Raw genomic sequence first — 142,743 nt, 5'->3', positions numbered from 1 at the left:
TAGTCTGCAAATTGCTCTGTGTCCTGTTGGTTTTATTTAAATGTCTGCCTTGTGGGTGATGGTGGTATTGGAAACAGGGGATTATGATTTCTTAGTGCAATTACACTGGAGCTGAAGCAGAGCCACAAAGGAGAATGAACTTTTATTCAAACATCTGTCAGCTGTGACACAGACCAGGAGAGATAAAATTAAGATTGAATTATTTTGCTCCAATGTTTTGTTACCAGTGCATTCTTGAATTACATTGAAAAAATAATCTGGACAACAGGATGATGAAGGCACATCTCTTTTCCCTTCTGTCACCCCATGAATGAGTTTAGGAAATTTAGGAAAGAACTTTTCAAGATTTTCTTCAATGAGGGGATCACATTTTAGCTGTTCCTTTTTTTTTGTTCTTTCAGAGTACTTTGTTCTTGAGTCTTCTGCTGTTTCCTTTCTGATAATACCAAACAAACATTTATCCACAGATGTGGTGTCCTCATAATTCCAAAATATTTCTGGGCATTGGGATCTAGTGATCTCTAAGATCACTAGTGGTGAGCAATGGGAGGATTCAACATCAAGGTAAACTAATACCAGACACATTCAGGAGTTGTTAGTGAAATGACCTTGTATAACAAAGCCTTCATTCAGACAACTAGCTGGAAGCTTCATTATTGGCAGGACAAGCCTGTATAAAGGATGGAGGAAGCAGAATAAATAAAAAGCAGGATAAAAAAAAGCCTATTGTGTTCCCTCCCAAAGAAAAAAGCATTTCACCCCTTTTTCTAGAAAGCAGCCAGCTCCAGCATCTCAGAGTGTTGACCTGGTATATCAGTTCCATACTGCTTATTTACATTCAACTTAAATGCAAGTTAAAAACAGAAGTTAAGAGATGATTTTTCTGCTGACGTGTGGCTGATAGTGCTTTATTCCCATCAGTGGTGGTTGCAAGTGGCTCCTTGGAGTTTGCCTCCTTGCTTTTTTTATGCTGACTTCTTATTCCCCAGATATAGAGGTGTTTCACTCTTTAAGGATCATGTATTCCATTGCTTAAAACTTTGGTGTGGAAAAAGAATCTTCAGCTCAATAGGCTATCTCCTCCTGTGCCGAATGCCTCTCTCAGGCCAAATTTTCCTTTTTGCCGTTGATTTACCTTTCTGAAGATGATCTGATGGCTTGCAAGCAAAGGGTGGTGCCTCCATCCTTTGGGACCCAAGGTCTGTGTGGTCCCTCACTCATCTTTAACAAAGGGCTGGCATGAATTGCTGTGACTGACTCAATGTGAAGTGGTCCTTCATTTGCAACTCGTGCTGCTGGAATATAAAGTTAGTCCAGGAAGAGAGTGTCCTTACTGCTTTGGGAAAATGGGGCTTGTCTCTGCCCCTGCAGGGCATTGATCAAGTCATTTAAACCAGACAGGTGACATGAAGCCCCTTTCCAAGGTTGAAGTGGAAGACTGGGCTGTGCTGTTTAAGACCCAGGTCAGTCTCTTTTTGACAGTCATTTGTAAAGTAAATAATTGTGTGAAGACTGTACATAACTCATTGATATCAAATAAAAGTTGCCCAGGTATCATAATGATGGTGTTTATTGACAATGAGGTTTGGGGGTATTTTTGCACCTGGATGTTGCTTTTTAAACAAAGTTGGTTTTGAGAAGCGAGTGTGTACAAATTAGGCAAAGCTTCCTGTGCTGTCGGATAAGCAAGAACTGTTTCATACTTTCTATTGTTAGACCCTGCTTTCAGTTATTTGTATGTTCTCCTAACTTTAGGCATTTGCCTTGAAATCTTCTGTGCCTTACCTACTACTGACAAGAACAAGAAATAAGAATTTGGCTGTTCAGTCATAAACAGTTGTCCCACTGCTTCCATGAGCTCCAAGGCTTCAGGCACATTCTTGATCCTGTTGAAGAGCATGTGCAAGGAAGATTCCCTACACTGATGGGAAAGCACCTTTCCTTGTGTGGCTCTGCCTGCAGGAAGTGAAGTTACAACCTTGTCTTCAGTAATTGCTTTTCTGAGCATAACATCAATATCCTTTACAGGGTATCCTTGCAGAGGTTGAAGAGCAAAGGACATCCTGGCACTTCAGGGTGCCTAGAGAAGGAATGAAACTTGAGTGGGGAACTGCAGAAAGATGTAATCTTGTGGCTAAAGTTTTTAAATACTGACTTGTAGAACCAGGTTTTACCCCTCTCTCTTCCCTGCACTGCTTGAAGGTTGTAGAATAAATGACTTAAACCACTTCTGACAGTCTGTGTCACCTAACAGATCATGACTTTTGTTAGTCTAACCCAAAAGCTTGTGGTCTGATTGACAAAAGTATTTAGTACTCACAATTTTAATCAATAAGCATTGTGCTTTGAATATAGCAAAATGCTACAAATCCTAAATATTCTGAAAATCAAGCTTTGAATGTCTTAAATAAGACACTTAAAATTGGTGGTCTCTGATGATTTTTAATCATCGTGTACACTCCTTCATCAGGATGCCAACTTATGCTAAATAGGTCTTTCATTCCTATAATGATGTATTATAAATAGGGACTAGAAGCCTATTGAATTATGCAGAGCACTATAAAAGGTATAAAAAAGGTGCTGTAGCTGCCATCTGCATGTAAGCCATATTTAAACCTATTTTCCTTAGTTCAGATTAAAAAGGTACACTGATACTAACAATCCTGTTTGTTGCATTGCTAAAACATCCAAGTACCTAGAGAGGTTTTCTATGCTATGTGCTTCTAATGTTAATTCCTGACGACATCGTAGGACAATTAACTAAACTTGAAGCAGATACTACTTCGCTTAACAAAATGTGCACTAATGAACGTGTTCCTCTTTCAGGAAGTTGCAAAGAAGTGAAACAATACCTTAACCAAGAAAAAAACGTGTTTCATATAAAAAAATCACTCAGCCTTCCCTCATAAATAACTGATCTTCTCTTTTTTTATTGAAGAAGAAGACTATGATGAGCCTCCACAGTGTAAGGCGGGCCAAGACATTGTGCTGCAGTCACCTGTGGACTGGGTGCTTTTGGATGGCCGAGAAAGTTCCGATGACCATGGAATTGTGCACTATGAGTGGACACTGCTGCAGGGCGACTCATCGGTTGAAATGCAGGTACGTGTGCAGTCCCCCTCATGGCCAGTCACTTCCAGACTGTTGTGTTCAAGTTTTAAATGTACAGCTAAAAATATTAAATATATTCAAATCTGTCTACCAGGCACCAGAATTAGGATGCCTGTACAACTTGAACATTTATTTCACAGAAATGTAGAGCAGCCCAGGTTGGAAGGGACCTCAAAAGATCATCTGGTCCAACTGTTTGTGGGACAAGGAGCCTCAGTGAGATTATCTTATCTGTCCAGTCACATCTTGAAGACCTCAAGTGAAGGAGGTCCCTGGGGAGTTTGTACCAGTGATTATTTCTAGTGGCTTACACAGTTAATCTCTATCCTGGATGGCATGGGACAGCCAGCAGCAAACAAGTAGATGATAATACTCTACTGTATTTGTGCTCTGCTTTGTTTGTACTCACTGCACCTGTTTTTCAGCTTCTGTCACCCCAGTTAGAGACCCCTCAGTAATTCACTTACTAAAAATAATAAGGGATTTTCACCAACAGTCTCCTGTCAGTGCTTATGGAGAAAGTACAAAGAAATGTGTGATGTAGACCTTATGAGATATTTTATCCATACATTTTCTGCTGCGCTTTGGTTTCAATTTAAAATTAACAATCAAGAGAGGGATTCTTCATCTTAGCCTTCTTAGTGAATGCCCTAAGATCAGCAGAAAAAGAAAGGAAAAATGTCTCAAATCCACAGGCTCTATTCATAGTTTGTTCACAGCCCACAATATCCAGGGCACACTGGGAACTCCACCTAGAGCAGGAAGAATATCTAAAGGTGAGAGAGTGTGAACCAAAATGAAACTTTAAGAATAGTTGCTAGATATCATCTGGATAAAATGAACACTTTATTATCAAAGACTTGTTAATCTAACCCCTTGCAACATTATTTTCTTTAAAGAGCAATTAAATACTTTCAAATTAATCTGTGATTTAGTAACATAGAGTAAGACAAAAATAAAAATTTTAATAAAAATTTAAAGTTTATATTTTTGATATTACTCAAAATCACTCCATAAAATAGAGACAAGTCTTTTGTCCATTTAAACTTGCAAAATTCTCATTAACCTTGGTGGCTTCTGTGTATTTGTTAACAGAAAATGAATTTGACACACATTTATGCTTAAATAAATACTTTTCCATTGAGTTCAAATGAGCTGGGATTTCTCCTACAGATAGGTACCTTGGTGATTAGCTGTCATAATTTAAATTTTAGAGTTGAATTAATAACTGTGATTTTTTTTCATGCATTCTTCAGTTGATGTCTTTAGTGCTTTGGTTACTGCCCTGAAGTTACTGGATTTCGTGTCATTTATTCTTTGAGAATAATGCATGAATCCATAGCTACAAGGAGAATGGGAGTGTGTTTAAGTAGGATAAAAGGCAGCTGTTGCATTGCTCTTATGTACCAAAGAATAAATAGAAGGCAGAGGAGGGGGAAGGACTACTATAAAGAGATCTTATCATATTGTAGAAGGAAGAGGGTTTTTTCTATTGTCACTGATTATTGCTTTTTAGATAGTTTGCTTCTCTGATTGCTACCCCCACGCTGTAGCTGCACAGCTCCTGGACGCTTAGGGACAGTAATGGGTTGGGTTTTTTTAAAAATGCTGATTATCTGTTTTGAGCCAAAGTTTCTGTGAAAGCACATACAGGCCAGCATTCTTCAGGGCAGCATGAAGACAAAAAGGAAAGCGCAGAGATCACTGGGAGGAGTGGTGGTGAATTGAGAAGTCAGTGGCATTTCCCTGGCTCTGCCCTGGGAAGGGACTTGGACTCCATGGCTCATGAGTTTTAAATACCACATTTCCTCTCCCAGCAATCATAGTGAACAACAGCAGGTGTTTTCTAGAGCATAATAATTTCTTTAATACACTAAAGAATAAAATTCTAAGGGGTCATACGCTCCATCAGGAAGATCAACAGTCTGATCAGATAACTGAGTGCATTTATGTAAATAGAAAAGGAAAGAAATTTCAGTTAGGAAATTTTTTCACAGAGAGAAAAAATGTATTTTATTAGTACACTCTTCTATAATGGTAGGTCTAGGATTCTATGACCATATTAATAAAAAATTCATGTTCTCTTTCAGGCATGAAAAGTCATTTCTGTGGATCCATATATATTGTCTACAGACTAACTTGATAAAGAGCAAAAGGCCATTATTTTACTGCCTATCCTCTAAAATTACATTTCTAATTACTCAAAAATTGAGTTAAATGTATGTGTCTATTGGTTCTCCAGTGCTGAGATCCACAGCTCCAGCTAACTGAATGTATCATGAAAAACACTACCTAAATGTTGTGTGGGTTTTTTTTACAAATGGATGTAAAAAAAGAGATCAAATGTTACATGCTGAAATACATGCTTGAGTAGGCTGGCTAGACCACAGAGAAGTATTTAATCTGCATGGATGGATGGATGGATCCATTGTGCCAGTATGTTTTTTTTACTGTATGTCTTTACTCAGGTCCCACAACCAGGAACACTGAAACTGTCCCACATTCAGGAAGGTGGGTATATTTTCCAGCTAATGGTGACAGACACTGCAGGTCAGCGGAGCTCTGACAACGTCTCTGTGACCGTTCTGCCCATGGTTCATTCTGCAGCAGGTGAGAAAATGATGGGAGCTGTTGCCTCTGTGACAACCAGGATATGGTATTCAGAGCAGAGCAAGGGTCTTGATAGAGGCAAAAATGTTAGTCTCCATTTCCAGTGTTTTATTTTGCCGTTGTTCATTACATAATGACATCTCTTTCAGCTTTGAATTGCTCTTTCAAAGTGAGGAAACAAGCGAGCATCACTTGCCTGTTGGAGCAATAATACTTCCAGGCACTGAGTATTTGTCCTAATATTGCTAATAAACATGCAGGGTTGGAAAGGTGAGATACTGCCACAGGTATCAGGTGCATTGTAACAGTCAGATGGTGTGGGCAACATGACAGGGCTTGTGCTATAGGGAAGACCCAGTTAAAATTATTTAATAGTATGTTTGAGGCAGACTAATAATAATACTGACCTGCATCTGTAGTCTAAAAGTTGGCATGGTTTTATGTTTTAATGCATTTAAGTTTTTCTGTCTGATGGTTGCCATTGAAGCCATATGCTACTGGGGAAACAAACTGGAACTGAGCCATCATTTTTAAGCTCTGAGCTTCAGAAACATGTAAAAAGCATAAAAGCTAGAAAGTAGGTTAGATTTCAGTGGCTGTCAGTCCTGCTCTTAATGTTATAACTTCTAATTACATTGTAATTAAGAAGTTGCAAGTGCAGATCTGCTGCTCTGGCTCAAAGTAAAAGTTAAATGGCGTTAACACCATGTTCAGCAGAACCAGTGAAAATCTTGCTCTGCACCAGCACAATATCTCTATGTGAGAGGGTAGTCACTGTGGCAGTAAGCTGGTATTACAAAAAAATCTGTTTAATAATGCCTGTGTTCCAGTAATGGATGATAGAGTTGTGTTCATTAATGTTTAATTCAGTTGAAGCAGCCAGAGAAGTTTGCTGGTTTGTTTATTTGCTGCTGTAGGTGTCTGGGGTATCTTTTGTATGGAGCACGTAGGGGATTTGCTGTTTTTTAAATTTTTCTAATTCCCCAGCTACGTTAGCAATTCAAGTGCTACTGCTATAGTTAAACCAGTCCCTGATGCCTTAATACATGCAAGATCCGTGCTGTTACTAGTGCTGAAGTTAAGGAGAGGCATTTTCAGATTTTAGGAGTTTTAAAAAGTTGTCTGCATTCCTGGCATCCTTCCCTTAGTGTGGTGCAGCGTTTGGTACACAGCAGGATAACAGCCAAAGGCTGTGACTCCCTTATGCAAATCAGTTTGCTCATACGACGCTAATCAAGCACTGAACTTGATAGTGCTTTACAAAGTGATGAACTGCATTGGAAAGACAAAAGCACAGATGTAAACACTTGATAATTACAGGATCAGAATGGGTTTCAGGAAAGCTTTGAGTATGCAAAATGGAACATCCAGGGATACTCTCCATTTCCAGGGGAATCTAAATGTTAAAGCATGTAGCACAGTCAGTTCTTTCTGGTGAAAGTCATTTGTGAGAACATGACCTAGTCCTGTTCTGGTCTGTACAGTATCGAAGTCACTGGATTGCTGATGTCAATAAATGATGAGCATTCTTTTAAGTATTTTAATTAGGTTGCAGAAAACATGCCATAAAAGATCCCATATAGTCCATATGTGTTCATGTTAAACAACATATTGTCAGAAATACAGGATGGATATGTAGTAGGAATTACGTGTTGGAGGTATGCAGTTACAGCCACAGAGATTTCATTCATTTATTTATTTTCAGGACTGTCCTGCATCTTTTAAGCCTAGGAAGATCTCCTTTCAGCTTAGGCCAGCAGAATTCAAAGCACTGTAAGGGTGCTGCACAAGGTGTAAGGTGCAACAGCCTCCAGGCTGAGTATTCCTGTAGTTAAGAGATTGCCAGGCAAGTGAGGAAGGTGCCAGGAACAGCTATTGCCTGTATTTGCTTCCGTGTCGGTATGACATCACACAGCTGAGTCTGGATTTTCTCCCTTGTTCATGTTGCTTCTTGACATAGCGTGGTTTTGCTTTTTCCTCAGTGCTGCAGATTTTAGTCACTGACTCAGTATTTACTACTTGGATTTCTCTTTTGGTAATTTGGGAATTTTTTCTCAACAGCCTGTGTTGGGGTTTGCTCTCGCTACCAGTTTATCTGCGATGATGGCTGCTGCATTGACATCACATTTGCATGTGATGGTGTGAGACAGTGTCCTGATGGATCAGATGAGACTTTCTGCCAGAATCGTAAGTGTGCCAGGGCACAGTGGCACAGTGGATTGTGAAAGTAACCACAGCCTCAATAACCAAAGGGGGATGATACCGCTTCAGTGGCCTCTCTCCCTGTGAGCAAGCAGAATTTGCACATCGGAAGGTTTAATATCCACATACAGCAGGTGCTCAGAAATTTTCTTCAAAGCATATTAAAACTGTCAAGGGTCCCTAAGTGACAGGTTTTGTGTTCAGCAGTTAAAAGATTGGTTTTTCACTTGTATGATGATTCTGGAAACAAGGACTAGAACCATGGTGTCTATCTGAAAGAGTGTCTCAGAGGTACCGTCGCAGTGATGTTAGACACCTTGCATGAATCTGAAACACTGTGGGCATGCAGGGGAACCAGTTGGATCACCATCACGCTGTTTGCTTTCATTAGCCATCCCTCAGCATGTGCCCATGCTCAGCTAAGTGAGCAAAAACCATCAGAAGGTGAATGGGCACAATGGCTAACCACTCTTTCATTATATTTTAGTTGCTGGAGTTCACTGTAGGGATCATGACTGTACTCTTGCGAGCAGTTGTTAGGAATCTGTGACTCACATTTCATCATATGTGTGAACCTGAGGAAGTTGTTTACTCCACTTCAAGGCCCATATTGGAGAGTTTTCCTTAATAACTCTTCCATTCCCTTCAACGTTGTACAAAAATTTTTGTTTCTGTTCGCAGTCAGCTCGGGTCGGAAGACGGTGACACATGCAGCTCTTGGCACTACCCAGCAAAGGACTGCAGGACGGGCTGAAAACACAGAGGAAAACTCTGCAGAGAACACCCTGAAAGCCACTGCCAGAAATCAACCACTTCTCTCAGTGGATGCAGACGTGTCTAACCAATCGCTTTCTCAGGGACCAAAGAAACAAATCAGTGGATTTGTGCCAGGTAAGAATTGAATCAGTTTCAATAAATCATTCTCCTTAAAGAAAGGAAGTGTCTTGCACCTTAAATTTAATTTAATTGTCTTTTGGTGCCTGGCTAAGAGGAAAAAAATTGAAATGTAAAAAAATACAAAAGAAACCTGTAATAATGAAGTTCTGAGTTGTTTTTCATTTAATATTGTCAGTCTGTTTTTTACTAGGTGCAAAAAGAAATTTAAAATGTAGGAATGCTAGGGAAGTAATACAGTCTAAGGAACAAAATGTGCAGTGAGCTAAATACAAATTCTGCCACAGGTTCAGCTGTGTAGGCTGATGTATTAAGGCTCTTTAAATCTGTAGGGGAGTACTTCAGAAGAACGTAATAAAGTACTGTTCAACCTGGGTGAGAGTAATTGCTTTTCTCCTGGTGCTAAGTATTACTTCTTTTTTTATTTTTTTCCTGAACGAATATCTTTACTATTATGGGCCTTTTTTTTTTTTTTATGAACTCAGTCTCCAGGGCAGGAGAAGTCTTTGATCACTACAGAAAAGTCTCAGGCTCTGGTAACAAGCTACCTCAGGTGTCCATGTACCGGTCCCCAGTATTGCTCTGCACAGTAGCTGCAAGCCTGTAGTGAGCCATCGTGTGATGTTACAGGCAGAGCCCCAGCCCTGCCCTTGGTAAAGCTCCAGAAGCTGCAATGAAATTGATGTGCCTTCCGAGGTTCATGCTGATGAATTACAATAATCTGAAATGTCAATTATATGAAAGCAAAACTGTGTGCACAGAGCCTAAAATCAGTACAAACCCCCCCACTTTTATTTCTTCATGGTTTTGACTGATTCATGTGCCCCAAGACACAGCTATTTATAACCAGCTTTATTTTCCAGTTACAACAGAGCAGTGCTCAGTGCCCTCTGCTGCTGACTCTGGAAAAGGGCACTGCCCTGGTTGGCACCTGAACGTTCCTTCAAGTGGTTTTACTTCATCTGTGGAGTGCTGGGGGAGTGAAAACTCTGCAAAGGGAACACTGTGAACACTCTGCAAAGGGAGTGAAAACAATGTCCTTAAGAATTTGATGGCCCCGAATGAATGTGTAGCAACTGACAGCAAAATCCTGTCTCAAATTGTTTTCCCTCTTTCTGGAAGTATAGATGACCTCAGTGCTCCTCACTGGAGTGACTAAAATTCTGAAGTCTGCTTCAAACCCTTCTCACTCAGATAGTCCTGAGTGACACCTGATATGGGGCCACCCAAAGTAAACATCAAACTTTCAAAGGGCTTTGCAGGCTCCAGTGGAAAGTCAGCTGCTAAGTCGGTCTCAAAAATCATTTGGCTTGTGAATCCAGGTGTAAAACCAGAACTGAGGTCACCACCTTTAGCAACTGATAATCAGGGGTTATAACTGGAATTGCAATGTAAAAGCACTTTTGCATAATCATTTTCTCTGTTTACCCGTTGTACAGTAACTTACTTGCCCCAGTTTTGCTCTAAAGGTAGTGTTTTGCACAGCAGTAGACAAGCACAGAAAAAGATTCTTATAAAACTAAAAAAGTGTGATGGGGCTCCAGTGATTAGTGTACTACCAGTACCTGTTGTAATCTTCTAATTTTCAACAGGCAAGATTTAAAGCTGCTTTAATTCTTTTGGGTTTAATATCGCTCTTTTGACAAGGCTCAGTCAAAATTTAACTTTAGATGCTTAATAATTTCCCTGTGGAATAGAAGGATCCAGTCTTTACTGACCCAGGAGCCCAATACTTTTAACCAAAAAAAGCAGCAAAGAGCTCAGCGAGGTTTAAAATTGCCTACGGATCAATTCCAGGTAGGGTGCATGGGCTGGGACATGAAGGGGTACGAGGTACTTGCTAATAAGTACATGGGTCCAAAGGGCAGCTGCCAAACCTGCTCTGCCAAAACACGCTCTGAGCTGCCGTCTTCTCCTGCAGATACTTCAACTTCCTGGGAGTCCCATACTGTGTGGTAGTGATTCACGGAGGTCCAGACAGGCTCACTGGCAAGCACCACAGTCTTTATGGAGTCAAGGAGACAGGCATCTAACCTATTCCTAAAAATCCACTCAGATCCATTGATTAGACTTCCCTCCACCACTGCCATCTCAAGGAGGTTGAGAACAAATCTAATAATTATGTGATACAAAAATGAGAGGCACAGAAATGCTGGAGCAGCTCCATGAAGCTCATCTGGAAATGTGTCCAGGAAGGCAATAATTGCTAGATGCATTTTTGAGGAGAGGTAAGCAGTGCTGAGCAGAAATCATACCAGCAGCCTCAAAACTTCAGCAATTCCACTGGCAGAAATCCTGTTCTGGAAGGGACTGTCTGCTGCTGCTGATGCCAAGGTAGAACCTCTGCTTCTGAGTCACTGTAAAAGTCATTGTTGGACCAAGGCAATCATGTTCTTGTTGGCCTGAAGCTGACATTGCAAACATCCAGGCTTCTTACATACTACTTTACATAAATTTTGAAAATAAGCTTTAGTGGTTTTAATGTCACTGGTGAAAAGCTGTCTACTTTAGGTACATATTAGGGGATATGGCCTTAGAGTGGCAGCACAGGTTCTAGCTTTTTACTTGCGAGTGCTCCATTCAGGGCTACATTTTTCTTAATTCTCAGCTGACAGTTTCAGATCATCATGGAAATACAATCCAGGGAGGAAAATGTGATGCTCTGAAATCCAGTGACTTCAAGGCAGAGTAAGTGAAGGTTTTACCTTACTGGAGACAGCATGTGGCACATTCCAGCTGGCTGCTAGACTTGATGCTTGATACAGGAACTTTCAGTTGATTTTTAAAGAAAAAAAGTTTTTCCCAAGACGTTGCAGGACTGGGGAGTTGCTTTGTTTTCTTTTTTTACATTTGTTTTTTTATAAGTGGTGGCTAAAGTACCAGTAAAAGCATGTCCCTTCTGCTGCTTACCTCTCCATAAACAGCTTTCATCTTTGAGAATTCAATAAAGGGTCTAATAAGGAGACCTCCTTGTCAAGTACTACCATATTTATCTTTTCTCCTTGTCTCCTAAGGAGCTGGGCTAAGTTGTAATGTTTTGGACTGTGAGATAGTTCCTGGTAGCAGATATATGAGCTTTCTGTCTGTGAGGGTGATACTAGGTGAACTTTTTTCCAGAATCCATTTTCTCTTAATAGTTTCTCTGTTCCAAATTTTCTTTAACCTTCATTACAGTGGTCCTTCATGCTTAGCTCTGACTTGATACAGACTTTCTAAGGATTTACACTAAAGTATGAAAATGCTCAAGTCCAAGTTAAGGACGGTTTAAAACTTCTGCCTGGCCTAACAGGGAATCTGTTCACAGTAAAGAGGAAAAAACCACAACCAACCAAAAAAAAAAAAATCCCAGAAATCACTGATTGTTGACAACGGATAAATCTTGTTCTGCACTCCTACCTTTTCAATGGGCTTCCTCTACAGCGGGGCAAGTCCAGAGGAACACCAAGTGCAACTTAGAGATAAACCACTCAGACACTCAGGGCACTTGTGTCTTCTGCAACAGACTCATTGTTTACCTTGGCCCAAGCTGAAAGGCCAAACATTTTCTTTCAAAGTTGGGAGTGGATGGAGGAAGAGGCATGTAATGTCAATAAAGGAGTCCTTTCTCTCTCTGCAGACATGTTTCCATGGTAAAGTAATCCAGACTGCATGTCCTGCAAAGGCCAGCACAGCATTTCTGCATGGCTGCCTCCAAATAGCCCCAGAGTCCTTCTCCAGGGAAGTTCTTAAGCCCAGCTGCATATTCTGGCACTGCTGCACTTGCAGATGACTATAGAAAACACACAGTAGCAGCACCGCACTCTGCAGTGAGCACTGGGCTGGTTTCTAAGGAGCAGTGGCCAGTAGCAAACACGGTCATGCAGACAGGTTGAATTGACGAGCAGCCTGAAGATTTGCACTCCCCAGCACAGCCAACCCAAGTGTATAAATCACCATAACAGCTTTGCATTCCCCTGGCACAGGGTCTCTGCCTCTCCCAGGATGCCTGTGCCAGCTGTTGTGCAGTGCTGTTCAGGGCTGGGATTACAACATTTGACTGAGTACCCAAGCCTTAGTCATGTTTTTACTGCGGAGGCACCCACAGCAGTAGCCATAACCTAGATCTGTAATTTAGGGTAATTGGAAAGGGCTGCAAATTGCAATTTCCTCAAAACAGACTAGAAAATCAAGAGAAAGTGAAAATCAAATTAAACCCATGTAATATGCTTTATGCCAGGCTCCTAAACTTTGGGGAAATTGCTCTTTGTGTTCTACAGATAACAGGTAAGATATTGAGCAGCATTGACTCTGATAGTCTCTCCAATCATGTAAGAACAGCCACAAGTCCTAACAAAACCCTACAAGCTTTATTGAAGGGATTCTATTCTTCTACCCTTGCAAAAATTTCCAGCTAAACTTCTCTCAATATTTGCCAAATGTCTTCACAAGCAGTTGATTTTAATATTTCCTTAAATGGCAGGGGAACAAATTTCTAAACAGGCATTTAGATGCAGGCTGGAGCAGCTCTTAAAAAGAGTTGATGTCTTTTGGGTATTTCCACAACAAAGACAAATATTTATTTAATTTAATTCAGGAAGAACAGAAGCAGAAAACAGCTGCTCGTTTTGGTGTCAGTTACATTGAGGTGGTCTTGCACAGCTCTGGTACCATACAGATATTTTAAAGCCAGTACATTCACTCTTAGGATTTTTTTCAAGCTCACTTTACATGCCAGGACAACATCAGGAGCCCAACGAGAAGAAGGCCACAGCTTGTTTCTACAGCATTCCCTGCAGATGAAGTTCGTGTTTATGCACCCCCAGACAAAATGGCAGGGCAGTAAAGCCAGAGCCTGGGAGGCTGAGTTCTGCCTTAGAGTGGGGACATTAGCCTGGACCTCATGACAGTACCAATGAAACAATCCAAGCTTTAATTAGCAGTTGTGTGCATTTGCTGCTGCCACTGCCAGGGACACCTTCTGCGGCTCTTCAGAGCTGGTGGTGGTGTGTGGGCCTTACACATAGTGCACGTTCCAAGCTAATTGACTTAAACACTTCCTTGACACCCACCACTATATGTAATTCCAATTACAACATTTCACATTCATATTCTAAAGATCTTGTAGCATAGTGTGTTTCTGTTAGCTCTGTCACAGTTCTAAAGGCTGCCAGTGAATACATCACAGCACAGTCAAAATGCCCTTGCTTTTGGTTTAGATGCATTGTGGTTTGGAATGCAAAACTGAATTTACATTTTAGCTTTAATTTCACATTATTTCAAAAATGCAAGTTACACAGTTGAAGTCAGAAGTTCTTAAGCTGTTCTTTTGTTTGTTTTTCCCCGTAATTTAAGCGCTTCACATTATTTAATTCTGGTGTCCTGTGGATAAGACTTCCTGAGTCACTGAACTACAGTATTCATTTATTTTGCTTGATTATGTGCAGATAACAGTTCCTCAGGGAAAAGAACAGATGATAAAAATGGGGATGGCATAATGGTGCCAAAGAGAGAACAGCTTGGAGGTGGTCGTCCAGTCCCAGAAACAGGTAAGACCAACCATGTGAATTCATTTTGGATTACATCAGCTTTTCAGTCAGGTGCTATAGATACAGATAAAATGGTCAAGAACTGAATAATGTACTTATATATTCTGAACTGTCCCTAAGATGATCATACAGTTTAGTTTCATAGCATGACTTGTTCCAATTACTAACATCTAAGTGACACACTAGCTGTATTTTTTAAGAACAATTTCAGGTTTTCTCTGCCAGCATCTCACTGTGTTAAATAAAATGTACTTTCTCTTAACCTCATTGTAGGTGCTGTGTTACCCTTAGCCTTAGGCTTGGCAATCACTGCTTTGCTGCTACTTATGGTTGCTTGCAGACTGCGCTTAGTGAAACAGAAGCTTAAGAAAGCTCGACCCATTACATCTGAAGAGTCCGATTACCTCATCAATGGGATGTATCTCTAAATATTGGATTTGGGTCAGTTGTCTTCTCCCCTTTCTCCTGTGTCCATGAATCTCTGCCTCTATAAAAGGACCAAAATCCTTAGTTAATTTTCAAGTGTAGAAGAAGCCTGCGAGATGAAGAACGTACTCTTTCCCTTTGGTGATAATACAAAACATGGGTATATGTCCTTGCTCAGAAAATAAGAAGTGTTCAGGCTCTAGCGAGTAGCTCCAGTTCAATGTTGTGCAGAAGACACTGCAGGGTGGAGAGGCCCCAAACTGGATGTGGGGTGCCCTTGCCCTCCCCACAGCAGCTGTGATCTCAGCCATGGCCAAGCATGCCCCAGGGCCAGGGCACTGGAGCAGCCAAGGCCCCGCAGCCCAGCTGTGCTGGCTGAGGCATGGGGGGAAGCCTGGGCCACCTTGCTGTTCTCAGTGCTGCCACCACTGTGGGGACCGGGATGCTCCAGCCAACGCATTCTTTGTGTTGTGTTCTTTCCACCTGATGCACTGGGAGCATTTTCATTAAAAAAATGTGTCTTGCTTTGTTAATTAAACGTAATTGCTATCTAAGTGCCAGCTTTTGCAAAGAAAATTGGGATTTAAGGAAAAAGCATCTTCTTTTCACTCAGTTTAAACCTCTGTGCTGATAGCAGAGAGCCATGCTTGCTAAATGCTGAAATGAAAAAATGCAACTCCTCAGTGGATGAGCTTGGACTTCCCAGTGCTCAACAGCAGTCGTGTACTGCTGCCCAAAGAAGCTGTGGATGCCCGGTCACTGGCAGTGTTCAAGGCCAGGCTGGATGGAGCCCTGAGCAACCTGGTCTAGTGGAAGGTGTCCCTGCCCATGGCTGCAGGGCTGGAGCTAAATGATCCGTAAGGTCCTTTCCAACCTGAACCCCTCTATGATTCCATGTACAATCCCAGGGCTGTGTCTCTCTCCAGAGCTCAGGGCTTGTTCAGCCTTTTCCACGCCCAGCCCGCCACCCTCCCACACTGAGGTGGGTGCTGCGTGAGAACGCAGCACACAGCAGTTTCTACCCGAGATTCCGGAGTGTAGGATTCCTGCTGGTTAACCCATAGCTCCCTGCAAAGCTTGAAAGCTTCGGTGATCTGCCCTCACCCCAGAAAAATTCTCACAGAATTAGAGCAAGTAATTGATATGTGTGAGTGAACTGCAGATGTGTTACCAGTAAAATGTGTACAGTACATGTTATATATACAGATATATATACACACACTGTGGTGTCTGTCTTGTTTGGCTGTCCAAGGATGTCACATTTGTCATGGGTCCCAATAAAACCAGAGTCAAATGAGGCATGCATCATTTTGTATGTCGTCTTTTGTACTTCAGTAACTTTGAGTCAGCAAGAATATTGCCATGGTATACAAATAGTTCTTCAAGTTGTTTGTTCTTGATTACTTTATGTAAAATAGCTCTAATAAACCTATTTTATTCTTACATTTATTGCATTGTCTTTAGTTTCCATTAAATTTTGTGCTACAAGACTGCATCATGAGAACAAACAGAAGTACAATTTTCCCTTCTGTGAAACAGCCTTATAAGAAGCTGGAACATGTATGGTGGGGGGAGTTGTTGAGATACTTGTTTCAGGGAGCCAGGGAAGGATGGGGCATCTACCTGTATGACCTGTTTCTTGAGCAGTGCTTGGGCTGAGCAGGACAGCAGTCACAGAGCTGGCTGTGCCAACCACTCAGGGAATCTGGTTGCCAGTGCTCCTTGCTCAGAGCCCTCGTGCCACGTGAGGCAAAGTCTGTTTGTTGTAATTCAGTGTTACAGTGGGTCCAGGAGACATCTGCTGATGCTGCCCATTTCCGGTTTGGGAGTACGGCCTCTCTTCCGTCCCAGCTCACAGTACACATGGCAAATAGCGCAAGGCCCAAAAGACTGCATTTTAAATACCTTCTAGGGAAGACTCACTGCCCATTAGGTTGGGGTCTTATTTTCCATTATTGAAATTTGTGTTGGGTTTTAATTAAATACCGAAATGTCCTTCACCACCTCACCAAAGCAGCAAGAAAAGTAGTTGTTTCTCACTGTGCCCACTGTGCTCCTATTACTGAAACCCATTACCCTGGCACACAGCCAGCAGCAGAACAAAAGGTTTGGGTTTGTTTTGCCGGGCAGGACAACAGCAAGATCCCGGACAAAGCACAAGCCAGCCAGTACAGCCGGGGTGCAAAAGGCGGCTCAGCTTTCCAGTCACTTTACCCAGCTGCAGGCTTTGTTTCTGTGCTACTGCTAGTGAAATAAACTTTCACAGATTTCACATATGACAGCTGAGAATGAATGCTTCCAAGCAGAGAGCCACAGACAGCAAGCACAGTACAGGAGTCTGGCTAGTGCTGTGTTAGAGTTGCCACAGTCTTCCCAGGGACTCTTCTTCCTGGGAGGGGAGATCGTGACAGTTGCTGCCCTGCAGGCCACCAGCCTGAGGCCTGTTACTTCCCAGGTAACAGCAAACTCCACAGCTGGACTGAAATAAAATAGTTTTCACCTTACCAGAGGGCCTGGGGGCATTGTCAGCTGGATGGAGAGCAAGACAAAGTTACCAAAGTAACAGATTGGCTTGGCAGCTCCTGCAATTAACACACACACTGGTCTCAATACCATGTGTTTGCATTTAATAGCTTTCATGCTATTTGATTTTAAATAAGTCATACTGAAGCACTGAGCTAGAGCACACCTGGGAATAGCAGAAAATATTGTCAACATACTCAGGATGCTTTCCCCTTCTCCCCAGGCAGCTCCCAGCCATTGCCTCCTGCTGACACCACTTCTGTAGCCCCTTCCCAGCCACTCCCAAGGATGGGGCTCTCCCTCCAATGCCAAAGGAGTGCTCAGAGCAGGCAGTGGTTCTAGCCCATCTTCATGGCTGCATTGCTAAAATTGCGTTCACGGCCTCTCACACAGACCCCAGAGCTGGGGGTTTTACACAGTCACAGACCACAGAATATTCTGAGTCGAAAGGGACCCACGAGTGCTTATCCTGTAGCAGAAGTGAGACACTCTGTGTGAAAATTGTCACTATTTGAAGTCAGTCAGATCTGTTTTTCCTGTCCTAAATACTGATGTGTGTCTATCCACATATCTCTGAATATGCTCAGTCCACCTATTCTTACCAGGATCTTAGACAGGTAAGCAGAGAATATTGACTACTCTGACTGCATAGCTCTGTGGATGCTGCTCCTCTGTGTATCAGGAGAGGTCATTAAAATTTATTTTGTCAGTGTATTTTAATGTTGATCAAGATTCTTATTTCACTTAGGTTTTTTTTAAACTGTTTTATAGCTTAAGGGTACAAATTACTTCAGAAGAGCAAACAATACAATACTTGCCTAGGTTTGATACATATTTAGAAGTACAGGGGTTTTTTTCCCATAATACGGGCTGCTTGCTACCCACTTTTGCAGGGGATCCTAGCCTGAACATCTCGCTGTAATCATTCCATAGCACTGTAGGATAATAGCAGGGGCAGTTCCAAGAGCACATTTGCAAAACAAAAAGGCTGAAATAGGTCAGTGTGATGCTCCATTTGCTTTTCAAATCCTAGATAAAGCATAAGAGTTTCAATCCCAAACTGCACAGAGCCAGTCAGAGGCAGGAGCCAATAGCAACGCAAACACGCCACCCCAAAACAAAGGGAGAGCCTTTCTAGTAAGCCCCAACAGAATCCACAGTCATGCATCACTGAGGTCTGTGCTGGCTGTTTTCATGTGCATCAGGAATCGGGGTTTTTCAGTTTCTAACGGCAAAAGCTAAAAGAGCAAGAGCAAAGGGAAAGGCTAGAGAAGATTGAGAGAGCGCTGATGGGCATAAAGACCAGAGAGAGGCAATAAACACAGAGTAATTAATATGAAAAAAAGCCCACAACACAATTGGTCTGAGCTGAGTAAGAGGGAAACATGCTGTAAACCAGGAATATTTAAAGTGAGAAAAAATTGTGTAAAAGTAACTCCACTATATATTTTTCAAGTAATAGTTAACTTAAAACAAGTGGCAAAGTGAGCTGCACTCTGCACTGCAGCCCTGAAACACAGACAGAAATCTAGAATGAGTGGATCAGCACACTTCAGAAACAAGTTTTTAAATATACTTGCAAAAATTTTAATTTTTGCAGTTGTAAGGCTCCTGGCTGACAGTCATGAACCACTCATAAATCAATGAAAAACTAGACAAGGTGGAAAGGTTCAGTGAAGGACTGAGAATCATAGCTTGCTTGGCCAACAGAAATGTATAATCCTGTTCTAAAGAGGGCAGAGCAAGATATTTTACCATAGTTCTTACAACTACCAGATCCTAATGCATTATAGAGATGCATTTAAGATTTCTACACTTGAACCAAATGACTGGACAACACAGATATAGAGGGAGCATGGAACTTGAATGAGTGAAGGACTGGAAAGGACTTGAAAGCAGGCAGACCAATGGAAGCTTGGGCCTATAGGGAAAGTGTCCCTGAAGGCTAATTCCAAGCCCAAGAGATGACTATCCTGAGGCTGCCTCTATATTCAGAGGAAAAGAACTTCTCTAGAGCTCTGATCAGAGCAGTAGCCTCGGCAGATGCTCTGAATTACCCACTTTCCTAACCAGAAGCCTTTGATAGTGTCCTTCTAATCCATAACGCACTTGCACTAAAAGTTACTGATTTATCTCAGATGCCCCTTCTCCATTATAGCTGAAAAAGGATTTGGCAGAAGGTAATAAGCAAGAAACATGACCTGTTCATAGTACAAACACATAAAATGCAAACATAAGCCAAACATGGCTGAAAAAAGGACTTCAGCTTCTCAGAAGCATTAGGGAATATTTTCAAGAGTATCTACCAGGTCAGTTACTCAGAAGCATATGATGAAAATGGCTGGACTACAAAGAAACCTTAGAGAATTGAAGTGAGATCTCAGAGTGACTCCATCAACAGTCTTTATGAAAATCGTCTGTTGTTGCTAAAACAGTTTTGCCAAAAGGCATGGGATTGTCTCAAGTTCTAAGTTTGGTGTGATGAGACATAGAGTTATTTTCATTTCTCCTTTCTGAAGCTTTCAGACAATTCTCAACGGGCAGCTGGATCTCTTCCACACATATTTCACCAATACCCATGTCCACTCAATTCATAACTTAAAGAAATACAATTTTAGTTCCTGAGCACATCCTGCTGAGCATCTCATTAACACCCTGCCAAGAGCATGAGAGAACAGTAATAGCCTTTCATAGGAAAGTTCAGAGTGCATCAGCTGCATGATGAATTTGTGCTGTGTAAAAAACTTCTACCTGGAACAGAAAGCAGCCCTGTATGTCAAGGAGGAAGTGTGGGAGGTAAATAGGCCAGGTAGAGGAAACTTTACATCATCTCTGCCTGCATAAGTCCAAGTTTTAGTCCATGCTTATTTCCTCAGACCTGACTGAGGCACGGAACCCCAAACCTTGCCAGCTGGGGGCTCTGAACACACAAGTTGTGTTGTTTACAGTAAAGGCAAAGTGGGGTTATGATACCTTAAGAGTGTCTGTGCACTTCCCACAACTGATCTGCAGTTCACAACCTTTCACAATTAAAAGCAGACGGACAAAAACACAAATAGAGCCAACAAAGGCAAAATGTACGAACCCACAAAACCAACTTAAACCCTGTGCTTGAATCCATCTTAAATCTGTCCATTGTATACCAGAGTACTTAAACTCTAATTTACTCTTCCTGATCTATGAAGTCTCAACATCCTGAAATGCAAAAGACCGATTTCAGAGCTCATCATCTCCTGCACCCCCCTGTGCACATGCCATCTTTAGGGCAACACTTCCCCTCTGAATTTGTTTGGTTCTGCACAATGTGCTTGTGTTACCTCACCATCTGCCTTTTTCTGAACCAGGACCACCCCTCATTCACTTGGGACAGGGTTCAAGGTTCCATAAAAGTAACTAGAATTATTCATCTTTTGAACTGCATCCTAATATGTTCAAAATCGGCTAAATAGAACCAAACTTAAAATCATGAGCGTGGTTTGCATTACTCATCCTTTGTCTCATGTCCTCCTTCTGTGAACTGCATTTAAATCAAAAGCAGCACAACCTAGGGCACATTAACGAGTAAAAGGAAGAAAACACTGCCACAGTAAGAATGGGTTAACACCCTTCTTCCTGGCAGGAAGGAGAGTACTAGCTCAGAATTTTTCTCTGAGTATTTTATTTTACCTCTTTGTGCTGACGGTTAATTCCACAGTCCCTTCACACTCAAAAAATCACTCTGTCACAAAAAAACTGCACATGTGGAGAGAACTGCTGCCAGCTGGAAGCTCCAGAGCCTACCACGTAGAGCCCCCCTGGCCCCAGGCATTATTGCCCATTTCAAACTCAATGACTACAAAACATTTCGGGAATCATCCAGGTGGCTTCATCAGCAGTGCTGGTGCACACGCGCTGTGTGCTGGTTTCCCTCCAGAACAATTCGTGTTATGGGCTCTGTGGCCTCAAGCCAGCTGACCAGTCTGAATGGAAAAAGTAAATAAGTAGGTCATTCCTGTTGCATGAACAGAAAGTATCCATACAGCATATCAAACTCCTCCGTGGAGAACCCACAACTGTTGGTGGGTTGTCAAGATACAGATATTGGCTGTCCAAGTCTTCTGCTGCCTGGATCCCAGAAACAACTGGATAAGCAACTCAGCAGTTAAGCCAATCTGTTCTCCCAAGCTGTTCCAGCTTAGAGGTGATAGTAACAGCCCAGTGAAACATGACTGCACCTCTTACAAAAAGACAAAACTTTAATCCTTGCAAGTGGCAAACCACACTCTCCAAGGTAGCTGGATTCAGCTATGGACAGCAGACAGAACTGTGCACAGAGCCTGTTCACCAAAACACACAGATGTGAACTAAGAGAAATTCCAACCAGCCACCAAAAACTCCACTTACATTCCAGGTAGTATTAACAGGCTTTGTAATTGCTGCAATAAATTAATTGACTGAAAATGGACACATAGTTCTGGTCAGTTAGCAAACCAGTATTTTTATACCTGTTTACTTTTTGGAAACGCAAAATCCTGTTGAAGGTTAAACAATAAAACCAACCACAAAATCAGACAGACACCTAGATACAGCTTCCTCTCAATTTGTTTTATTTGGCAAAGTAGCAATTCAGACAGTTCACACAGCATTTATTCAAGCTCTTCAAGTCTTCTGCATTTCAATTTGTCCTTGTCTCCAAGATTTTACTTCAGAACCATTGCTCCATCATGGAGGAGTTTCCATTTTCGACTCCTAAATGCTACTCCTGGATACTCCTTTCTGTCCGAGTACCTTGGCTACCATCAACCCCTTCAGTGGAATGGGTGCAGTACTCCCACCAGCCTTGGTCCCTGAAGCCTTTACACCCCCTGAAGTGGTTCTCCTCCAGGAAGTTGTCATCGGGTCTCAGCTTTAACACCACTTCCAAGTCAGGCTAGCTTATTACACTGTGTCCAGAGACAGGAATTTGGATACAGTTGAGCTCATATCTTTCATTTAACTGATTAAATTTGTGAGAAGATGTAAATAAAGCTGAACTCAAACTGAAAGATACAGCGACCAAAAGGTTGAATGTTAGCATGCATCAGTTAAGATATTTCACTTCACCACCAAGAACTAGAGTCACAGTTGATCGTGGGTTAGTACAAATTTGTCAGACGCAAGTGGATTTTTCTGGATTGTATTTTCTAGAATACACACTATATTAATTTCTTTATAAGATTAATCTTGTGCATGTGCTCCCAGGCTGCAGTCAGATCAGGAGGTGGTACATTAACTTCCAAACATCTAAATAAAGTTATATAATATCTTTTACAGAGGAATAAAATGGGGCTGGCCTTCAAAAGGCAGGTTATTTAAAACGTTCTTTTTCCATGTTCAGAGGCCTTTGAATTTTTTATGCTTCCAGGGATTAATCCTATCACAAAATTACTGCTCTTCCACCATAAAAAGTTGTTTTGTTTTTTTTTTTTTGCAGTGATCAATATGGATTGTTTTATTCCATAATCCTCCTTATCATTAAAAAAAAAAAAAAAAAAGAGGAAATAATGATAATACACTGCTTACTTTAATTACTGGTTGCACAAATATGAGCAAGATGACTGAAGACACACTTCCCCCCTTTCCCAAAGCAGCCCACCTTACTGTACTGCTTTGCAATTTGCTGTTGACATTTTACAGTACCAAAACAGAAAACTTAGGGCAGAAAAAAAGGTTTTCCCACTATTCTTCTATATGAAAACTGAACAAGTGCATCTATCTGTTCTTAGGAGTCCAGGATTCTTTTGCATGCATCCTGTGTTCCTTTTACAGCAATTTAGAATTCCCTTTCTAAAGCAACCTTCTTTTAGAACCAAAGGGGATTCTGGTTTTTTATAAAGAACCTAGCAATCCATATCTCAGACTACATACCCATCCTAATCTTCTACACAAGCACACGACCCCCCTTCTGCTTTTAACTTTATCTGGCAAAGCAGCCAATAAATTATTTGGTGACTGGAACACACATTTACAGAGTTAGATCCATGTGTATCACACCAGCACGGAGCTATAAACCAAAACAGAATTCCCAGATTCCATTAATCAATTTTAGAAGGAAAGGGAAAACCATGTCTTTTATGTCCAACTTGAACAGCAATGTTTGATAAGAGTGGCCACCAACCTCTGATGTCTTGAAATTTAATATATACAAATGCCTGGTTTTAAGGTAAAAAAGCAGCTGATTGTATCTACTACATGCTAGTCTATGACACCATGTCAAAAGCTTAGAAAGGAAGTTCATCTCCTTTTAGTAGCATCTAGCAGACATTGGAACACAGAAAACCTGGTATTACCTATGTAGTGTTGTAAGGTGCACAGAAGCAGTTTTACCAAGGGACACAGGAGCCGAGAGAAGTGAGTGTTCAAGTTCCCCCATCAAAATCAGAGTTCACAAGCTACAGGTCTTTATCTGCAGTTTTGCAGAAATTCACTTTGAACAGATGAAAGTGAAATAAAGGCATGTTAAATAAAACAGTGCCCACATAAAACTTTCCACCATTTCTTTATCAGGTTTGCCTTGAGCATCTAAAAAAATAAAACAAACACCACGCTTTTCCATGCTGATAACAACAGTATAACGAAGTCCAAAACAAGCTGCAATGCTGTTGGTTTTCAAAAAGCTTTTAGAACTGGAGATGAGCAGTCCACTGTAACACTATGTTTGGGTCAAGATGATGTAGCTTTTACAATTCATCCCTGTAGAAAGAAAACACATGCAGTTATGTTTCTTCTCCCCTTGGAAATCATATTTGAAAAGTTTTTATACTGAATCAGGCTGCATTTAAGTGCTCATGCACATCAGCAAAACTTCAGAAATCTCTTCAAGCATTTGAGAAAAGAAACAAACACCAAAGGAAAGGCAACAGCAATCCCATATTGTCTATACCATCTCATATGATTATGTGACTTATCGTGAAATATGGGTCCCTCTATTTTACATTTAATGGATCACTTGCTTTAAGGAAACCCCACACACTGCACAGCTACTAACACAGCTACCTGCCATCCAAATTCTGCTGGCTCCACACTGACAAGCAACTGAGCCAACTTACTAGACAGAGTACTGGCAAAATCCATCCTCTGTAGCTGCCAAAAAGGCAAGTTCAGCTTCAGCTGCAGTCTCTGAAGAAAGCTGGGAACACAATCTCACATCCCTGTCATGCAGTTTGTACCACTTAGTTTATTTATTTCTCTGAGGAACTCGATTAGCTCCTGAAGGAGCTATGATAAATCAGGAGTAGGTTATGGAAAGGTTGGGGACAGGGCAGTGTGAGAGAGAGAGAGTGTGTGTGTGTGTATTAAAAGGAGATCCAATTAGGAGAAAGGATGCATCAAGAAGTCTCTCTAAATCACTACAAGGAATCTAGAAAATGCAGGTTTTTGTTCCTGTAGGACATTTAAAACGCATTGAAACAAGAAACCCATAGAACCTATATTCCAATCATAAAGTTATCATATAGTAGTGATTTAAGTATTTCTAAAGCATTAATTTTAATACAAAATGCCCATCAAATCTGAAAGCTGTGCACTGTGCCACCATGAACATTGGAAAATTCAAAGAGAAGTGTTTTGCCTTTTTTCTTTCTTTTTTTTTGCACAAGGGACAATCTATAAAATCACAATCAGTTTGCTGAAATTTTTCTTTTAGTAGGTGCATCGGCCTCTTTAGCCAAAGCAAACAGTGTCTGAATTAGAAAAAACCTCACTAATGTGATTGCTGGCTCAATACACAATAGTATTTCCAGCTATCATGCAAACTAACCCACAAAAATATAGTTCTACATGCACACACAAAACCTTTATCCTCCAGGAATCATACAGCATGGAATGACAGCATGCAAAACATTTCAAAAGCAACTGAAAAGGCTGTAGAAACTAGTGCCTAAATGACTAGTTTTCTCTCTAATGCAGTTGGGATGCAAACCTTGTGATTTGTAAGTGATAAATATTTGCATTCTTTGCACTTTGCACTGCCTCCTCATAGTAAGGTACTAATCATACAGCTTTAGAGTACTGCAGTAATTACAGACAGCAGAAAAACGCAGGAGGCAGAAGAACACATCTTGGCAGGAATAAAGAAAAATCTGTTTATAGCTAAAGGTTTGGAAGCGCTCCATATTTGCCTATCTCACAAAATGGGTATTTGCTTACTTTAAACAGATAAAAATAAATGAACATCTGATACCCAGTTTAAAATGTGGTGCCAGTGAATTCAGGACAAGTGTTTCATTCATACCTAACACTTCCAGGAGCTGCATCATCAGTTAATTTTTACAACTTCAAAAAGTGTTTTTAAGTAACAACTACTGATATTGCTGGCTTAGCCTCATATGCCTAATTGTGGGTGTGATTTTTATCCCGATTCCTACCATGTATTCTCACAGCTTTATATGGTCTTTTATTGTGACAAGCAATTCTTAATCCTTCAAACCTGAGGTAGACCCTCAAGTAACTGTAAGCCTAAGAAACATTCTGTATTTACTTCAAAACTATTAAACACAATAATTTTACCCAGCCACAGATGTTAGCAAGGTTTTTCCATAATGCTGGTAATGCACTTAAAGTACTTAAAGTACTTAAAGTACAGGTTTGTTTTTTCTTTTTCAAAATGGTATTTCTACTTAAAATATATAATTATTATATAAATGTGTCATTTAAAATAAATTATATTAACATGGCAATGTTTTAATTGGTGGTATTTTTCATTGCTTTAACATATTCATGACACTACACCCTATATGTGACTTTCTATCATAGGTTAGCAAGCATAGTCCCGGAAGGGACGTCCTTGCTAAGGGGTGCTTACAGTTTCCTCTGGGAACTGATAGAACCTATCAGCTGGCCAGTTTGAATATGGACAATTCTCTAAGCCACGTAAAGTTGTGATCACCTCTGTGATCCACATTTAAGAATAGGCAAACTCCCCCTCCAAGCTCTCTCTCGTTTCCGGCGCTGGGACAGGTGGCTGCGGGCCCCGTGTGGGGGCCAGCGGGCCCGGCCAGGCCCTGCTTGGGCCAGGCCGGGCCGTGCCACGGCCATCCTGAAGCCATGGACCTGTTCCAGCCATGGAACCCCCCCCCACTGCCTTGCCGTGGGCAGCCGGAGCGGCTCGGCTCTCCCCCCTCTCCACTGCGATAAGAGAAATTCAACATTCCAGCTGCAAAGCTGCAAGGCCGAGGTGAGATTAACCCTTTTACTGCTGTGAAGAGCTGAAAACCTGAGGGAAGAGAGAGAGGAGATGCTTAAAGCTGAAATTCTCTTGTGAAGCTATGATATATCAGAGTATCCTGTTGTAATTCCATGAAGATATGGGGGGTGGAGTGTTCAACTCGTAAGCAAAAGCACCTGCGTTGAGATAGGCAGATGCTGACGCAGCTGTAATTTCATGAGAAGTTTGGACAGGGAGAGATGAACCAGATGAGGACTTTTGCTCCAAACGGGAAAGGAGAAAACCTCAGTCCCTAGAGATGCTCCCAGAGATACTCCTAACGATGAAGATGATGAAGACCCTTTGCTCCCAGGGAAGGAGAAGGGCCTCTGTTTTTGTTTCTGAACGTCTCAACCTTAAAATTATACCCCAAAAAACTTCAAGAGTGGACCCTTGAAAGCAGTTGCGGGAAAAGCTGCAAGTCGGGGGAAAGGACTCACATGCAGGCAGAGAGACTCCTCTTCCTAAATGGACTGAACGATATTTGGAAGTGGGCGGCTGTCTCGTTGTGATAATGTTTTCATAGCATGAGCAAGAAGAGACTTCTCTTTCTAAATGGACTGAACAAGGTTATTATGGAAGTGGTAAACAGACTGAACATCTTAAGGGTTGTCTTTTCACATTGTCAGTGGGAGAAGGGAGGAAGGTGGGGGGAGGAGGAGGAGAGTTCTGAAGGTGGTATAATTTTTTTTTTCCTTCTTCTTTTAGGTCTGTTAATAAACTTCTTTATATTCTTTCAAGTTTGGTGCCTGTTTTGCATTTCTCCTAATTCTTATCTCACAGCAGATAAACAGTAATGAGTATTTTGAACCAAACCACTACACTAAATTGGTGTTTCCGCCCGGTTACAAACCGAACCCGCGACACTTTCAAAATAAGGATTTTCATATTTTGTTTTTTAGAAATTTACTGTGCTGAGGGGATCAGCTTTCCTCAAGAGATTTTTCACTTGCTCTTCACTACTCATCAATCTAACAACAGCATGCCAGCCCAAACCAATCCATGATATATGTGTTAAAATTATACCGCATTTATTTTCTACAGATAGAAGTTGAATTTACATGTGCATTATTGGACTGTATGTACTGGAAAGTTGCAAAAAAGTCTCAGATCACCTGATAGGTAACAGTTGTCAGCTTTCTCCCTAATGTAGAACAGCTTGCAGACATAAATACATATTGCAAACCAGCATCAGCTGATCTGAGCTGATCCTGACTGCATCAGAAGCTGCCGAGCTATGAAATCCTCCAGGTTTCAGCTACTGCTAAGAATCAGGATACAGGTCTATCCTTCCAATGGTAAAACAAGATCTATCCTGCTACAAAGCTTAAAAGAAGACTCTTAAAAGGAGACCCTCAAAAGGAGCAGAAAGGCTGCTCTTTCCTTGTTAAACCTATCTTCTTGTCCTCTAGAGCCACAGGAAAGATCTACTAATTTGTATTCTTTCTGGCCACAGCTATTTGCTATGATTCTTACACAACTCACATAATTTCTCTCCACCTTCATGCTCTCCCTCCAATCTGCTTACCAGCTCCTGCTTAGCAGGCAATATATATATTTAGGATTTAAGTCACCACAGTAGTCCTTAGGCCCTTGGAATTCTCATAAAAGAACCACTCATCTGTCAACTGAGGCATCAAAGCAACTTTGTAAGCTCAAGTTAAAGCAAATTTCAGAAGTCATTAGCTCAAAATTATTATTCTAGAAAAAAATGTAAGAAAGTTTGAAAAATGTTGGCTTACTAGTAGGGAAAACGTATGCATGAATATTCTACATTTCCCATTATGAATATCCAACAAGAAACTAAGAAGCATTCTCATAAAAAGTCCAATAGGTAGCATTTCAGGTAAATGACAGTTTGTCATGAAATTAAAAAAAGAATCACTAATCTTATTGTTGATAAGTTCAGGATACAAGTAAGTCATCCATCTTTGCAATCCCTCACCACCTCTTTAGTGGAAGGCATTCAAATTAAATATTTGAACAAACGTTTATAAATCTATTTGAAGTCGGTATCTCACTCTTTTAGATCCCCTTCAATTTTGTCATTAGGCAGCATTTGACTTTCTCTTTTCAATACATCATTCATCTATGAAAAACATGCTGTCATTACTGAAAGTGAATTTCAGAATATAGCCTTTTATGAATTACAAATATAGCATCTACTCAGTGTTTCAGCAGCCAAGTATTTCTCCCCTTATAACTTTAAAGATGCAATATTTAGATTTGTAGCATTTTAATCTGGAAAGGTGCTATTATAAAATATTTATTATTTGCTACAATCAATCATAAAATTGAGAGTAAAATGAAATTATAAAGAAAATAAATTTTTTCTGTAATCTACCATATCAGATATATCACATGCATTTTTGCATAATTCTATTGGGTTTGTCTGGCAAGGTTTTGGTAGTGGGGGAGCTGCAGAGGTGGCTTCTGTAAGAAGCTGCCAGAAGCTTCCTCCATGTACTACAGAGCCAACACCAGCTGGCTCCTAGACAGACCCTCCACTGGCCAAGGCTGGGCCAATCAGGAATGGAAGAAACACCTCTGTGGTAACAGATTTAAGAAGGAAAAAAGTTATGGTGCAGAGAAGAGTGGAGTGGGAACATGTGAGAGGAACAGCCCTGCAGACACCCAGATCAGGGAAGGAGGAGAGGAGGTGCTCCAGGTACTGGAGCTGAGATTCCCCTGCAGCCCATGGTGCAGCCCATGGTGAGGCAGCTGTGCCCCTGCAGCCCACAGAGGACCACAGGGATGCAGAGATCCACCTGCAGCCCGTGGAGGAGCCCATGCTGGAGCAGGTGGATGCCTGAGAGGAGGCTGTGAACCCATGGGAGGCCTGTGCTGGAGCAGGGTCCTGGCAGGGGCCTGCAGACCCACGGAGAGAAGAAGCCATGCAGGAGCAGGTTTCCTGGTAGGATTTGTTACCCTGTGGGAAACCTGCGCTGGAGCAGGCTGTGCCTGGAGGACTGCATCCCAAGAACAAAGACCTGCCTTGGAGCAATTCATGAAGAACTATTGCCCATAAGAAGAACTCACATTGAGAAGTTCATGGAGAACTGTGTCCCATAGGAGGGACCCCACACTGGAGCAGAGGAAGGACTCCTCTCCCGGAGCAGCAGCAGGAAGAACGTGTGATTGACTAACTATACACCATTCCTTGCCTCCTTGCACTGCTGGGGGGCAGGAGGCAGAGCTAAGAAGGAGGGAGAAGGGATGGAGGAAAGGTGTTTTTAAGATTTGTTTTACCTCTCAGTATCCTGCTTTGATTTTGCTTGGCAATAATTCCAATTAATATCCCCAAGTCAAGTCTGTTTTACCCATGGTGGTAACTGGTGAGTGATCTCTCCCTGTCTGTAACTCAAGAGCCTTCTAGTGTATTCTCTCTCCTCTGTCCACTTGTGGAGGGAGCAGCTTTGATGAGTACCTGCCATTCAGTCAGGGTCAAACCATCACAATAATACACAGTTCTTAAATTTAACCTAAAATATTCTGTGCACAGATTCTTTTTGCCAAAGTAAAATAAAAACTTGAACCATAATCATTGTTCTGCACAGCCTGAGGAATTCCATGCAAACAGTAACTGCTAATTTCAAATGAAATTGGTCAACTAGGTCATATGGGGCACTTGAAACACTGAGTAAGTTTCTAATCAGAAACATATTAAAATATATCCTAATAAATACATTTTCCAGAGGGGTATTAATCCTGTTTTGTAACAGTAACAGCCCCAGTTTAGTCACTGAAGTTTTTTCTCAGAAAGGTCATACTGTCATTATAATTTTGTATTTTATCAGCAAATACAAATTTAGCATGACATTTATAAATAAATTCTACTAATACGATATATGTAAGACAAAAGTAGTTGTTAACATTTTTAAGCAGCTGCCAGTCTGGAAATCAAATCCAAAATGCAGCAGAGACTCATTGCTAAGTGTTATTTACATTGTTATTCTCTTATGCCTCTGTATCAGCAATAGTGTGGCTGGCAGGACAAGGTATTCCCTGGAGGTATTTAAAAGATGTGTAGAAGTGGCCCTTAGGATCACGGTTTAGTGGTGGACTTGGCAGTGCTGGGTTGACAGTCGGACTCAATGACCTGAGAGGTGTTTTCTATCCTAAGTAATACTATGATTTTGTGACTTTTAAAATTGTCTTTCCATATAAGTAGTAAGTGAACTCTCACAGAGAAATAAAACCGGAGAGTTCCTAATTTATGCAAGATTTGCCAATAAGGGAGCCATCAAACCATATTCTCAACTGTGAAACACAAGAGGCCTTCTCTCCATCCTATTTTTTAGTAAAAAAACCCAAGGCAATTGAAAAGTTTTATGTGAAAGGATATCCTTACCAGTATAATCACATAACTGAGCATTGACTGCTGGATCTCTGGCACACTGCATTGTTTTCTTTTGTACCAGAGATAGGATTCCTGTGTGCGTCCTACTTCCAAATGGCCCAGTGAGTCACATTCGAGAGGATTCCCACTAATATTTGGAGCTCAAAAATACTACTGCAACTGAACTAAAACTAGAAAGCTATGGACTAAATTTAAATAAATTTAACAGTATTCACAAATATAATAAGATGCTTTATTTAGCAATGTACTGAAATCCAAGGAATATTTTCCTTCCAGCTAGTCCAGACTTCCTTTTGCTACACGTTCCAGTTTTACATAGCAAAGCATGATACAAAATACCTGAAGGCAGGTTTGACTTCAAACACCACTTAAGAGTGTTGTGCTGCTTCACAAGAGCACCTTGCAGCCCCATAAAAGAACTGTACTAACTTCTCCAAAACATGAACGGCTCAGCAAAAATTTAAACAGTGTCTTTCCTGCCAACTGGAAGGTCTGCTAGCCTAGGAAAATGCTGCTGGCCTTTCAACCGTATTCTGTGAAGGGACACCAATTCTTCATTCAAGGTGATGAAAGAGTTACCTGCATTAGAAATGAAATCACATAATGTAAACTAAAAGAATGACAAACTAAACACACAGAATTGAGCTACTCTTAGAATGATTATTGTTTAATGAATTTGAGATTTACAGCAACTAGTCTCCCATACACTACAGATTTTTATTACAGAAACACTTAGAGATGCTTTTTCAGAGGAGTCTCTAACTGAGCTCTGCTCACAGATCTTGAACAATTTAGAAAAGATAAACTGAAATCTAGGAAGTGCAGACAAAACACCTCTTTTACCCTTGATGCCAGCACAGATAACAAATGCTGACCCTATAATTAGAAATTTCCTTAACAGCAGCTGGGTGACCATATACTTCATAGTCACCAACAAGGAAAAACAAAAAAAAGAAAGACCTCCTGTAAGGTCAGCAGTGCAGACAGTTATCCTAGAAAATGGAATAGGAATTTTCTTCAGATGACAAAAAGGACAATTAAAGAAATACCAAATGTTACATGAAGTGGACTTCTGAGATTTTCTTTAACAGAGAGTTCCCAGACTGAACCAAATTTAAATGCACATTGCAAGACACAGCCTCTATGCCATTGTAGATCAACCCTTCAGGCTAAGCACTGACCTTTTCTGGTAACACCAATGTAAATTCTTAAATTAAAAATAAATAAATAAAATCAAGAAGTGTTTCAGAAAAGCACAGAAACTGGTAAGAATTTCTGGGGAAAATAACCCCACAGTATTCATGACTGAAGAAGGCCCAAAGACAAACTATTAGATCTTCCCGAGCTAGCAGACAAAATGAAATACCAAACTGCACAGAAGAGATGCAAAAAACTCAAGAATGCTAATCCTTAACACAGTACTAGTGTATCCTTAACACTAGTAGCAAAGGATAAACACTATCACTTGAGAAACCCTTCTTCCAGTGTTTTATGAACACACACTGCTGCTACCAAAAAGCCCCAATTGCTACTATAATCTGATCAGGTGGAAATGCAGAAAAATCTATAAAACCTCTCTGAGAGAAGGAAGGCTTAAGAAGACTACTTCTCCTTTTTAGAGCAAGCGAAGCATGGACTCCAAACTTAAATAAAACATTTGCCAGAGGAGGAAACTGACCACAAAGAAAAGCTTCCAAAGCCTTACAAAGGCAGGAAACCCCTGAGTACCACACTGAGGGAATACTGGCAATATTCGAGGCCAAAGTATTCACTTGCATAACAAATACAAAACATTTGAATAACAAGTATGCTTCACAAGCTTTGAACTAAGCACTATCTCACTCAAGTTGTTTCAGAAGTAATTTGTCCGTGGTGGCTATATAGTTATCCAAGAAACGCTGAAATGAGGTTTCGGTAAGCAGCGGCATGCAAACTGCATTATTTGTACTTTTTATGAATATTTTGATAGGTTAGACTAAGTATTCATGTATTCAGTTCACAAGCTGTACTCCAGAATATCAAGGGAAAAAAGCCAAAAATCTAAATTTAGGTTATAAAGCTCAAGAGTTGTTTTCAGAACCCATTGCACATCTCTGCACTTCATTAATGCCAATAATACATTCACAAGCACTTTCTGCCAGGAAGCAAAACAGCACTGCTGCTTTGTTCATTCACATACTAATGCCTAGCATGGCTTAAGCTGACAGCCGCATTAAGTCTACATTACTGGCTGTTCAATCCAGCAAACAGGAAGGTTTCCTACCCCTAGAAAGGCCTTTAGAGTTTGCTGTATTGGCAAACATAAATACTGCCCCACCAGAGACAGATGACAGACTTCTAATAACACATCTGAGAAAATTTTCTGAACACTACTCAACTACATTTATACTTTAGGGAAAAAGGAATTATGTTTTCCACTTTTTGCTACTTGAGTCTAAAGGAAACGTGCTTGCAAGAACATCTACATTTTCTACAATGGATTTTGCAAAAATTTTTCTTCATTTGTAGCATTTCAGAAAAATAAAAAATGAACACCCAATTACCACTAACTTACAGGACAAACCAGTATTTATTAAGTAAAATTTTACACTTCACCCTAATTATTGGGCAAAATAGTTATAAAAAGTTCATTAAAAGTTAAGGTTAACCTTAGAAAATGCTGTGTTTATAACAACAAATAAGAATCTTCAAAACACCAAAGACTAAAGGAAAACATGTCCAAAAGAGACAAAGTGCAACCCATGCAATATTTTTCTTCTGCTTTTAATTGAACTCAAACTTAGCATAACCTCCTTTGGGTGATGTAGTAATGCAGACTGAGTCACTTTTCATGGTATGGAGAAGCAGAAAGCAATCACAGCAGCAAAGGCAGGCCTTGCAGTCTATCTGCTAAAAATTCACACCCTTTCACCTTGCATGTGTGTGGAAGAAGTAAGTGGAACAGAAAATCACTTCCACCTGGACCACTGCTTCTCTTTATCTGTTAAAGGCACATATATCACTCCCATCAGAGGCTTCATTTTGACACTGCCATCTTCTAGTTTGTCATACTGTTCGAGCATCTGGTTTCCCCCAGCAGGGCCAACTGGTAATATCAATCTTCCGCCAGGTTTTAACTGGTCTATAAGCTAGAACACAACACAGAAATTAGAATGTAACCAGCCACTTCACAGAAGCTGGATCCAAAGTTTGTTACAGTAGATTAATAGCTTTGCCATTATGTATCTATCTACTTTTATGCAGTAGATAACTATTTCCATTAGGAAAAATAAAAAGTGCACTGAAAATGAGAGTATCACAGCAACATGGTACAACAACTGGTATTACAGTAAAATAATTAACTGGGTTGGTTGCAGTTTTATTTTCTATATATGTGGGGGAAACATAAATAACAATATTTTTACAGCAGATTGAATCTTTTTAAATTGTTTGGTTTAACTGTTCAATAGTTACTGTGCATCGGTACAGGCCCATCGTCAAAAATTCTGGGGGTAACTGATCTCCCCTTAAGTCCTCAGAGTAAGATTTGAGATTGGTGACTTTTTATTATTTCTCTTCCTGGAATAATTTTGTCTACAACACACTCACTATCCAACAGCTCCTCTTTCATTCTGTGAATGGAACAGCCTTTTATGAAACTAGTCTAAAATATATGAATATGAGTAAGATAAGTGACAAGTAAACAGAGTGTATGAGAAATGCTTGGATTTTTTTTTGTTTTCATAGTTAAAGGAGGCTAGTCACAGTAGTCTCAAGGAAAATTCCACACTTCCCAGATGTCATGAAAAAAAACTTAATCCCCATTGCTAACAAAAGCTATAATTAAGAACTGTTTCATTCACTAATAAGCTTTCAATTACTTTTTAAATTGTCATCTGTCAACACTTTGCTAGGAATACCCCCCTACACACCTACACACAAAAAAACCCCAAACCCAAACAACAAAACCCAAATAAAGCCCCCTTGAAAAAAACCTAAAAAAACCAACCAAGTTAAAAAAATGAAGCAAAAGAAAAAACCCCACCACTGGTCATTGTCTGGAAATGTCCAATCTGTCTATAGCACCTCAAAGTCCAGTCTTTCACTATCCTTCATTAAGATTTAAAAACCTTAACTGGCATCTAGCATATCAAAATCATGTTATGTATTACCATGTGCCTGATGAAAGGAAGAGAAAAAAAAAAATCTAATCTGCAAAAAATGGACTACATGTATGCACACTCCAAAGCCCCTAGTTACTCTTCAGCTTCTCTAGTAAGAATTGCCCTGTATCCATTTTGAAAGCTACAAACAAATGGCACTGTTTGTATTTCCAGCTGAGCATTTTACTTTCAACAGGCTCAGTGCTTTGGAACTCAGGAAACACACTTAAATTTTGTAACTCAGTGTTCGATAAAATTGAATTATCTTATGAAATAAAATGCTCCAGTGTGTTGTTGTAATAGAGGGTTGCACACATGTAATTTTAAAATATGTTTATTTAGAGCAGAGTTATTAGAACAAACAGCTTTACCGAACCAACAGGAAGCCAAATTATAACAGAGACAAAAACCCCACACCATACAGTAATACCACACTGCCCACTGATACTCCCAGCAGTGCAAGCTACCAAGTATTTTACATATAGATGTATGCAAAGCATTCTCTACAGCTAAGATATTACAGAAACACACACACAAAACATAAAGGCTTACTGCTTGGGGCACAACCGGGGCTGCAGCTCCAACATGAATTGCATCATAGGGAGCTTCTTCTGCATATCCCATTCGTCCATCTCCCACTGGAAGAAAACACTTTTTTAAAAAAAAATTTCAAAAGGACTGGAGAAAACAGCTGGTTTCCCATATCTATATGTAAAAAATAAACACATTTGTAAAATAAATGCAATGAAGCACCCTCATAGGTGCATATACATGCTTATAAAAGATACTACATACTATTGAAGCATCTGAAACTAGAAAGCATGGATTTATAATGAAAGTTCTTGGAAACACATGGTCCACCTAGAAAAGATACTGAAGTATTTATGTTTCCTACCATTCCCAATGCAGGTGAGTTTTATCCCCTCATTACATTGCTTTGCCTTGTCTTCCTGCACACCACTCCTGAATATAATGCAAATCATAAGTCCAAAGCACTTAACGTCAGAAGCACCTATCAGAAGACTCCAAAGGTGAGGAAAAGACAAAGGAAGTGTTCCCATGGACTATACGCCTACAACTACACTACCAGTTGGAATAAAAGCCCACACCTACATGCATTCATTAATGCAGTACTGCAGTAACCTCTGCACACCCCATGTTTGCCAGCAAATGGGCCTCGCTATTCTTTCGGCAGGCAATCACTGGACTAACACAGAGAGCCAGGTCAGACTCATGGCTAAAGCTCCAGGTGGCTGCTTGGAAGATGCTAGGAATAATTACAGTTTTCAGAGGTTACCAGTGCTGCTCCAGCTTTGGTGGAGAACTCATGGAGAAGCATCCTTTCACAGATATCTCATACCACCCCAGTTATGCAGAAAGAAAGAGTAACAGTTTGAGGGTTTTAAGCCAATGAAATGTGACAAACTAAACTGGACCCCGAGTTAAGTTTTGAAAGAAGATGATGTGAATATGACATCCCCAGTATTTACAGGAAACCAACAGGAAATTCAGAGCAAGTTAGGCAGACTCCCTCTGGAGTTATTTAGAACAAATGTAAAAAATGAGGCTGAACCATCCATAAATTCATACTCTGTAATTACAAAAGTCCCAATAATCAGTCAAGAACAAAAACATGGAGGTTAATGGGCACAGCCCTCTGCTCAGCACAAGTAATTTGGGGTTTCCCATCTTCAGGCTGAACTTTGACTTCTGTGCAATCACCAATAGCACAGGTTAATTAGAACTGAAAGAGTCAAAAGAAGTACTACAGCCCAGTCAGAGGCTGAAAATTTGTCAACTTTTTGCCTTCCAACAACTCACAAGGCAGGAAAAATACACGGTCACCACAGCAGGCTTCACTTTGACCTCCATGATAAGGAGGGCTATTGGGATAGTAAGAACACCCTTAGGTATCCAAGACTGTACAGGAAGACTTGGACAGCTCCTCAAAACAATTAAAACTGGGGTGTTTGTCATCTTCCTTATGAGGTCCTAAAAGATGACCCCGGCAAGGACCTTCTGCACCCATGCTCTTTAAGAGCACATTTCCTCAGTAGCTGAGAAGCCTCTTAGAAGTCAGTGGCAAAAATCCTCATATCATCAATTCTGACCAGCACAAGCTCCAACCAAGGGCCACAAGGAGAAGCTGCCAGGCAAGAAGTACCAGTGCTTCAAGAGAACTCATACCTATCGATCACCATTTCCACTAAGTCAGCTGGCAAGAGAGATCACCAGTAACGAAAATTCCATTATTTCCAGGGTGTAATCCTTCTGACTGCCAAATTGGGTTCTACTGGAACAACCACCTCAACGCAGTCAAGTATGTAATTTGTACTTCTATATCTTAGTAGCACTGTACACTTCTTCTAAAGAAGCAGCAATGAGGTGTTACTGTGTCTGCTGTTCCATCAGAGACAGCAAATGAGAAAAACTTCTTCAGCTTATTCATACAGATACTGCTACAAATTATGTTAGCTACACAAGGAGGCAGACCCTCATTCCCCAGGGTGCAGCAGCAGGCATTAGAAGCAGTGATCTCCAGCACTGCTGGAGAAAAAGCGTTTGCCAAGTTGAAGAAGCAGCTGTGAAAGAAACTGCTGTCACTTCTGAAGAACAACACATGTATTCTGAAACATAAATGTCCCTAGTGCACTGTCTAGAGAAGTCTGAATGTGACTTCTGCACATCTTATCACTTCACCGACAGCAGTAAAACAGATCCAAAAACAACTAACTCCTTTGCTCTTAGAATCAATAGCTAACATCTTCAAAAACAGCACACACCCAACCAAAAGGGAAAAAAAAATCATGCTCCTTCATATGCATCAGGCACAGCATGGCTCTTCCCTTTTCAAATCTACTAAAATTCTTATGGTTACAGAAGAAATATATCCACCCACAATTGCAACACACTTTTAGACATCCAGATAATTTTAAAAATAGTTAATTCAGCATTCATATATTCAATGTTATTCAAATTATTATATTATTCAATGTCCAAGGGGAAACAGCAGCCCAAATTTTCAGTTTGTGCTTACATCTTGAATAATGTCACCTATCCTATTCACATCTCCAGTTACATGCAGCCTGTTAGTGAAGTAATCATGGTGGTGGGTGGCATCTGGTGATGAGGAAAAAAGCACATCAGGACTTTTTGATATAAAAGGGTTCTGTAGATTGTTTGTGAACCTAGACCGGATCTGCTGATCACAGTACTCAAGCCTTCAGTGCCTCTACACAGACCTGTTTCACACAGAGTTGTAGCATGAGCACAGAAACAGAAAACTACTTCCCTCATTTGTTTAGAATACCTCATCCCCTGCATCAGCAAATAGTGCAGTACAATAGAAGCAGATCTGTACAGCAAAAGTTTTTGCTGAGAAGCTGGTGTCCATGCAACATAACATTTCAGAATAACCGCTTCAGTCTAGATCTAAGTCTTACTGTCTTAATATCCACATATCAAACATATTTGGTTGCTTCTTGGAACACAATCTTGTCTAGTTTCATTCAAAAGGAATCAAAGTTTGTGCTTTCCAGGAGTACTCTCATGTGAGCTAAAGTGTGGTAAGGAGAAGCACTTGAGAGATTCACCTCAAAGGCTTCCTCATGATACTAAGAGTAAACAAAATAAAAATCAAGCTATACCAAAAAAAGCACCAAAACACCCACAAACTAACGAAGTTAAGTTAATCCAAGTATACCTATTCCCAACTTCTCAATGCAGTTCTATTACTGAGACACCCCAAAATAATTTTGGTGCTCCTGAAATGCAGGTATGGTACATATGAGGTATGACAAAGCAATGTAGAATGTCTGAAGCATAATGTGAAAAGCCAGCAACTTCCCATCATCAATCAACTGGTTTTCGCAAGTTTTTTGTTTGTGTGTTTACGATAGGGGTGTTTGGGTGGGGTTTTCTGCTGCTTTTTGTCTTAAAGAAACACCTGTCTGGATTCTTGCTCCACATCAAACAGCTCCCAGGAATCCAGCACAGCTGAAACATTCTTCTCCACTTAATTCACAGAAGTATTACTTGTCCATCTGTACTTTTTAAAAATGTACTTCACAACAAAACTATTCACAAGTCTCTTAGTCATCCTGATACATAGTCAAAAATAAAATAGATAATGATGTTTACTTAGACTTCTAGACTCGCAAGAGCACCAGAGTTTGTTTCAGGACTGACCAGAAGCATAAGTCAAAACTGCTTTTGTACAGCAACAGTGGAAATTATTCCCTCATTTCCCCTCTACAGCCCTAGCAGTCTAACTTCTTTTCCAATAAGTTCTGAGACATAAGTGTTCTCAGCAAGATACATTGCACGTTATACATGTGTACGTGTTGATAAACTTATTAAAAAAGTATTTAGAAAAGTCCCTCATTTACCAAAAAAGACCAAGAATCAAAATGGTAATTAACCTAAGAGCCAAACATCACATAATAATTTTTCCAAGTGTTCTTGTAAGAAGCCTCAAAAACATCCACACCTTCAATTTCTTCTTTAAACTTAATGAATAGAATACTTTCCTCCTGCCAGCCTTGAATCGTCTAAGAAAAACAAACAAACAATAACCAGACAAAAAACCCAAAAAAAACAAAGAAAAAAAACCAAACAAAAAATCCCCCAAAATCTTTTTTAAGTAAAAAACCATATTTAAAACAATTCACTGTCCTTGTATCATTTTGGCATTATTTCCTCTCAGTAACTCTAACTGAATTAAAGTACTTTGGTGTCAATTAATCACTTCCCTAACATACAATTACTGTCAATTTTAAAAACAAGTGAAATAAACTTCAGTGTGCATACTGCCAATCTACTTGGCAATCTACTTTTTCCACTTGAATCTTTGCATGCAGCTTTCTCAACTACTCTATCAGAAGTGTAAAGACTTTGTTAAAACACCCAAATTTAGATGATGGTATTTATTCAAGAAAGGTTGTGAATTCAACCCCAATTTTAAACAGCAAATTTAACATGACAGACCTTCAGCATGTAAAGTATTTTCACCAAAAAAACATTTCCCCGTTAACATTTTCTAGTAGAATGATTACATATTCTTCGAGATTACCAGAAGTCATACTCTCAAAACTGGGGGAAGATACCATTTTTCAAAGGCCTAAAGACAACTTGGATTTCAAAGTTTTCATTTGGCTCTTCTTTCTTGGGTTTAACATCTTAAATTCGAACTTTTAACAACATCCAGTTCAGCCATTTTCAACCAGCTGCTAGAAAGAATATCAGTTTAATTAGTAAGTATATCAGTCTGATGCTCACCAATCAGTTTCACTCTTCCTGAAGACAGCAATGTGGGATCGTCTTTTTTGACATTATTTATTGAGTCATCTACTAGTTCTTTGATATGATCAATTCCTACAACTTGTCCTTTGGGACCAACCTGGAATAAAAATATACAGTTGAACAATTTCTGCTAGTTTTATTTACAGAATGAGTACTTATACTTCCTGAACCCATTTCTCTAAAATAAAAACAAAACCAGCAAAGTGGAAGTATTTTCCTAATGTTATTAAAACTACTGCTTGAAATGACAAATGATCCTGACTGCTAGAAGCACCTGATAATTAAAGTGTGTCTGCATAGTTTTATAAATACTTGTAATAATGATCTTTTTGAGATGTGATTCAGTTGTGTTATAGTGTTAGTGGAGATTTCTTCTTGGAATTTTTAGAAGTTAAATTTGATCACGTTTGTTTACCTGCAATAGAAAGTAACAACGTCAAGAACAAAGACTAAAACTAATCTCCTTTCACACTAAACAAAACTTACTAAGAATTAAGGTTTTTCTAGAGAAGACCTTACTTCAAAGATTAAATCATGCCTTTTATTCTAAATTATCTCAAGAGTCCTATTCTTTCAGAAGCAAATGCTGCAACTACCAGTCAGGGACAAATTACCTTCCACTTATCCTTACATTCATGAATCTACTTTCAGATTTACAGCTCTCCTCCACAGGAGGAGTGGAACTTCTGAGAGCTCATAACTCAAAAAAGGTCACAAAATCTCTGTATTCTGAGGGGGGCGGAAAGAGGTCTACTAACAAAAACCTCTCCATTACACGTAATTCTTCTAGAATTTTGCCTTTAGTATAGAAAAAAATATTCAAAACCAATCCAAATCCAAATCAAAAATCTGACCATTTTTAACAGGATCCAAAGAACACAATGGCAGAGTATGTCATAGCAGCAGCCCATGTTGCCTAACAACTATCTTTGGACACATCTGAATGCAGATGATGCATCTGAATTGTTTATGTTTCTGTATCTTACATTTTAATGTTGTTAAGACATGGCAAATTAAAAACTGGTTATCCTGGGGAGGTTTTTTTTTTGTTTTATTATGAACAAGTCCTATGTTAAAAACATTAAAAGAGCAGTGTTAGCTTTTCTTGTCTGAGTGGAAGACCACCACCCTTTGCAACAGAGCAAGACACAGAGCAAGTTTTCACTGTGACAGCCATGGGTTGCTGTTTGGAGGAATGCCTGGCAGTCAGTTGTACTATAAGCTGTCAAAAGATCCAGTGTACTCCAAACAGTAATGTAACAGAAATGAAAATTTAGCAAAATGGTCAGAGCATGAAATAGCCTGATAAAGTAAGAGAACCACCTGCTGCATGTGACAGTCCATTTTGCTGAGTCCTCATCAGTCACCTCTGTGTATTACCTTGGAACTGTGAAATGCATCCAATTGAGACAACAGAAAGATGGCACAGTTTTTGGGATCTCCATGTTAGGAATAAAAATATACCCCACTCTTTTCATAAATCCAGTACTGACAGGATGAAAACTGCAATTAATTTGATTTGCCAGCAACCTTCAAAAGTAAATAAACTTAATTTTGCAAGCTATGTAGATAAGTCTATCACAGAAGTTCACCATGAAAATCCAAACAATAATCTTAAAGATGCTTTACTAGTCTAAATAAACATAAAGCTTTCCCAGAGGTACCACAAATGAGATTATCATCATAAGAGTACAGTTGTCATCTATGGGCACTGAGGCACTTGTGCCACAAATGTGAGCTACTAATTCTAGATCTCAAGTAGACTGAGAAGCAACATCAACATAGTCACAAAAAGCACATCCCCAACTAAATTTTGGTGGCAAAACACTCTACCATTAATTTCCATAATATACTTCTTTCAAGTTTTTGTTACTGTTAGTAATGCTGTCAAGCAGAACGAAAGCATTTACTCAATTTTTCCAACACACGTCTGTAAGGCATTCCACTGCAAACTACCATGGAGGATTCATAAGAGGCACATGACATTCATATGGCAATAAGATAGAGGGATTAACTTCACCAAAATTGGAAAGAGATTTCCTTTTTGTGCTGGTTCTGACTTCTCCACAGCTGTTTTAGTAGAGAAAAGTGCACAACCACAATTTAGCATGTCCTACTGAAAATGGCTATTCCTTTATGCATTCATAACTTCAGTGAGAAATACATATAGCCTGGACAAAAGTTTTAATGCTTGAAGGATTGGCGTTCCCATGCTAGCACTTGATTACTGACTACACAGTCAGACCAAAAATAATAGGCAGAAAGTTGAGTTAAGTGCCATTTAAGATTTCCTCTAAACTGCAGTTTGGTTAACTACTTTTTTTTTGTTTTTTGTAATTTTGCAGCTAATACTTAGAAACCTAAATACTTTTGCAAGTGTATTGACCAGTCCTAAACATTCTTAGCTAATTCTTAACAGTGGGAAACAGAAGTTTTTGTAGACTCAGATTGGCGCTTGAAAACAGAAAAGTAAGTAGCAAAGAAACTTAAATGAGAAATTATCATATGTATCAACACATTTCGAATTGACTTTGCAGAAAGACAAAACAAAAGATCTAGTCGGCAGTTTAATGAAGGTCTCTACTAGCCATAAAGCAATTATAAAGCCCTGGAACAGAGAAGGAAGAACTGATTATATTTCCCTTCATGAATCAGTCTAACAATACTATAGCTACAGCCACTAAACCCCAAATTTTTAAACCTTTTTTTCCCCGATGTAAGATAGGAAAGAACACAGAAAATTCCTTAGGTACAGGTTGAATAACACAACTGAGATTAAGTTACTTGGCAAAGATGTAAAATACAAATTAATATCTAGCTTATAAAAGGTTAAATGGACACTTATAGTAATGTTTGTGCAATATAACAAGAAAAGAAAGCAATTAAATTCAAAGAAAATTTATATATACAAGATATTTTCTTGTATATATATAGGATTCTTTTAAGACTCAAAAGTCACAAAGCTCTCATCACATCAGGAATCCGTGACAATTTATCACAATGAGAACATCCATAGTCACACAAGATAACAAAAACTGAATTGTTCAAGACAAACATCTTTTTCCTTCAAGATATAAAGCAACAACTAAAATGCAATCATTAAAAAACTCAAAACAATCCAAAAACCCCAAACTTCTTCACTAGCCGGTTTCTTTACCATTACACAATTTATTGAACCATTTAACTTGAACATCTACTATCAGCTACCACACCAAATGGGTACCAATCACACCCAGGAGAGTAAATTATTTTCTATATATTTCAATCCACTATGAAGGATGCTTTTTTTTGCTCTGCAATTCAGTTACACTTGAGTTCAAGCAGTTCTGATGATCAAGTGATTAAATTATATAACTCACCATTCGTGAAAAGCATGCTGTAAGAATTCCACTTCCTGATCCTACATCAAGTGCTTTGGCTCCTTCATGTAACTGATCAGACAGAAGTTCAAGTGCATATGCATGCTAAGAGAAGACAGAGAGAGAAAATTTCAAATTATTTTAAATGTCTGTTTTACTCAAGATATGTTCATTTCTTCAGAGATTTTGGGAAATGCCCAGAGCATTTGTATAAGAAATTTCAGAATAATTTCTATTACAAAGAATGGGGAGGGGGAAGGAGTTAACTACATGATATAATCATTGTTACTTCATTGTCTTCAACAAATTTCATGAGTGTATTTTTTTTTATTAGCATCCATATACAAAGCCTCATCTGACCATTCAAGCTTCTAGCACAGACTCTATTTATATATTGGGAAAGACACGATAAATCAGTTTATTTCTCCTCAAGTCTGGTGACTCTTACTATTCTGGCAGTATACGGCCAATAAAGCTTATCATTATGCTATATGCACTGGAATAAGCTGGGACGAAAGCTAGCTAGGAAGAAGGTAGCTCCAGAGCATCAAGGAAAATGGCTATTGAAACTACCTCCTGTATTACCTGCACACTTGCTGTATCAAAGAATAGGAAAAAGAAGTTGTCTTTTCCAAAGGCAGATAGCCAGGCTCATGTATGGAATGCAGTAGTCTATAGATACACTTGACGACTTTTGCTTTTCTATGTGGTGGACCAGTACATAAACTAAGCTTAGGCTGCACAGTAAAAAACCAATTTGTTCTTTAATGTTTCAGAGATAGCCATTACCACACTCTTTCAGCTTAATCCATCCTACCCAGAAAACAGAAATAATTAGAACATTCCCTGTTAGAACATTCACTGTTAATATTTGCTTAGAGGATATATTGCCTTTTTGCTCTGACACTTCATATACTATTAGTGTTAAGCATTGGAAAAATAATGACTGGAGGGACTTAAAATTTTAAAGCATAATTAATATTTATTTTTCCCCCTAGCAACAGTACTTTTTTCTGTCTTTTCTTGAATAATATTGTTAATATTTCTATACAAAATTCCTGATTTTTTATATTGATAACTAAGTAAATTCTAAGCCAACTACACAGCTTTTAGTCAAGAGAAGCAGACTTTTACTATGTTTTGACACTTTCCAAATAATGAAAAGACAAAATACATGCACCTATTCACTTTTTATCTCAAATAAAGAAACACAGAAAAATTACATCTGCGTTAGATGCATGCACTGGAATCCCAACTGCAACACTCACCCTGATCTCAAACCACTTGGCAAAAAAACCTGCAACTCAGTACAATGTATCTTTTTCCTGGTCCAAAGATTTAAAGGCATTACAGCAATACCGTACTACAGAAATCCCTGTCATCCACTCCTGAATTCTTATATAAATTACAGAGTAATTTACATTGGAAGATCTCTGGAAATCTTCTGGTCCAGTCCTCTTTCAATACATGGGCATTTTAAATAAGGCTGCTTAGAGCCCTGTTCAGTCAGCTTCTTTGTATATCAAAGAACAGAATTTCCACAAGCTGCAAAGCTTGTTTCAGTACTTAACTATCCTCAAAGTTTTTTTTTTATTCTAGAAACTAATCAGATTTCCTATGTTGCATTTTTTGGCCCACTACCCCTCATCCTATTACTGTACATCTGCAAGAAAAATTTTGATCAATCTTTTCTACTCACTCCCTTTAGGCAGTTCACAACAGCATCACTGCAATCAACTACTCATTAAATTTACTAGGGTAAATATTTTATTTCAAAAGCATCTGGATGTTTATAAAAATGCTTATAAATTTTTATTTAAAAATTATAAAATAAAACCTATACTAATCACCTAGCTTTAAAGCTTACCATATGTGGAGCACTGATTGTTGCTTGGAAACCTGTAAAACAAGAGAATGGAAAATGTTCATTGTTGTTCAGACAGCAACCTTACAATCTTTATTACCTTGACTGTAAAATGCAACACCTTCATTGTCACCCTCATTCAGGGTACAACATCCACACCCCAGCAGTTACAAAGGTACTCTACATCAGAAGTGAGTTATGGTACATCAGCTCAAAGCTATGCTGTGTCAACTCTGGACAGGAAAAAAAAAAAGGTTTTATCCTTGACCACAATTACAATCTCCATTTTTCCACTATACATTGAATTAATATCACATATTGATCAAGTATGTTCAATTCAGAGGAGTAATGTCTCCCAGAATAATGTAATTCCTTTTTCACTTAGCCCCTATATAGAGACTTGAATTTGTTAGTTTGAGTTTCATGTGATGGAGACCATAGAACATTTGGAGAACAACCTTGTGCATTTTGCAAACAGCAAATGAGAACAAACACCTATAAGAATGGGAGCAATGCTCACTTATATTTATTTTTGCAAAGATACATAAGCCTTTGGGCATGTATCTTAAAATATTTTTTTATTTTCCTGTACAACTAACAAAATCCTAATAAAATTCACTCACCACATACTGTTAAAGACAGGGAGAAGATCAAGAAAAAATAAATTAGTACATTTACATAGTTCATTCCCTTGTCTTGGAAAGACAAACTGGGACCTGGATGGGAAATAACTGTCCTATCAGTACACCTAACTATACAAAGCCTATTTTTAAAGATTTCACATAATGGTTTAAGAAACTTTGCATTGGTCCCAATTGAATAATTTCTAAGATAGAGACTGTTTCTATCATAAACTGGAAGCAAATTGTTTTTAAGTATTTACATCAGCTGCACCATCACAAATTGCTGTGGTTTCAAAAATAAACACATATTAATATTGGCTGAAAAACACCTCTCTACCTGGTATATCCAAATATGCCAACTGCAACCCACAAGAAATTGAAACTTAGTTAAAAGGTATCCAATAAACTGATGAAGAACTAAACAATCTTCCAAATTAAAAAAAATATTTTCACATTCATAACACATAAATGACAAAAGCAATCACAATTACACAAATGAAAACAATCTCAATCACTTTTGCAAGATGCTCTTACCTATAGACTGTGGAGAGTCCATGTAAGGGTTGTACTTTGCATAGTGGCAACGGTCTGTAGCCAGCATTACTTCAAATACCTTGTCTGTTTTGATTATTCCATTTTCTATAAACAAACAAATATATATAGAATTGAAGGCATTGTTTCTCTTCTGCAGTGCAGGAGTCTGTGAAATGTGCTAACATTTTCATAGCTTTGTGAGAAATCAAGTGCCTTACACAGATCTCTAACACTCTTCCCCTCATCATACTGTCCATGGCAGGGGTTGGACTACATCATCTTTAAAGGCCCCTTCCAGCCCAAACCCTTCTGTGATACTAAAATCAAATTTGGGATCCAGAGATCAAGCGATGCTTAAGCCAGTGAATTTTGAACAAGACTTTCCCAGCAGTTACAGGTGCTTTTCTAAAACCATTTGCAAAGATCTACCCCCTAGGAAAACTCAACTTCATGCACACTTTTGATATTCCTGAAAATATAGTCAGCAAGAAATTTGTATTACTATACACACCAAACAAGATACACTTCATATTTCTAAGAAGCTATGCAAGTAATTATTGAAAAGTATACACAAGCCAAGTTAGAAACGTGACGTTGAAGCACTGTCGCTCAGTATTTTGGTTTCCAGACCTGTTTGTCTTGTGTTAGCAAAGAAAAAAATCCTTTTGTAAAGAAACTCCTACAGAATCAGAATTCTTATGCTGGGGCAGACTGAGACCAAAGAGTCTTTATATGGAAACATTCTGAATCTTTGTTCACTTTTCAAAATAAAATATAAATGCACATGCATGTAAAATGTCACAAGCAGCCATTTTTCCTTGCAATTTTACTGAAGGGTTTTTTAACATTGATAATTCTATTTTTTTTACGTTCTGAAGAGCCATTTATGAATAACAGAAAACTCTGGAAAACAAATGAAAGGAATTAACTAATTACTTGCACTAAAGACATAATATAAACTCCAAATAACTAACATTTCAAAGATGGATTTCTGCATTTACTACGTTCTTTAAATATGGATTTATTTGCAAAATTATACTTTAAAAGAAAAAAAAAAAAAGATCACTTGAGCACCATTAAAATCTAACCCAAAACAAGGAAATCAGATTATGGAACTTTTGTAAGATTGTCTGCAAGTTGCACCAGTGGGTTTTTTTGGAGTACCACCAACAAAACACACCTGTGCCCAGGACTGGGCTAACTTCTGCAGAGACTTTCCTGACTGTTTACTGGGTGCTCCCAACTACACCTATTAATCATAGGATTTTCCTGTCTTTTTTTCTTATCTACTATCTGTGTCCAGAATTAACTATCCTATATAAAATAGGCTTGAATTCAGAGAGCAAAATAACTCCCCAGACAGGACTCCTTTTTGGTCTGAAAACAAAGTATCACATAGAACTGCAAAAGGAATATACTATCACTAAGGAAATTATTAAGCAAAACCATTCCTTTTCTAAAAATATTATTTTTTAGAAATATTTCTGTATCTGGTAAGTCCCAGTAAAAGCATACACTCCCCTCACTGTCCCCACACATTACATATATCCTGTTCTTTGACTTCATTTTGAACTGAATAGTACAGCAGTATTCAGTTAGAGGAAACTCATTTCAACGCAAAGTTTTAAATCTGAGCCAGTAGACATTTGCAGCAGTTCATAAGTTTACTTACTGAGCAAAATTGTACCCAAAAGAAAACAAACAAACCAATCCATTAACACATTGGCACTAACAACATAGGACAGTAAGGAGAAAAAAAAGTTTTCCCTGACCACTTGAAATTAGTTGAATTAGTTGTACAGTAGTTCTGTGAACAAAGCATAGAAACAAAAAAAATCAAAATTTTACTCTTAGAGTTTCATTAGGAATCACTAAGAATTAGTATCTCCAAACCAAATGTACTTTTTTAAAAAGGAGAATAATCCAGGTGATTATAACAAAAGTGAGGAGATAAAGGCTCTAGGGGGCTGAAGGGATGTCAAAAAGCAGTCGCTGAGAAGCACTCGCAGAAGGTCTAAAATAGTAATTTATTTCTTGACATGCAGATAGATGCACATATTCTAGAACTGCCTCCTGGAATAAATATGCAGAGAACACACAGAACAAGGTTCCAGCTTGGAAGCGCAAGTGCAGAGCCTTATGGTAAGGCCAAGAGCCTTCTCTAATTTCACAAAATTTAGTTCCAGTCAAAGTACATACAACTACCAAATAAGATGCTTACACTGACAGGCAAATTACAAAATACCCCTAAAAACAGAAAATACTAATATTCTACATTATTATCTACATAATGCTCTATTTGAGCATTCAGGATGCTGTCATTCAGCAAACACTCATGAGATTTGCTGACTGTTGTACTGTTTTTGATTATTGTCATATTTTTCACCAGTAAGTAAGAATTGAAGAAAGTTACCCATACTCAGTCCCCAGAAGAACCTGTGGGAGAAGCTGAATCTGGTGTCAGCCATTGATTTCAATTATTGAATAACGCTCCATCCTCATGAAAAAACCAACACCCTCTCAGCTATTCCCCCATAGATTAAGACTGCTTTCAAATTTGCTTATTATACAATGGAAAAAACATCAAATTTTAGGTGGGAATTAAGAAAAGCAATCAAGCTCTAAACAGTAAAGTCAATATTGACTTAGCTGTAAGTTTTATTGTGTTGATAACAATACGATTTTTTTTTCTTAGTCTCACTGCTGAATGTAGAGAAACATAGCAACTGCAAGATACCGAACTCCAAAAACAGTCCTTTCTTTCCTGCAACAGTCAGTCGCAAGATGACCAGCTGCCAGGATCTTAATTCTGTCTGGAACATGTCTCCATCAAATTCTCAAGTCCAGAAAACAAGTATATCCCCTAAAGAAGCCAATAATAGAAGCGTATATTGCAAAGAAGACATTCTAATTTAATGCCATCTCTAACTACCAAAAAACCAAAACAATCAAAAAGAAATTAACTATTAATAAAATGCTAATTAAAAACATTTCCTAACTCTTAAAATGAAGCTCTCTATTGCAAAAAAATGATTCACAATTACATGCATATAGGTAGAATATCCTTTCCAATTATAATGTGTACAGAAAACTCTCCTTGAGGATACTGTTGGGTTTCAAGACTACTAATCAGTACTGCAAACAAATCAGGTATTAAAGTGTTTACAAGCAAAGGATAATACACAAACACACTGACAGCTTGAAATAAAAAGTAAACTCAAATAAAACAGAGTTATATCAGTGCAACTTCCAAGCTTCAAAGGGCTGAAGCCGAAAAGTAAGTACTTAAAAGTGGAGCACTGCATGCCAAGTTCAAGAGTTACTCTCAGCAGAGGCTGTGGCAATGACAACTTGACATAATTGGAGCATGTTTTGAAAACTCTCTCTGGTCTGCCTCTTTTCCACAAATAACACTATGAAAACAGGAAAAGAGCTCAGAGCAGTCCTTAGACTTGAAGGTGGGAATTTATCACTGTTGAGTGTAACCTGGGAAACTGGGCAGTTGGCTGTCAGAGAGCAAGTAAAGAAGAGTCTGAAAATGCACCATGGACTTCAAACAAGTAAACAAGCTATCTTTTTATTTTATCTTTTATTTAGCAACAAATGCATTACTGAAGTGCTTGTGTTTCAAAGAATTGCCTACATCACTGATGGTATCCTGACTGTTGATCAAACACATTTCTAACCAAACCATAAAATACTGGCAGTCAACATTTACACCAATACTGGCTTCCAGATCGGAAAAGAGGATGTGTCATTGCCACATGATCCAGCACACATGCTTACTATACAAACTATAACACCTACTCAAATACCTCCTGTGGCTGACTTTATGTATTGAAATCCCAAAACCATTTACTGTGCAACTACTTCAGCATCTACATAGTTCAGCTTCTTTTCAGATTACTTTCTCCATAACCACTGCAGAATACTTCACTCATAAAGATCAATTTTCAGAAAAACACTGATGTTTTTAAATCATACAGAGGTCCTTAAGACATAACACAAAGTACATACAGCTTTATGTTAGAAAAGATTAATTCATGTAGATTAAAATTACTGATGTGACAAATCATAGAATGGCTTGGGTCAGAAGAGACTTTAAAGGTTAACTAGCTCCAAATCCCTTGCCACGGTCAGTGACATCTTCCACTAAACCAGGTTGTTCAGAGCCCCATCCAGCCTGGCCTTGAACACTTCCAGGGAGAGGACACTCACAACTACTCTGGACACCCAGTTCCAGCGCCTCACCACCCTCACTGTAAAGGACTTCTTCCTAATATCTAATCTAAACCTACTCTCCTTCAGTTTAAAGCCATTTCCCCACACTGTCTTATCACTACATGCCCTTGTAAATACAAGTCCCTCTCCAGCACTGTTGTAGGCCCCCTTCAGGTACTGGAAGGCTGCTGTAAGGTCTCCTGGAGCCTTTGCTTCTCCACGCTAAACAACCCCACCTTTCTCAGACGGCCTTCACGGGAGAGGTGCTCCAGCCCTCTTATCATCTTCATGGCCATCCAGCCATCCTCTGGACTCACTCCAACAGACCCATGTCCTTCCTATGTTGGGGGCCCTGAAGCTGGATGCAGCACTCCAGGTGGGGTCTCACCACAGTAAAGTAGAGGGCAGAATTGCCTCCCTTGACCTGCTGGCCATGCTGCTTTGGATGCAGCCCAGGACAGGTCGCTCTCAACCAACTTGCAGAGGGTGCACTCAATTCCACTGTCAATGTCACTGACAAAGTTAAACAACACCAGTTCAAGTGCTGACCCCTGAGGAACACTACTCGTTGTGGTCTACACTCAGATGTTGAGCTTTTGACAACTCTTTTGAGTGCTACCACCCAGTCTTATCCATCTAATGGTTCATCTGTCTAATCCATGCCTCCCACTTTTAGAGACATAGATATAGTGCAGAACCGTGTCAAATGACAGTCTCCATCCGACCCATGCAAATCAGCTAGCAACTTTCAAAGTGGGCTGGAACAGAACCACATCCTGATTCGCAAGCAATGTGAAGTTCATTGGTTTTAAGCACCTGATCAACCAACATTTTTAAAGTCAAGGTCTTTTTGTTTGGGCAGAGGAAGAAAAGATGGGAAAGAACATGACTCAGTTAATAAACTTTTGTTTAAGTAACGAGCATAGCAAGACTTCACTGTAAAGCATGAACACAAAGAAAGCACTTTGAGCAAGAAGTGACGCATCAGCACATAAAATCCAGTAACGGACACTGACCCTAAAACATACAAAGCTCTTTGTGCTTAAGAAATTGAAAGTAGGTGTTTGTAAACAAGTGTTTCTTATACCACTCATACATGCAAACTTCTTGTATTTTGCTGATAATTTAAGAGCTATTTGTCTCAAACTTTCAGCTGCCTATCTAACGTCACTATGATTTGGATTCAAAATAATACATTACCCAAACAGGATGTTGCATACAACTCACTGGAAGGAATCAGTTAAGAGTCTATCATTCAGAGACAAAACAACAGAAAGACTGGGGAAAGCAAGGGTGCATCAGAGCTAATCTTACAGTCCAGAAGTTAAACACAAATGTCAAATCCCATGAAAACCCCAAAGTGACAGAAACTAAAAATAATGGGAATAATAATAGTAATAATAGCAATAATAGTAATAATAGTAATAACAATAATAATAATAATGAAAAATATTCAATTACCATTTAAATGCTACTCAAAACCTGCAGAGGTAAAACAACATGGGAATCATAAGCTAGGCTCGACACAACCAACTAGTATACTAGTAAGCTTCAGTTAAATACAAACTTACCTGTCAACATTTCACTTTTACTTCAAGGTAGTATTTCTTCTCTATTTAATAATAATCACCTTCAAAAACAACCCATCCATTCTGGTATAACAGGTAAGAGTTTTCTACTTATTTTCATGGATCTGAAAGTCTGTGGGTAACTAATTTAGGCATTTTAACCACAGCTGTATTGCCCCCTCCTGCTGTAGGCCAGTGTTGCAAAGTTGGTATTAACCATTTTCTTCTCTGGGGGAGGAGAAAAGCCTGCTAACACAGCCTTCCAGCACACAGATTTAGACAGAAGTTCTCTGCAATGCACTCACATTTACCTTAATGGTTATGTTGATTTTGTCTCCATCTGTATCAGCAGCTGAATGAAGAAACTTTGGGGAGTACATGAAAGAAGAAAGTAACTTTAAGGTTGGTATCAGCATGCAAAACCATAAAACCACACCTTCCAATGAACTTTAACACCGGTGTGCAGATGAAGGAGACAACCTCCAAGCACTCCTCAATCCCCTCAACATTTGAGAGGACTGAACTTCACCTACACATCACTTGGAAACTCAAAACTGAAGAGCTCAATACAAACTGGCAACAACCATCAGTAGTAACTAAAAAATGTTGCAGAGGTTAAGATAAACTTAGCTGGATCAGACAGATAGACAAGGAACTCTCTTCACAGCAAAGCTTGAGGCAAAACTACTTACAGCTTTAGTAGATCTGTAAAGAAAGGCAGATGGTGCACATCTCACACCTTACTGAGCAGATTCCATGCAACCACTCTGCAGATCTGTTTTCAGAAAAGCCAATGCTGTTAAGACCAGCAGCTAGACCACATGAACAGTTTGTTATTATGAAGGTGGTTTCATTAAGACAAGCACTAGTACTACACGAAAACTGAGGATCAGAAAATCAGAAAAACATAACCCTGAGTCTTGGAATAAAATGACGAAGAGCTGTCCAACTAGCAGAAATTAGGAAGAATTTCTGAAGCTATTTTTCAACAGTGCAAGCATTTAAAACTATTTTGTGCTCAAGTCCACTACTGAAGTATTCAGGTTCTGAAGTCTTAAAACATAACTCACAAGTCAGCCAGTCCAGGAGAAGTCCACAGTTTACTGATCTCAAGCTTTGAAAGAGTTCACTTTGTTTTTGTCAAATGTTGGTAATTTAAATTAAAATTTAAAACATTATTAAAATTAACCTAATAAAAAATTTAATAAAATTATTTAAAGTGTTATGTAGCACTAAAGAACATGACTTTGAGGGATAACATTCAAATAAACAATAATTCTAAAGAGCATGAATATTATGCATTTCTTTCTAGGCTTTCCAGTACTCTTAGTGATCTCTTGAGACCACATCAGGATGAAAGAAACAGTAGCATTAAAAGAAAAGCTTGGAATTATATTGAAGGTAAACCATAGGAGATTCCCTCTTTTTAAAATGCCTACATGCAACAGTAATGACCTGTTTTGGACAGATTTGCAGTATCATTTCCATTTTGCTATGGATTACTAGGCAGCTGCAGACCACCAGGAAAAAATCGTACCATGCCATTATATCCACATACAAAAATAAAAATGTATCTTCAATCAAGCAAAAGAACTAAACATTTTTTAATTAAAATTATTTATTAGGCATTATAAAGATTTTGATGTAAACAATCAGCCAAAAAATGCCCTCTTTTTTCCTTGAATGACTGAGGACTTGGACTTTGATGCACTGGATTTTGGGAGTTTCTGGGAAAGTATGGGTATGTTTTTAACATTACACTGACACCCTGTCTAACGTTAAGGGAAAAAAAAACATGCCAACAACAAAAGAACCACTTAAGAACACAATCTTAATTAACACACCAATAAAACGTGATGAATGTTCTTAAATTTGGGTTGGGTTGTTTCTGTTATCATTTCCTATTATCTGGGATATTTCGTTGTCTTGATTTACTCAAAGGCTTGCCTCTTAAAAGATCAAGGGTGTAGAAATTCCTTCAAAACATTTCACAAACACTTAAATCTTAAAAATAAAAAAGTTTTACAGCAACTCCTTTAGGCAATGATTCAAATTACTTGCTAACAAAATTTTTTTAAAATCTCAATGCTCCAAAAAATAGCATCACAGATTTCAAGTCTGCCACCTGAGACATGAACCAAATTTAAGAAATTTTAGATATTTTTAAATTAACATATCAGTGGATGTGTTCATTTTTAATTTAAAAAATAGTTCAATTTCCAACCATTTCACTACCTGGTCATAAGTTACAATGCTTAGTCACTGAAGCCTCAATACATTTATGATGAATGCACCCAACAGGCAGCGTAAGTGCTTGTACAGGGGAGTCATTAAATTTGGTCTAATTTTCCATTATTATTTCCCTTCTTCGTGTTCATCCAAGTTACATTACTCTTCCTTATGCAAAATTAGATAGATGTAAAAGAGATTTGGATAAACCAAGGGAAAAAACATGACGGGGAAAATAAACAAAACAAAACCAATGTTTACTTCTTGCTGAACCTAGCTTAGGTTTACTATATCTGATGCTTTCCCATTCATGGCAGTTCCCAAAGAGATTTGTCCTCAGCAACCAGAAACCAGCACCAAAGGTGCAGATTCATTGTAGATAAGCCTTCATGATGACAAAGCATGCCAAGATGTCATTTTAAATTATTTAACATCTAAATAATTAAAACACTTGGAGAAATATCTTTAACGTGTTTAAAAATAGAATTCTCAAACCCTGATAATATTTGAGTATATACTGATTTGAAGCATCATTTACACTGAAAAATTAGGATTCTGGTCTTATGCGAGGTGCAAAATTCTATGGAATTTGTGGCATCTTATAAATTAGAGTTAATACCTTTTGTGATACAAGTTTATTAGGTGAGGAAGGTAAAAGAATGTAGCAAGAAACAAATCCACAGATGGGTAACAACATCTGAAGGTTAGCCACAGCCAAGCTAACTCACCTTCACTTTCACTGAGAAATGTGGATTCAAGAGCAGGTATAGGTGATGAAAACACCACTGGCACAACATGATCAGAGAATTAAGCAAAGCAAGCTTGTCATACGGCAGCATGACATACTGACTGGAGGAAAAAGGCACAATAAGGAAACTTAATGAACTTTGGTTGTTTGTGGATTGTCCTGATTGGACAGGAAACCAGTTTTTCAGTCCTTCAGGTGGGAAAGAAAAGCTGATTTCTAAGATGTTGGCATGTAAAGTAACAGGACCTGGCAAAAGCCCAAGTATGAAAGACAGAAGGAAATCGAAATGATCTAACAGTGACCTATCAGCAGATAGCTGAAGATATAGAGAGAGGGGAAAAAAAAGTTACAGATTTAAAATCAAAATACTTTCAACCAAGCAAGATAACAGTAAATAACTCACCAATTATTTTCCTCCTTCCTCAGCACCTCTATGTGGAAGATTCACAATAAAAAGAAACTCCTGTCAGAGTTATTTATTTAAACACAGGCAATTATTTCTGTGTTTAGCATGATTTCTAACCCCACAGTAACCTGCATTTAGATAGCTTCCTAGAAATGCTGTCTGCTAAAAGGTCTTACTTTAAATATATTTTAGGGGCAAAATTTACCCAAATTTGAAGGTGTATGTTCAACTATTTTCAGTTAGGAAGAAGCAAAGATTCAAATAATTACTCTGTAAAGGTGAAAAATAGGTGTTTTAAGTAGCTTTAATGCAGAAAGAATTATTCGGATTTAAAAAAGGGATTTTTTAAAACTTAGAAGTACTTTCAAGAATCACTGAAACAAAGCAGCTGAACAGCTCATAGCAACAGCACATTCAAGGACAGCATTTTTGTTGTGAAGAGTGTGTTTTAAACAGGTTTATTTTGTGTATGTCAAATTGTGCGTCTATGATGCCTCAAATTAACAGTGCAAAAAACCTGTTTACAAAGTTAAAAATCAGAAACCAAAACAATGTACTGCAATATTCTTTAGTCACTTGTCCCTAAGCATGTACTGAAGAAAATTCCAGGGCCCTCTTTAATAGTTTGTCCCTTTTAAGACAGGACAGCAAAGATAAGGCTTATAAAGAATAATTGCCTAAATCTGCATTGCAAATACCCAAAATTACTTGTCACTGCCCTAACACAATCATTGTTACCACTACAGAAAAGTTAATTCTATAGTTAAGGCAACAGTGAAGCGAGCACTAAAGCAAATGTCATGAAATGGAGAACTTTATTGCCACAAAACAGAAGCAATAGTAACTATCAACAACAACTTAAAATGAAAAATAATCTTTATTGCTGATTTAAAGGAAAAGAACATGTAGCCTACAGGAATCTTCCAATGATGTTTTTATTTGGAAGCAAAACCAGATTAATAAATTCCCATTCTCCCCAGTCCGCATTTACCCACAACAAAGTTCACTGCTTCTCCAACCATAATAGTTCAACAGCTTACAGACACTGAGGAGTTTAAATCTTGATGTTTCACAAGTCATGAGAAAGTGACCCAGTCTTACAGCACTGCCTCCCTCACAAGCAATTCTAAAAGAATGGTCAAGAGAAGAATTGCGGCATAAAGGCAGGAGCAAGAACCTCTCAACCAGGATTTGCTGCAGTAGAAAACATACTGTGTCACAAAAACCGGCATTATTTTCTTTAAGTTATGCAAAACATACACTACATTACACACTCATTTACTAAGTTATACACAAGACAAACACCGGACAACATCAAATTAACCTCATCCAGTTTGCATTCTTACTTTTAGCATAAAATGCTGTAAATGCTATGTAGCTGTTTTTAGAGAAGGGAAAATACATTGAGAGAGTCTACTACTTCAAAAGAATTCTCTGGAACATTTTAGTCTTTCTGTAACCAACAATTTTTAAGTTTGTTAAAATATATCTGGGAGAATTGTATCATATTAAACAGTACTTTCTTCTAAATCTGTTCCCAACTTTAGCAACAGGGTATCATCTTACCTGAGGAACTCTAACTTGAAAGTTACGGTCTTAACTCAGCAGTTGCTCTGCACTGATAAAGCCCTACACCATGACCGGAGTCCCACCAAAGTTGACAACACAATCTTGCTGCAAGATCAAAAGCCTCTGTGCTTCCACAATATTTTATTGCCAATCCACTATCTCCCTGTTTAACACCACTCAAAACATTTTGGCATGCATATGCAAAACACAGAGGGGGAAAATACAGACTGTAATTTTCCAGAAAATTACCATCACAGCATACTTTGAGATTACAATATTAAGCACTTCTATTTTACTTTCCTCTTCCTATACTACTATTGCTGTGTACTAACCACAATGGTTTTTAGCTTTGTAATTGTTATTACTTGCAACACCCTAAACAGCTTCCATGTGTTGAAAAACTGTCATTGTCTTCTGCAACAAAGAAACTGGTTTTGCCTTCAGGTTCTGAGCGCCACAGACTATTCTGGCAATAATTGCTTTTTGGATATATTTTGGAGCTTAACATTGATTTTTACATCAGAAAGTTTTTCCCTGCTGTGTAAGAGAACAATATTTCACTAAAACAGTATTTATAGCCCTTTCAGTTGCAGAACAAAATAAAACAAAAAAAATGCATTGCAACTCTTGTAACTAGAGAAGTTGTTATCTATTTATTAAACACATTTTTACAATGAAATTCTATAATAATTAGTAGTTTTTACAAGGAAACTGAAAGTCACTTCAGCATGTATTATTCTGCTGGATGTGATAGTTCTCAAAAGAAAATACTGGGAAAGACCACAGGATCAGATGATCTAACATAAGCAAAGAAAAGGAGAAAGGAGAAAATAACAAGGGTGATTCTCCTATGACTCCAGAATAACGAGGAGCCCACATAGCTGAACTTGTCTGTGGTCTTGTAGTATCACTAAAATAGGAGACGACTGCCATAACACAAGCTCTAAATCTACGTCCTTTTACGTCTAGGACACGGACTTGAGAAAAAGAGAAAAGGCCAGGAGCAGAGAAGAGAGACACTGTAAGTATATTTAAGACGGGTTAATTCTACGCTAATACGAAAAATGGAAGCTCTGAGTACAGGTGTTGTCGCTGCGTCCTCTCAGGACCTGCAGACTTCAGGATGTACTGAAGTACACCGGCGAAGAAGGGCCCGCCCGAGACCTTCCACATTCAGCACGGGGACAGCACAAACCCTCGGTGAGCGCAAGGAGCGCCCAGTGCCGGGCAGCCACCGCAAAGCTCGGCTGTCACAGCACGAGTCCGCAACCCCGACAGCTCGTCTCCTCTCCTCGCGGTCCCAGCCCACCCCTCCGAGGGGAGCCACTCCGAACCCCGCCGGGGAGGGGGGGAGGAGGGACTGCTGCCACACGCCCCTTCCACCCAACACAAACAGCCGCGGCCTCTTCGGCGCGTTTCCCAAACACGGGCGGCTCCCGCTGCGTTGTTCAGCCCAGGCCTGAAAGAGCGGCGGGCGCCCGCCGACACCACAGCTCCCGCCGCCCGCCGGCCGGAGAGAAGCCAGACGGACGCCGATCCCGGCGCGTGCGGTGGATCACGGGCCCTTCGGCACTGCCGCCGCGGCCCCGCCTCAACTCGCACAAGGCACACAGGGACGAGGAGCCGGGAACGGGGCCGGGGAGGGGGGGGACGCGGCGAGCAGGGAACAGCCACGGCCGCCGCACGGCGCTTCCCCTCCGGGACCGCCATCGGTGCCGCCCCGCCCGCCGCATTGCCTCCCGCAACAGCCCGGCCCGCCCTGCGACACCGGCCGCCGCCCGGACACACACCCCCCGCCCGGGCACGCACGGACACACCCCCAGCCGGACACAGAGACACACACATACAGGGACGGACAGACGGACAACACGGACACACGCGGCCGGGCGCCGGCGCCGCTCCCTGTGACAGTTGGCGGCGAGTCGGGCGGGCGCCGCGGCAGCGCGCGGTCGCTAACGGTCACCGGGCGGCCGGTAACGGCCGCCCCACAGCCCAGGCGCCCCGCCCCGGGACTCACTGCGGAGGTTGTGGATGAGCTCGGAATGGCTGGCGCCGCCCGACTTCCAGGCCATCGCTAGGCACACTCTGCGGAGCAGGTACAGAGCCGCCTTCAGCGCCGCGACTGCGCACAGCAGCTTCCCCAGGAAGGACACAACCTCCAGCGCCGATACAGGCGCCGCCTCCTCGCCGCCTCCTCCCGCGGCCGCCGCCGCTGCGGCTGCCGCGCGCTCGCCGAGGGGAGGGGCCACGCGCCCACCGCCCCGCGCGCCCGACATGCCCCGGCCGCCGCCGCCGTCGCTCCGCCGGCCCGCGCTGTGCCCCCCCGCGCATGCGCGCCCACCGTGCCCAGGGGCGCGCGTGGGGAGATCCTCGCGCGCCGGGGCGGGGATGCTCAGCGGCTGCTCCCGACCCGCGCGTTTGGCTGCCGGGGCCCTGGATCCCGCGCTAGCGGCGAGACTCCGGTCCTGCCCTCGCCCCAGAAACGGCGGCGGAGCAGGAGGCGCGGGTTTATGAATTTAGGAGCTCTGTTAATGAATGAGATAGCGAAACGGCACCTCGGAGAGCACACACTTTCCCCCCTGCCCCGGCCTTGGTCGCTCCCGTGACACAAGTCGGTACACGTCTGGTACCGGAGAAGGCGGTGTCGGGGCTGGCGAGCCCCATCACGGCCCCGTGGTGGTGGCGGCGGCGCCAGCTCCCAGCCCAGCGCGCGACCCGCCGCCCTTGCGACGGAGCCAATTAGCGGCGTCCCCCCGGCGCGGTGTTTTGCATGGGGCGCGCCTATTGGCCGCGGCCAGCCCGCACGGGTCAGGCCTACGTGTTGGAGGCTGCCATTGGTCAGGGGGCGTGGGAGCTGCGCGTGCCGTGTGTGTCCCGGGCAGGCGACGGTGCCGACGGGGGAAGGCAGGTGCGGCCCGGCACCTGGGAAACATTGAGAAAATTGGAGCGAGGTGGAAGGTTATGGAGAGTTGGCTAAACGCTGCCAAAGTACCGATATTCCACAGGAGCATCTACCGGTACAATGCCGACGACAGAGGACAAAGTTGCAAATTAAAATTCCTTTTAAAAGGAAGTCCAGGTCAGTAGCTCAGAATTTAGTAAATGCTGATGGGACTTTATTCTGTCCCAGCATAGGCCCACGATGAAGCAGCAATCTTAAGGGGAAAGTAGCACCTTCAGATCCTCCCACAGCCCATAACATAATTAGGAAAACCAGAGAATTCACTTCCTACAGTAATGTAGTATTCCTGCCTGCTCTGAAACTCCTTTATGATCAATTTCACCACCAATATTCATTTGCCACCTGTTACTTATATACGTCTATTGTTTAAAGAGAAAGCATATACCATCTTTGCTATTTTGGGGAACCCACTGTCAGTGCTGTGACTTCTGCATTTGTGCTGCCTTCTGGTCCCTGCAAATGGGCTTCACACACCTGGGAATAGTTTGCTGCACTTCCTTTCTTAACCAGGCACACTGGCACAGGTGTGGTACCAGACGGCAGGGTTTTCAGTTCTTGGTTTTTGAAACGTGATACATAACTATGGACAGGTAGGCCCTATCAATAGTATATTGTATAAACGTTGGGGAAAATAAGGTGTCATCCAGCAGATATAATTTCCAGCATTATATTGTTTTTTAAAAGCAGTTCTGATACAAGGACACAGCCTTAAAATACCACCATGGGAGATTACACAGATTACATCTTCTGTCAGAGAGCACATCTTGGCTGGGAGCATTGAACCTGTTCCAGCTCCACACAACACATGTATTTCATCCAATCATTGCTGGTTCAGGTGAAGAAAATGAGGTGAAGGTGGGAATCTGCTTCTCTACTTTGCAGTCAATCCAGGGCAAATCTGATAGTTGCTCAATGCATATACCAGATCCCATCCATAGACTTCCCATCTGATTCTTGTAATCCTGGAGACAGATCCACTGCTTCATTCTGTATTCTCCATCTAGCTTCTCCTAAACATGATCTGGCAACTGTCCATGTGAGGCTCCCAGCCTGTCCTAGAATATAAAAGGTCTCCCTATTACACCCAGTGGGCTGAGAGAGAAGGAAAGAAGCCATTGGAGTTCAGAGGAATTCCCAACGGGCAGCAAGTACAGAGAACAGACAGACATTGTAAAAGTACAGCACAGAACTACTTATTTGTTTTAAATGGAAAAGACATTTTCTGTTGTCAGATGCAAGCAAACTGCATTGCTCTCACATAGAGAGGTTGTTGGCAAGAAAATAGCTGGCCCATGTTTAAAAGCATTCCAGGGATACTTACCCCCTTGGGAGACCAGAAACACAAGAGAAACCATTTACATACAAACTGATGCTGCTTACCAGGAGCAGCTTGAATTAGGCCTAAGCTTGTCACAGAGCACCAAGAGCGAGCCTGCATTTCTCTCTTAGGAGTTTGCAGTCTTGCCCAGTCACTTTCTGACTGAGTATACCTATTTGCCATGTTCTTGACAAGAGTATTCAGAGAATTAAAACAAGTGTGGGCCTTCCTTAGCAATATCTGGGGTGTCTTGGGTGGATACCAGGCATGTGTGAAGGAAACAGCATTTGGCTTGGCAGGCTTCCAGGAGCTCTAAGACAAGCCAAGTTGTCTCAAAGGGCCCTGGGAAACTAACATGCACCAATAGTGGCAGGATGCACCCATTTATGCAGTAAACAAATGTAAGAGCCCCAAACTCTTTCTGTTCTACAATCCCAGGCCATAAGTCCATTTTTAAAACCTATTAGGAGCACATCCATTGAGATGAAACTAAAAGCAACATAGCCATTCTTTACTAGAATGAAATACAAGCCGAAAATTTTTAAAAAATTGTTTTCTGGCCATCATCATTCATGTGGAACCTCTCCATTTGCTCTGATACTCAGGATATCTGTATCCTACTCCCCCTCATTTGTCCAAACCAGTATGAGCACCTTGGTCCCTGGATGCCCACTGTCAATTGCAGGCACCTTCATCTTCCACATGTAGAACCATCTCCCTAGAACTCCTCAGGGAGCTGCTGCATGGATGGTCCTCTTAGGCAAGAGGCACAGGAATGCCAGCAGCCAGAGTGGGCCATCATATGATTGTTCTGACACGAAGATCCCACTAACTGTAAGCACATCGGCTCTCTCTCCTTTGCTGCACACTCACCCACATCCCAATCCTCTAGCTGTACTTACATACATTTATATATAAACCCCTCCAAGCTACTATTTCTGTTTCATCCCTTCCCTCCCACCTCATAAGCCCATTGGATTTTTTTTTAATTCTTTGAATTTAGAAAGAATTTGAAAAATTGCTCATCACTGTCTGCTCCCATCTGCTTCTGCATACCACAAGCAGAAAATTCCTTGTGAAATGTTCCTGCTGTACATTTCCGCAGTTATGTCCCAAACCCTACACTAATTGGCTTTTACACCTACACACACTCCTTTCCCTGACTCCATTTTGTTTTTTAACTTAATCACTCTCCTTCATCTCATTTCTTTTCCTATCAGCTCAAGCCAGTTTGGTGTGCACCTTCCTTTTGTATTACCATTTCAGAAGTTCACATTATTTTGAACTCCACATCCATGTTTTCCCAGCTCTGCACTCAAAGACGAGGTGAGAAGGACCCAGTCACATCAGCGACTTTCCCCATTAGGGAGCAGCAGAACTGGGATCCCTTCGTGAAGGAAAGTGAGCCTTCCAGATGACACCTTCCAGATGACACCTTCCAGATGACACAGCAGGACACCATCCCACAGTGTCCAAGCAAAGCAAGCAGAGCTGGACTGGGGACAGAAATGGTTTTGTCACTAAGCAAAGTGACAAGTCAGACCCCAAGTCAAGCCAGCCACCAAATTTGGGCAACACGGCTGAGCACAGGCCCTCCTACAACACAGCTCAGGCCAAGAGCAAGGTGCCCCAGCCCAGATGGGAGCTCCAGCCAAGGGCAAGGCTTATGAGTGCACTCAGGGCCTGGCCCTCTGCTGTTACATCCTCTCTGCAGTACCTGGGCACAGTGACTGTACTGGTTCAAGAGAATGAACTGGGCACAACTCCAGGAATTCTTACCAGCTGTAAACATTGTTTTGGCATCTCCAAATAACTTTCTTTAAATATTGTTCAATGATGATGGGAGGAAAGCAGAATATAAGCAAATCGAATTCAGAATTAGTTTTATCCTGCCCTAGTAGAACCACTGATCTAGTAAGTGCCTTTGTTCTCAGGGCCCTACCTTCTATCAGAGAGACAGGCATGCTTTGAGTTTCTTTCCCTTACACTCCTAGCTTTAGCCATATTTAAGGATAATCCATAGATGCTCCTTGTTGTCTCAGCTGATATGTTTGGACTCAACTCTCAGAGTAAGCTTCATCTAGACTTAACGTCCTTTTTGAAAACCTCAGAAATATCAGATAAGGCACATTTCCTCCTTTTATATGTTTATTTAAATCTGCCATTACACTGAAATTATATACTAACACAGTACACATCTTTCATAGGGATCAAGCACAGAGAATATATTTAAAGGTTTACAAAGCAGCCCTAAATCTATCACAGCTCTCACTTCCGTCATATAACATGCTGCCAACATTTTCTTTAAAAAATGTAGGACAGGGAAGAAAAACTGTGACTGTTCTTTTCCTCTAAGTGAAAATAAGCCTGTATGTCCAACTTACTTCCCTTAATACTTCCCAAATGCTTTTGAACAAGCAATCCTAAGCAAAGAAAGAAACCATCCAAAAGCATAAGGTAAAAAATACACACAGAAATCACAAACTAACCAACAAAAATATTTGCCTAATAAAACTTTCAATAATCCCAAAGTGTTTTCTCTTCAACTTTTAGCTATCTGGTCTGCAGCTGTATTCTGAGGCTGCCTATTGATATTTCTCACAAGTGTTATAAGAAATAGCTGAAAATATCCTTGGAGTTGACAGTGACTTGCAGAACTGCTGTTAGCAGCTTAATAAAGGGTGCCAGAAGCATTTGCTACTGTAGAATAACAATGCTACTGTCATGTGCAACAAAGCTGTTGTAAGGTATGTTTGCAGTATGGTAGACTACTATAGCATCCAGCTTTTGGAATATGTTCAGTGATGGATTCTGCTGAATGTAATTACGGAAAAAAAAGTTAAACTAAGTTCAAATGATGCATTAAGCATATAAAATATCACTAATTTGGTATCACACCTGAGGGATTACAAAACAGCATAGCAGACTTGATGAGGAACTCAAAAATGCTGCATAGAAGAAATCCGACAGATGCCTTTACCAGGAAAACTGCAATAACACAGGTGAAAATTTGTCCAAGCCACTGTTAAATCCATCTGAAAGAACCTCTGAGACCCGGCAGCATCAGCTTTGGAAAAAGATGCACCAGAAAACAAAGTTGAAAAAATCTTTGTGAGAAAGACCCTTACCGGACTGCAGTGACTGGACCGATAGTCTCATCCTCTGAAATGACAACTGACAACATAACTATGTCAGCCTTTAGTTTACAACTAACCGCTGAACTTTTTATTGCATAGTTGTTTAGGTCTCAAGTGAAATACTAGAAAGGAAATACATGTGTGTTCCTGTTTGATTTAACAAACTATTTGGGACAAAAAAAATATTCTGTTTATTTCTGTATAGGTAGGAATCTGTCAGAGCAAGGAGAGTATCACTTGGAATTATCCAAGTTTGACCCCAGCCAGCAAGTACCAGGCAGATATTTGGTCACATAAGACCTACAAAACCCCCCATCCCACCCCAGGGGGAATGGGGAGGAGGGCTGGAATAAAACAAAGGTAAAAAACATGGGTTGAGATAATAACTTCTCTCTTAATGACTCTAATATTTAAATCAAAGAAGATAAATAGCCTGTCCCTGGGCAGCAATTGGTCCCTCACGGCCAATACCCTCCAGTTTATATAGTGACTGTGATATTCTATGGCATGGAATATCCCTTCGGCCAGTTTGGGTCACCTGTCCTGGCCATGCTGCCTCTTGGCTTCTCGTGCACCTGCTCACCGGCAGAGCGAGGACTGAAAAGCCCTCGACTTGGGGTAAGCACCACTCAGCAACAAGTAACACATCAGTGTGTTATCACAGTATTCTCACACTAAATCCCAAACACAGCGCTGTGGCAGCTACTAGGAAGAAAGTTAACCGTGTCCCAGCTGAAATCAGGGCTTACTTAAAAGCAGATGTAGACCAGAGATGCTTGGTCGCCGCGTAAGTCACTCATTTTGAGAAAACAGACGTTGGTGCATGTCATGCAAAGGTGACACACAGACACAACGTTCCGGTAGACACGGCCCAGCCGAGCAAACAGGTAACACAGCAGCACGATCACTTCTTCCTGTATTTCCTCCTCTCCGGACCCGACCAGCAACCGACGCCGAGCCGATATGCCGGTGCACCAGCACCAGGCGCCAGGCAGGGCACACCAGGGCCCGGTAACCGCGGGCAGCTGGCGCCGAGCGGCTCCCACAAGCGGCGGGGCCTCAGCCCGCCCGCGCCCCGGCCCGCGCGCGCCCCCCCGGCCTGTCCCTCCGCGCTCGCCGTCGCGCCGCAGCCAATCAGCGCGCGCGGCGCGGGGCGGGCGGGAGCGGGCGCGGGGCGGGCGCGGCCATGGAGGACGTGAGCGCCAAGTTCGTGTCGCAGAAGATCAGCCGGACGCGCTGGCGGCCCCTGCCCGCCGCCGCGCTCCAGCCCCCCGACCTCTTCGCCACCGGCTCCTGGGACAATGAGGTACTGGCTGGGCGAGCCCGGAGGCGTGGCGCGACCTTCCCGCCGGGGAGCGGGGCGGGCGGCGGCGGCGTCACCCCACGCTGCCTTGGTCCCCCACGCCTCCGCCGCTTGGTGCGGGAGAGCGGGGCCGGAGCCGGCCGTGAGCACGGCCTGGCTCGGCAGTCCCTCCCTTCGCTGATCTGCCGTGCTCGCGTCCCCAAAGAAGCCGTGGGGCCGCCCCGCCGCACGGCAGCGTTATTCCCCTGGGCAAGCGCTTCCCTCCGGCCGGCGGCGGCTTCCTCGGGAACGGTGCGCAGCCCGCAGCCTATTGCTTTCCCTGGCTGAGGCTTATCGCTAGGTACTTTCAAAAGCATTTTCGAGTAAATGTGGTGTCGTTTCCGTTCAGGATAATAGGGTCTCCATTTGGTCTGCTGGCGACCTTGGAAATGCAGGCCTCAATGATGAATATCATGGAGAACCTCATCTGCTGTGTGACATCCAGCACAACGGTGATGTTATGGATATGCAGGTAAAATAGCTGTGTTGAACAGATCCGTATTTTTTAAGGGCTTGTCACTTAGGAGAAGTTAAGTGAGAGTGAGCTGTCAAAATGGTGAGATTGGCCAAATATTCTTATGAAAGAAAAGGACAAAACCGATCAGTATTGCTTTGTGGGTTTCTTTTTTTTCCCCTCGACCTACCAATAATTTAGGTTACTCTAAAATCAAAGTTATCACCTTGGTACTAACATTGACTAATAGTATTCTTATTATCTCTGTCTAGTTTTTGGATCAAGAAAGAATCGTGGTTGCCTCATCAACAGGAACTGTAACTATATTCCGTCATCATCAAAATAACCAGGTATGTAACATGCACTGGGTTTAAGATGCTATTCTCTGTAATACAGGTCACTTTGATCTTAGCATAAGAAACATTTGACTGCTAAAAATATTTCTTTTTAAAGTCTGTTAAAAAAAGCTCTGACTTCATACATACAAGGAAAGAAAAAAATGTTTTGCACACATGCCACATAAACTAGATTCCAGAGTGAGATTGGGGTATCTCCTCCTGTATCTGTAACCAAACAGCCCATTCATTGAAAACTGATACTTTTAAGAGATTGGAGTGTTTTGGGGCAGTGGGTATTAAAGGACTTGTTCCTGCCTTATCAGAGTTTTTGCATTCTTGAACTAAATGACTCATGTTCAATTCTAACAAATTATGAATGAATTCTCATGAGTGTCACGTGAAGGAAGATATGTAAACTCTGTAGTCTTCTGCTTTGAATATAAATCACTGAAAACAAATGCATAATTACTGTATATGCTCACAATGACACAATAAAGGCAAATGTCTGTTAATAATTTGGTGTGGTACCTAAAATAAACTAAGTTCTTTGCAATCAAGATCTGAATCTGACCTTTTATTTTCTAAGGGCCTCAGTTCTTTTCCCCTGTCCTGAGGAAAGATTGAAGACATCAGAAAGAAAGACATTTTATAGTCCATCGTGTTCTTTCTAATTGCTAGATCATGTGAAAATGGTGGTTCAGATAAGAAATAATTAAGGTTTTGTGGAAGGGTTGTGTGCTTAAGAGTTGATGAAAATTTAGATCTCTTGATTCATATCTGTATAGGAGGCTCTCATTCCCATGAGATAGTGTGGCTTTCCTGGAGCTTGTTTCTGGTTTCATGAGTATTCTGAAAGCTTTGTTCTATCAGGTTCATTATTTAAGACCATAATTTCATGTCTGGTTACTATTTAGACGTTATCTGCCAACCATCGGTGGGAGAAAGCCCATTATCATGTGGATCAAGACACATCTGGTGGTGGAGCAGCCTGTACCGGAGTCGTCTGCAACAACCCAGAAATTGTCACTGTTGGAGAAGATGGTAGAATAAATCTCTTCAGAGCTGACCAAAAAGATGCAGTAAGAACTATAGGTATGTCAAATATCTGTTTAAATTAGTTGTTTGGAGGGGGTTGTTTGGTTTTCAGCTTATTATAACAAAACAAAAAAGTTAGTTGAAAATTGATTTCAGTATTCCAGGTTGAACATGTTTCTTCCAGATTATTCCTGTACTCCTCCAGAATTCAAATACTTAAAGCATATTTCAGATATATTTCTGTATTCATCCAGGTATTTGTAAGTTCATAGTTTCACAGTAAAAGTTGGAGAGGGACAAGAGAATATCTTGGGAGATGCTCTCAGGTTCTTCAGGATGGAGTTCTGTGGTGTAAGCAATCTGTTTAACTGGTTCCCAATTCAGTGACACCTTGACATTTCCCAGGCACTAAGCTGAATTCTTAACGTGAAGATAGAACTCTTGTACCTCATTCAACAGTTGTCAAGGAATGCCTTGGTATTTTTGTTATTGTTTAGTGGATTTAAGAGTACAGTACAAAGTGCATAGGTTTGTAGTCAGTTAAGGTAGGGAAAAAGCCTCTAAAGTTAGAGATTATGTAAAAATCGTTTGGAGCCATAAAGGTGTATCATTGCTAAACCACTTAGTGTTAGTCTGTCATAAAACTTTAAATCCTCTAGAACCTCAGTGTTCAGTAAGCTAACATTTCTTTTTAATGGTGTTTCAGTGAGTTTTTTTCTTCGTCTCTGCTTTCATTTAAACAGTAGGCAGAAAAGTCATTCAAATATCTGTAACCAGGCATAGATGTAACTTTTTTGTCTGAATATCAGAAAATGTTTCCATCTTACGCAGAAAGATAATAATTTGCTTATATTTTCAGTACGGGCTTACACAAAGAATTTTAAAATATTTGAGGTCAAAGTAGACTTAACAAAGTTGCCCTGTCATAATAAAGATGAAAAGTTTATATATAGTAACAGAAATAAAAGAAAATAGTGTGTTTTTTCAGAAGGCCTCAAAAGTTTCACGTCAAAGCTGTGAATTGTTTGACACTGTAAATTACTCTGACAAAAAGAAGCACTGGAGAAAAGGACCTGAAAAAAAAGAGCCTTTCTATTTAGTTGTTAACAAGCACAGCATAATTCAGGTTTAACTTGATAGCACACTGGCAGTTCAGAAAAGGTCTAAAAGTTGGTGAATTAAGTGTTTCTGCATACAGTTGCTTAATGTTCTCAGCCAGAGTTACTGTTTCTTGTGTTCAGAACTCCTTTATGAAAAGCTCTATAGCTGCTTCCTGTCAGTAGGTGCTGGGCATATAAAGAAAACTTCTGAAAACCATAAACTTGGCTGAATTGATTCTTCTTCTAGGAACTACAAAAAGAAATCTTACAAATCAACAAGTAGTTCTGTAATCACCAGAGCTAATTTAATACAGATTCTTACAGATATGTCTCAGTAGTGTTTGATGTAGTAAGCAAGGGCTCCTCTTGCACAGGGTATTTGCAGATACTGGACCGTCTCTGACCCTGAAACTACAGAGGTTATGAACATGTTTAAGTAGCTGTGCTCTGTTCTCTATTAAGAGTTATTTTGTTCCCATTAAATGGAGACTGGCATTCCATAGGTTTACCTGAATGCTTTCCTCATCTCTTGCAGACAATGCAGACAGCAGTACACTCCATGCAGTGACTTTCCTTCGCACAACTGAGATCTTGACTGTAAATTCAATTGGACAGTTAAAAATATGGGACTTCAGGCAGCAAAGAAATGAACCATCTCAAATATTTTCTTTGTAAGACTTCTACTTTTTTACTTACTTACTGAAAAGCATGTGCTACTTTATATAATTGGATTCAAGTCTTTCCTAATAGCTTCCTAACAACAGGATGATAAATTACTGATTTTTTTTAAAAAGGATTTTAATTTCTTTGGTATTCAAATAAGCAAAAGCAGACTACTTAATGGCTGAACCACTGTTGTGATTAAGCATTGTGCTTAGCTGGTCTGTTTTATGATTTAACTTTTGAGGGACTATTACACCTGTACACTTCTCTTTTTTGAGGAAAAAACTTTCAATCCTCAACCCAAAACTCTTTACCTGTTAATATTTGCTTTTCTTCACAGGCCTAATGTAAGCTTTCTGGCATTTGGAATATATTTGAATCGTAACTTTGTGCCTTACAAGGTACTGTGAGAAAACAAAATGAGCTAGATTTCAGTCCTGTTGTTGTCTGTGTAATAATTCCCATTGCTGTTCATAGACTTTGGTTTAGGTACCTAATTTTGTTGGTGCCCAGCTTCCCTTTTTAACTGTTAGTATATACTAAAACTATAATTACACCATGCCTCAGAATATTATTATTATTATTATTGTAGGTATATGTAGAGCATTATTTGCATGCAAGGCTCTCTCACTCCTGTAAAGCTGTCAGATGCTGTGTTGATGTCAGATGTGTACCATAAGGCACAGAACCTGATCCTCATGCGATTGTAGCTTCATGTTATTGCCATACCTCTGGTTTCCAGTAGATGTCATGTGCCTTCAGCCTGGGGTGGTCAAATGCTCCAGAAATTGAAGGTGCTGTTGATACTGGTACCTTACTTGTCAATGCTCCTAGGGATTAAGAAGGGGAAAGTAGGAGCTAAATAAAAAATTAATGTTTGGGTTATTTGGTTGTTTTTTCTCTTTGCAGGGCAGGTGACAGAGTTCCATTGCACTGTGTGGATAGGCATCCCAATCAGCAGCATATTGTGGCCACAGGGGGTCAGGATGGAATGCTGAGTATATGGGACATCAGGCAGGGTACTATGCCAGTGTCCCTGCTAAAGGCTCATGAAGCAGAAAGTAAGTATCTGAAATGGAGGGGGGAGAAGAAGGTGGCATTTTAGAGATTTTTCTGGTTTCTGTAAAAATAAGGTGTTGTGACTGTGGTAGAAAACAATCACATACTTGCTACTTCATTGACTCATGGAATGGTTTGGGTTAGAAGGGACCTTAAAGCTCATTTATGTCCAACCTCCCCTGCCAAGGGTAGGGACACCTTTCACTAGACCAGGTTGCTCAGAGGCCCATTCAACCTGGCCTTGAACATCTCCAGGGATGAGGCATTCACAACTTCTCTGGGCAACCTGTTCCAGTGCCTCACCACCCTCACAGTAAAGAATTCCTTCCTAATACCGAATCTAAACCTACTCTGTCAGTTTAAGGCCATTCCCCTTTGTCCTATTGCTACATGCCCTTATAAGAAGTCCTTCTCCAGCTTGCTTGTAGGCCTCCTTCAGGTACTGGAAAACTGCTGTAAGGACTCCTTGGAGTCTTGTCTTCTCTAGGCTGAATAATCCCAACTCTCTCAGCCTTTCCTCATAGGAGAGATGTTCCAGCCTCCTGATCATCTTTGTGTCCCTCCTCTGGATTCACTCCCAACAGATCCCTGTCCTTTTACTGGGGACTCCAGAGCCGGATGCACTCCAGGTTTGGTCTCACAAGGGCAAACCAGAGGTGCAGAATCCCCTCCCTCACCCTGGTGGCCATGCTGCTTTTGAGACAGCCCATGATACAATTGGCTCTCTGGGATCCAAGTGCACATGGCTGGGTCATGTCCAGCCTCTCATCCACCAGCACCCCAAGTCCTTCTGGGCAGGGCTGCTCTCCATCTGTTCATCCCCAGCCTGTGTTGATACCAGCGGTTGCCTGGACCCAGGTGCAGCACCCTGCACTTCATCTTGGTAAACTGCATGAGGTTCTTATAGGCCCACTTCTCAATCTTGTCCAGATCCCTCTGGATGGCATCCTGTCCTTCAGGTGTATCAGCCACACCACTCAGTTCGGTGTTGTCTGGAGAATTGCTGAGGATGCACTTGATCCCACTGTCCATATCATCGATGAAGTCATTAAATGGCACTGGTCACAGTATTGACCCCTGTTGGACACAGTTTGTCATCAACATCCATCTGGACGCTGAACTGTTACTGCCTCATGGATGGGACCATCCAACCATCATCATCAACTCATCCATTGAACAGTTCACACATCAAACCCATATCTCTCCAGTTTAAAAGGATGTGGGAGATGGTCTCAAAGGCCTTACAGAAGTCCAGATAAATAGTGTATATAGCCCTTCAGTTGTCCACTGATGTCACTCCCTCAGGGAAGGTCTCTAAGTTGTTCAGGTGGAACTTGCTCTTGGTGAGGCCATGCTGGCTATCTTGAATTGCTCCCTGTCCTTCATGTGTTTTAGCATAGCTTCTAGGAGGATTTGCTCCATGTTTTTCCCAGGACCAGAGCCAAGGCTGACAGGTTGGTAATTCTCAGGGCCTTCCTTTCTACCCTTTTAAAACATGGGTTTGTGCCCATCTTTCCCTTTTTCCAGTCCCCTAGTACTTCACCTGGCTGCCATAGCTTTTCAGGTGTGGAGAGTGGCTGGGCAACTACATCATCCACTTCCTTCTCTGGGATGCATTGCATAGATTTATGTACATTCGGGTTCCTTAGGTGATAATGAACTCAAGCTTCTCTTATAGCGGGAAGGACTTTGCTCCCCCAGGCCCTGTCTTGCAGCCCACCCACTTGAGAGGTATGGGAAGAGAGGTTGCCATTGAAGATTGAGGCAAGAAAGTTGAATAGCTCAACCTTCTCCTTGTCCAGTGTTACCAGTTCTCCAGCATTGATTATTGGAAGACATAAACCTTCTTTGACCTTCTGTTTCTGGCTGACATACCTGTAGATGTCCTTCCTGCTATTTCTTTTCATCTTGCCATGTTCAGTTCCAGGTTCTCCTTAGCCTTCCTCACTCTGTATCCCTCCATAACCTTCGTCTCTATACCCTTCCCAAGATGCTTACTACTACTCCATGTGTTTTCATCCAGTTGGCTTCCTTCTCTGTATAGGAGACTCTTCTTACCTAAAAGTGAACTCTGTCTAAACTAAAAGTAGACTTAGTAAGCAATTCTTTAATGAGCTGTTAGATGCATTTGAACAGAATGGCTGTGTTTCTAGCAGGGTAGGTGTATAAATAGTCATGGAAGCTGGTGCTGTGTTAGGCAGATAAGAGTAAAGCAGAATGCAGATACTGACTTAAACAGGAGGAAGGGGAGAGTCAACATTCATTTGGTGCCTCCACAGTGCTGAAACAGCTACTCTCCTGGTAACTACATGAACAAGGTGACAATTAATTTTATGCTGAAAATTTTGTGATTTGATGTTACAATTACATTAAAGGAGAAAAATAATTTCTTGATCTTAAATTTTACTGACTTAAATGTCTTCTGCAGTTGTGGTATTTAGACAAAAAATAATGTGTGTCCTGGGAAGGAATGCATGCTGTGTGCAGATTTAAACTTAATAGCAGGGATACATGGTAGTATGCAGAATGCCTGGATTCAGAGAAGACTTTAACAATTTTCACAGTACTGAAAATGCAACAAAAGAGCGTATTTTGGTTTTTTTTTTTTCTTCTTTTTTCTTTCCCCCTTTCCCCCTGCCAGCAGAGGGAAAACTGCAGTATATAACTTAGGATAGGGCTTTGGGTTTCCTACCCACACACAATTAAAAATGAAAGGTTTTGATGGAAGCATGGGTTCTTGTAAATGCATGTCTATGTCATACTATCCAATGCATTGATAGAAGTACTTGAGACTTGTTCTGAAGTGGTTTTGTTTGATACTTCCAGTGTGGGAAGTTCACTTCCATCCCTCCGACCCTGATCATTTATTTACGTGTTCTGAAGATGGATCTCTTTGGCACTGGGATACTTCCACAAGTGTATCTGAAAAACCATCTTTTCTTCATCAAGGTAAGAATTTTTGAAGTCCATCTGCACTGAATTTGTCAGTTTGTCAGTGTTCTCACATGACCGAATTAATAACACAATCTTAATACAGAAAATTAAAAGCAGGTTTCTTTTCTTAGAAAGCAAGCCCTGATAGGCACTTGAGGAAAACTACTTATACGGCAAGCAGTTGCACAGGGGTTTTTGTAGTCTGGTTTGGGTTTTTTTAATCTGCTACTCTCTGGCCAATGTGTGAAGGGGCACATCTATGATCTCAAAGAGAGATTGTGTTCACTTAAAAATCATCTGTATGTAGAAAAGAGACAGAGGCAGCCTGACTGACATTACTGAGTCTCTGAGGGAGTTACACTAAGTTAGAAAATTGATAGGTTAATGAGAGTGGAATTATGAATATACAATGCAGGGTAATAATTGGAACTTTCAGTGAATGGAACTATCCTTTTGCATGGTGGCAGGATTTTAAAGTTATGATACTGACTTAATATAAGCATTTATTTTCACATTCTAATCAGAAAGACTGCTAAGGGCTTGCTACTTTAGACTGCAAATTGTGGGGAAACTTTCAGTTGTCACCTGCTGCCTTTGGCCTCAAAGTTGTCATTCAAAGTAAAGTTTTATGTATGAAAATGATAGGATTACTGATTCAAGTTGCACTCTGCATGTTTTCAAGTATATGAAGTATAAGTCTTTTAGCATCACTTCAGACACCTGCTAATTTTATGCTGAATGACAGTTCTCATAGTGTGAGACTTGAATTTGAATGTAAAATATTATGTGGAAAAATTCAAAGTCAAATATAGGTATATCACTTGCTGCAGAGTAAGTAGGGAGGAGGAGCAGTAGGGAATAAGTGTTATTGAAGCAAAGCTGAAAACCCCAAAAAGAGCAAAACACTTTAAAAAGACCTTTGTTCTTCTGTCCTTGCTTTAGTATCTGGCTAGAAAAACTTGCAGGTCCTTATGCTGTCTGTTCAGTGAGATGAGTACATAGCTGTTGTGATTTGTCTCAAGTGACTGCAGAGCTGGTAGAAGGCTTCTGTAATCACCTCAAGTACTTGATTTTTTTATGCTATTTTTTCCTTAAAATGAAAGAAATGACCAAAGCAATGACATCTCAACTAATCTGAAAACTGACTGAAATGTAAAATTTTATTTCCATTATGTCTGACCCATATCTACTGTGTTTCTCCAGATTCTGAGAATCTATAAACTAAATTGAAACTTACTTCCTTGTCTTCCCTCTTTCCTTCAGGAGGAAGAAGCACTGCCTATCTTTCTCACAGTACCATTAACCAGTCTGTAGTAAGTGCCTGGCTAAGCAACGATCCGACCAAAGACCGCATGGAAATCACCAACCTAATTCCAAATCAGACTTTGTCTGTGAATAGTTTAGATGTTCTTGGACCATGCCTAGTATATGGTACTGATGCAGAGGCTATTTATGTGAACAGACAGCTTTTTGCATGAAGTGACTGCAGTATCCCTTTGAAGTATTGATCAGCTTGAACTACTGGGAAATGTCAGGTTCATTCTTAATGCTACTCGTTAAGTCTGTTTTTGGCGTGTGTGGGAGAGGCCTCAGCTTGGTCCTAGTGCTGTGGAGGAAGTGTGAGGTACCTCAGATTCTGACAGCTGTCACTTGTTGATGCTCCAGGATGGGTAACTGAGCAAGCTTACATGCTGTTTCTTCCTTGCTGCCTGCTTGGTTTTGACAAGCAGGAAGGTAGTCACTAAGGGCAAGATCTTCACTGTAAAGTGATGTCCATAATACACATGCACATAAAACCGAAGAAAAGGTAAACCCTGGATTTTTATTTTTCCCTGTAAAGATATTTTTCAAGTGTTATTTCTAAAGCGAAACTGTGGGGTTCTTGGAAATTCTTTTTATGTCACCTGAGAGAGATGGGGGTTTTTTTTAAGCTGATGTTTTTATATATATATATACAGGGGAATGTAACTTTTAATGTTGGTTCATGAGAGTTGGAAGGAAAACTGTTAAAGCTATGAAATGTGAAAGGTTCTGTAGAAATCTAAGCATTCTAGCAACATTTTTTTGAATTATTTACAGCTTCATCATGGATGCTGCATGTTAAAACTTGATAATGTACTGGTAAATCTCCCAACTGAAAAGTGAGGTTTATAATTAAGGAGTCATAATTGACAGATGTGTTGGCTGTGTTTTCAGGTGTAAGAATAAGACTTTCTAAACTTGAGACAGTCTTTGTCAAAAAATTCACATCTGGTTTCTTGAAATCTTTGAAAAGTTAAATTTTATTATTAGCATTGTATCTGCTTTTTGTTACAAAGAACCCTTTCTCTTTTTAATAAAAAAGTTTTGCACAAGAGTAGTGGTCTGACTTATTAAAGTAATTCAAATAGATGTGCGTGCAGGAACTTATTTGGATTGATCCTGGGTATGCAATCTGAAGGATGGAGAAACCTCAGTATTTGGGCAGGAACAGGTTAGTTATGAGGTCTTACATGGCCTTTCCACCATAACCACTCTAGAGTGTACTTTCATTCACGTCGGCGCGAGTGGCCTTGGCCGGCTGTGGCAGGAGCACCTTACCTGATGCACATTCCCTGTGTGTCTGGCTGCAGGAGCTGGACGGTGCACGGGGGACAGGGCTGTCCTCCCTTTGCAGCGCAAGGTACTGAGTTGCCGATGAGCTCCTTAGAGCAGCTTAAATTTAGCTTCCCGATTTATTTGAAGTGCAAAATATGGAAATTAAATGGATCACTCCGACTGCTAACGTGTTGGTTTTCCTTCCTGTTGGTCTGTAACGAGTCCATCGCGCGGGCATCAGCTGGATCACGAGGCTCGGCGGAGCTTTCTGCCCTCATTAAAAGAAGATCAGAAGATCGGAATTTGTCCGTGGTGCTCGGCACTGGCCCGGGAGAAGCAAGCCGTGCCTGCCGCCGGTGCTGTGCATGTGCTGCTGCCCCGCACGGGCTCGCAGGGGTTACAGGGCGCTGCCGCTCCCCGCCGGGGCGGGCGGGAGACGCCGCAGCTCCATCCGGGAGCGGCCGGAGCCGCGCGAGGCAGGCCGGGATCTGCCCATATCCGGGCGGCTCCGCGGCGGGGACACCGACAAAATGGCGGCGCCGAACTGAGCGGCCCGAGGCGGCGGCGGGCGCTGGCGGAGGGACCGAGCGGGCGCTGGCGGCATCGCCGAGGGGCGGAGGGAGGGAAGAAGGAAGGAAGGGAGGGAAGACCCGCGGCCGGTCGGCGCCGCGCGGGCGGGGCCGAGCTCAGAGCGCCCGGGGCGTTATCGCCGCCTTCTCGCCGCAGGTAGAGTTCGCCGTGCGGGGGCCGCAGGGGGGTCGGGCGGTAACGGGCCCGGTCCGGCTCGGCCCGGCGGTCCTGGGCCCTCTGCGGGACGCGGCCGTGGCAGGAGCGAACTCAGGTCACGCCTCGGGCCGGCGGGGCGACAGAAGCGCAGGTGTCCCAGTGGGGCGCGTTCGGGATACTCCTCCCGGCGGTGGAACCCTTCTGGCCTGCGTGGTCCTTGGGAGGCTGGGTCCTGCTGTCCTGCAGGATTCGGTGCCGGCCTGAGCCAGCGCAGTGGGGTTTTTGGTGCTCGGAGGCTGGCGTGCTGTTCTTAGCCGTGAAGCTCGCTCCGAGGTGCGCCTGAAATAAGTCCTGCTGCTCCCGGGAATACATGCGTACGTAGAAGAGCTGTATCCTGCTAAAGGACATAGCAGAGCGTAAGAATGGAAACAAACCGAGTGAATGCACAATGTTCCTAGTGTTCAGCTGGCCTCCGGTTCTTTCCAGCTCTTGCTTCTCTGACCGTATGTAGTTCTATGTGCTAATTTCAGGGTCCATTTTTCTCCTCATCCTATGGAAACTTTTAGCATTGGAAATGCATCCTTTGGGAAATTGCTGTTGCAGCTCAATGACTTGTTACCTGACAGAAGAGCTTCCTTTAGTTGGTCTGAACCAAGTCCCTACAAACTTAATTTTAGGATTTGCAAAGTCTCTGTTACTTTCTTTATCCCTAGCAGTGAAGCATTCTGTTTATGTGTAAAATAAGCTGTTAGAATAAGTACATGACAGAGGGTACATAAATAGATTTATATGTGATGCTCAGTACTCAGTTGGAAATACGAGCATTGAAAGTATTTTTATAAGGAATATTAGAGTTACGTTACAAAGCTCTGTATTTTTTTCCTCAGAAAATCGTGGGATTCATTGACAGTTGTGTGTTGCCCTTCAGAGAATCACAGACTGGTTTGGGTTTTAAGGGACCTGAGAGATCATCTGGTTCCAACCTCCTGCCATGGGCAGGAACACTTCCCACTAGACCAGGTTGCACCAAGCCTCATCCAGCCTGGCCTTGAACACTTCTGAGTTTTCATTCAAGCACTTATTTATGTAAGTCCAATCTTTCATGATTATAATGTTAAAAAGACAAGGTGGGTTTTTTTCCCTTACAGTTTGACCTGTAGAAGAAAATACTGTATTCCCAGATTTTGAAAGGAAGTAAAAGATTATTTTATTCAACTCCTTTAGAGAAGAGAATTTAATCAGCAGAAACAGCTGCATTAACAAACAGATCATTAAAGGACACAAAACTACAAGGGGGAATAGACATCAGTTCCCTTGGATACAGTTGGTGTTTGCTAGTTAGAAGTACAAAATTGAGATACATTTCTTACTCAGCAGTCAACACTTTCTTCCTTTAAAATGTGTGCAAATGTCTCTTAAGTAGAGGTGACAATTTTGAGATTCATGTATAAAGCAAGGTGAACTGTAGTAGTTCCTGCTTTCTGGAGGACTAATTAGATTTGTTTTCCGAGAATTAAATGCTGCCAAAAGGAACAACCCACCAAAAAAAGTTATTTATTTGGGTAAGTTCCTTAGCTTGGTTCGTGCTGTTTGGCCTTACAAACAGTTGTGCTGTCTTTGTAAGTGGTGGGAGATCAGTGGAGTGGCTGGTTTACACTTCTAAACCTAAGCTGCTGCTAAAAATTGAAGGGAGAGTGCAGCTTTATTTTCCAAGATTGCTCCTGATTTATGATTTAAGTGTCCTGTTAATTTAACTTTGATTTATTTTAGGGGTGTTAGATTTGTCTATCTCAGCTACCTGAGGTAACCGTAAAGCAAATACTGAAATATGAGATGCAATTTGTAAAATATGTAGGTACAAACCCCTTGTTTTCTGCTGAATTCCAGGCCTTTGGAATTTGTTAAAAGCTTATGGGTATTTTGTCAAGTTTTCGCTTTATTTTCTTTGGAAAAAGTTTTCCACAAAGTATTTTCGATGTGGTCTTAAATATGGCATGTTTGGAAAATTATTTTGAAAGTGGCCAAAATTAAATTACATTTTATTGCTCTCATGCTGTACTTTCTGTTGATTTCTGGATTTCTTAATACTTTGAGCAAAATTTCACTGTTAACTATTAAAATGCACTCTTATGTGTGATGATCTTTTTCTTATTCAGTGAGCACTGAAGAATTACATGCTATCAGACTGCATTAAAAAATATATATAACTACCCAACTACACTCATTTAAGGTTTCAAGCCTATCACAGTGCAAAGAAAGCTTGTGGGTGCAGTTATACCCATTAAGATTTAGATAGTTTCTAAGGGAAATTCTGTTATTTCTAAAATGGTTTTCCTAGGAGAATGGGATTAAGTGGATGTCCTTTGTGTTTCTTTTCGCAGTCCTCATTTATGTATTACTTCCCAGCTTTCAGGTTTTGTTCAGGTAGCACAAGTATTTCTTTCATATAATTTCCATGTGTTTTAGAGAGTTCTTTTTCCTATTAACTTGTCATATTCTTCCTCAATTGCCGAGTCACTAATTGGTTTGTGGCAGTGCGAGTATTATAGAAGTGAAACCTGAATGAAGAAAGAGTGACTTTTTTGTAGACTGTAAAATTTAGATACTTGTTTAATTTATGTCTAATATGAGAAGCACTTAGCAACACAGTAGTAAAGGAACAATGTTAGTTGAGCTTCACCATTTTTATTGCCTGTGAGGGAAAGACAGTGCTGAAACATTTAATTTATCTTGCACTGTCTTAGTAACCGAGCTTCTTCTGTGAAGCAGTAGAGACTGAAAAAGTTTTATTTCATGGTATTCTAAAGAGGCAAATGCTCTCCAATTTCTTCAGTGTTTCACTGTGGTTGCTTTATTCTTTGCCATGGCAGTTGCAGTACTAATGCCCAGCCTGGACACAGAGATTTGAGTTCTCTGCAGACACAGGGCTCTTTCCCTGATGAGTCAGCGCCTTCAAAATGCAAACGTTTTTTATTTGGCTTTTGGCAGAAAATTCCGTTTCCCTTACCAAATGTCATAGCTATGCTCTCAGCGAATTTGATGCTTGAGTTGGTGAACAATTTTACAGTAAAAAAAAAAAACTGATTAAATTTTCTTTGATTCTCTTCCTGCTCTCATCTTCCCTTGTGTAAAATAAATTTTAAAATTAATTAACCATTGACAAAGACTGGTTCAAGGAGACTTGAGCTAAGAGACTGTGACAGCCTCTGAATCTGAACCCTTAAAGAGATTCAAGTGGCAGATGGTACAAGAAATCATAAAGTTGTATGTGATGAGCTAGGCAAGTGTTTACTTTTTACATATGTGACTGCTAGAGAATGGATAAAATCACTGTAATTACATGCTCTTACTGATCTACTTCTCACTTCCCTCTTTTTGTGGAGCTTGATGTCAGAATCATTGAACAGCGAGGTTATTTGGCCCATATCCTGGCTAACTGGGTAGTAGAGTTGGCTCTTCTGGCTGTAAAGGTGTTGATGGAGAGAACGTGGGTGACAAGTGGACACAGGAGAGAGGGGAGGAAAGGAAGCAGTGCTTGGGTAGCACAAACCAGTGGTTCACGTCAGCTCTTGAAAGCTTTTTCTGCCACACAGAGGAGTTGCTTTCCACTCTGTCCACATCCTTTGCAATTCAGGACTGTTTAGACTTGAGGCACCTAAAACATTTGTTGTTAACAGACAGTTAAAAACCCAACGTAGTTTGTAAATTAGGTAAAGACTGCCTGAAGAATTTGTTTAGCATGCTTTTAGTGTCTGTGAAGGCAGAACTGCATGTGAACATTTCACTGCCACCAGTGCTACATTGTGAATTATTTTACTGCTCTGTTTAATGTGATTTTTTTTTTTTTGGTTTGGTTTTGTTAACAGAATAGCAGTTTTGGCTTGTGACAAACTCCAGCGCTACAAGAACCAAGTTTTCACGGTGAACAGCCACTGCTTTCACAAGTTCTGACATCAGCCAGTCTTCCTTGAATTCTGGTGTGCGCGAGTCCTTGGTGGAGGTTGCATATATACATGTTTTCATGAAGAGAAGTGAGAAGCCAGAAGGTTATAGACAAATGAGGCCTAAAACTTTTCCTGCCAGTAGCTATACTGGCAGCAGCCAGCAGATGCTACAGGAAATACGAGAGAGCCTCAGGAATTTGCCTAAACCCTCAGATGCTGCTAAAGCTGATCACAGCATGGGCAAAATGTTATCTGAAGATCCTAGACAAGGCCGAAATCCCCCCAAATTTGTAACATATCATAAAGTTTTGCAGGAGATAAGAAACTCACTTCTGCCTTTTGCAAATGAAGCAACCTCAGCTGTCAAAGGAACATCAGAAGTTAATCGACAAATGCTGCAAGACTTACAAGCTGCTGGCTTTGATGAGGTGAAGTGTATTATTTTGAAGATTTGGTGTTCTGCTAGCTATAAACTATTAGTGCATGTTGGAGGGGGTGTTGGTGAGGGAATGTTTGAACAGCATGATAAGCAAAAAGCTCCTTCAAAATCTGGTAGGCTTCTGATTAGGACATGAAACCAGTAATAGTGGGGGATGTAGAAGAGGACTAGAAGGATTTAGAGAGACTTGGCTTTGTTTTTTTTAAACATCTTGTCCAGGTTGTTCTTATGTGGTAGGTTGTTTTAATTATTTATATAATTTTAGGCAGAGAGGACTGGACTCTCTATAACATGGATTTTGCCTCTGATACTCATAGCAATTTTGGATTGTGCTCAATTAAAATAGGTAGATACAATATGGCTGTTCTAAATTGAAAGGCAATACCAATTATTTTGGAAATTAATCTGAAATGTGGTTTCCAGGAATGAAAAAGGAATACACTTACAGCTCCTGTGTTTATACCAGGACCTGCACGTCAAAGTAAATCACGTTTGTTTTCATGCCTTCTTTGTAAACCTGGGTACAAAACAGGTTTACAAAAGAGCTAACAAACCACTCATCTTTCCAAAGGAAAAAGGCACAGTACCAGAACAGGGATTAACTTTACAGGCATGCACTGCTTGCAGTAGTGACCAGCTCATGAGTTCTGCTGTCTGTGATGCTTTTGGTATTTACAGAGAGATCTACCTCTACCAAGAGTGAGCTTCTCCAAAACTACCAGCTGGCTTTCCCTTAGCATTTGTTTTTTCAAAGTAGATTGGTTCGCAGGTCCATTTTTACAGATTGAACCTGCAGCTGGTTTTGCAAACTGAAGTTTTTGGTACGTGGCTGGATAATAAACTAGAAAGGTGTCTTAAGTTGGTATTTTTGTTGGATCCTTCGTATCTTGAAGCCTTTTGCTCCTGCCGTTTGTTCTTGGATACAACTGCGAATTCCCATGACACTTGTGATTATATGGGGCTTTTTTCAAGCACAGTGCCAGCATAAGTCCTTTCTGCCATGTGTTAACCTGCAGTTGTGTCACCACAAAAACCCATATGGCACTCATCCACATATGCCACTAGGAACAGATACAGCTGAAGGAGGAAAGCATTTTTCTTGGTTGGGAAGTTTCAAAACGTATTGAATTTTTTTTTTTTTTTTCCAAATTAAATATAACAAACATTCTTGTTATTTCCCCCCATCCCTCAGGTAGTAGGTAGAATTAATGGTTAAAGTGGAACAGATAGATATCAGATGTGTGTATATAGATAGTTTTTTATATATATATATGTGTGTGTGTGTGTATAATAATCAGGGTACAATGATGTTCATTGTGTTTGGGGTTTTTTTATCCTAAATAGCTTATGGAAAATCTTGTTTGCTTACTATGGTGTAAGTACATATGTTCTGCGTAAAGTGATAACTCTTTAAGGCATTGAATACTTCATATCACATAGGTAACCAAATTTTTGAGCTGAAAATACTGTATCTGCTTTTTATTGTATCAGCTGGTCTGTAAAGATTGCAACAACTTTACTGTATGGGTTTTTTTTAATTTTAAAATCCTTTTTTAAGGTTCTGCTTTGTTCACTTAATATAATTACTGTTTCTGAAGGTTTTATGTAATTTTGTGTGTTTGAGTGTTAAAAATGATGAAAGTAGAAATGTGGCTTTGAATTTGAAGTTGGTACTGACAGCTTCCCTTCTGTGCCCTCTTTGGTGTCCTATTGTTTTGAGTAGGAGGTGAATGCTGTCATATGTTTGTAGTTTGCCTAACAGTTCAAACATCCTGTGAACTGAAGTGATTGCTTTGATGCTGCAAAATATGGCCATAACAAATCATTAAAAAGAGTGTGCTTTAGCTATAGGGAGCTATGCTGTTGATTTGTCTCAAAATTGTTGGGTCAGCTGTACAGATCTCATTCAATATAAATGGGAGAGCATCATCTCTGGAATTCTGCCTCAGTTGCTTGACCTTATTTCTTTCAAGTCAGTGGAAAAGCCACTGGCCCATAATACATTTTCCATTGACTGAGATGGGCTTGTCCATCAGATCAAAACTTGCGTTTGGATCTCTAAGAACACAGAGCCTAAATCTACGACAGAAGTAATAAAGAGTTTCTGCTGGTAATGTTGTATTCATCAGGAGGAATTTTTGAACTAAAAAGATCCAAATTTCACATTAGGCTATCTATATTTATTTATATCTTTTGTAGAATAACTTGGGTTGGAAGGGATGTCTGGTCATCATGTAACCTGTTAGCTGGGTAATGCACTGCAGTAAAAAATGCTTGTATGACTAAGCTGTTGTATGAATAGCAAGATGACATGATTCACATCAAACTACAGTGCTTCAACAAGTTAACTTTTTTCCTGAACATTGAGACTGCTGTACTGTTTTGCATGATCTCTTCTGGAGAAGACATTTTAAAATTCGTTTTAAAACAATTGAGAGAAATTGATACTTTGTACTTTGGTAAAATTAGTGGAGGATATTTGGCTAAATAACCATGATTTTTTGGTATTTTCTGTGATTTTCTTGTAAATTATTTTTGTATATAATTTTCTCTTTAGGATATGGTTGTACAAGCTCTTAGACAAACGAACAACCGTAGTATAGAAGCTGCCATTGAATTTATAAGTAAAATGAGCTACCAGGATCCTCGCCGGGAGCAGATGGTTGCAGCAGCAGCAAGACCTGTAAACGCAGGTATGAAGCCACCAGGTAGGTGTCTCCATGGTGACACAGTAACTCACTGAGTGTATTCTTATAGGAGATAAATAGAACATAGTAAATTTTGCCTTCACGTGCTTACAGTGGAACACAGATGCTGAGATACAGGATTTTTGCTTTTAAAAACAGCATTTTTAACATCTAACGTAATCCTTCCGAAAGTTAGGTCCATTTTACATGAATTTCTTAAGCATTGTTTTATAACTGCATGGTTTTATTACTGTGCATAAATATTTTATACAAGGAATGGCGTTCAGATCTCGTTTTGATAATTCTTGTCCCTTGTTGATGTGGTGCCTGTATTTTGTTCTGTGTCAGGTGCCATTTAGAAATAAATGCTGAATTCTTGTTTTAATTTTTTGTCTCACTTCACACACACTCCCACACAACAGCGCTCTGTATGTGTATTTTTGTATATATATGTGTGTGTATTTATATGTCATACAACTATATTTGTATTTTAGGATGTTACGTTTCAGGATCCCTCTCAGCTTAATTTCCTGCTTGGTTCCAGGTTTTGTTTGTATAGTTTTTAAGGCAGGCTTCATGTTCTTAGAGGCGTTAGAGGACAGACTATGTCTTTACTAGCAGAGTCAGAATTTTGCCTCTTGCTATTATTTCTTTCTTAACAGATACTACCACATTTTTAATGCAACTTGATGTCTTCTTTTCAGTAGCATACACCAAAACAAAGGGTAACTTTAAAATGCATCAGAAATACTGAACTTTTATTTGACTAAAGTTGGGTGCTGAGCTGCTAGCACTGGAGTTAGATTTTAAATTAGCAGTATAGGTAGGAGAAAAAATTAGTCAGGAGTAGCAAAGAATAGTGTTATTTTTCTTTAGTCTGTCAAGCAGGATTAGTTGGTGCTTGTGTGAAGTTCATAGGTAAATTCCACCATTTAGACAAAATTTCATTGTTACTTGCAGAAATATAGTAATTAACACATTTTTTTAGTGAGGATAGAGTGATTTTCAGCAGCTAGACTACTGTATGTGTTTAGACATATCTTAGTGTTAACATTGTAAAAACCACAGTAAGACTGCTTGCACTATCAGTTCCTTGTATATTTTGTTTATATGATGCAAAATAGCATCTGTGAAGTAAATATCTAACAGGGTTTTGCTCTGTAAGTTTTGAATTTGTACAGTTTTAATTCTTGCCTCTCTATCTATAACACTTTTACTCAAAAAAACCACAACTTTTAAAATTGAAGTAGTTAGTCAAATTCTGCATACAGGGAATATAACAAGTCTGGATGATCTGTATGCATACAAGTGTGCAAGCCTTGATTTTACGGCATTCAGTTAAATTTATAATAGTTTAAGAGCGCTCAGTGTTTTGCAAGTGTTAACTGGAAGGGATAGCAACATAACATTTTTTTCCATGCTGTTACTTTTTTTGCATTTGTGCTGGACATTCTGAGAATTTCTTGTACATGTGATTAAAAATATGTTGTGTGCCTAATAATTCTGCATATTACCATTTTTTCAATTAAGTTTTGCATTTTTACTGAAACAAAATGTATTTTCAGGAGGGTGATTTCTAAAAAATTACTTTCTAGTATTATATAGTTTCAATTTTTTTTTTCTCTTATATGTGCACTGAGTCTATTACCATGCAGTGCTGTGTATTACTAGAGAAAGTTTTCATGTGAAGTACAGTGGATTATATTGTGTCAGAGAATTCAAGTCCTGTTTCTGTAGTAATTAATGCAGAACGAAATATTCAAAGCAGTAAATAGGAATAAGTTCTAATAATGTAAATGCTGTGTTTTCTTCTCGTGGAAGCAGGGGCTGTCCAGCAGCCAGTTAACCGCAAGCAGAGCTGGAAGGGTTCTAAGGAGTCCTTGGTTCCTCAGCGGCACGGCCCTTCCCTGGGAGAGGGGGTTGTTTATCGCTCAGAAAGTCCCAGCTCCCAGCCTGATGTAGGAAGGCCGTTATCTGGATCCGGCATTGCGGCATTTGCTCAGGCTCATCCTGGCAATGGACAAAGAGTGAATCCCCCACCTCTACCACAGATAAGGAGTGTCACTCCTCCTCCTCCACCTCCTCGGGGGCAGACACCCCCTCCAAGGGGAACTACTCCTCCACCTCCTTCCTGGGAGCCAAATTCTCAAACAAAGCGGTACTCTGGAAACATGGAATATGTGATCTCCCGTATTTCTCCAGTGCCACCAGGAGCGTGGCAGGATGGTTATCCACCTCCACCTATGAATCCTCCTCCTATGAATTCATCCACACAGGGTCAGAGAGGCATGAGTGCTGTCCCCATTGGCAGGCAACCAATAATCATGCAGAGTTCTGCCAACAGCAAGTTTAGTTTTCCCTCAGGAAGAGCTGGAATGCAAAATGGCAATTGTCAGGCAGAATTCATAGTTCACCAGAATGTGGTGTCCGGGAATTCAGTGAGTCGCCAGCCACCCCCATACCCAATGAATCCAACTAACAGGCAGAGTCCCACAGCACTACAGATGCAGGCAGGAGGATCTGCTCCTCCTTCAGCATACACCAACGGGAATCTTCCTCAGGCAATAATGGTGCCAAACAGAAATAGTCACAACCTTGAACTTTACAACACAAATGTAGCTGGAATACCTGCGTCCTGGTCACAGCCTTCTCCTGTGCAGCCGCAGTCATCGCCGGGCAATGGGCACGACATGCCTACATGGCAGCCCAGTGTTCCCATGCGGTCAAACTCTTTCAACAATCATCACGGCAGCAGGCAGAGTCACTCTGGCAGCTCCCAGCCTTCAGCCACCACAGTGACAGCCATAACGCCAGCTCCCATTCAGCAACCAGTGAAAAGCATGCGAGTGTTGAAACCAGAGCTGCAGACTGCCTTGGCACCCACTCACCCTTCTTGGATGCCACAGCCCGTGCAGACTGTTCAGACCATTCCCTTCTCCGACAGTCCCTCTACAAACATGGCAGTTATGTCTCCTGTTGCGGAGGCTCCAAATTACCAGGGTCCCCCACCACCTTACCCGAAACACTTGTTACATCAGAATCCTTCTGTCAATCTGTATGAGGCAGGACCCAAGCTCAACAAGGAGGAGCCACCTCCTTTATCCAGGGAGGATGAGAATGAAAAGAATTACGAATGTGTTGATTCAACAGATAAAGAAAAGAAACAAATTACAACCTCACCTGTTCCTGTTAGAAAAAACAAGAAAGATGAGGAAAGAAGAGAGTCGCGCATTCAAAGTTATTCCCCTCAAGCCTTTAAATTCTTCATGGAACAGCATGTGGAGAATATACTCAAGTCACATCAGCAGCGTTTGCATCGGAAAAAACAGCTAGAGAATGAAATGATGCGGGTAAACTCTTCCTTCTTTCTAAATCTATGGCTAAACTGTTCCTGTATTAATTTTATGAGATATGTCTTAATTGTAGAATTAAATAGCACAGATAAGTAGAACATTTTGGTACACTGTGGTATTGAAGTCTATTTTTAATCGTAGTATTCATGTGGCAAGTTACTTCCTTGTCTTGTTTACCTATTTAATTTTCTTCTTAGAAATTGATTTTCAATTAAGTTTTTTGCACGTCTAAATGTAATTTGTATGGCCTACATACAGTAAGGCAGCAGAAGCAGAATAATTGTTGCATGAACTGAGATGTAGCTACATGACTCATAGCTTTTTGTTATGGGTTCTATTTAATCCTGATTTTTGAGTTATATGCAATATTTTAATGGTTTTAAAAAATGTTTCTTTTTTTTTTTAAATGCATAGTGCAGATACAAGCAAAATGGTGACAAGTGGCAGGCTGGTTAGTGCACTAATATAGTCACCCAGTGATATTTTTTACATTCTGCAGTTTGTTACCAGTAGGGATAATTTTTTTAAGTTAAAAAAAAAAAAATTTAAAGGTTATTCGGGGGTTTTTTTTAAGAGTGAAAGAGACATGCTATTTTTTGTGTAATTATTTTGTAATCCATGCTGTAAATGTATCTGTTTAAACAAGAGCAATTGAAGGGCATAATTATGAAACAAATACATGTGAAATCAACTGTTTTCTGCCTGCATGGAGTCAGTGGTCTATTTCTGGTATTTCAGCATTCTATTAAACCAAATCAAAAGGGTAAAAACTGGAGCTGACATAGGCATATGTCATTTCAAAAGAGAAAATACTGAGAAGTAGTGAAACGAAGATTTACAGAAAGGTGAAATTGAGATGTGTCACATATATATATATTTCTTAACAATTGTAGTTGAAAGTTTGACATAAGTATGATATACCTTTTTATTTATTCTATGAGAGGATGTATTTGGCTTATGCCACTTTCTTGACATGCTGTTTTTTAAATCTGTGTTTTCTTACTCTGAAAATTCTTACTGTAAGCTGTAGTCTTTTGTTAGTGTTTGTTTAATCACGAATATGTAAATATTAGCAAGATTTCATCCTGGAACTCTTACTAGATCTTTATTCTTAGTCTTCTCTCTTTCCTTTTTCACTTCACTAACAGCTGATTTAAACTGTTAAGGTGCGGGAAGCTTTCCTGAACACTGTAGCCTCCATCCCTGTGTAGACAAGTAAGATTCTGAAGCAACAGTGTTTCTTAAGAATAGCATGATCCCTTTTTAGAGGGCTTTGCATGCAATCCTGCATCAAAATTACGCATGAATTTATTTTGGCTATTTTTGAATACTTAAATGTAAGATTACAATTAATGTTGATTTGCAAACTTCACTTTCCCTTCTTACTGTGTTGTGTTCTGTAGTATCTCAGAATAGCTATTACTTATATGAAAGCACTGATACAACTTTTCTTGATATTTTTCTTGTGCATTTAAAGCCCCTTAAGTGGGGGTATTTTATAATGTTTATAATGTTTATGCTAGATTTTTAATAGTTATGCTAGATTTAAAGCTGGGATGTTAATTACAGGCTGAAGGGTGGAAGATGGGATATTATGCTTCAGCAGACCTCTCCTTTTTCATAAGCGCATAGGAGAGGAATGCCACAACAATAAAGTGTATTTTGGGTCTTCATGAGGAGGAGAAAGGAAAACGCACTCATTGTTTATTTTCAGAAAGTTTTAAGAAGATTAAGCAAGTTTTGAATTCCTTCTTTTCTCCCCTTTGAATTTTGGAAGAAAAAAATCCCAGAATGCCTCCCTATGACAATACCTACTTTCACAGGATGCTGTATTTCTAACATGTGACATATTTCTATGCTGTCAGGTTTCCTAGTAGTCTCAAAAACGTTTGCTTTAGATGTGTGAATTTGGCCAAGAGTTATAATAGGTGTCTTTCTTGCAAAGAGAAACTGAAGTCATCCTTTAAGGCAGAGCGAGATGAGGAAGGAGCAAAACGAGAGCAAATTGTGTGATGATAGAGAGCAAGTGAGGAGCAACACTCTGGTGTCTGGCATTTTTGTAGAAATAATCAGAGATATATATATGCAGAAAAGTTTGGGCAGCTGACAGCTTGTTAATTTTTGGTAAATGCTGAAGCTAAGGAGAGTTCTAGGGAAAATACAGCAATTCAGAGAGAAGGTTTGTCATTAGCATTTGGTTTAGTGGATGACATAGGGAAAAATGAAGGTGGATTGAGGGAAGAGATGACAAATTGCAGTACTTGGGCTAGTCTTTTACAATAAAACTGTTAGCATGCAAGAGATAGAGAGCAAGTAGAAGAAAGCAAAGCTACGAGGGTTTTAGAGACTCTTCTCTGTATGTCCTGCAGTGATTAATTACTGTATTGAGTCTCATTCCTAGGGGATTGTTGCCATCTATGTTTTATTCATTGCTACCTTTGTCAATAATGGGTGAAGTTCAGGTTGTGGCAAGTTGGTCTGTACTGAGGCAGACTTTAGGGTTCAGGTGGGCTTTGAGAAGGTGACCCCACCATTATTTGAACAGGTCTTCAGTTGTCTTCTTGACATTTGTAAGTCTTTAAAAAATCCTTCCTTCTCCGTTGAAGTGTGCCTTAAGCCTGTTCATTCACAGAAAAATTAAGATGTTTCTGTCTTGGAATACAGTACACAGATATTCCCACAGTAAGACAATTTTTTGGTTCAGAATAGGTAGTTGAACCTATTTCCCACACCAGTCTTGAATCTACTGCTACCCAGTCCTAACTACTGCCTGAGGTCCACAAAAAATTTTGTCTACAAATTTGAGACAGCCTTCTCCATTTAAGTGTTACCAAATTTGTATTCCTTGTGAAGTTTGTTTGCATTTTGTATGCATTTTCCTAATTGCATCTCCTTTAGATCCATTTTTGCTATGATGCCTATAAGAAATTTACTGTGTTCTAACGCTATTTTCCTTACTAGGTGACATATAGTAACTTGTAAAAGCATTTTTAAGATACTGAATGATATCTAACTGATACTTTCTCTCACCTTTTTTTCTCAGTCACATCTATTATATTTTGTTTCAAGTTATCTTGGAAGTCAGGCAAGGCCGAAGTTGTCTATTAACATACAGTCTATACAGGTCTAGACTTAGTTACTTAGTCCTATTGATGGTCCTGAGTACTGCTGTGCAGACAGTATCTCAGATATTTAAGCTTTAAAGATATGGAAGCAGCAAGATTTAGTATCAAGAATTGCTATGATGTGACAATAAGAAATGGAAAGCTTTTAGAATAGTGCTTGAGTACAGTTGTGATGTTTGCAGGGATTCAGTGTGGCCATGTTTGAGTTTATGATCAACATGTCCATTAAAAAATAAGGAAATGTGCTACAGGTTGAACTTGGAAATCATTGCTGTGGGATGGTGATTTCAAGCCAGGTAGGCAGATAAAATAATTGAGATGCTGTGAGAAAGGGAGCATATAGTAATTTGAAAGTGCTGTCAGAAAAGCAGGACTGAACATCAAGCTGTGTGGGGATAGTGTCACAGAGAAAAAATACAGAAAATTGAAGACAGATTGTATTCACATTAAAACAAAAAAAGAAGGGTTATTCTATTTCCAGGCCATGAAATTTGCCAAGAAAAATGGCACCAAAATTGAATGGGACTCTAAGGGAATTGAAACCAGCAAAAATACACCAGGAAGCACCCATGTTGGGGTACGATGAGAATGATCAATGTGGTTCTTGTGGATAAGGGTGTCCACACTGTAGGTGATGAGTTGCATGTGGCCTGTGAGTGTTTCAGCTGTCAGAATATTGGTGGCATTGGCTGGAACACCAGGGATGTTCAGTCAAGATAGGGATTTGTACACAGATGGGAGCCAAGAAAAGATACTGTGGGGAGGAGCAAGCCACTTCAAAAGAAAGTACTCTGCTCAGCTGCTTGGTATGTAGAGTGGAGAGCAGTGGTGAGAGTGTGAGCAAAGTCCTGTTAGAAAGGGGTGGGTTGTGTGATAAGAGGGAATATCAGGCCCAGGCTTGTGGTGGAGGCACTGGCTTGGTGTGGGCAGGCAGTAGGAAGCAGTGCCAGTAGGATCTGTTTTGGGTAGCTACATGTGGAAGTGTGAGAGTGAGAAGGAATGCATACTCCCTCCTGCAGCTGGAATTCTAGAGCATGGTCAGTTCAGTGACTTCTGCTCCAGCTAGTCTGTCTTTCCTGTGGCAGCTCCTTAGCCCTCAGCAACTTACAGCTCCTAGACATGTCTTGGCTTTCTTTAACCCTGTAAAGAGAATTGGGGAGAGAGCTGATGCACACTGTTACTCAGATAGTATTATTTGCAGTGGTTTTTATCAGTAATTTGTAAATTACATTTCTTAAGAATATAGTAGTCCCTTCTCAAGATCCTCCTGGTGCATGGCACCTTGTGCATTTTGCTGTTGAAAATGATCACATTTCAGTTTTTTATCACTCCTATATGTTTTCATAGAATCCTAATGTGTAAATTAAAACAAAACCAAACCCCTTTAAGTATTATTTCTTGTCCTGTATATAAGTATTTGGTTTGCTTTGCCTAAGCCTTGTAATTAATTATGAGAAGATCACGAAGAATTAAGAGTACTGTTCACTCTTCAGATTTAACTCTGTTTGCTGCACAGGTTGGATTGTCACCAGAAGCCCGGGATCAAATGAGGAAAATGTTGTGCCAGAAAGAGTCAAATTACATTCGGCTAAGAAGAGCTAAAATGGACAAGTCAATGTTTGTAAAAATTAAAACCCTGGGAGTTGGTGCATTTGGAGAAGTTTGCCTAGCAAGAAAAGTGGATACTAATGCTCTGTATGCAACAAAGACTCTGAGGAAAAAAGATGTCTTGCTTAGAAATCAAGTTGCTCATGTTAAAGCTGAGCGGGATATCCTTGCCGAAGCTGATAATGAATGGGTGGTTCGCCTGTACTATTCATTCCAAGATAAGGACAATTTGTACTTTGTAATGGACTACATTCCAGGAGGTGATATGATGAGTCTCCTAATTAGAATGGGTGTCTTCCCAGAAAATCTGGCACGGTTCTACACAGCAGAACTGACATGCGCAGTTGAGAGTGTTCATAAAATGGGCTTCATCCACAGAGATATTAAACCTGACAATATCTTGATAGACCGTGATGGTCATATCAAATTGACTGACTTTGGGCTCTGTACTGGTTTTCGATGGACCCATGATTCAAAATACTACCAGAGCGGTAAGAGAAGTACAAGTATTCTTTACAAGGAATTAAGTGATAAATGATAGAAAGATGACTGTGCCGTTTCCTTTATGAGAAGGTTTAAGTAGGCTTTTAAAAATTCTACTTCATTACTTGAAACAACAGCTGAAGAAGAAGTTGGAGCAAAAGAGAAGTTTTGAGAGTGGTAAAATACAGATTATCTGATAACTTGATTTTAGTTTTCAAAAATAAAAACATACCTTCAAAAACAAGTTTTAAATTACTTTTGATTGGTTTTTATCAAAATATCACATATCTTAGGCCAGACTGTTACACAGTCTGGTGAGAAGATAGAGATTTAAAATGTGATTTTATTTTTTGATGATTTAAATGTTAGAGGTTTTATGTTTATGTAAGTGTAAAAATAATGTACACCCTGTACCCCCAGTGTGGTTATGTTAAGAAAAATCTTGAGAAGTGTTGAGATTGGTATTTTCTCATAGTTATGTCAAAAAGTAGCTTAAAAAAATTGTCCTCAGAGGTTGGTATTTTATATCATAAATAAAAATCAACATCCTGATGTTGATTTCTGTTTTAACTCCCAGGTTGAGTGTTGAAACTGAAACAAACTCTGTCTTGTAACACGAAATGTTAACAGAGAAAGAAAATTTCATATTAGATAAGAACTAAAGTAATCGTCCTCGATTTTGCCATCCTTGTCACTCCATGGCAGGTGATCATGCCCGTCAGGACAGTATGGATTTCAGCAGCGAGTGGGGTGACCCAGCGAACTGCAGGTGCGGGGATCGGCTGAAGCCGCTGGAGCGCAGGGCTGCGCGGCAGCACCAGCGCTGCCTGGCCCATTCCCTGGTGGGCACACCCAACTACATTGCACCAGAAGTGTTGTTACGAACAGGTGATGAATGCATTTTTGTACCACAGTCTCGTTGCGAAGTAACTGGTACTCGGGTGTTCTGCTTCACCTTTCTTACACCGCCGCTTTTCCCAAGGACAGGATATTTTAACAAATAATAAATAGTTGTTAATATGGAAATCTTACATAAGTATTGAAGAGAACTCTTTTGTGAAGTTTTTTATTCTTAGAAATTCAAGATTAAAATTATACGAAGGCTTGACTACCTTATTTGAACTTTATTTCAGGTTACACACAGTTGTGTGACTGGTGGAGTGTTGGAGTAATTCTCTTTGAGATGCTAGTGGGGCAGCCTCCATTCCTGGCACAAACACCACTAGAAACACAAATGAAGGTAACTTTAAATGTCTGGTATTAACAGTCTTAAAAAGGCTTGAAGTTTACATAGTCTTTCTAATTTGTAATGGAAACAAAGGTGATGTTTGAGAGCACTGCCTATTCAAGCATGTTACAAACTATGGAGATTTTAAACTTTATGTTACTGTGGAGGTGCACTTAACTTATAAAGGAATTTCTAGAATCACATTCATAATTTTATCTGGTCATACAGTGAACATGCCAACTAAAAATCATGTCACATCTCAGCCTTTCACTTTTTGTATCTGTTCAGTTATTATTTCCACTTTCTTTTCTTCTCCTCTTCCAGTATCTGGGGGTTCTTTTAGCAACACTTTGCTTCCATGCCTGCTTGCCTGCAGAGGATTTCCTTTGGTGATTTACCTGCAGGTGCCTAGCATGGGAATGTGGAGGAGCAGCAGATGACTGCCTGCTCAGGGCTACTGTCAGCTCAGAGCCTTTGGTCCTTTCCTTCCTGAGCCCCTGCTGTTTCAGTGAAAGCATCAAGGCAGTCTTCTGCAGGTGTCATTTTTGCAAAATTGCATTCAGTTGGTTCAAAAGTAGTGCAGTATTGATTTTTTTTTGAAACTTGAAATCTCTTAGTCTTTACAGTACATCATATAATTCATCTCCCTCACCTTTCTAGGATTGTAAATCATGTGCCTAATCTCAGGTTCCAGGTGCTGGATTTTATAGCAGGGGTAGTCCATACCAGACTAGTTCAGATTTGGAATGTGAATGAACTTTACCTGGATTTTGCCAGATTTCCAGACAAAACATTCCTTGTGTTTCTGAAAGAGCAGCTTCATGTTTTCCCCTCTACTGTGAAAAACCTTAGACGTATTGAATTATTTCTTTGTGATCATTTGTTTTATTTTGTTTTTCTAATGTGTTGTTTCCTTTTTATGAAATTATAAATAAATAACACATGTTTTTGCTTTTAAGGTTATCAACTGGCAAACTGCACTTCATATTCCGCCTCAGGCTAAATTGACTCCAGAGGCCTCCGACCTTATTATTAAACTCTGCCGAGGGCCAGAAGATCGTTTAGGCAAAAACGGTGCAGATGAAATAAAAGCTCATCCATTTTTCAAAACAATTGATTTTTCAAGCGATCTGCGGCGACAGTCTGCTTTCTACATTCCCAAAATTGCTCATCCTACGGACACATCAAACTTTGATCCTGTTGATCCAGATAAATTGTGGAGTGATGATGATAAGGAGGGGAACAGAAATGATACCCTTAATGGGTGGTACAAAAATGGAAAACATCCTGAACATGCTTTTTATGAGTTTACCTTCCGAAGGTTTTTTGATGACAATGGCTACCCATACAACAATCCAAAGCCGATTGAGTATGAGTATGGTAGTTCCCAAAACTCAGAACAGCAGTCAGATGATGATGATGATGATGATGAACAGGCAGGTAGAGGAGTTCAGAGTCGTGATCTGGTTTATGTTTAGTAGAGGAATAAAGGTCAAAAATGAAATAATCAATTTTGCAGCTATAGCTTTTGAAAAGTCTCTTCCTTTAAGAGAATTGAAAGAAGATTGCTAGGGTAAATACATGCACACTTTTTTTTAAACGCTAAAAAATTATGTCTTCACTTTCCCTTTTTTGTACATTTTGTTTCCCCAGAATACAGGGAAATCCTTCTCAAAAATTAATTTATTCCAGGAATGTTAATTGTTTAATTTAGAAGAGGTTTGATGTTAGGTAAAAAAAGTATCACTTGAATATTGTTATTGGTCCGCTGTACTCTAAGTACTCAAAATAGGAAATAGTGATTTTTTTTTTTCTTTTCCCTAAGATGATGCCTGGTATCTATTTGTACATATATTGAATAATTTTAGAGAACAAATCTCTGCTTCAGAATTTTTAATCACAGTTTTTCCATGCATTGACCAAATATAAAACCTACTTTACACTAATAAAGTTCTCTGATACATTTCTGGAGAGAAAAAAAAAAAAGGCTGCTGTACCCTCACTTCTCACTGTATTTAGAGTTATTATTCACAGTGTTGGAAAAACAGCCACCTATCTGGTGAAACGTTTCCAGCTGCTGTGGGAGTGGCCTAGTTCTCAGCTTTGAAACAAGTGTCAGTCCTGGCTATAGTATGATCGTAAGATGATAAAGCATTAGAACTAGTATTTTATTAAATAGTAATTGGATGATATTAGTAACACTGTAGCATGTGAGTGGTACTCTCAAAGCAGGACTGCTCACTCGGAAGCAATTTGTCTCCTGTCATCAGTTCTCCTATAGATGTAAGAGGAAAAGAAGCTTTAGAAACAACACTTTCTGAAATCTAGTTTAATTTTCTGACTACAACCAAACTGTAAAGTGTGTACAGTGCTGCTTTAGGTGGAATTTTTAGTTTGAAAAATAAATTTTAGAATAGTGTCTTTATGATAAATTTGAGATAGTAATGGGAAAAGATTATAAATTATGACTTTTGAGACTTGTTGTGGAGACCCATTTCCCTTGGCTGGAACAGTTTTCCACCTGCTTACACAGGCAGTGAGGAGAAAGGCTGTACATGGGATCTGTCTGAGCTGGCAGTACAGTTTCAATGCTCTTTCACAGCCTGGTTCAGAACAGAATTAGGAACTTAGAGCTGTGCCTGCTGCCTTCTGCATTACTGTTGGCATAATTTCCAGCAGTAGATGATCAGGTATCTCCTAGGGTCTCATGGTGGGACGGTACTGAGCCTGTTGAGGTTACATGGAGCAGGGATGGGAGCATCGCTCTAAGCAGCTTCACCAAGACAAGACCAGGAGTTAGAGTTGAGAGGCAGAAAGAATTATGTTTTTGTCTCTATCCTTCTTTTTCCTAAAATTAACACAGTGGTAAAAAAAAATGCACTATTTTTAGTAAAGTTCATGTCTTTCGAAACATTTCTTCTTCCTTGGAATTGAATTCCAATGGATAATATAATAACATGTGTGTAAGCATTACTGCTTTCCTAAATTATTATTTGTGCCATTGCACTGGCATTGCAACTGTCTAAACATCATGAAACTGATGTTCATAGCTGTTCTTGCAGCAAGCATCAGTTACTAGTTTACTTTTCTCACCAAGCTGGTTTGTTTGCTCATGGCCATTTGTTCTCTTTCTGTGCTCCAGTCCAGTGTCTCTCTTTGTGCCAGTGCAACTGTCTGTAGTACTGTCCTCAATACTGGATCAGCAGAGGAGGTGCTTGTTGGTTAGCATTTGGAGTTTCCTTTCCTGTAAGTGTGGTCATTTGAGTGATCCAGTTTCTAGTGTGGTCCAAAAATGATTTATATTGACATAATGGAGGAACTGCAGCAGGTTAGCAGTGAGGAAACTTCTTAAACATTGTCACAGAAGAAAATGTTTGTGGAAGTTCACCCCTCTACTGTGAAGTGTTTATAATGGTTAGAAGGTGGTTATGAGAAGTTGTTTTCTCAAACAAGTAGTTAGTTGCTTTCTATAATGAAAATGAATTTGCAGCTTAATAAAACAATTCCTGTTCTGCCTTTTCCACAGCTGTTGAAATAGAGTAGCTTTTAAAATTAATTTCATTTAGCTTAAATACTGTAAAATGGCTGCCGTGCATAACTACACCATTTTATATATTATGTACAAAAGATTGCTTTTCATGTAAATAAACTTTAAAGATTATCCTCCCTCACAGTAAGTATCCCAGTAAAACTGGTCTACTTGTCTTGGAGTAAAGTATAATATATTACTGGATAAAGGTAATTTAATCAAGCCTGCCTCACCATTTGTGAAGTGTGCAGAGAAAATAATGTCAATTCATTAAACTGACTCTTAAAATTGCCGTTCTTCTTAGTATATCTCTCCTCTGCCTGCACTATACAATGGTGTGTTCCTGTTAAATACTATTACTGATCTTAGGCAATTTAAAATTAATTTTTAAAAAGGATAGGAAAGTGTCCTGTAAAAGCACTATTTGTCTCAAAAGTGAAACCAGTTGCTTTTATTAAAGGAAATTACTGATTCTTTTAAGGACATGTGCAAGTACTGAAATACTAAATACTCTTTTGCCTTTTTAAACAAATACAAGAAGTGCTCATCTTTAGAATTTGGTAGATGATTCTGGCATTTTCTAATATAATGTATTAGAAGCTGTAATGTACCTTGTTTGAATTTTGCCACCTATATGCTGCAGTATTATATATTTCCTTGCAAAAAGTGCAGTTTGTTACGGTCCAGGTTCTCCTCTGAGAAAGTTAGTTACACATGAATGTTGTCACAATTCTCCAGCACGCTCTGCCATACCCATGTTTTGAAACTTGATGTTTCATACACAGATTCAGAGTCTATTGAGATTCTTCATAGTTGCTGCTTAAAACATGGGTGTTTCACTGGTGACCTATGATGGGGATTGGTTTGTATAGGCAGTGGAGAACAGAGGCTCCTAGCCAGCAGCTGTGGAATTCTGCAGTAAGTTTTAGTTGAGGTTACTTTTACTTTGTAAAGCATGAAAACAAGTTTCTCTTTTATGTGCCCTTGTATACATATTAATTGTATTTATAAAATGTTCTATAATCCTATAACTGTACTGTAAATACTATTTGATATTCAGTGGCATTCTATCCTCGGGCAGGCCCTCTTGCTGTATCTTTTCTATCCTTGATTTGTAATAGAATCTATAGAATATATGGCTAGAAAGTCTCTTTGAGACTGATTATCTTCTGCTGTTGCAAAGCTGTGAGTGGGAATGATTTATTTAGACTCCTTTTAATATTATTCATCTGATAGGCAGTGCAGTGGGTGGGTTCTTAGATGATGCTGTTGTCACTGAAGATACTATTAGGCTTTTGTTTCAGATGATGTGGGTGTTTCAGATCAGACCTTTAAATCTGTTTGCTTTATTTCAGCCAAAGCAAAAAGATACTAAATTGGGTCAATGTCGTAGTAAAATGTTTGAATGCCTTAAGATGCTCATGGTAAAGGCACTATTCAAGTTTACTGATTTATATATATCTATATAGATATATATAGACTTATTCCATGTGTGTATAATGTATATATAATGTCTTTTTTTGTATTATAAGACTGTCAGTTCTTTTGGATTCTCCAATTAAATACATAGACCATCCCACAGTTCTGCTTAAGCGGATCGTTGGTTTATTCTGTGTCTAGTTAGTAAACTTAACAATCTTGCATTATGTCATGGCCATAGTAAGTTATTCACTGGTCTTTTGAGTATTCTTTACTTGTCTCAATCATGACTGGGCATCCCCTTTTGCCAGGTCTCTGCATCCCTGCAATCCAGCTACATGTGTGGCATGTGATCTCTGAATGCCCCTTGGTACATCTGGCTCTTAGACGGTTATGGGGTGGTGGCTTGGGCCATGATCTCCAAGTTTGCTGATGTTCATATGAAAAGAATGTGCATCTTTGCTGACTTTCCCAGTAGGTACGCTGGAGCATCCATCCTCTTCGTGCAGGAGTGCCAGGTTTCCAGTTTGTCAGTGCCCAGAAGTTGAGGAATGGAGGCTTTCTTGCCCTTGCTGACTGAACACACAGCATGTGTTTGACCTGGGGATGGGATGTGAGTGGGTGGTTGCACTGACACCTTAAAAGTTACTTCAGAATAAGAGAGAGAACTCCTGCTCTTGTGAGCAGCCTAACTGAATTACTGGATACTGATAGTCAGTGACATTCCTGAGTTACAGAAACTGTTTCTGTTTTCTCAGAATCGGTTTCTGTAGTGTAGCACTTCATGGAGTAATAAACCCCACACTGAATCTTTATAAGAAGTGAAAATCACATTCTTATTTTTCACTATTCAAATATGAAAGGTAAATGCTAGTTGTCCAAATGAATTTATTTTTCTGTCCTCCTTCACTTCCCTTTACAAGTCCCCTTTATGCTGCAACAGCTCTACTGTTTAACAATAAAATGGCACAAGTGTAACAGTAGAAATGCTATTGTACTTGGCTGTCATCTCATGTTCGTAACCTGTTCTCAAAAGTATGTATTTTGATGTTCAAGTGTTCAGTTTGATGGTGTTCTTTCCATGTCCTCTGCTGGCTCTTTCATCAAAATAAGTAAATATTAGGAATTACTATTACGATTTTTATTATTTACGATACATTATGTATCATGAAGCTGTTCCTTAAGAGGACAATGTATCATAGCTTTCGTCTGTATTTGTCTTTGTGAAAATCCCCTTCTTTAGGTAGACATCTCAAAGTGCTAATGCAGAAACTAGTGTATTATTGGAGAGACTGAATTATATCCTAATTCTTCTACATTTGGGGAGGAGGTTGTGGAAGTACAGCACCATTTTTTATTCATTAGCCCACCTACAAAGGGGAGAAGGGAAATTCCTCCAGCTCTCATCAACCAAGTGCTGTGATACACTTAAAATTTTAGAAGCTCAGCCGCAGCTTTCTGTGTCTTTACAGCTGAAGTAATGTAGGAATGATTATTTTAAATGTAGACACTTGTTAAATGGATAGACTAAAAGTGCCAGTTTAAGAATGGGTAGAAATACAAGAACAACACATAAGAATGGATGTGATATACTTAATTAGAGGATGACATACTGCTGTGGGGGTTTGGAGTTCATCCTGAAGGACTATCATAAACCTCCTGCATTGTGCCCAACCTTTAGATCCTATTTGTTGCTAAGCAGCTGAGTCTATTTAGACAGGTGATGAAGTCCTGCTCCATCAGGACACTCAAGGGCAGTTTCCTGGTCTGACTCCTCTCGGCAGCAGGTTTTCCTCAGCACCCTCAGATGCGTTTTCTTCCCCGGAATAACACCATCTGCGAGAGTTTGAAGAGGTGCAGACAAGTCACAAGTAAAGAACACGTAGATAAAAGTGGGTGCGTGCTATTCACTCGGCAAAACTCACATTTGTGAGTTACGGAAAGGAAATAGCCGAAGGAAGCCCCTCGACCACCACGGCAGGATCTCAGGTAGGTAAAGTGGTGGGGGGGAATCCGCGTTCGTCATCTTCGACTGAAGAAGGCACAACCTTTCTTTCGCACAAGCATTGGTGGTTCAGTGGTAGAATTCTCGCCTGCCACGCGGGAGGCGTTCGATTCCCGGCCAATGCAGTTGCTCTTTTATTTCCACTTGGTTTCTCCTCGCCTTTTTAAATTTTTTATTTTCACTACTCCTTAAAATATAGAACCAAACCAGCTCTTCCCTTTTAGTAATAACTCTCAAACAGACACCGGCTCCTTGTCGGCCTTGCTGGGCGGACCTTGTCCCCCGTCCCACCAGGCTGGAAGTGACGCAGCCGGATTTGCCTTCAAAAATTGCCGGCGGCGGCGGCGGGAGGAGGTGGCGGGCAGGGCCGGGGCGGGGCCAGTGCCGCTGCAGGAGGAAGGGGGGCGGAAGGAGTGAAGAACTCGTGGCTGTCGGGAGCTGCTGCCGCCGCTGCCGGTGCGAGCTGTGGGGAGGAGTAAGTGAGCGAGAGGGGCCCGCGGTGTCCGCCCGGGCCTGCCTGTCCCTGCGGCCCGGGGCGGGGGGCGATGGCCGCGCCCCGCGTGGCGGGGCCGCCCCGAGGGCTCCCGGACACGGGCGGGCTCCGCTGCTCTGTCCCGGAGCCGGAGGGCGAGGGGCCGCGGTGGTGGCTGTCGCGACAGCGGTGACCATGACCACGGAGCTCGGCAGTCTCATTATGAGGGCTGTGGCTCACACGTGGTTGGCGCCGCACGGGGCATCGCCGTCGGGGGCTGCCGCTGCCCGCAGGTGTGCGGCCGGCGCTCCCGGCCTCCGCAGTCCGCCTGGGTGGGCTGCTGGTGCTGCCGGCACGGGCACGGAGCTCTGCTTCCTACTTCTCTCTTCACCCTCCACCTGCTTTTTTGGTTCTGGGGGTTTTTGTTAATATGCAGGAATCTGCGACGATGCAAATTTTCTGTCCAGACAGAGAGAAGCTGCGGGCAGCAATTCCAGGTATCCATTCTGCCGCGGACCTCTCTAAATTTCTGAAGAAATTTGCTAATTTAACATTGAGCATCAAAAAGAATGCTAGCCCCCCCTGAAGCGGGGAGTAAGTAGCATGTTTAATAAAGTCTTCTGAAAGGCTTAGCCTGGAAAACATAAAATCATTTGCTACCAGTGTATCTCTGCCTAGTGATTGATTTTTTTTTTTGTTTGTTTGTTCGCACAAACGGCCAGGTATATTTATATTTGTGGCTGCTGTGGTCTTCTTTTGCTACCGTTGCTGTTGAATACAGCAACGGAATGAGAACCATTTTGTTTAGTGTCCGGTAAGTCTGGCAGCTCTTCTTCCCAGGTAATTGACATAATCACTTGTCAATACCAAATGTTGGCCGTGGATGTTATGAGGAAAGGTGTTAAAGCTGGAATGGAGCTCGGAGATGATGCAAGGTTATCATGTCTTCAGTAAAAACTGATTCCTGAAAGCTGTTACTTTGGGGTGTTTTTTTCTCATCTGGCTTGCCAAGAGAACTTCGCAAGTATTACACGGTTGCTTTGATGTCAGAGCCTGTATAGCAGGCTGAAATAATGGAAACATGTGTACTCTGCCAAAATTCAGGCTCTGGCTTAGTGTAGACATTGAGGTTGGAGCGAAGAACTCCTTGGAAGTATTTTCCATGTATGGCTCGTGCTGTTCTTCGAGTCAGCAGGTCCACCACAGTAATTGATACACTCCAGTGTTAATATTCTCTTCTCATCTCTGCATATCAATCTCGTATTTTATTTTTTAAGGTTTTTCTTTGTGTTACAGGATTGATGCAGTGTTCAGTTACTGTTTCCCGGATTCTAACATATCACTGTGAGCAGAAATTACTTACAGTTATTCCTTATGCTGATTTCTTGAAGTCATTATGGAAAACATGAAGTATCCCCCGTGTTTTCTTGATAATGGTCAGGCTGTTATCTTTCAAATGAAATACAAAAAAAAGTTCCAAAACCTCATTCTCACAAGCCGTAGGGATCTTGAACTTTTGTTAGGTTCACCCTCGCTGGACTTGGCTGTTCTGTAGTCTAAAAATATTTTAGGTCCTTGGAGCAAATGATAAAATGTATTTTGTTACTAGAGAAGGGTTGATTTTGGGGAACCTTACATACTCACAGCTAGTGTGAAGAGTGATTATTCTTGTTGTGAAGCGTGTGTGTTTGTACACAGTGAAGAATTAAACTGGCAAGACAAAGTGCTTAGGTTATTTTCCTTGTATCCTGTTCACTGTAAACTTTACGAGCTTTTTAGTGCTTTAGTGGCTGTTGGAACACAGATAACTTCATTGGTCCATGATTCATGGAAAGGTCATGGCTGATAAGTGCAGACCTGCTGCTTTGACATCCTGTTACGTGATAGCACCAAGGACTTGTAAACATACGCAATATTGCTAAGTGTTTGTAAATACTTTAAAAATTATTGAGTAGTGTCGGCTTAGTTTTGTGAGAGTTTTAATCCCTTCAGTTCCGGTTTAACTCTGGATTTGTGTGTACTCACGCCTCACACATCCTACACCCGGCTGAGCTGCCCCAGTGTATTGTGACCTTCTGCCACAAACTTCAGTCTACTTTCAGATTAGTACCCTAACTCTTCTTTTTCCCCCTTAGAACGGCTTTAGCATCTTCAGTTACAGGTGCAGCAGAGCCATGGACTCTGATTAGTGTATCAGCTCTGACACTGCCAGAAGTCAAGTGGCAGCAGCAGTGGCATGTCCAGACATAAGCAGAGCCAGCAGCTTTTTCTGCCTCACTTGTACTCAAGAGTCTTGCATTTGGAAGCCACTTCAAGCTCTTCTGCTCTTATGAGTCAAGACGAAGTAACAAATTGAATTTGTTTTCTAGTTTAAACTAAATTATGTTGCATTTTCAATACCACTGATGAAACAGGTGGATTCCAGTAGCATTATAAACTTGCGTGAGCCCCTTGTTTTTTCTTTTTTTCTTCCCATGAGTTACTAGCTCATTCTGCTTACATGTCTGTTTCTACTTTCTGTCCTTACTTCCTCTGCCTTTTCTAACCTGAAAATCTCATTTACTCTTTTATTATGTGCAGTGTTACCCTTCTGTTCCCAAGCTTTCATATATTTCTGGCTTAGCCTCTTTAGTTTTGGGATTTTTTAAAAAAAAAATAGTTATTTTCACATTTCCAAATGAAAGCTATTCTTACAAACTTTTTTTTTCTTTTTGTGGATACATGGAGTTGCTGTTCTGCTTGGATTGCTCTACAGCATTCAATGAAAAAAAGTTACCTGTGACTTCCCTCTGTATTTAAAAGTCTAGTTTGGTTTTAGTAACTTGCTGTTACTTGATTTTTAAAATGTCTATTAGCATCTTGCTCAACTTGTGATTTCAGTAGTGTTAGTCATCGGTTTGAATTCTCAGGACAGGCAAACAGGTGTATCTGGTAGGATGAGCAGGAGTGGAAAAGCTTGCTCCTAAATATAGCAGGGAAAACTTTGGTAACATCTGTGGGATGATCCATACAGCAGCTGACAAACATCTTCAAGCTCTTTCTCCTGAGGTTAAAACCAACAAAACTCCCAAGCCAAACTCTGTCTCCACAGCCTAATTAGCCTGGGATATGTTAGTCTTTGTAGTTGGTGGTCACATTAACTGTATCAGCTTGTAGACATCATGGCCAGCTGGGCGAGTGTCTGGCTGGAGTGAGATTACACGGTGGAGGTTGTGTGATAGCAGGTTTCCAAGCTCACCCCCACGGGTCCCTTCTGCAGGGATGGGTGCGGGCTCTCAGAGGCCTGTCTTCAGCTCCCCTGCTTCCAGAGTTTTGCTGTTTCAGACCGAAAATTTTGACAGCAGCTATCTGCTCCAAGGGAAGCTGGGGAAGGAAGAGGATGGAAGCAAAAAAGAAGAGGATGTTGGCTCAGGAATGCCTGAGCTGTGTGTCTGTGCATAAAACTACTTGGAAAGGGGTCAGAAAAAAGAGTGAAAGCCCTAAAATGTTTGATTTGTACTTAGCAGTCCCTTTTAAAATGGAGAGCTCACATTTTAGCAGTAGGTTGGCAGGTGTGTGCAAAGTGTGGCTTCTGAAACCTCTGATAATGTGTCTGAATTGGACCCTGACCTGGTCTTGAAATATATTCCGTCTTAGGTCTGTTTATGGCGCATGTGAATTTAGTGCCTCTTACATTCTTTAAATAGTTGATCTGTATCAAGTGTGCTTCATCCCAGGGCTTAGCTGGAATTGCTTGTCTGCAGTTGCTTCTTCCTGGCACTGGGTAGAGGTACCAAAATGAGAGCAGGACAACTCTCTTGCAGGCATGTTTATTTGCTGATTTTAATGTTTTCTGTGCCTGGTTAAGAAATTAGGAGGTGAGTGGCATTCTTGGTGCATAAGAGGCAAGAAAAGTGGAGACAGTGCAGGTGTCTTAGAGAAGGGGATGGGGTGTATTAAAGACACTGACAGTAACATGGGAGACTGCTCTATGGACAGTGGCACTGTAAAGAATGAGTACTACTTCTACTGTACTTGTGTAAATAATACTTCTGTGCTATTCTAATCTAAAAGCACAGATTCTGCTAGTGCTACAAAGTGGAAGTAGTCACAGTCTATGATGTTTGCTCCAAAAAAACCATGAACAACCACCACTGGCAGGGAAAAATAGCATGGTTTGAACAATATGTTAAATAAAATGGGTAGTTACACACTAAATGTTTAATTGTGGCTTTTGCTTACTTTCAGTGATAACTTAAACAGCCTCAATGTTTTTCAAGGGTTTATTTTTAAGTGTAAGAAGGAAAGTGATAGAAAGATGCAAGCTTGGCATGGAAGATGGATATTTGTTACAAAGAAACATTAAATAAAATTGAAGAATTGTAAGATCAAACTAATGGAAGAACAGTGTTTTCCGCAAGGCAAAGCTTAGACTGTTAAAACTCACATGCATGGAATGTTAAGACAAAAAAAAGTTAACTAAACACAATGCACTAGGAAGAAGAGCTTTGATTTATTACTTGATGGGTGTTTTTTGTTTTAAACCACAGGCCAGCACAGTAAAATACTAATTTATCTTACAGTAGAATAAAGAGGCAGGGAGAGTATGCAATTGTGACTTGAAACAGTGCATTTAAATCTGCATATTTTATATGGGCTTTTTGACAGAATCTCTGTGACAAGAAGCAAAGCTGTGACATGAAAAGTTTAATTTCTAGTAACAGAATATCAGTTATCTTTTTATACGGATGACATTAATTTTAGGCCTTTTTTGTCTATCTGGTATTTTTTCAGCTTCTTTATTTTGGTATGCCAAATGAGCTAATAAGCATATGAAAATACTTCAAAAAAATTGTTCCAGTACTGGGTTGGTTTTTTTACTTCCTTAATATTTCCTGGTTTTTTTCAGCTTCATGTTGAACATGAGCCTTGTTATGATCATTGAGAATGTGAAGTTGGCCCGTGAATATGCCTTACTGGGAAATTATGACTCTGCAATGGTCTACTACCAGGGAGTTCTTGACCAAATGAATAAGTATCTGTACTCTGTGAGAGATACCTATCTGCAACAGAAATGGCAGCAGGTAAATTACACTTTTCTGGGACGTTTTGGGGGGAGGAAAGCATTGAAGTAGCAAGAATTGCCTATCTTATTGTAAACAAAAATATAAAAAGACCTACCCCTATTCTCTAATAAACAAGTGTTGTTATATATAGGCTTCTTTTTTGTTATATAGACTTGTTTAAGTCATCTTTATGACTTGTCTTTCAGTGGCAGAACAGTCAATGCAACATGCTCCTTGGGAGCCAGTGCACTGTCTGCCTTGTTGGCTACTTGCTGATGAGTGCCTGTTATGCTGAAATTTTTTAGTCTGGTATCATTTGGGTCTTATTTCCCCCAATGTTTTAGTGGGGCTAAGGTCTTTAATAGCAAGTGAATTGTCAATTTGTCGTCAACAAAAACCATAATTTCTTTTCATTGGTATTCTGTTTATTAGGTTGATACTTCTGATTGATATTTAGTCTGTTAGGTTTTGTCATACCTGTTTAATCTGCAGAATTTGTCAAAAGTCCTTGTTAAATCCAAAATCTCTCAGTTTGTCCTTTAAATGTGCTGAGGAAGGCAGAAAAACCTCCTTAGTATCTAATGTGCATAATTCTTGTTTATTGAAGTAGAATTAGGTAGCTTGTTAAACCCTGTGGAATCCATCCAGGCATTACATGGGCTTGAACAGAGGACTGTTACAAACTTATTTCCAGTGTGCTTAATGTGCCTAATCTACCTTTTTTTTTTTTTAATCAGGTTTGGCAGGAGATAAGTGTGGAAGCTAAGCATGTGAAAGATATAATGAAAACACTGGAGAGTTTTAAACTAGACAATACTCCATTGAAAGCCTCGCAACAAGAATTACCAGCTCACGATGCAGAAGTCTGGTCTTTGCCAGTACCTGCTGAACGTAGGTAAGAGGAAACCTGAAGACCTAAATTAATATTTATCAGGACAAAGTGTGCTTTGACTTCAGCCTGTTGTGGTGTAATTTTTGTTCTTGAACTTAGATGTGTAACACTCGCACCAGCAGCTTGTGGTGAAGGAGGTGTCATTTTGAGGCAGCCTAATCCAGAATGTTCTGGGGGTTTTATCTTGCATTGGCCTGACTAGTGTCAAGCTTCTTCCCCTACCCGCTGTTGGCTGAGTTGTTTGGTTTTGACTTTTTATTTCCCTTTTGTCTTTGTTGGCATTAATTAGCTGGTTCAGGATGCTAAAGACATTGTTCTGTGTGTCTAGTTGGTTTTTGTTTGGCTTTTTTTCTTTTTTTTTTTGTGAGTAGCTGCCTGAGCTGGTTCACTGGAGGTTCTAACATATGCCAGTGGTAGCGCAGAGGAGGGAACAGGAGTACATGCAGAGCAGACACAGAACTGTGCATTTTGACATAAAGTGATTGTCAGATTACTTCAGCTGTATTGTCAAATTATTGTTTGAGGCTTTGAACTTACAAGGGTTTTCTCACAGAGAGATACCTTCAGTCTTTATGGGTACATTTTAATGTCTATTTTTAAATTGATTTATTTTAAGCCTGCCTTCTGAAAGAAGTGGGTCCTGTGTGATCACATTATTTCTGTATATCTCATTTAATAACTTTGGAATACTCACAGCCAAATTCAGTCAAATGTTATGGAAGGATAAAGTCTGAGAGGTGGAACTTTCCTAATGTTTTGAGGGTTTCTAGAGAAAAGATACACAAATTCATGTTTATAAAAAGGGAAGGTCTTGAGAGAACTGTTCCTGTTCCATTTGTCTTGCCAGCTGCTGAAGTATTGAATTGTGGCAATATGAAAAAGCCACAGTGAAAACTTGGGCTGTGTTGCATCAATTCCCATCTTGAGATAGCAGAACTCACAAACTGAGGTGGAAATTAGGTGTGGAATCACACTGTGTATTTTGAGCTTTCGGGTGGAATCCGTAGGTGTTCATAAATACAAATAGGTTGGTAGAAATTCCACTTGGAGAATGAAAATACTCCTAACACGTATGGTCTTACCATCAGCATATTCATGTAGTGTAATATGCATTTCATCCTGAAGAGATCTGTAGTGTTCTGACAAACTCACTGCTGTGAATCAATTAAAGACAGTTTCTGTGAAGGTATTATGTGAAGGATCCTGACACATCTTAAACGATGCATCAAAACACATCATTTAGTTTCAGTAAATGCTCTCCAAATCAAAGATTTAGATTTTCCGTTCTCTGGAAATATCCCTGAACTTAAACTTGGCTAGTAGCTTATTAATGCCGAAGTTTTAGGGGGGCCCATGGAAAAAGTGTATCTGTGAGAGTAATGGACTTGTATGGGAAAGAAACTGAATTTTAAAAAAGAAGTCCATAATACCAGTCACAATAGTGGTTTATTCCCAGGCACTTCTAGAAGCAGTTTCATTTCCAGCAACTGGAGGCCTCACATACATGTTTTTCTTCAAAGGAAGTGGGAGCAAAAGGAAATGAAAATAAAATTGTCATTCCCACAAAACCTTTACATTTCTTTGTATAGAGAAGTGAGGACCATGGTGATAAGCAGAATTTTTTTGTTTGTTAATTTTTTCTAGGTTGCATATTACTTTTACTGATGAAATATACAAAGCAAAGCACTTGTTTTAAAAAGTGGACCCTGAGCTTGTGGCAAAGGGAAAATGGATTTTTACTGACTATCTTAAAATACCTGTCCTTGACATATAGCTGTTTCTGACATACAGATTTTTATCTTGAGCAAAATGGCTTTTCAGTTTGTAACCAGTTGATTTGGTTAGGTAGTGCTCACCAGTGGCTTTACACTGAGGCTTTTTGCATATGTTACAACTAATTAGACCTTCGCCAGGACCCAGGAAGCGTCAGTCTGCTCCGTGCAGTGATTGCAGAGCTCACAATAATCGTGTAAGTGCAGCTGTCAGAGGCTCTCACCGTCCATCCTCTCGAAATCCCAGTGATAAAGGGAAGGCAGTCCGCAGCCGGGAAAAAAAGGATCAGCAAAATAAAGGAAAAGAGGAAAAGGTAAACTTGCAAATAACTTCATGGAGTTCTGAAAGTCAGACTTGCTTTCTTACTACTGAGTGTATTCTAAAATGACATCCCTATAAAATGTTTCTTCTGTTCATGTCAGCGTGCTGATTTGAATCTCACCTTGTAGGGTGTCTTTGCTTTGTGCACAGTGTTGATTATGGATTAATTAAAAACAAACAGTTGCTCTGGGAAGTTGGGATCTGGTAAAATGTATCTGAAGGTGGGTGTTTCCAAGCTCTTCTTGGTGGTGCCAAGCAGTAGGACAAGAGGCAGTGGGCAGAAACTGATGCACAGGAAGTTCCAGATGAACATGAGGAAGAACTTCTTTACTGTGCGGGTGACGAGGCACTGGAACAGGTTATCCAAAGAGGTTGTGGAATCTCCCTCACTGGAGATACTCAAGAACCGTCTGCACGCAATCCTGTGCCATGCGCTCTGGGACGACCCTGCTTGAGCAGTGAGGTTGGACCACCACTGTGGTCCCTTCTGACCTGACCCATTCTGTGATTCTGTGGCGTGTTTACGGCAACTTGAAGGCAGTTGTTTAAAATTAATACCACTGGATTTCTGAGATGGAGCCTGGTGGCACTCATTCAAGTGGGACATCTTTGTGGCTTAATTGCTTTGAGTATAATGTAAAGCAAGATTGACTTGCCTCTTCAAAGCATTTCAAGATGTACTTAATCCTTAAAGGAGAGTCTTGTGGGGGTTTTTTTTGTTTTTTGGTTTTTTTGAGATCTGGTGCTAGCTCCATACTCTATTCAGTTTTAGATGAACAAAACCCCAGCATACTTGAACTCTGATCTGTTCTTGGCAATCAGAGTGCTTTAATTTTCACTTTGTGTTCTGGTCTCCATAAATGTAGCTGATGACCAAAGTAAGAGACCATACAGGAAACAGTAGATTCCTAGTTTTCCAGGGTCTAAAGAAATCAAATATCCATGCAATAGTTTGTTAGCTTCAGCAGCCTTAAGTTGTGGCAAGGTATCATGGCCTGTGGAGATAGCATAATCTACAAGGGTGGAATTCTTTAGCTGTGTAAGCTGCTACTTTTATTAGGAGCTAAATTAGATTGTCTTTGAGTGATAATACTCTCTCCATCAGAATATACCCACAGAGAGACAGGATAGGTCTCTTTTTCTCTTTTACAGTTGTTCTGTCATCACCAGTGCTTGCTGTTAAATGTATAAAACCAGGGTATGTCTAGTGCATTTTATTTCCCTTCAGTTGCATGGTTTCTGCTGTTTGAGCCCTTTCAACTGTGTAGCTTCTTTGCTTCAATTCTGCTGCAGAGCTGCTTCTCTGCTGTTCATGTCCATGCTTCTGTATCAGTTAATTAGCTCTGGTTTTACCCCTGTGGTCTCCCTGCAGATCACCTCTGCTCATTCTACATATGGAAATCACACTTAATTTTGTTTTTTGTGTCCCACATACATGGCATATTTATGACACTTAGAGAATTTGAGATACTCTCAGTGTGGCACTTCGTGGTCCAGTCTTACGCATTATTTCCCGCTACCTTGTCTCAGATAGTTTTAGGTTTCTCTGGGAGAAGAGGCAGAAACTGTTACACTGGGATAGGTGTATGCAGTTTTGATTAGGTACCAAAGCAAAGAAACTGCATCAGTGCAATATGCTGGCTTTGGGGAGAAGGAAATGGAACAAGGGCAGTACAGAAATCTGGGTGAAACACACGGATCCATCCTGCAGTGCAGCTGTAATGTGGATGCTTCATAATATTCATGCTGGTTTATGTTGCCACCTTCTAAAAATATGATGCTGTTATGGAATTGTGATAAAAACTAACTAGTAGCATAACCATTGTTATGTATTTACATTGTTGTATCCTTTATATGTAGAACAAATCCACCTCAGAGATTTCAGAGTCTGAACCAAAGAAATTTGATAGTACTGGATATGACAAAGATTTAGTAGAAGCTTTGGAAAGAGATATAATTTCTCAGAATCCCAACATTCGATGGTAAGTTTGAGTACTGCTGTTTAGCCTCTTGAGTTGTTGTTTCTATTCCCTCTTACATGATATGACAAGAATTAAGTATTTTATCAGATACTTACGTAAGGAAAGTATATACAGCTTTTCCTTACTGCCTTTGAATAGGCAACTAAACTTCTTATGTAGCTGAATATTTCTAGAGCTCAGTTTTTTTCCCCCCCACACACATAGCTTCATATAATAGTTGGGGCTGGATGGGACCTTTAAAGATCAGCTTAAGCAGTCCTTGCCATGGGCAGGGACATCTTTCCCTAGATCAGATTGCCTAAAGTCCTCTCCAACCTGGCCCTATGAAGCTTATCAAAATTTTCTGAGAGTCCTAAAATCAATTTTTGAGATACTCTTTTGCAATGTAAAACTTTCTAATGTCTGTCAGTGTCTCTTGATTTGAAATCTGTTTTGCTACTCCGGGGCATAGCAAGACAGAAAACTGATTATGATGCCATGAAGATTTTTTGCCTTTTCTTTTATACCCCTGTTATACCTTTTTTACAACTTCTGTATTCTTTAGTGCTTTTTGCCTACATTCTTGGACTTGTCAAGCTAGGAGACTAAACATTTTAGAAGCTTTGTAGTTAGGGATCAGTGTGCCCCAGACCCCAAGGTCCTCTCCAGAACACATTTGTAAACTAAGATAGAACCATCCAGGGTGAGGCTCCTTGGGGAGGGGGGCTCATTGGAGTCTCTCATTGGGGAATTTTTGATAGATATGCTAATTAGTAAAACCTGTAATATTAGACCAGATCTTTTGGGGGTGTGCATTGCAAGGTGCATTGAGGTGCATTTGACTTGGACGTGTGCACCTAAGGATCCTTAAAATAAATACCAAGGTAAAATCCCTTTTCCCCTTCTAACCGTGTCTGACTCTTGATTTTAAGACCAGGAAAAGGCATCAATTAACAAAGGAGCTATGTCAATATCAGAACCCTTTGAAATGTTGCTGGACGTGATGTGGCCACTAGTATAAAATAAAATCCTGTGCCAGTACCTTTACATAAATGTGTTAAACCTTATACAAAGGTTGTTTTGTGTTTCAAATGTTTCCAAGCTTAGGTGGTTTTGTGAGGATTAAATGAGCAAAAATCTTTTGGCAAATAAAGTAGGCTTTAAAAAAACCTGAACAGCCCCACAAAATACTTTGTGTGCATGCAGCTGTCCTGTATTTCAGTTTAATATTTAGATGTGTTTCAGTTTTTATATTGACTCTTAAATTACGACTTCAGATTTGAAACTAATTCTTCATATAGATGTGTTTTGAAACCAAAATGTTACTTGGGCACGTGCTGATAAGAGGAATGCCCTGAGAGTTACCCTCAAGGAAATAAGACCAGCCTGTAAGGTATCTAAGAATTAATACATTTGTAACTTTGAAAAAGAATTCTAAAAATTCTCTTTAATTCTACTCCATTTACTAGTCTTCAGCAAGTTGTTCTTGTAACAATGAAAGAAGGTATTTAAGTTTCAGGGCCATCTCAGCAAAAGAAGAAAGCATAATCTGTAGTTAGCCTAAGTTGCACCAACTTGCTTTACTCTGCTTGTTCTTCTGTGTATACTGACAGTGGTGCTCTAGTGAAATAGTTCATGTCGTTCTTGCTTTTGCATCCAGCTGGAGTCTACCTGCCAGATGCCAATTGTAGTTGTTACAGGCTTTTGCCATTAGAACGTAAATAATTCAGGAAAATGCATTGGGTTTATGGGAGAGCTGGTGTGTAAGTTTAATTGTGCTGTGGAGTGACTCTTGCATGCCATCTGAATCTGTCAAACAACTTTCTCTTTCTTGTCAGGGATGACATTGCTGATTTAGTAGAAGCCAAAAAGCTGCTTAAGGAAGCTGTAGTTTTACCAATGTGGATGCCAGAGTTTTTTAAGGGGATTAGAAGACCCTGGAAGGTATGAAAAAAACCTGCTTCTGTGATCATAAGTAGGATTTTGAGATTGCATCTTGGCAGAGTAAGAAATGTCAAATGTTTTACAGTTTAAGTAAATTCTTTCCACATTTTAGTAGCAAAATTTATGGTAGATAATAACAGCAAGACAAAGATGTCAACCAGATACCTGCACTGTCTTCAGCTACGTGTTTGCAAGTAAGCAATAGTATTCATTACTTACCTTTGAATAACTTTTCAAGGGAAAGTGTACATCCAGTATTTTACTATTACACTAAACAAACTGTAAAGTTCTCTGGTTTGGTTCTTGTCCTAAAAGTGGTTCTTTTTCATATTAATAGGGTGTGCTGATGGTTGGTCCTCCTGGTACTGGAAAGACCCTCCTAGCAAAAGCTGTAGCCACTGAATGCAAGACAACTTTTTTCAATGTTTCTTCTTCCACACTTACCTCAAAATACAGAGGAGAATCTGAGAAACTTGTTCGTCTGCTGTTTGAAATGGTGATTTAAGTTTCTGAATATGAGCAGTGAGATAATGAAGTAGAATCACCTCTGGAACAATGAAACCTTACCAAGGTTTCATACTCATAGCATACATAAACGGCTCTCCAAGCTTCAAATGCTTGGGGCATTTCTGATTTGCCCATTTGCATTTCAAGATTATTCCTAAATAGATTTATAAAAGCTGAAAAATTAGGTCATCATTAATTTTCAGGGTTAGCTTGCTATGTTAGAGGTAGCTCACTAAGCTGGTGAGTGCTGCAGAACATACTTGAATGTAAATATAGGGATGGAATTAATTGCTTTCTGGGTGAGAACCCTATTTTTAGGCTGTGTTTTGTTGTTTTTGTGGGTGGTTTTTTGTTTGTGCTTAAAAGAAGTGGCCTTCCAAACTGTATTTGGCTTCAGAGCACATAATCTTGAAATGGGCTCAGAAAATAGTTGCCTTATTTTTCCATGTGTTACCAGGTTTGCATGCAGTGTTTGCACAGTACTGAAGGGGAAAGCAGAGTTGCAGTTACAGTAGTCAGAAAAGTCAGGAAGTAAAAGATCTTTCACATTATGGTTTGGTAGGTCTGGTACCAGCTCATTTAATGTGATTAGTCAAAAATGCAGATACACAATGAACAGCATCTCAACTGCTCTTTTTTATTATCCTGGATCCTTGTCTTTAAATGCTCTTGTTTTCAAAAAGGTCAGTTATTTTGCAGTTGACCTCTCTTGGACAGGTTCCATGTCATGGTGTCCCAGCTTAACATTCATCCTAACTTTAACTGAAATCTTATTCAAGCATTCTGTGATGACTTTCACAGCTAAAAATGTTACTCCTAATGTGGAAAACTGCCTATAGCTTATTAAATATTTTTTTATAGCCCTAGCAACTACAGGACTTTGCCAAAAGCTCTCCTACTCAAATGCTGTGAATGAATGCACAGCTGCTCTGTACCTGAGTGCTGGGGTCCAAGAGAGGAAAGGGTGGGGATTGTTCAATACTTGTGAGCTGATAGAATGGGGTAAATACATCATTACTCAGCTCTGAATATGCTGCTACTTCTTAAATGAGAGTAGACTGCTATCTCAGCTTCTTCTTTATCTTTTGCTTTCTTCAGGCTCGATTTTATGCCCCGACAACCATATTTATTGATGAGATAGACTCCATCTGTAGCCGCAGGGGAACTTCAGAGGAGCATGAAGCCAGCCGACGTGTGAAGGCAGAACTGCTGGTTCAAATGGATGGTAAATAACCTGATCACTGGGAGCTGCTGGACTGGAGGAAACTTGAGGGACAAAAACCAAAAATCATTCAAAACTTCACTCTTCAGAAGCAGTTTTTTTAAAGCCTTACATGAAATTTGGGTTAAAAGCTACAAGTGATGTTGTTTAAGTCTTTTGGCCTCTGAGCCAAAAGTGATTCAGAAAAGAAGGATTCAATAGAAAATACATGATTTCAAAAGAGCAGCAGAAAAACCCCCTGTTTCTCTCAGTCTTCGCCTGGCATGTCACTCGCTTCTTCAAAATTAAGTAAAAAGTGGTTCAAAAGAACTGTTACCTGTTCCAATTTAAACTTCAAAGGCAGCATTACACTTAACTTCTTTGGGATCTCTTTTTCTGCCAAAAATATAAATAAAAGTGAAGATCATCTATTTCATAGAAGTGGTTGGGAGAGTTTTCATTTTAAAACACTGAGTTCACTACAGATGTGTGGCTAGTATTTCACAAATCAGCGAAGTTCAAAAGCAGGTAACAGCGCAGAGTTGCTGTAGAGGCATCCTTTTTATATTCTGGTGAGCACAGAGAAGAAAAGGAACTACTGAAAAGTGCTAATCTATGGACTGATTTGTGATAGAATTCCAGGAGTCAGAAGATTTGCATATTTATTTCTCCTTCTCTCATGTTGGTACCCTTTTATTTTCGTCTTTAAAGAGCAGCAGAGCTGTAATACTGTTCTCATGTCAAGTATGTACATAATCTGATTTTATTAATAACAACTATTTGAATCCTTTTACTTAGGCTTTCATAAATAGTGTTTTATATGCAGGTTCTCAAGCAGACTAGGTGCAATGGCTATCCCACAGCCCAATCCTGTTGTTCTAAGCAAAAACAGTAGATACAGAGAGTAGCAACTTTAAGAAAATTACCTTCTTCCTATTGTAGCAGGTTCATACTGTTTAGAAATTGAGGTATTCTGTCTGTCTCTGAGAAGTTGTGATTTAGTTCACCAAATTTAAACATTACTTCAGCAGTTTGTACAGTCCATCTGTACACGTGGAACCTTTGGCCTGAATTCAGAAGTGAGGACACCTTGTAGGGAAGTCATGCTGCTTTTGTGTGGCTGTTGGTGAATACTGTGAGGGACGTCTGGTTTTTGGTGTGGTGGTGGTGTTGGGGGTTGTTTTGTTTCTTTGCATGCTGTTACAAGGTGTCGACATGAAAACTGAACCACTGTTTTGGCAGAAGTACAAACAACCTCCTCTAAAACCATTCTAGCTATGATAGAGAGGAACTTCCTGGTCTGAGCAGTGGCCTCTGCCCCTGCTCCTGTTTAAACCAAGTTTCCATTTATGCTTGCAGGCTGTCATAGAGATGAAAAAGCGAACTCTGTTGCACTTGGTGATTCTATTATGCTTGGGCTTATTAAAGTGCAGTAGAGTAGCTGCTTTAATACTACAGAACTGTTTTCTCCATACATGAAATTTCAGAAAACATATGTATATTTTACCTCCTCTTTTCTCCATTGCAGGTGTTGGGGGGGCTACTGAAAATGATGATCCTTCTAAGATGGTCATGGTACTTGCTGCTACTAATTTTCCTTGGGATATTGATGAAGCCCTACGACGGAGACTAGAAAAGAGAATTTACATTCCTTTACCATCAGGTATGAAGAATTCGGGAGAGGAGTAGAGGAGTAGTTAAAAATTCTAAAATCTAAACTTTATCAATATTGCTTTAGTTTTGATCACTTGGTTTAAAAATCTAATTGATACATGTATGCAAATTCACTTACGGATTCAGAACCAGGTTGAATTTAAACATAAACATTTACTCTTGTAGCAAGTACAGTGTCCTTTTTCTCATTCTTCCCTCTTATCCTCCTTCAATTTATTATTTATCTTCAGAAAGCAAATTGTATAGACTCAATTTTGTTTTCTCTGGTTAGCCAAAGGTAGAGAGGAACTCCTGAAAATAAATCTGCGAGAGCTGGAACTGGCTGACGATGTTGACCTTGCAAACATAGCTGAGAAAATGGAGGGTTATTCAGGTGCAGACATTACCAATGTATGCAGGTAAGTTGACATTGCATCATTTGTGTTACTACTGCTGCAGACTCTGGGAAAACTGTAAGGTAACCAGTTTACGTGATTAAAGTTATTGCATAAAAATGGACTGTAACTTGTCTTTTATGTATGGCTAAAAGGTGAAATACTGCATTAATACTTACCTAAACTTCCGTTTGAAGAGTAGTTGCAACCTAGTAATCTAATCCGCTGTGGTTTAGGTAAAATTCTACCTTCTTTCATGTAGACTAAATTCCATGCATGAGGACTATCCAGAGGATGGTAAACTTTAACTTGTAGAGTTGAAGTCATTCTGCTGGGGTTGTACAATTTCTGCAGAAATCCATGTGTAAGAGGCAACAGTGATAGAGGCTGGAATAACTAAAGTAAAAACACAGGGTTTTCTTCCTTCATGACTTAGAAAAGGTGTAGAGTTTTGTGTGATGGTGCAAGAGCTGTGTACTCAGCACGTTGGTTTTTGTGATGAGACTGACTAAAGTTTTCTGCTACCTGCTCCATTTCCCTATCTTCTCTGTTCTATTGGCATACAATTGTGAGCATATTCTCTAGCCTAGATTCCTGAAATAATTGACTAAAAATACCTTCTAATCCTTCTGTTATATTTTCTTTGAAAAATTGGAAAGGGAAGGAAAGGACTGATCTATTAAGAGGTAAGTGTCAGTTGTCCCATGCACATTAAAAGACTTGCACTGGCACAGTTGCAGCAGTGGCAAACTCTGGGATCTGCAGTACGGGGCAGAGAACTGAAGCTGCTTAAGGTGCTGTTGTCATCTGATAAGCACCTGTGTAACGCTGCTTTCAGGCTTTGGAGGTAGCATGGAAGTGTGGCAGGGCAAGGCTTCAGCTCCTAGTTGTTCCAGCCCAACTTTTGTGGGGTTGTGCTTTGAGCATGGTGAGAGAGCTGGAGTAAAGGCACCTCCTGGCTACTTCCTCAAATGTGAATCCGTTTCTTGCCTAGATTCCTAACGTGGCTCTGCAGACACGTGTCAGCACAGCTGAGAGGACAATGTGCTGTGCCACAGGGATGAAAGCAAGTAGCCTGTACACAAAGCTGCTGCCAAAGGCTCTGTCAGCAGGGCTGCTGCAGGCTGAGCTAAAAGTTTGGAGCCTCCTTGCACAGTGTCTAGGAAAAGAATGGTATGTTAGTTGCTCTGAATCTGTGTTGTGCAGGTTTGTTTCATTTGTAGGTTTGTGAGATGAATTTGTGGTGTTCTTTTGATCAGTCTTGGTGTTGGTTCTGCTTTGAAAGCAGTTTGTGCTAATAGGTTCATGTTGTATGAAAGAGTGTTTATTTGATCTGGTGCTTTGTGCATTTTAGCTGCAGTTTGTCTCCTCCAGTCTGTTCAGTGTTTGTTGTTTGTAATTAATTTTATACTGAATATCAATACATTGTTTTAGAAGTGAAAATACTTGTGATGTTTTTCAGTGAATTTTATGTGTATATGTATTTGTACACAGTTACATTTGATTTTTTTAACCAAAGTCCATTTGTACAAATACTATTAAAAAAAAAGGCAAACAGATAAAAAAACCCACAAAGAAACATCTGAATCTTCCACTTGTGGCAGTCTCTGAAGTGATGACTGAGGTGGCAGCAAGCAGAAATCCAGATGAACTGGGATTTGGATGTCCATGATTTGAAATCACGAAGAAAGTACTCATATTAGCCTGTGTATTTACACTTTGTTCATGGTGTCAGGAAAACAGCTCTTGGGCATGATTGTTTCATTTACGTTGAGACAAAAAGATGTGGATGATTTAAAAGCTCTTTTTTATGATTGAGGCTCTCAGTATGTAAGCATAGTAAAGTCCAAGCCTGTATACTGTGACAGTCCTTGCTAGTGACACAAGCAAAACCTAAGAATAAGTGGACCAAGAGCTCTGGTTTACTGAAATGACCCTCCTATCTTAAAGAATTTGAGGTGAAGTCCAAAGTTTGCTGAGCCAGAGTGAAAACCAGTCAGAGGTAACACTACAGTTCCTAGCAGTCAGCATATAACCATGGGAAATGAAGGTGAACCTTCATTTTAAAATGACTTTCAGGAAATACAAAATGCATCTAAATTGCAGATTAGATGTGAGTATGAACTGACTTTGAATCGTTGTTTTGAGTGGACTGTGAATGTTGAAAGGCCTTCAGGACAGAACTGGCCCCTGCTGGCCCCTCCAGTGGGTGGCTGCTTGTTTTTTGAATACAGCTTTGGTGCTTCTCCAGGCACCAAGAGTGCGTTTGAGAAAGCACCAGGAGTTCCGTTTGGAATGACTGTCCATAAAATGACTTTACAAAAGGAAGTGGTGGCAGCTGCACTTCAGTTCTTCCTGTGTGTTAAGGTATGATGGGCTGGTTGGTTGGATTGTTGGATTGTTTTTGCTGGACTTTCTGGGTGTTTTTTAACTGCTGTCTGGAAGCAAATTAGATGCATGGAATGTTCCCCCCACCCCACTGTGTAACAGTAGCTTATGGTTTATAAATGATGATGTAACAGCAAAGCATGGTGATATTTGGTTGAGATGGAGTTCAATGAGGCAACCTTTTGGTTGGTCTGACATTTTTGCTCCTGTGTTACAGGTTTTAATTTATTAATTAGCACTGAGATTAGCTCGGTTGGTCAGAGCATGGTACTGATAACATCAAGGTTGTGGGTTCGATCCCTGTAAAGGCCATTCATTTAAGAGTTGGACTCGATGATCCTTGTGGGTCCCTTCCAACTTGGAATATTCTGTGATTCTGTGAATTATTTAGTAAATTCTGTGAATTATTTAGTAAATTCCTTAAGTCTGTCAGCTATGGTTTCCTTTCAGGGGGGAGGGGGTGGTACTGAAACAGAATATGCTCAAACCATCTTCCTAAATCCTTCCGGAAGACAAACATGTAAGTTTTTCTCTCTTTGGATTCGCACCTACTGATATGACACAATATACTATTGTGACATCACCGAGATTACACTTCCATCTTTTTTACTGCTAGACAAATAAGCAGCATTTTCTGGTTATTATAAGATATATAACAATGAATTAGCAGGAACTTTAGCCTTCCAGTGTTATCTAATTATCACCTCACCAGCTCATCACCTGCTGCTACCAGATTTCCTGCTGGAAATCTAAATGTAGTCAAACCTAACATGAAAGAAAATGACACACTCATAAAAACACTCAGTGCTTATTAAGGCCAGAAGTTTGAGGAGCTACAGACAACAGATTTTGTCATTTAACACTGAGATGTGAGCATACCGGTTAGAGGTAGATACTGTTGACTTCTCTGTCTTTGAAGTGGGATTCCTGTTCAAACATTCAAAACACTCCAGCTACTCCTTCTATATCTAGGAGGAGTGAAATTGTTATTGCCTTGTTGCTGTTCAAAAATACTATAAACAGCAGCTGCATCATAGGCATGCAGTGACATCAGCTAAACCAGTTTGTCTTCACTTCTTTTGCCTAGCCTGTGAATAGCAGCTGTTCAGATAATGCCATGTTTGAAAAATATGGATAGCGTGGTATTGTAGTTTGTACAAGCACTTTGAGATCTTCCCATCAAAGTTTACAATTCTTTATTGTATCTTTCTGAATGCAGCAGCTTAGCTGGAATGCCATGTTGAGCCTTTCAAACAATTGAACTCGCCATCCTGCATTGAGTAATGATTTTATTTTCTTACCCTCCGACTAGAGATGCATCCTTGATGGCTATGAGGAGGCGTATTGAAGGCTTGACACCAGAAGAAATAAGAAATCTTCCCCGAGATGAAATGCACATGCCAACAACTATGGAAGACTTTGAAATAGCTTTGAAGAAAGTTTCTAAATCTGTATCGGCTGCGGACATTGAGAAATACGAGAAATGGATAGTTGAGTTTGGATCATGTTGAGTTGTCTCCTCTTGAAGAAAGACCACCTCATGTCTTAAAACAGCTTTAGAAGTAATCAGTGATGTGTCACTGCACTGCATGCTCTTTTTAACTTTTGTAATTTAAGAGTAACAGATGTCTAAATAAATTTTTTTCGAAAATGCAAATTCTGCCTACCTCTCTTTGAACTAGCTCAAAAGTCACCCATTTTTCTCACATGCTGATGAGTATCTGCTTTGATTTTCAAGATTTTAAAATTACTTCAGTTCTAGAACTCCTTTCATCAGAGTATTTACTCTTGAAAAATTGCTCTTGTGTCAATAAAACCCCGCAAACTAGCCCTGCTAAGTGAGTCAGGGATGCTGAGAAAATGGGACAAACAAGATGCCGATGGTCTTCCTCGCTGATATTGGCGAATTCTGCCCTTAAATGGTTGTTAAAGAACCTGTGCAAAGGCTGAGGTGTGGAACAGCAACCCTCATGCTGGAACAGTCAATGGAGTCAGTGAAGTTTGAGCAAGGGGTAAGATCATCACAGGTTTACAGTAGCTGTTAAGTAATATTAAAATACATCCAGCTGGTATAAACTAATTCTGTGCAGCCAGCAGTGATGCTGTCACAGGTGTAGTTTCCTTGTTAGTTTGAGAAATGAAAAGCTTTCTGGCATTAATTCTGAAATAGTTTTTCTTCCTTGACTGTCTGGTACTGCAAGCAGCAACACTCCAGACTGGTGAGTTGGGTCCTGGTTTACACGGTTATTCTGGTAAGGCTGTTCTGATAAGGCAGCATGTGTTGTGTTTGTGCTCAGTTGATAACCCTGACTTTACAGTTGACATCTAAATTCTCTTTTTTCATCACTTAGTAAGTGGCATGTAGAAGCAGTTATCTGAGAATGGTTCTGCAGTAACCATCCAGGTGATTTAGATTTTGCTGAACAGTGGTAATTGTAACTAAAACACCTTTAATTTCTATTCATCTTCTACTATTTTGGAAACTCGTCTTCCTGCCAGCTCCTCCCAGTGGAGCCAGCTGTAGTTCTGCTTATGGGTAAACTTCATGATTTTTTGTGAATCAAATAGGTCTGGACTTTTTCCAGCTGGTAGACACATGCTGTATAAAGCTGGCTGTGGAATTCCTGCTCAAATGTCTCTTTAGATGCTGCAAGGTAGGTGGGAAGGACAAATGGTAACGCAAAGTTGCAGTCTGAGTAGGAGGCAAGTGCATTTCAAAGACACAGCTGTGTACATGCCATTCATCACTGTGTTGTGAGTGACAGCTGGACACGCTGAAAAGGGACTTCCAGCAGCATCAACAATGAGAGGCTCAAGTATGACACAGATCTTGTAGAGTTCCTGAATCCCTGGGTGGACCTGGCATGATGAACCCAGAAATGAAAGGGAAAATTGAGGTGAGTGTACAGGTATGTACATTTATAGACTTCCATTTCCAGAATGGAAAACAAATTTACTACTTCCGGATAGCCATATGTGTCAGAGTTAATAAAAATATGCAAGATTTTGAAGATGTGGGTTCTCACTATTTATTTTCCTGTTTGTATGTTAGGGTGAGAGTGTAGCTGTCAGCTGTTGTTGCAGGAGGAGATTTTTTTCTCGTAATTCACTGCAAACAACCCAAAATACTCAATCTGTCCCCAGCGTAAGAAGGGAGAGTAGGCAAGCTTTGGTCCTTGGCAGCAGTCCAGTAAGAGGCCACTTAGACTAAGTGTGATACATTTTGAGAACTTCTAAAGTAAATCTCAATTTAAAAGCAGTAGTTTAGTTTTCAACCAGCCCTGTTCACTCTAAATGAACAAAATTACCATCTCTGTAATGTGTGGTACAGGGAGGAAAAGGTGGTAGAAGCTGAATTTGTAGCTCAGAGGTTCATTTTGGTTTGGAACACTCGACGTGGTGATACGTGGTTCTGAGGGCAAGAAGGGCTGCAGTGAGAGCCATAGTTTGAGAGATGATGTTGCTCTTTCTAAAAACCTGCTCCCATCCTACCAGCGATGTTTTTGGGTAGCTGGGTTTTGTTGGGGTTTTTTTTCAGTTCCCAGTCCCCCACCCCAATTCCTTCCCCTAGAGGGCACATGTATCGTGATCAGTTCCTGTCTGGAAAAATGAGACCTACCATGACTGGCATGCAGGACAGTTGCCCTTTCCTTACTGTCTTGGCTGAGGTGGTTTTTAAATCTATTTACAAAATAGTTCAGAGTGGTGCTAGGTCAGAGTAGCACGCCTCTGAAAGGCATGAGACTTGTGATTTGGGAAAAACCATGTGCATGCTAAAGCAGAAACACAAATGCTATTAGTTTTTTAAGACTTGGTAACTCCAGCTTCATAAAGCAGCAGAAACTGTCTGGCAGTTCCTGTATTCAAGATTTGCACTGTTTTTAGAATTTCAGTAACCTCATGGTGGTACTTCTTTCCTGGTACTTCCTAACTTCACAGAAATCAGCCAAGTTTTGAAGCAGTATCAACACTTTCTCAGGCTTAACCATGCATTTGTTGCAGCTGTTTAGAACAGCTAAATCTCCTTGTGGCTGTTGCAGGTGCTTGGTTTCCAGTTTCATAAGGAGGGATGCAAAGAGCACGTGCAAACAGCTGCTGAGTTTCCATCTGCAGCATAATTCCTACTTGGTGCTTGTGCACTAAGGAAGAACTATTATGAATGAAAAGCTAAGAAAGAAACAGTGCCCTGCATCTGAAATGTTTGGCAAAGTGCTGTTTTACCTAACTATAAATGCACACATGAACACAGATTAATAAACAATTTAAATGTTTATTTGAAAAATGTTAACAGTACAAACTGGCATGAGCAGACTGGGCCTACTCAGCAATGGTAAGCCAGTATTTCTGTAGACTTTAATGGAATTTTTTGTTTTTCTCTTGGGACTTCATAGAGTACTGCTGTCACAGATATAAAAAGCAAGCTGGTTACAATGGCTAACAATTTTTATGAGTGGAAGGGACCATAAAAATGTAAAGTGCTTGAAATATAAATCTGCCTTTTAGATTTTTGTTTTTCATATATAAAATGCCAGATCTTTTGAGTAACACAAATGTTTGGTAGTGGTATCTTCCTTGTAAGACACACTCGATCCTATGAGAGCTGGAACCAGGTGGGGCAGCTTTGCTTAGGTTTGCAGGCACAGCTGATGTTTGCAATATTCCCTCATCTTTTTCTGAGGAATGCTATCTGTGGACTTAAGGACACCCTGAATTTCATCGTCTTGCTAAGTCAGGACAGCTGACTTGGTTTATGGGCATGAAGGCAGCCAGGATCCTGTCCGAGGTGTGGAAAAGTGACTTCACAGAAGTTAAAACCAATGGTAGCCCTCAGGGTGGAAAGCTGCTCTATTCTGAAGCTTCTGAAAAGGCAGCTGTTCCATTTTGAAGCTTCTGGAAAGGCTGCTTGTTTATGGAGAGGCACAAGGAAGTCAGCTTTGGGCCTCGGCCTGAGTGGCCCTTTATCAATTAATCAACTCACTTAGTTTTCTTAGTAGGAAATAAACAAGGTATTAAGATCAGGTGCCAAATATCAGATCACCTAAAAGTGTGTTTTTAAAACCAGTAACTCCAAAGTAAATAACAGTTTTAAGTACATGCTTTCTCATCTAAATTATTTTTCCTGTCTGAAAGTTCTGAAGGCAGGCTGATGGCAGTCACAGGTACAAAGCTGACTTGATCCAGGAAAAGGATGCCTCTGAAAGGTAAAGTTACCTGGCATTAGAAAACAAGACACAAAACAATTCTGTGTTCTAAAAATTAGACTTAAACTCCCCAAACTTAGTTTAAATCAATGCATCAACTAAGTAGTAACTTCATAATATCTCTTACATGAAGCTGCAATGCAAAATGCTTCCAAAATGTACTGGCTGCAGTTTCTGAGGGCTCCCTTTGCCCAGTTTCTACGTCTGAAATGTCAGCAGTGTAGGCTCTATCTGCTCAGTTTCATAGTAGCCCACAACTGTCTGCTGTCAGGACCTACAGCTGATTCTCCAAGACTCACATCTGCAACTGTGTCATTCACCAGATGAGATGTTCTGCTCATTCTTACTAGTTCACAATAATGAGTTAAACCTTTGCCATTTTTTAGAGGACCACTTTACACAGGTAGGAAGAAAATAACTATGTGCTTTAGGGGTTGTTTTTTTGGGGGCTTTTTGGGTTGGTTTGTTTTTTTAAAGTGGAGGGGATGGTTGAATTTATTTAACAAGGCATGAATAAGCCCCATGTTCTCCAACTGGAAGAGAAGTATTACTGCAAGCTGGTTCCTCTGCTCTATACTGACCTCTGCTATGGACAGGCCATCAGCCACTTTGCTGAACAGTTTGCTGGGATTAGAATTTTCTTCTTAGTTCTACTTAGTTCAGTTTCACATGTGGCAGTGTTACGCTACTTACTGCTGGGGGAAGTACAAAGTGTTTCTCCATTCCTTCTGCCCTAGCCAGGGAAGCCCTCCCATCTGACAGCACGCTGTGTGAAATGTCAGGGGAAGCACTGCCCCTTTTATCACTGCAGTTTCCAACCTTCCTGATCTTTCAACCCTCCGTTTTTCTGGTCTGTCTGAAGGACCAAGGCCACTCATACCCCTGAGTGGACACATGAATTAACTGCATGCAGGGCCATTCAGAGGCACAGCTGATCAGCTCTTCCAGAGCTGACTAAGGTTGCTTTGAAGTGCACGTGCTTGCCCATTCCAGCACTAAATCTACACTGATTTATTACCTGCAGTTACTAATTCATCTTTCCACCCCTTGTTCTGAGACCTTGCTTTCCCAAAAAATCTTGGTGTTGCTGGTAACATACCATGTGGAATCAGCCATTGCAGGCAATCAGCTTTATTTGTGGCCTCTTGCCAGCACCAGTTACTGTGGCTTGGAAGCTGCCTACAGAGGTAGAATTCCCTTGGAGAATTCCCATGCAAATTTGGAAAGCCAAATTTGAGGCCTTTCAGAGCTACTGTAAAACTCCAACACCATAGGAGTGTAAGATTTAGGGATGTTGGAATTGTTTAGCTCTAGTTTCTACCCTCCTCTCTTGGAACTATGTTAATAGTGTCTCACAACCTAGTCCCTAGAAGACTTGATAAAAATTTGGCAGTGTGACAGCTCAGCTAAACATATTTCCATCAAAATACTTTCCCATGTTTCTCTGAAATGCCTATGTGTCAGAAGTACACTTGGAATGGAAAGTTACCACTAGCTTTCTCATTGAATTGTTGCTACCATTTTCCTACAGAGTGGGGCTGCTTCAAAGATTTTTTTAAGTCACTGTTTTGCCTTCATCACAGCAAAAAAAAAAACAATTACAAAAATTACTTACTTGTTTTCACAGGAAGGGAGAATCACCTTTAAGACTTTGATAATAAGAGCTGCTCCAACAACTCCAACAACAACAACTTCCATGAAACTAAACAAGATAGGTAAAGATTGAAACCAGAATCTGCACAACCCTTTTCTCAAGTCTTCCACCCACTGGCACATCACCTACAAACAGGTAAAAAAACAAAGACAGATTGCAAAACAAATTAACTGCTGGGTTTTCAGGGGTTTTATTTAGCTACCGATAAATCACATTACATGGTGATAATTTTAAATTAAACTCATACATGCTTAAACATACATAAAAGCACGATGGAATTGACTGGTGGCTCAGCTATCTTTATCCTTCAAAGTTTGAAACAGGTGAAGGTTTAGTTCTGTGTTCATTAAGGGCCCCTCTGGAAAATAAAGGACACTTGAACAGAGCAGGCAGTAGGTTATAATGGTGAGTGTTTTGGCCACAGAGGAGGCCATGAAACCCATCCTTGCCTAAGATGGAATTGAAACTTCTCCAGCTCTTACTGTGTTTCCTACAGCAGGTAAGACCAGTGGTCTATTTCCCAGAGGGGTAAGCACTTGAGCAGAGTCAGAAGAAAATGGTGTAATTTAAAGCTAAGCAATATTTGAAATTCTCATAAATTCTTAGCTCTGTATAATGTAAATATCACAACTGACTATCATGACGTATCTGTGTGGTCAGAACATCGCAGGATTCAGAAGCCCATTGGATTCCTACTGGACTTGTCACTGGTGAAGGGTAATTTAGGTGGGGGCATTTTTTGGTTTATTTGGGGTTTGTTTATCTGCAGAAGTCCACTGGTCTTAGTGGTTGTCTGTCTTTAAATAACTGTACTTATAAACTAATAATTATACTAGTAATTAAACCAAACAAAAAAAACAACAAAAGCACCTTGTAAGAAGATGGAGGCTCTATCCTAAGAGGGGTCTCTGGTAACTTGCCAGGTAATGTCTCTTCATCCACTGTAGTTTCTACTTGCTGGATGAGGTACTGACTGGTAGTTTGCAATGGATCTTGAATATCTGAAGAAGAAAACTAGATTTAGTGGGGAGCTTGCTTTTTATTTGACTTACTCTGCAGGAAAATAGAGACATGCTGCATTTCTCTACTGTACATTCCTGAGACAATTACAGCAAGAACACAGAAGGCTTCTCTTTCTTTTGACTCGAGTAGTGAACTTGATAAGAAGCAGAAACAGTGTTACAGTGCAGCCTTTAGCTATGCCCTTAGCTGTAAATTTCAGCTGTCATCAGATTAAAAGGTTATAGACTAGATCAAAGTATTCTACTCCAATTAAATCCTTGAGAGATTTTGATGAAACAAAACTGAAACAAAATTAAGGCACCAAATAACTTCTCTTGCTTTTAAGTTATTCAAGTTTAATTACAGAGAACTGTTCTGTAGTTTGGAATTAACCCAGACAGGTATTTCCTCTACAGTTTTCTCTTTCATTCTCAGGAAATAAGGGGAGCTTTAGGGAAACTTCCATCATAGATCTGAGAGAGAAATTTATTCCTGTCAGATGTCTGGACTGCAGATTGCCAAGTATCAAGGACTTCAAAGGAGAACAGATTTGAAAACAAACAAAATACCTAATAACAAGAGCTGAATTTAGGTGTTTAAAAAAAATAAAAACCAAGCCGTATAAAATAAAACTCTTCCCTGTTAATGAAGAAACTGTTTCACTACATAAAACAAGGGACTAATGATGCTCTTTTACCCTGTAAAGTAATACATCAAATATGGACGAAAATACTACTTAACAGCCGAGAGATACCTTTTCCTGAGAGGTTGGGCAGTGTAAATAACACGTCGTTGTCCCTTGGCATGGAATACAGCATGCTCTCTTTCAAAGGGACGGTGTAGTTGGAATGCCTAAGTACTCTCAGGTCCTTTACTAAAATATCTATTTCTGTTACTTCTTCCTGCTGAACCTACAAGAGATGCAAACATGACATTACTGAGTTTAAAGCAAGACTGAAGCAGGCTGGCAGAGGACACCAGTACATTCCAGAAATCTCCAAGCCACTAAGATGTAGACATAGGGCTGTTATAACATGAATTAGTACTCTTTGTTTTTACATACCACACTTCTGCAGACCATACCATATCAGAAAATATGCTGAACAGACAAGGTCCCTCTCCCTGCAAAAGCATGTGGTAGTCAATCCATGGGCTTTTAACCAAGTCTTACATAGTACATCACTATCCTCTTGAGGCATTTTAGGGCATGGAAAACTCAAGTATGTAATGAAAGCATTTGCAAACATTGAAAGTGTTGCTGAGGCAAGACTGACACTTCTGCTTTTGCAGGAGCATTGCTTTTTTTCAAAAGCTGAAAGCCAAGTGTCACAACATTTGACAGTGTCCTGCTTGACATCCTTGTCTCCAAACAAGAGGCATGCACTGAAGAGATGGACCAGGCAGTGCATAAGGCATTGGCTGGATGGTTGCACTCTAGAGTTGCAGTCAATGGCTCAATATCCAAATGGAGATCAGTGACAAGTGGTGTGCCCAGGGATGGGTATTTGCACTGGTGCTATTCAACAACTTTGCTGGCACCATGGACAGTGGGATTGAGTGCACCCTCAGCAAGTCTGTTAATGACACGTTGTGGTCAACCTGCTGAAGGGAGGAGATGCCATCCAGAAGCAGCTACAGAAGCTTGAGAGGTGGACCCCTCATGAATTTCAACAAGGCCAAGTGCAAGGTGCTGTACCTGGGTTGGGGCAATTCCAAGCACAAGTACAGGCTGGGCAGAGAATGGAAAAAGAGCAGCCTTAGAGAGAAGGACCTGGGAGTGCTGGTGGATGAAAAGCTCAACATGACCTGGCAATGTGCACTCACATTCCAGAAAGCAAGCTGTATCCTGGGGCTGCATCAAAAGCAGTGTGGCCAGCAGGGTGAGGGAGGTGATTCTGCTCCTCTACTGTGCTTATGTGAGACTGCTTTTGACTTAAAGGAACAATCAAGGAAACAGTATTAGCCTTCTGGTTGTTCTTACTAGGTCCCTATGAAAATCTGAAATGCATTGTGATGTCTAGTTTGAGGCCTGAAATACAATGCCACTGTTATGTAATAACTGAATCAAACCACGGTATTTTAGGCTATTACCAGTGGGATAAAGACGTCATTGGATAAGCTACAGACCTCTCAGTGGGGCCTTTCATTAACAGAGTAAGATTCTGACATGATACAGATCCCTGTAAAAAATACTACATGCTGACCAATTAATCAAGGATCAATGGTACTATCATCATAATCCTTTAAAAAAAGAAAAAGGCAGCAGAACATAAGCCAGATTCAAAAAAGCCTGCGCACCTGTAAGATGCAGATGTGCAGAAACAGAAATATGACACTGCTGCTGGCTTCAGCATCTGGATCTTCTCTACAGAGCCTCTTTAGTTAGTTAATCAACTACACCATCAAGGTGATTTTGAGAACTCAGTTCTGCACATTTCAATCTCAGCTAGAATTGCAACGCCTCACATTCACTGGTATTTGTGCAAATACAGTTAGAATTGAGGGGGTGGAGGTGTTTGTTCATCTCATAGTCCATGTTCATTATCAAGATTCAAATTATCTTCTATGCAAAATCTTCTAAGGCTTAGCTCTCAGGTGTAGTGGGCTTTCACAATAAGCCCACCTGCCGTAAGAGTTTCCTGCTGCAAGCTGTTGCCCATTCTACATGCTTGAAACCTTTTGTTAGCTTGGAATAAACAATGGGGAAAACCTCAGGACTCAGAATGAGCCCATGCCCCTTTTGTTTGTTTTGTACATTATTTTATAAATCAGCTCTCACTTGTGAGTCTGGCTTTGCTTGCACAAGTTCACGTATTCAAAGAGCATGTGATACAGTTAATGATAATTATGAAAATATGAATAGAAGCATTAAAACTTGAAGTTTCCTCTTGAAACAGCCCCACTAATATACTGCCAACTTTGCTGTTATCTCCCTCAGTACTGTGTTAGTTAACATTAATTATATACTTTGTGTTCTAATCACCAGCTAGATACATGTAAACATTTTAATTCTTGGGAACTACTTGCCTCTCCTAAATTAAAAACAAGCAGAATGTTGCAGCAGGGTTTTTTTTTACCTGTTTTCCATCAATTTCTGTCACTTCTTCCTGAATGACAATCCGGTGCAAATCAGAAGTGGATGCCAAAGGCCACTCGTGAACCATGATGCGAACACTGACAGTTCCCAGGCGCTGCTGATCCGGTAAGTTATCCAAGCTTCCGTTCTCCACTGTTAACACACAATGTCACAATTTTCAAAGAGAAACCACCTCAACCAGAAAGCAGGACCCAGCCATAGAGAAAACAGGTGCAACTCTGACACAGATGCCATTGCACATGTAGCACCTGAATGGAGAAGTCAGGGGACCACTAGCTTCAAACCAGAGATGCCAGAACAGCAGTAGCCAAGTCTGTGCTATGCTGATGTCCTTAAACACTTCCAGTAACTGCTTTTACAACCAGTACTAATCTGGGCAACAAGTAAAACAGATGCCAGGATTTTTTCACCAAATCAAACTCAGAGCAGGTCTCGTAACACAGCAGAGCTGTACAATCCCCTGACTCAGGCAGCCTGCAAACAATGTCGCATCTGCATCTCTTCCTCTGAGGTTTGCATCTAAGCACTCTAAGCAGAGCTCTTTGGCTTGGTTATTGCTGCATTTGTATTTTAGTTTTCCAAAGAAGTTCGTAAGAGTAATGCCACAGCCTAGCCAGCCACCTGTGTAAACATCTTGGTTTGCACAACATTCCTCTTCCTCTGAATACAGAAGCAAATATGCTCTTTTCCAGGCACACTGCATCTACTACTCAAGATGAGTGCCAGTTCCCTCCTACATATTTTTCTGTCCCCCTCTCTGTTTTCATATGTGATTGGTGACACCTCAACCTCTCTTCCTACCCAAAAGCTTTCAGCTATTTCAAAAACTTAATATTCGACAAGTACACACAGAACTGCCTTTCTACCCTGGCTGTTTCTGCATAGTCTTAGTATCCTTCTCCCAATTAGCACACCTCTGCTTCAGGTGAGGGCATGCTAGAACTGAAGTCCTGCAGAAGCACGAGTGGAGGTGAAGGGTCTCTTCAGCATTCAGGCAGCAAGGGACATGAACTGAGACCAAACCCTCCCTGCTGCTAAGCCTTTGGTGCTGTGTGTGTCACTTGCAGTGCTGAGCCTGTCAGGTAACGTGGGGTAAGGCTCAACTTGGGTCTCTCAGTCACACAGTAACTACTCATTGTGTCCATTACTTTTATGCTGTGATCCCTGTCCTCATAAAGCTGTTTTGCTTATTTAAAATGTAGAATACTTTTTGGCATAATTTAGTAATATCTTTCATTGCCAAAATTAGTGGCAGAAGGAGAGAAAGTTCCCTACAGGTGTGAGCCAGGGCACTAACCTGGTTGCTGAGTGTTTTCTGATTTAGAGCAGTAAGCATGCATTAAAGGCCCAAAGCCCCTAAGATGCCAAGCAGCAGAAGCTCCCTGTGCTCCCAGCTTTTACCATATGTCAGGCTGCTTAACCACCACTACATGCACAGGAGTGACAGATACACTTCCAAAACTGACATTTGGGGGTACTTCAAGTGGGGATGTAGGTGCCAAGAATGATCTGACAATTATGTCAGAGTATGTCATCTGTAATATTCCAAAGCATGATTATTAAGGTCAAGTTTTGTTTTTATATACATTCAGGAGTATTTCCCCCCTCTATCAGAAAGTATCTTGATATTTCTTCAGCATTTTACAAATACTACCTGAATCTGTTGTCAATAATTTAGTAAGTAAACAGTATAAACATTACATTATAGGTAACAGAGGAAGGTGCTGTGCTGGGGACTCAGACCCAAACAAGAGAGACAGTTCCAGGTTTCTAGTTCCCAGGTCAAATCAGTATTTTCCTCACTGTTTCAGATTCAAAACTAGTCAGTGAAAGCTATAAAACTATGATTTGGGAAATAAATATGAACTACAGGAGAGTGTTCAGGACCTCTCAGAATTAGTCAATAAAATCATATCTATTTTTCTGGACTGAGTTATTTTGCAAGTAAATGACATTTTGCCATGTTTTTTTACCAGAAAAAGAGAAATTGATTACTGCTCTCCCTCTCCAGAAAAGAAGTCAAATTAATAATTGATGATGCTTGGGAAAGAAGGGTTCAAGAAAGAAGGTTATGACTCAGAGAAGCAATTTGAAAAAGTGTTAGTATTCTGTAAGTGCCTGATGAGGATGACCTCAGAAATCAACCTAGAGATTGACTGAACCTGATGCAGCAGCAGATCGTTCTCAGTACAACAGAAGCTTAAATCAAATAAGCATAATGGTCTTTGTTTAATTAATTATACACTATGCTCTGTGGATCTCCAAAAAAATCACAGTACTTTCTGTTTTTTCACAAAAAATGTGGCATTGAATCAGAAGAAAAATAGTAGTTTCAAGACAATCTGAAGTCATTAACCACTGCAGCACCCTAGCAAAAGTGCTGTATTTGTGCTATAATACCTTATCCAGCAGAAACTTGTTTGTCTAATAGACACAGAAGTGAGATCATTAAAAGATCTTCCTAACAACAATTCATACTTTTGTTACTGAATCTCCTTCTGAGTATGTGCCAAACAACCTAGGGACACAGCCATTAGCAGGGTGGATTTGCATCCTTCTGTTTACATTGTCTAGCCTGTAGTGCAAAACATTCTTTTGAAAAGATGGGCAAAGTCTGGATTTCAGATTAGACCATTTACACACAAGCCTGTTAATGTGACTTGAGATGAAGGCAGTAAGATTTTTCTGATCCATTTCAACACAAAAATTGTCCTACCTTGGGAAATGTTTTGCTTCTACAATGCTCAGGTTTGCAAAATACAGAACACATAGCCATTGTAAGCCTTGGTTAATAGACAACAAGGAAGCCAAATACCCCGGGGGTAGGAGAAAATTTTTAAAAACAAGGAAAAGAGAATACTCACATATTACTGTTTGACATGTTATGTGGGCAACCCCGCTTTTCATGGGGAAGTCATTTAGATATACCTGTCCATTAACATAGGTGATATTAAACAGAACCTGAAAGAAAGACAGCCAGAGTGAGTGTATGTTTCCTGCTCCTGTGCTGCAACTCTACTCTCAGAGGAACACACTTCATACTGACTGACGTCAGAATAAAGGATATATCTGCAGCTGCTGCCGACTTTGTTTTGCTACATATTAATTCACTGAATAAATAGAAAAACCAGACAAACCTGTCCTTTGTGAAATTCTCCACTGGTGTTCAGCATCGTAACACCAACTCTGATTGCTTCCTGGAAAAAAACAGTGAGAAGAGATCTAAGTTTGAGAAAACACATAAGCCACTGCAGGCAACTTTCGTGCACTCTCCTGGCGCATTCCCAGGCTTTCTATCCAGCAGATAGAAGAAAAAGGAATACGCTTTCTTGTTTCATGTAAGGATTAGTCTGGTTTTTTCACCCCTCTTTTTAATAGAGTATTGATGAGAAAGAATGACATCTGCATCCCCCTATGTATGGTTTCTGGTTTTTTGTAATAAAGATAAAACAATAAAAATCATCATCATCATCATCATCACTTGTTTCACAAGGATATAATGGAAGTCTCTCATATTAGCTGAAAAATAATAGACCATAAAAGGTAAAAATCAGATTCTCTGTAAATGTTTTTTTAAGCACTCCAGTTAGTCTTCAAAGTGAAGTTTAATACATGTTAGTCTGTAGTAAAGAACATTCAGTTTTTTCAGCAGTAATCCTGTTTCTTTGGTTATGATTCCCAAATTATACCACATGGGACACCTCAAACTTGCAGATAATTGGGATTTGCTTCTTTCTTTCAAACCCTAATTGCTGTAATTTATGGAATCACTCATTCTGTCCTCTCATTTCTCCCTTGTAATTTCAGGGACTGCTTTGCAAATGGGACCTTAAATCTCCCAGGTCTGCCCCTGAAAAATACTTCATACAAAAATCAAATCTCGCTTGCACATAGCCAAAAGTAAGGATTGCCACACTGCTTTTCTCAGACGCCTCTTCAAAAACAATGTTAAGCTCCATATTTGCCTTGTGGGGAGCCTTAAATCATTACAACTTCATTTCATTAACACCTGGACGTGGCACTTTGTGCTATGGTCTAGTTGACTGGGTGGTGGTCAGTCAAAGGCTGGACTTGATCTTAGAGGTCTTTTCCAACCTAAATGATTCGGTGATTCTGTGATCCATTTTCCTCTGGAAAATGTCTCCATACCCTCAGCATCTTCTTTAGCTTTGTAGCTGGGTCATGGTTTCACAACCAACAGTTAAAAAGTGAGTCATGTCTCAATAAAAAGTTGAACATGCTCAGAATTTAAAATAAATAAAAATGTAAAGACACAAAAAGACTTTTCATTTAGCATTTTTACACAACACTAAATTTTTAGCCAGAAAATATGTGAAATACACAGTACCTAGCATAATACAGCCCCATTCATGAACAGAAAGCTGCTGAAGTGTGACTACAATGTCAAAAAAGCATTGAAACAATGGGTGTTAATGAGCACACTCAAGTAGCCAGAACTGTCAAAAACCGAAAAACAACATCCAAGTCTAATTCAGCTGCAATCTGGCATCATGAGAAGAACAGTTTAAAACCTAACACAGATAGCCTTTGGGTTGGAAGTGACTTGGAAATAATTTTTTGTATTTCCCCTTTGCCCAGACCCATTTGCCATATCAGTAGGAAGGCCACCGAGACCAAAGAGAAATCTCTTCCTCAATGCCCCTCCTATGAAATAGGTTTTTATATTGACTTTTCCTCAAAACTTAAATCCTAGCTATTCACAGTAAATGAAAATTACCAAGTTAGTCAGACAACTGAAGTCTGTAACTCAAAATACAAACTGGATTAACTGTATAAACATAGGATGTATTCTATCCTGTCTTACTGTAATTTCCTCAAACCACTTATTTTCTTCTCATATTTTAAGAATTGTGTGTATTAATAACAAAATAAAAATCCACCAAACTTTTAGATCTTTTAGCTCTTAGCATTCAGAACTCTTAAGTCTTTTATACTCCCAAACTGTTTACCAGATTACCAAAACTTTGTATCATTACTTCCTAGGTTTTTCTGTTTTCTGGGAATTCAAAGGGCACAAAAGATGGGATTTTCCAGGAAGTCTTAACAGTCCTTCATTTTTTAAGCCACAACTTACATTTCAATTTTTTATCACAGAAAGTATTTTGCAATCTTTTTTCAACATCTACAAAGTGACTCAGTTTACAAGAAAAAGGAAAGGACTGATGAAAAATAGGAAAATCCCCTCCTACCTTTTTTCTTTAAATCAAATGCTTTATTTGAAAGTGAAGGGCATGAAGGAAGCTAGGTATGCTCAACAATTGACTGTTAAATGTACAGAGTGAGCTATACATACAATGATTCATTTCCTTCAAAACAGCTGTCAGTTCCGTTGACACAGTATCCACAAGCACTGTCATGAATTCCAGAACATACTTAGAACTTGCACTTGAAGAGCACGTTAAATGTTTAAGAAATGAAATATTTCAGTTGATCTCTTCTGTGCTGTCACAGGTTCAAAAATCAGATGGTAAGGTGCAGACAAATAAGCCAGTTTAACCACTTGCTGCCTCTGCTACTGAGAGTGCAGATCTCTCCTACACATCATCCTCCCCTCTCATCCATGCCAAGTCAGCGAGGTAATTTAGCTCATTAATGGTACAAAAACTTTCCCTTTTTTGCCAGACTATTTTTCTGTCAGTTGAACAAGCAAGGAAGAGCCAGACAAGCACAAGAGGTCCAAGAACACAGCTGGGAGGAATAAGCCGGGCTCCTTGTTCTGATGGACACAGACTGTTGGACTGCCTCTGCCGCGTGATGTCTCTGTCCTTGCAGCATCTCCTTGGGAGATGTCTGTCCTCACCATCATCTCAGGTGATGGTGATGCATCTCCTTAATGGTACAGGTTCATAAAGCTCCTCAATAACTCAGAGCAATGATTAATATTCCCCTACAGCAGCTGTATCATGACCCTTGCAATTTTTTGATCACACACAACAGAGAACTCATGCTGTTGCCATTCCTGTGACTAGTCTGTTCACATCCAGATCCAACAAATTCTACTGATATCTTTCCATGTGCTGTACATCCATTCTACTCAGTTCTCATATGTTCTTCTTTTGCAATTTATGAACAGGTTGTTCATTAGTCTTCATATTTCCCCACGGAAAATAACAGTATTCCAGCTCAGTCTTAACCCTTCCTTGAAGGCTAGTTTCACACTGCTGTCTTCCCATGGCTTCCCACTGGTCTCTCCTGCAGTGTCACACTCAAAACTCAATGGGTCTTGCTGTGGCCATCTTCCTGACCCTACACACCCCATACCAAAATCTACAGGAGGGCAAAAACCACCAGATGCATGCCAAATGCAATGAAAAGCTGGGCAGGAGTGCTGGGGGAAAGGAAGCAGCAGCTCACAGGAGAGCAGAGCACCATCCCAGCTGATCCACTTTCACCCCCAGCAGGGAACAGGTGATGCATGGCACTGCCCCTGTTATCAGAAACCTGACTGGTACCCCTTCAGTATCTGCATGTTGAAAGTGCTCAAGAGCCATATGTTGTTTATGCCTCCTAACAGGGAGGGAAACACATGTGGCAGGCCAAGAGCTCTTGTCCCGGGCTTTCAGGATGAAATGCCTGGTCTGACAAGCCACACTTGCTAGAAAGTGCTCCAGTGATAACTCAAATCCCCATCTTTCCAATCCTAGGGCTGAAGACTCACAGACTTACAGAACATCCATTAATTTCAACAGAGGAAATTTTTTTTTATATTGCCATAATAAAATTCACAACCTGAGGGTGGAGGGGAAGAAGGTGTTTTATAGTGCTTTGTAGATTTGTCTTGTGGTTATGTACTTCATAATTTTGTAAACGCATAGTTTGCCAATCCTGCAGTAACAAAGCCACTGAGAGCAGAACATGGGAACTCTGCAGAAATCCACACTATTGCACCATCAATTCCTGGAGAAGCCTCAACTATGAGTGTAAAACTTGGTTGTATAACTTACAATACACTTTTCAGTATTAACAATATCATGAAAGTTTGCACAAATTTCAGACAGTCCTGTAATTAAAAAGGTTCTGAATTCATTGGAATATGTGAAAAAGCAGTGCTTTAACAGAGCCAGAATGAAAGGACAGCCCCAAGAAGCAATCCAGGTCTCTAAGAATCAGGGTGTGCTTTCAGCTTATTGAAGTACTGATCCCTGTTCCATATTTCACAGCCCCTTAGCCCCTCCTGTGCTGATCAGTGCCTTCACACAAACTCCAACCTGCACTAAAAATGGCCCTATCATTCTTAATGCTCTTATAGGATGTAAATGTCTCTCCTGAGTTTTCCTATGATTTCTCACCCGTTTTAGTGCTCCAGCAGTGATATTTACAGTGGTAATAGCCACAGAACCTGCAAAGAGGACAGCACCCCTACCACAAATAAAAGTCATTCTGTTCTAGGACAGCTAGGCAGCAGCACTGTGATGACATATTCTACAGTGAACCACTGAATTTTTGTGAGCTTGGATCAGCAGAGGTAAGCATGTAGTGATCATTTTCTAATCCTTTTCTCTTTCACTGTGTGCTGCAACAGAACCCAGGACTGCTAACTGGGGCAGTATAATCGCAGTAGCAGCAGAAGAACAAGAAGGGGAAAAGATGTCAGTAAAGAACATAAAGCATCTGGTATAAGTTAAAAGGGAATATTCATTAATTCTCAAAGACTAACCACGCCACACAAATCCACAGAGAACATTTCACCTAATATTGCTTTTTAATGAAAAATGCCACACAAGACAAAGCTGATGGGTCTAATCATGCAGGAACTTCAAACAGATCTGATTATCTGATTAAGGAATCACGGAAAAACTCCTTCCACAGGCAGTGAGTACCTGATGAGGTGCACTGTACAGTTTCTCCCAGTACAGGGTAACTGTTCAGTCCTACACAGCTGCATCACTCACATGAACCCCATCTAGATTCAGCTGCTAGCAGCCAGCCCACTTGAAGCACAGCTGTTCTCTACTGAGGCTCTCCAAACAAGGCTCTTTTGCACCACAAGGCCTGTGGGAAGCCAAGTGGGCAGACCTAGGAACAGATGGCACAATGCCTTGTAAGACAGCCAGCTGTACAGAGACTTGAAAGGCAGACAATCCTCTCACAGGCATTACACAGGCACTGCTGATATCCTGTTTGCAACTGAAAAATGTAAAGTCTGATGCAGGTTGCCACAGAGGTAAAAAATAGACAAAATTAATAACTTGTTCTTACATCTGAGAAGAGATTATGGGAAAAGAAGTGTCTGAATAGACAAACAAAACCACCACACAAACTCATTCCACTTGAGTCCTGGCACTCACATGGACAACAACTGGCTCCAAATAGTGTAACTATATATTGCAGTCGAGGGCTCTGTGATCCATGCTTCACACAATTCTTTTGTCAGAATCAAACCAGAGCTATGTTGTAGGGTGAATCTTAACTGCAATCAGGCGTAACTGGATTGAGAAGTAATCATGGTACAAGTTTGACATGACAAGTTAGAATTCACAAGTTTGCAGGACAATAATTAGTCCCTCACATTTCACAAAATTTTGATACAAAATTTTCTCCATTAAGGTTTGGCATGACAGTATTTAGGGTAAGAAAACTACATCCAGTATTTACTTAACTAGCTAAAGCTGAACTCTTTGTTAATATAATAATCTAACACGATGCTTTTGCTTTACTTTGCTTTTCTGAACAAGCACACTTACTTTCATTCCTTCCTTGTTTTGCAATGACTCTTACTATAACGTGGCTTATCCTTCCCTTTGCCCTATGTATGTTACTAGCATGAACTGCCTTTGTATCCTCCCTATTAAACCAACTCATACCATGATATTTTATCATGAGTTTTAAAGGTGAATACTCAGTCTCCCATCACAGAGACATGGTTGCTGATATCATAGTGCTTTAACTTAATCAAATATACATAGGAAGATGATGTCAGCTCTTTTAGGCCTCAAATCCACATGTGCTGGGCTGTTAATAGAGAAACTGGCATAAAGTGATGGAAGAAACATTTCAGCATGTTGCTATTAACAAGTTTCTTCTTTGATTAAAATACATTGTACTCACTGCATCAAATGGTTGATGTAGTGAAGATTATTTCCTGCTGTTGTAAAATGACCCATCCACACAGAGGTTTCTTGCAGGCAACAAATAATATGAAAACATTTTTTTTCCAGGCAACTGAACTGAACTAAAAAAAAAAAAAAAAGTCTGGTAGGCAAGTATGTTATTTAGAAAGAACTCTGCTAGCCTAAATTATCGAGAGGTAAACAGAGTAAGCAAATAACATAGCGTCAGCGTTGCTTTTAGCTAGTTCCTATCAGCACATTAAAAAAATACTCTAAAGCACAAAACCTTATTCCTGACCTTGCACCAGAAACATTACTTTAATGTGAAGGTCAGTTCTCTTATTGCATCAGTCCCTGTATTTTTTTTAAAGAAAAAAAAAAACCAAAACAACAACAACAACAAACCCTCAATTCTGTCTAAAATCAATCAATTTTTAGTCCAGTTTTGCATATCCAAATTTTATGAGGAGAAATAAAAATCTAACCAGACATGCTAATGTTTAAAAAAAAAAAGGTCCAGATTTCAAAACAACTTTTTTAAGAAATGACAAGTATTGCCCAACAATTGAGGCGTTCACATTCCAGAACTGAACAAAGCATTTCAGCATTACAAAACGCTATTTCAGGGTCTTAAGTTTTTTTTCAGTCCTTTCACTACGGTTTCTGTAACATTATTGCCATCAGCAAGGAGGTAAACTTTAACACCAGCTTTAATTCCCACTGGAAGAGTTAACAAAACATGAAGCACCAGTAGAGTGCAGCCAGTGGGCTCACAGAGTTACAGAGCACAGTTGTGGTGTCCAGCCAAAACAAAGCTGAACATGTTGATGCTGCCTGCTCCCCACCAGTCTGTAATCCCAAGCCATCCTGAGGAAACAACAGAGTTATTCTGATCCCATCATCCACTGTCACTGAGCTCACGGCTCCTGAAGGCAGCTTGACAGCATGGCATTCCCACTCTGCCTATTCCCACTGCCTAGGCACTTCTGTTCCTAACAGGCCACCAAAAAACAGCTCAGTGTCAAAAAACATTGATTCTTCTACTTAAAACTTTCTCAAGACACATTGTTCCTTTTGCATCAAAACCAGTCCTGTACGTACAAAACTAAACAGTGCAGGAGAAAACACAAGTTTTTAGTTTGCTAAGTTTAAGATTTAAAAAGAAAAAAACCACTAAAGTAAAAATTTGTTTGTCCCCTTTTTGACTCTTAAAAGAAATTTTCTGCATATACTTACGCCACCAGGCCTGTATAAAGCTAAAAGAGTGCAGACACTTCCAAACTAGCAAAACATGAACTGACAAGACCACCTGAGCAGTACAGCACAAATGGACAAACTCAACCCCACAAACAGCACATCTGTGCCCGTAAGACACTGCAGCCCAGTTCCTAAGTCAAGCCCATAATATTATCACTCTAAAACACACCTGTTCCATCTCTGACCCCAAGATGCCTTACATGAGACTGCCCCAGCACCCCTGTGCCCGGCTCAAGCCTTCACATCCAAAGACAGCAGACACAAATGTGCCTCCGTGTCCTATAAAACTGTAGTGATAAATAACTTTAATGCCATCAAGTTGAAGTTTCAGTGTGGAAGTGTGAGTGTTTCTGGGTAGAAGGTGAGCAAGAGCATAAGTCTATATTACACTGTCACTTCATCTGCCTTTCAACAAATCCAAGCCAGCAGTCCCTTTCTCAGAGGGATAAGCAAAGTAGCCACAGTTGAGCTCCCTCGGCTCCCTTTAGTGCACCTGACTTCAAGCATTCAGGCACTTTTATAGGTATATGAATATCTAGATCTCTGTTTTGAAATCAGAGCTGAGGAGGTCTCTCTTCAAAAGCTCATACAGAGAAGCAGAAACCAGGAAGTAAGACCAGGAATGAATCCTGTTTTGTAACACAGGATGTGCCAGTCCAGGGCCTCCATCAGGCTTTCTTGGAAATGTTTTACTTAAATTACATTACTAAATAACTCTGGAGGGAAAAAAGACCGATAAATTTGCTCAGGTAACAGTAACTTCACATTGGCTAGACAACTTGACTACAAACCCCTCACAACTCTTCCCTCTGTGATCTTACACTTTGGGTTCACAATTATAATCATTTTAGAGGATGTATCTGGTCATGATTCAAGTGCAGGCAGAAGTACCCAGCTCTTCTGTAATTCTAGAGGTCAAAGCTCACCTGCTTCTCTGGCAAACCTTTTCATTCCCACTGGAAAGATCTCCTACATAGTACCCAAAACATTCCTTCCACTCTTTTAAAAAGATTTCACCAAGCTACAGCATAGATATTGGAACAGAAAAACAGACAACACAATGCCTTGTGTATTTATAGATACACACGAATACATCAAAACCCTTTTCTTGGTTCGATTCAAGAATAGGCTAGGCGCAAATGTGGACCTAATGCAGTGCATACTTCTACGGCACTGAACTATCGAGATGTAGGCGGACAAGCCTGAAAATACAATAGAAACACGTCTACATTGCATAAAAGTAACCATCTCCCCCCCTCAGACCTGTCAGACACGGCACATCCAATCCTACACAGACGAACCAGCAAAGGGAGAGGGGAAACCTTGTCGCCCCGCGGCAGGGTCCGGCTCACCCCCGTGAGGGAGCGGGGCAGGGGCAAGAACAGGGAGAGGGACAGGAACGGGGACAGTGGCAGGGGCAAGGAGAAGGGCAGGGAAAGTGGCAGTGGCAGGCAGGGGGTGGGCTGGCCCCGGCGATACCTGTCCCAGCGGAGCGGCCGGGCCCAGCAGCGCGGCGGCCAGAGGCGGCAGCAGCAGCGACAGCGGCAGCAGCTCCCGACGTCCCAGCACCGCCTCCATCTTGCGACCCGGGAATTAAAACCAAGTGAAACATCAACAGGCGGGGCCGAGAGGAAGCGGGGAAGGCGGCGGGAGGGGGCCGGCCCTGGCCCGGCCCTGCCCCTGTTCCTGTCCCTGTCCCTGTCCCTGTCCGTGCCCCTGGCCGCGCGTTGCCGCCGTCGCCGGGAGGTGCTGAGTTCGGCGTTGCGGAATAAGGCGCGGGCACGGAGCTGCGCCTACAGGAGCCCGTCATGCTTAATAGGCGACTGCAGCCTTTGAAAGCACTAAGAGAAGTACCCGGATAGGTAGTGTTAGTAATTGCAGCTGTCTGTGTAATGGCCTGCGTATGTCTTGAGGCCCCCGTAAGGCGCCTGCTGTTGTCACCTGCTCTGCGTGGAGAGGGTCGTAGGGCCGGAGCAATACCGCGATGAGCCCTCAGCACCACACTG

The 142,743-nt window shown here is 40.3% G+C and overlaps 6 protein-coding genes and 1 long non-coding RNA gene across 22 annotated transcripts; 4 read left to right on the top strand and 3 right to left on the bottom strand.

Annotated features, from left to right (window-relative positions):
* Nucleotides 1–2,913: 2,913 nt before the first annotated feature.
* Nucleotides 2,914–16,211, top strand: LRP11 (LDL receptor related protein 11; the record flags this gene model as incomplete). The annotated part of the gene is made up of 6 exons (XM_042016634.1): nt 2,914–3,102; nt 5,580–5,721; nt 7,783–7,908; nt 8,605–8,814; nt 14,241–14,342; nt 14,616–16,211. Coding segments are annotated over 6 exons (924 nt in total), but the record flags the coding sequence as incomplete, so codon positions are not given.
* A 5,643-nt stretch (nt 16,212–21,854) lies between these two features.
* PCMT1 (protein-L-isoaspartate (D-aspartate) O-methyltransferase) lies at nt 21,855–60,117 on the bottom strand. Of its 6 annotated transcripts, none has more exons than XM_042016630.1 (8): nt 59,994–60,117; nt 46,698–46,802; nt 45,544–45,575; nt 43,677–43,781; nt 40,294–40,414; nt 35,569–35,654; nt 33,786–34,002; nt 21,855–24,002 (listed from the first exon to the last, which is right to left on the bottom strand). In XM_042016630.1, the coding sequence occupies exons 1-7, from the start codon at nt 60,100–60,102 to the stop codon at nt 33,823–33,825; spliced, it is 738 nt and encodes a 245-aa protein (XP_041872564.1). In that variant the 5' UTR covers nt 60,103–60,117; the 3' UTR covers nt 21,855–24,002; nt 33,786–33,822. The 6 variants fall into 6 exon arrangements, 5 of the variants coding, with proteins under 5 accessions (XP_041872564.1, XP_041872563.1, XP_041872566.1 ...); XM_042016629.1 differs by having other exon boundaries at nt 33,833–34,002; XM_042016632.1 differs by lacking the exon at nt 59,994–60,117 and adding an exon at nt 59,456–59,637 and having other exon boundaries at nt 33,833–34,002.
* Nucleotides 60,118–61,051: 934 nt separating this feature from the next.
* On the bottom strand, nt 61,052–65,938 carry LOC121658974. Its single transcript, XR_006014126.1, has 2 exons — nt 65,605–65,938; nt 61,052–61,455 (listed from the first exon to the last, which is right to left on the bottom strand). It is a non-coding gene; the product is annotated as an uncharacterized LOC121658974 (long non-coding RNA).
* Nucleotides 65,939–66,014: 76 nt separating this feature from the next.
* Nucleotides 66,015–76,136, top strand: NUP43 (nucleoporin 43). Of its 2 annotated transcripts, none has more exons than XM_042016626.1 (8): nt 66,015–66,161; nt 66,547–66,669; nt 66,924–67,001; nt 67,904–68,081; nt 69,660–69,795; nt 70,697–70,848; nt 73,673–73,795; nt 75,044–76,136. In XM_042016626.1, exons 1-8 carry the CDS (start codon nt 66,042–66,044, stop codon nt 75,256–75,258), a joined length of 1,125 nt encoding a protein of 374 aa, XP_041872560.1. In that variant the 5' UTR covers nt 66,015–66,041; the 3' UTR covers nt 75,259–76,136. The 2 variants fall into 2 exon arrangements, with proteins under 2 accessions (XP_041872560.1, XP_041872561.1); XM_042016627.1 differs by lacking the exon at nt 66,015–66,161 and adding an exon at nt 66,265–66,449.
* An 859-nt stretch (nt 76,137–76,995) lies between these two features.
* Nucleotides 76,996–99,071, top strand: LATS1 (large tumor suppressor kinase 1). 5 transcript variants are annotated; one of them, XM_042016625.1, is made up of 9 exons: nt 76,996–77,083; nt 77,971–78,169; nt 80,950–81,455; nt 84,024–84,159; nt 85,978–87,503; nt 92,148–92,730; nt 93,428–93,610; nt 93,856–93,962; nt 94,910–99,071. In XM_042016625.1, exons 3-9 carry the CDS (start codon nt 81,105–81,107, stop codon nt 95,426–95,428), a joined length of 3,405 nt encoding a protein of 1,134 aa, XP_041872559.1. In that variant the 5' UTR covers nt 76,996–77,083; nt 77,971–78,169; nt 80,950–81,104; the 3' UTR covers nt 95,429–99,071. The 5 variants fall into 5 exon arrangements, with proteins under 5 accessions (XP_041872559.1, XP_041872558.1, XP_041872557.1 ...); XM_042016624.1 differs by having other exon boundaries at nt 85,975–87,503; XM_042016623.1 differs by having other exon boundaries at nt 84,024–84,174.
* A 1,599-nt stretch (nt 99,072–100,670) lies between these two features.
* KATNA1 (katanin catalytic subunit A1) lies at nt 100,671–121,112 on the top strand. 6 transcript variants are annotated; one of them, XM_042016429.1, is made up of 11 exons: nt 100,671–100,887; nt 106,264–106,438; nt 107,158–107,315; nt 109,215–109,398; nt 111,267–111,388; nt 113,206–113,311; nt 113,649–113,807; nt 114,917–115,043; nt 116,548–116,682; nt 116,965–117,091; nt 120,768–121,112. In XM_042016429.1, exons 2-11 carry the CDS (start codon nt 106,268–106,270, stop codon nt 120,964–120,966), a joined length of 1,488 nt encoding a protein of 495 aa, XP_041872363.1. In that variant the 5' UTR covers nt 100,671–100,887; nt 106,264–106,267; the 3' UTR covers nt 120,967–121,112. The 6 variants fall into 6 exon arrangements, 5 of the variants coding, with proteins under 5 accessions (XP_041872363.1, XP_041872362.1, XP_041872361.1 ...); XM_042016428.1 differs by having other exon boundaries at nt 100,671–100,891; XM_042016427.1 differs by lacking the exon at nt 100,671–100,887 and adding an exon at nt 101,279–101,359.
* Nucleotides 121,113–123,705: 2,593 nt separating this feature from the next.
* Nucleotides 123,706–142,357, bottom strand: GINM1 (glycoprotein integral membrane 1). Its single transcript, XM_042016430.1, has 8 exons — nt 142,217–142,357; nt 133,547–133,606; nt 133,274–133,370; nt 130,390–130,541; nt 128,067–128,223; nt 127,181–127,311; nt 126,272–126,435; nt 123,706–124,649 (listed from the first exon to the last, which is right to left on the bottom strand). The coding sequence occupies exons 1-8, from the start codon at nt 142,313–142,315 to the stop codon at nt 124,541–124,543; spliced, it is 969 nt and encodes a 322-aa protein (XP_041872364.1). The 5' UTR covers nt 142,316–142,357; the 3' UTR covers nt 123,706–124,540.
* Between the last annotated feature and the right edge of the window lie 386 nt (nt 142,358–142,743).

The sequence above is a fragment of the Corvus kubaryi genome, unplaced genomic scaffold (genome assembly GCF_017639235.1).
Source record: "Corvus kubaryi isolate FWS band 111438036 unplaced genomic scaffold, C.kubaryi_AGA036_p1.0 split3-73, whole genome shotgun sequence".
NCBI classification, from domain to species: Eukaryota; Metazoa; Chordata; class Aves; order Passeriformes; family Corvidae; genus Corvus; species Corvus kubaryi.
The sequence above is the reverse complement of the archived record's forward strand: the minus strand, read 5'-3'. Positions and strand labels throughout refer to the sequence as shown.

What these genes read in the sequence shown, in the direction of transcription:
- PCMT1 (XM_042016629.1), bottom strand. Translation starts at nt 60,102, where the DNA reads ATGGGGCTCGCCAGCCCCGACACCGCCTTCTCCGGTACCAGACGTGTA. An exon ending in CAATCAGTGCTCCACATATG is followed by an intron (nt 43,782 to 45,543) that starts GTAAGCTTTAAA and finishes GTCTTCTCTTAG; the next exon opens with CATGCATATGCACTTGAACT. An exon ending in CCCCGGTTGTGCCCCAAGCA is followed by an intron (nt 34,003 to 35,568) that starts GTAAGCCTTTAT and finishes GTTGTGTTCTAG; the next exon opens with CTTATAGACCAGTTAAAACC.
- NUP43 (XM_042016626.1), top strand. Translation starts at nt 66,042, where the DNA reads ATGGAGGACGTGAGCGCCAAGTTCGTGTCGCAGAAGATCAGCCGGACG. An exon ending in GTGATGTTATGGATATGCAG is followed by an intron (nt 66,670 to 66,923) that starts GTAAAATAGCTG and finishes ATCTCTGTCTAG; the next exon opens with TTTTTGGATCAAGAAAGAAT. An exon ending in AAAGGCTCATGAAGCAGAAA is followed by an intron (nt 70,849 to 73,672) that starts GTAAGTATCTGA and finishes TGATACTTCCAG; the next exon opens with TGTGGGAAGTTCACTTCCAT.
- LATS1 (XM_042016621.1), top strand. Translation starts at nt 81,105, where the DNA reads ATGAAGAGAAGTGAGAAGCCAGAAGGTTATAGACAAATGAGGCCTAAA. An exon ending in AGAAGTGTTGTTACGAACAG is followed by an intron (nt 93,611 to 93,855) that starts GTGATGAATGCA and finishes ACTTTATTTCAG; the next exon opens with GTTACACACAGTTGTGTGAC. An exon ending in CACTAGAAACACAAATGAAG is followed by an intron (nt 93,963 to 94,909) that starts GTAACTTTAAAT and finishes TTTGCTTTTAAG; the next exon opens with GTTATCAACTGGCAAACTGC.
- KATNA1 (XM_042016429.1), top strand. Translation starts at nt 106,268, where the DNA reads ATGTTGAACATGAGCCTTGTTATGATCATTGAGAATGTGAAGTTGGCC. An exon ending in CAGAATCCCAACATTCGATG is followed by an intron (nt 111,389 to 113,205) that starts GTAAGTTTGAGT and finishes CTTTCTTGTCAG; the next exon opens with GGATGACATTGCTGATTTAG. An exon ending in TTCGTCTGCTGTTTGAAATG is followed by an intron (nt 113,808 to 114,916) that starts GTGATTTAAGTT and finishes TGCTTTCTTCAG; the next exon opens with GCTCGATTTTATGCCCCGAC.
- GINM1 (XM_042016430.1), bottom strand. Translation starts at nt 142,315, where the DNA reads ATGGAGGCGGTGCTGGGACGTCGGGAGCTGCTGCCGCTGTCGCTGCTG. An exon ending in GAGAATTTCACAAAGGACAG is followed by an intron (nt 133,371 to 133,546) that starts GTTTGTCTGGTT and finishes TCTTTCTTTCAG; the next exon opens with GTTCTGTTTAATATCACCTA. An exon ending in AACATGTCAAACAGTAATAT is followed by an intron (nt 130,542 to 133,273) that starts GTGAGTATTCTC and finishes GTGTGTTAACAG; the next exon opens with TGGAGAACGGAAGCTTGGAT.